The sequence below is a fragment of the Dermacentor albipictus genome, chromosome 2, assembly GCF_038994185.2.
Source record: "Dermacentor albipictus isolate Rhodes 1998 colony chromosome 2, USDA_Dalb.pri_finalv2, whole genome shotgun sequence".
Taxonomy (NCBI): domain Eukaryota; kingdom Metazoa; phylum Arthropoda; class Arachnida; order Ixodida; family Ixodidae; genus Dermacentor; species Dermacentor albipictus.
The window spans coordinates 70,949,559-71,093,737 of NC_091822.1; the positions used below are offsets into that span (position 1 = coordinate 70,949,559).

Below are 144,179 nucleotides of genomic sequence, written 5' to 3' on the forward strand. Positions count from 1 at the left end.
CCTCCACCGAAATGCGGCCGCCGCGGCAGGGATTACATCGCGCGACCTCGTGCGCAACGCTACGCTACAAACGGTAAGCCACCGCAGGAGGTCGATCGAAGAGCCTGAAGGAGGCGCCACACAGCGTGGCGCCATATCTCGAGGTGACGCAAAACCCGCGCCGTGGAACACGCCGACCACTGGCATTCGACGCTCAGCGCCGAAGGATGACAGTGAAGTGCATGGCGCCTTGTATCTGCCGTTTGAACGTCGCCATTGGAAAACAAACATTAGGAAAAACTCGGAAGCAATATCTTTTGTAACTTATTTTGGCACTTACTAGCGCACGTAATGCGGTCCTGTACAAAGGTTGGGGGCCAGAGATCGCGTCTATTACTTCTTTTTTTGTAGTTTTAAGTGGTTGCGAGGATGATTGTTTTGTTCTCACAATGCTTCGTTTTCTGCATATGTTGTCGTCCTGGTGGAATTGTGCCGTAATCGTGACTCAGTGTTCATATCGCCTCTTGCTGAAATAAAGTTTTCCAAAACAAGCAACTTGCACGGATAACGGCTTTGCAATTTGGCTCAAGGTCACTCGAAGGTCGTCGACAATAGAAGCTAAAAGCATTTCATGCCTAAAAACATTAACTCACATGATAACGGTGCAGGTATGTACAAGTATTATAAAACAAAAGGGACAAGCATATTAGAATAAGTACGTTGTAAAATATATTTCTTGTATTTACATACATATAGACACACTTGCAAGCATATTAACCCATGGCTTGGTCAGTCGATAAAGAACCGCGAAAGAATGACTATTGTTAAATAACGACAGAGGCTGATGGTCAGGAATCGTTATTATAGCGAAGCCATTAAATGTGTGATGAGGCAGAAAATCCGGCGTGGCCGGCGTTGGCGCACGATGTTCCAGAAAGACCACGAGCTCTCCAATTTTGGTGGGATTCAAACCTACAACCTTTGGTGTTAATTAAGGCTACGGGCTACGAGCCCTTGACCTTTGATGGGAGTAGGAACTACGACCTTTGGTGTTAGTTAATGCGAAATATAATTATTTCAAACTTGGTTAAGGAATTGGAACCCACGTCCTTGGGTTGTGCGCATCTTGTGACGAGCAGCCTTGGTCAAGTGACGTCGCGACGCTTCTGCTAATTGGCAGATGCGCCATGACTACTACAGTGGTTTCGCATTCATCCACCTAGGGATAACTAAGCGTACTCAGAATTTTTATCTGAACATTATCTGAACATTTTTATCTGAACATCTGAACATTTATCTGACCATCGTACGTTTATCCCTGTGCATGTGCTCCCCTGTAAGTGAATTGCATACGTCCCACTGCTTATATAAAGCCTAGATAACATGAGTCGAATCAACATTTGCCACCTGCTTGGAGATTGCCTCCAACATCATAAGTTCGCCTTGTTCTGTTTAAGCCGGGAGGCCTTTAATAGGTTGGGTAGTCCCGCATCATGAATGTAGGACAGGAAGGGGTTCGTTGCGATGCTTCAGAGAACGGTAAAGAAGGAAATTCCTTTGGCATGGATGGAACAATGCTTAGATAAAAAATCGGATGCGATTTATGAGTAGCAGAGCAAACATGGTTTCACTCACGTTACCTAGTCTTTGTAGAAACGGCAGGACGCTTGCATTTCACTTACTGAGGAACATATAGAAAACAATAAATGCCCCGTTGAATTAATTGCAGAAATCTAGATTTCAGAGCATCGTTATGAATTTTATTGAGCGCGATTCCACAGAGCGAGTTGATACAAAACGCCCATAGAAAGGAACACCCGAACTAGCAGCAGGTAGACTGGCAGAATACTTAAATGGTCAGAGTGTCCGCAACTCTTCCAATATTCGTGTATGCGCTGTGGTGGACACACCTTTCGTGAATACGTGGAGTCAATTAGCGAAGATTTGTTAAATAACTTAATTTATATGTGTCGCGGACCGCACGCAACTTGACACTTCTTGGCAGCTTAGAGGAAACTGCGGGAAACGGTGAGTCCGTTTTGTTACTTGGCTATACGCGTCCACACTTTCCATCTTGGGTGATTGAAAGAACCGACAACGGGCCCCGCAAACAGAGAGAGCTTATGAAAGATGAAAAACGAATTTCAAAAAAGCGTGAAAAGTCGCACCTGCCGTCAGAAGCGCCAGTTTGGTTTCCACGCAAGTTTTATTGAGTTCTGCTCTAGGAATGAAACATTTCAGCGTTGAGATATCGCTAGAGAACGAAGATCCGACTGCTGCCGTACCATTCACCGTATCCATGTGCGGCTTCGGCGTGATTCAGAAAGTACAGTTCTTTCTCGCTGAGTACGCGACACAACGGTACATATTTCGAGCATTTAATGTCTAGAGGGAACACTAAACCAAATAATCACAAATACGTGTACTACTAAAAACTCTAATTACGGCCGGTTCGCGCGTTCGGCCAGGGAATGAAACGAAATGTGTGTGAGCATTTCTGATGGCGCGTTGCATGCACCATGTACTTAGTAACATGTTTAGAGCGTATAGGATCAGACGGAACCCTGGCAAGATAACACGTGCGCCTTATTTTTCGTGCACGTGCCACAATCTAGGAACTCGGTGAGATACCAAAGAACATTTCTTTTTGTGTGCGTGTTTTCTGCCGACACTTAAATGAGCGCCAGACGTTCGTTGTTTTTTATGGAAACATTTCCCTCTGCGGTCATCTAACAAGTGCCGATCAAATTAATGCCCCGAGGAAAAGTAAATACTAGGAAAACATTCATGGGTGTCTGAAGGAACTACAGCTGACGGAAAGTCGCGAGAAGTCTTCTCTCCGGTAATGCCTGTCACGCAGCGTTCTCATTTCTCTGTCAAGTCCTAATACCATCATATTGACCGCAAAAAAGACGGGGACATAGGAAGAAAACATTTCTTCCTATGTCCCCGTCTTTTTTGCGGTCAATATGATTTGCAGTAAATACCAACTAGGCCAAACTGAAGTTCTTCTAATACCATCATATACAGTACAACACATCGCAAGATGCAGTACTATGTCATACAGAAACGTAGTGAATGCGCCACAAAGGAAACGTAACAGCATGATTTATCCATAAATAGTTTTTTTATTCGCTAATCTTACAGTGTTTACAACGACCTGTTAAAATGTTCCTAGAATATTTTCCTGGTATTCGTATTTTAAATGAGCACATTGCTTACTGGCGGCACACCCTACCTCAGACAGCCTACAACCGCTGGCAACTTGTCTACTGCGCTGTACAGCGGGTAAGCTCGATTATTTGAAGAATAATGATGCATAGAAAGAGAGCGGGTCGGGGGGGTCGGTGTCTACTGTGTGAAAGAATGCTGCTGTCGCCAGAAATCAATTCTCCGGCTAGGGAATCTCTGAAATGCGCATTTTTTCTTACCTTACCCTTATGCCCTCAACGACACCTTTCATAACATTTATTTTCGCCCCTCCTTCTCATATATCTCTGCTAAGAGGCAAGCTAAACAAGGTTGCGTCATAGTAGGCAGTGCACGTAAAGTTAGTACGTCACTATGCGTAAAAAAGTTTACCTCTGTGCCGCTTCATTTATAAAATTTCCCCAGCCTACCCCTCGATTTCCCTCATTCTCAGTCGCTTCGAGCTGCAGTTGCCACGAATTCAGCGCCTGGAGCCGACAAAAGTCACCGGAACCTATCGCATAGCTCGGAGTGGCTTTGCGTGGTTTCACTGACTCGCAATGACGTTTACATCGCGCGCAGGTGGCAGTCACGCCTGTCGAGCACGCTCTTTTTCCGCCAAGTGTTCGTCAGTGTAGATCCTTTCCAACGTGGCCCACCACTGTTGCTTCAGTTAACGTCTCTGCATGCGGCTGCTGTAGGAGGCGCAATGTTTGGCCCCACCTCGTCATTATGTAAGCAGAACGTTTTTGTCTATAGCTTCGATACTTGGAAACCATTGTGTTATTTTATGGACGTTGGACACAAGCAAGCACGCATACTGAACAAAGGGGGAGGAGGGCGGGATACGACGAGGCTGGTTGCACAACCCTACCTTTGGTTGGTAGTGGCTCTCGTCTTTCGTCCCTTCATGTGTGTGTGCCTTTTCGCCACTTATAGCAACCAGTGATCACTCACCAATGAGCATGACAAGAAATTCTGCCAGATTTTTGACGCCCGCTCTTGTCTCTTTATTTTACTGTTGTTTTCCCGGTATTTCTGAGTTCAGAGCTTTAGGCAGCGCGTGACGGCACGTATAATGAGCCAGGAACTGAAGCTTGTTCTCTTGTATCTCACGTCGTCAAAAGGATTTTCGTATTGTTTTTCCCCACAGAAGTATATACTCAGATACCTGCGTAATTCCTAAGGTGATAGTGAATGTACGTTGCCGGTCGGAAGCCTTGCTCTTATAGCCAGCAATTACGGAACTGAATTTATGGGTGTCCGCGCGCCTATATAGATTATAGTACACTGTCCAGGTGCTTGCTTGTTTCTGGCAAATTTTCGTTTGGACGGTGCTTTCAAATATGGCTTGTAGGTTTATTGTCTATTCGCCCCCCTCCCTCCAAATAAAATATTGTTGCCTTCTTTGTGAAAGAAAGAATTACGCACGAGTGAGTACAAGCTTTGTCTTCAGAAAGTCAAACAATTCATAGGCCATCGACCAAAGCACTTCCTCCGGATGAGTGCCCATGTGTCGTCCTCTTCAGATTAAGGGTAACCCGCAGCTCATCATGCCAACAACCTGTTGTCCGATTGCGACATCTTTTTTATGACCATGTCAATTAGCGGATGCGAGACTTTGCTTCTGATATGCGATATACCTTACGAAGAAATAATATGCATTAGTGCATTCTGAAACGTCCATGGAGGCTGATGCAGGGACCTCTTTTATTTCGGTGTAGAAATTCCCATACTTCCTTGAAACTCTATTGAAGTGAAACGTCGCCAACAGGAAGGCTTAAGTATGATAAAGTGCTCAAGATGTCGCACTGCGGAGTTAATGGTAGGGAGAGTATGTGAATGTGTTCGCAAAAATGGCCTTACGGTTATTGTTATTATCCCTTATAAGTGACGTGCTAGAGTTGCATGTGTGCCTGTAGATCCATGCAGTCCGGTTGCGGAGAACAGGTGCAGTAGTTTGACGTGCACCTTCTACGTATTGCTTATCAGCTGCCTAGAAAGGAACTCTCACAGCATATGTGACTGGTTTCTTTGTTGGGTTGGTGTTGCTTCTCGAAAGGTTCACTGACGGCATGCTACGAACACACTTGCGTGTGCTTGTATGTGCGAGTTCTAATTTCAAGTTCTGCGTCCCACACCTGTACCGACCATGCATACAAGTTTTTTTTAATTCCTTTGTGTCTTTAAGTTTCCTCAGTTCACCAGATCAATTTATTTTTATATATGGTTAAAAACGCTGTTGACAATCTTCTTATGCGTGACAAAAAGGTCTTTAGATTTTCGCACCCTAAAAAACGCCCCTATTGCACGCGTTTCCTCCTTTACATTGGAGGGCTCGGGCATTATTCGAGGCACCTTGGTTTTTGGAACATATGTACCAAAATATCTGTACATGAACGCTCTCGCATACGATTGTGGCCGCCACGGTGCGTTATGGAACCCACAACGTCGTGTTCAGGAGCACATTGCCAAGGCCACTGAGCCAAAGTTGCATGTATTATTGGCAAGCGTTCCTTGCCTGTTGGTGTAGCGCCAGTTGCAGATCCCGTGCACTGTTTTCTATTGCAGCAGAGACTTAGGGTCGTTCGTTTTTGAGTAAAACCTGATAACGCCTGATTTTTGTACCTCGAACAAAATTTCTAAAAAAATCAGTTTAAACCCGATTTATTTACCGAAAGTTTGCCTTTTCGTCAAGGATAATAATAAATGCAGGTGCCAACAGACTAACGAAAACCGCCCCGTTTTCTTGAGCAAGTGGGCAGTATTAGTAGTATTCTTAACACATGAATGTGGAATACGCATCTTTATCGCCTAGCACGCAAGGGAGAAACAGCATATATAAAGGAAATTCGGCAGAGACTACTGAGACGGTCTATGTGTGGGATTGTGAAAGCAATATACCATTTGTAGACCTCGGAACGCCATGAACGCGCTCACGTTATATGCTCATGACGTGCGGCACCTCCTCTCCGTTGGCTTTGCCATCACGTGCCAAATAATGCACGCACAAGGCCACACCTTTAGACAGCCAGATGGCTGCTACGCGATGTGCGCAATGACTCAAGCACTAGGCACATTTTTTAGTCAGCTGTTACCACGGAGCCGTCACAGCGTCGGCCAAGCGTGCTCGTACCGCACCCCAGAGGCCCGGGTTGGCTTGCCACCCATATCAAAATTCACCAAGTTTTTTGTCAAAGCCATTCATTTACCTTGTTTACAGGAACTTCACTCAAAAATTTGACGTCCCTCGGAGCATTTTTGACATGCTTCTACCCTTTGCGCCATCGGCTTTCTTTACCATCTATCAATCATGCGGACGACTACAGATTTTCGCGCGACAGAGCACATGATGCTTTTGCATTTATAAATTCTCAGTGCCAGACGGCGCTGAGTGAGCGCAAGGTTGTTGCTTTTTTTTTAGTAGCCGCGTTTACAAGGACATCAAATGCTAGACTGCATGAACTATCTGCACGTCGCCTATATATGCAAACAGCGTTAATTTATTGCGATGCAAATTAACATATCGATGACGTTCATTTGCATTGTACGAGCAGTTGTGACGTTGACAGGATGTTACCATAGGTGCGTAACGTTTAACGAAAGATGGCTGATTCATATAGTTGATACTTAAAGAGTTTTGTGACGATGACGACGAAGTTACTCCGTGCTAGAACGCATCTCTCCCAGCTAGTCAATTTTCTTCAAATATTCATCAGTCTCTGGAGCGCTTTCCACGTCCTAGCTTGAGGCGATGGACACGGAACATTCTGCAGGCTCGTGAGACCAGAAGTGTGCGACCGCAAGTTCTCCTATTACTCAAGGCACCTGGTCAAACACCAGTGAAGGCTCAAGATTGGCTCCTACGTTCGTGGCCATGAATGCAGAGCCTATTGCTGGCCCGTCTGGCCAGAGTTCTACATTAACAAGCTCCTCAAGGAAACGAGGCACCTGGTCCAACACCAGCAAAGCCACAGAGAAACGACTGCTCAATCACAAGCGGTGCCTCATCGGATGACACCTTCGTGTCGGTGAGGAGCCGTAAGGCTGAAAGGAGGCTCATCAAGGCGTCATCACCAGTGAGTACTGCGATGTGGACGTAGCCTCCATGATCGCCACGCCGGGCACGTTGGACACGCTGGGACAGCAGCCTGAAGAGAGAGACACGGACGCAGACGGAGACCGAGGCTGAGAGTTTATTCAGAGCGCGGCCACTTAAATAGGCTCAGCGTCGCTATTATACTGCCCCTGAGGGCGAAAAAGATTTGGTTCCAGAACCGTAACCTGATGTAACACCATCCCCCTCTTTTTAGAAAATCATTCAGGGGAAGAAACGTTGTACGTTAGTCAATGCTACACATTACACAATAGCAAAATAATTCCCAGTCCTCTCCCCCATTTGCAGAACGATCTGATACAAAATAGAGCGCTTCGTTTCCCTCCTGTAAATACAAACACACAAAAGGGATTAAGACAAGAAAGTCCAAACGTGTGTCCATAGCCACACAGTAATGGAATAAACATTGAAAACTAAGAACACAACGGACAGCACAAGACATACACACACACACATACACACACACATATTATATATATATATATATATATATATATATATATATATATACATATATATATATATATATATATATATATATATATATATATATATATATATATATATATATATATATATATATATAAAACGCCCATGGAATGCAATATTTAAGGGGGTGGTTTCTGGCACCGCCCTTTTCACCGCCGAGGCAATTGCGGTGCATGAACAGTTGAATTACCTCTAGAGGGGCGAGAAATGGCTCCGCAGTTACTTTTGAGCTTTGCAAGCACTCCCTCGGCAAAACTGGGGGCGCAGATAACGACTTCATATTTGAGCTTCCCAGCTCACTGAAGCACCCGTCAGGCGACTCTGAAGGCGAAGAAAAAGATTCAAAAGAATTCGAAGGTTCACTGACGCGCTCCTCAGGCAAAGCTGGGTACAAAAACTTATGAACTGCATGTGAGCACCGAGGCTCAGAGATATAAGCTTTACGTGTTTCAGAAAAAGCGTGGGGACTGGGCACATCATTCATTCGTTCTGAAGGTGCCTGCATTGAACCATTAGATTCAGTTACACGCTATTCAGATGCCGCAAGGAGTTCAATCGTTTTGACTCGGTGCCACAGCCGGACGTTGAACTGGTACGTGAGCAGAACCATCAGACCCTGTGAAACGCTCAGCAGTCGACGCTTCTAATGGAGTGTTTGGACTAGGCACGTCACTCAACCTAAGTAATCGTGCCTGACTTCATTGCCTTACGGCCGAACATGAAACACTCATTCGAGATACTTTACGAGCTGTATCCGAACGAGCCGTCCGCCATCTTATCCCGGTCGGGGGGGAATGCTGGTCCGTTGACCGCCATCTTGAAGTGAAGTCGGGTGAGGAGGGTAACTGCCATCTTGGACTGTAATAGGATGGGGAAGACCGTCATCTTGAAGTTGAGTCGGGTGGGGAAGGATACCGCCCTTTTGAAGGTCTCGTTGAGCACGAGGCAGGGCGCGTCCACCTTCTTGTGGCAGCCCACGTTGTGAAACAGCATCTACTTGTATAACGCTGAACTGCTGCATTATTTTATTGGTGCGCTCCACTTCCTGAGCAAGTTCCAGTGCTTTCTTGACGGTAAAAGTCTTGCCGAGTTGGATGATTAGGCGGCGAAGTTGATGCGACTGTAAACCACAAAGGATTTGGCCTTGAACCATGACGTCGATATCGGTGCCAAACTTGCACGATATGGCGGGCCATTGGACATTTTAAATAAGTTCAGCAGTCGGCTCCGGAGTCTGTACACTGCGTTTGAAATGGACGCGACTTCAAAATTCGTTGGGTTCTTCACGAAAGTGCTTGTCTAGCACTTGAAGCGCCGCTTCGTATACGTCACTTGCCTCGAAGTCCCCTGTCCCCTCTTCGGTTACGGCCTGCGTCTTTGCCTCGATGAGGTTGTAATAAATACTAACGGCTTCCGCCCCTACCGCGTTGAGAAGCGCTTTCTTGTGGTCCGGCGTAGCGGTCTTCGCGGTGGCGTCGACTTAAGCCTGCAAAACACGTCGCCATTTGAGCCAAGCAGTACCCGGTACACCGGGACATGACGAGAAAGGTGGGGGGCGGGGGGGGGGGGGGGGCAGGTGATTGCAGCATTCATGTTGAAAAGTTAGCAGGCAGGAACCAGGGGTGCGGACAGCTGCAAAGACGCTGCAGTAGCGTCGAAGGTCAAGCAGAGGACGTCGCAGTCGCGTCAAAAAGCGAAAAGCGCCGAAATGCTACTTGGAAGGAGGGCAACCCAAATAGAAGATGCGGTGAAGAAGCAAGCTGGGAGTCGTAACTCACAGGTCGGCGCGATGCACGTTGATTAACTTCATCGCCAATGTGATGTCGCGAGTGGCGACTGAACGCGTTGCGCAGGTGCGAAGTTGGCAGCATCAGGTCCGGCGTCCGCGGCAACAGAATGGCAGAATCGGCAATTATTTTGGGATTAATGGCAGCAGTTCACGATGTGTAGCCCACACGGCAAGGTAATCCTCGTCGCCAATGTGGCCGCCATGACCGCCATGCAGGGCACGTCGTGCACACCGGGTCGGCGGCCTGAGCAGAGACACGGACGCAGACAGGGATCGAGACTGAGAGAGATTTTATTCAAAGCCCGGCACTTTAAATAGGCTTAGCGTCGCTGTGACGGCGCCCCCCGAGGGCGAATGAGATTCGGTTCCGAAAACGAAACCCGATGAAACAACTGCGTCAACCATGCAGGTAAGCAGTGAACGCTGGCCGCACGCCATCAGCTTCATGCGAGTGGATTCTTCCGTCAGCCTTCGAGTATTGAACAGGCAAGCTTTCTCTATTTTTCTTGAGGGAAAGGCGCCAAACAAATTCAAGGAGGTCCGCCCGAACACACGAAATGTTTTAGATGTCGACACAAGCCGTGTAACCACGCTGGGTAAGCTAGACAGATAACAGATTTGGGCAACATAAAAGCACGACCGGTCATACCCATGGATGGGGCCTGCACTTCAGGTCAAGCAGAGGTCAAGCAAAGTATTTTGGCATTAACCTTGCTAGTCAATTAACATGGTCTTGACACATTAACCACATAATAAATTCATCTAATCGAGCAGTTGGGTATCTCCGACGTAACCTGCGCATTACACCTTCTTCCTTAAAATTACTAGCTTATAAAACATTTGTACGACCTAAACTTGAATACGCTTACGCAATATTTGACCCCCATCAGTCTAACCTTATCTCAGCCCTTGAATCTGTGCAGAATCGTGCCACTCGCTTTATTCTTTCAAACTACTCTCGATACTCTAGCATATCCGCCTTGAAATTGCAACTAAAACTTCCTTCTCTCGCTTCCCGTCGCCGAATTTCACGTCTGTGCCTTTATCACAGGTTTTTCCATTGCTCGCCCCGTGACAGCAACCTCATCCTACCAGTACGTCGAACACCCCGCACAGGCCATCCAAACAGCGTCATCCCGCATCGTTCCCGAACAACTACATTTCAGAAATCATTTTGTGTCCACACAGCTCGCGACTGGAATGACCTTCCCTGTCACTTAGCACAAATCCCTGATCCAGTCCATTTCAAGACTGCCATCGAGGAAGCCATGTCATCGTCATGATTCTCATGTAACATTCATTGTTAACCGCCGTTCTTGCGCCCACCTCTCATGTAATGTCCCGCCAGGGACCCTTGAGGTTCAAATAAATAAATAAATAAAGTAATCTATATACGACAATGACTTGTCAATTTCAAACATGGACTTGCCAATTCTGATAAAAACGCCATACGAAGGAGTGGTCATTACGCACGTATCCCGCCTTGGAAACAGCCAATACGTGAAGATAGTGTTGAAGGGTGATTACATCTCTACGCACGTAAAGATCGGTCATTTCCGACATGTCGTACGGCAGTTTGTCCCAAAGCCGCTTCAATTCCATAAGTGCTTCAGGATCGGGCATGTTAGGGGCGCCTGCGCAAGCTCCACAATGTGCCCCTGGTGCGCGGAGTCGCACACGGTAGACGACTGCCGTGCAACAAACTTTAGGTATAGAAACTGTGAAGGCACTCATGAAGCGACATCTAAGGAATGCCCAAGAATAAAAAAGAGCTTGAAGTTCTGAAGCAAATGTTCAGGGATAACTCAACCCTTAGAGAAGTCTCAGAAAAGATCTCGCGTCGACGTCGTCATCGACGGAAACGCTCAAGACACGGTGGAGTTCGAGCACTGCTTGCGCCAACGCTATCATCTTCAAATAGAACGCCCAGGAGCACAAGGAGGCCTCAGATGGAAAAGGCTCCCCCGTGGAAGAGCGGCCGGGGTTCGCAAGCTTTCAGTCTTCTTAAGAGCCTCCACGCTTGATGAACCCATCGATGCCCACTCCTGTTGGTGAGGCTTCAACAGTGGACTGCCAAATTATTTCTGTACTGCGATCCAGTGCGAATGTCATCAGGGCAATGGTGGCCAGCATGGACAACCCATCTGCACGGAGTAGGCTGCAAGTACTGGACGCACTGAGCCCCGTCTTAGCAAGCCTTGAGTTAAGCCACGGCTGACAATCACCAGTCATGTCGTAAGCAGGTTGGAGAAGCGTCAATCCTTCAGTGGAGCGCGAGATGTCTAAGATCTCGCATTGCCGATTTTCGTCAGTTTGTCCTCACTAACCAATTTCCAATCATTGTCATTTGTGAAACAAGCTCATCGCATGCAATAAGGCTGTTCGGCTACGAGACAATATTATCATCAAGCGACAGCAAAAGTAGCGAGGTCGTCATGCTTATTCGACATGAGCTCACTTACGTCGTCCCACCTCATGACGACAATTATTATGAGTGCATGAATGTTAAAAATAGAAAAGTTACCTCTGCACTCTTGGGTGTGTATCTGTCCCCATTAAGTCAATTTGGCACCAAAAGACTAGAAGACATATTAAAAACACAACCTGGTCTGCGGATTACCACCAGCGATGTACACCATACCATTTGGGGAAGCCCAAAGGTTAACGCGACGGGACGACGGCTAGCTTCATTTGTTTTCAGCAATGGTCTCTACCTGCTGAATGACGTGAGTTCAACGTTTCTGCGGGGAATAACGTGCAGCAGCTGCCTCGATTTGACTTTCATCTCGCGCCGCTTCGACACACATGTTAAGTCGTTTTTGAACATTCAAACACATATTTTGTGATTCGCTAGGTCTCCGCAAACCTCTATCACAAATATGGAGAACTGTGTGAGGTCTACGTTCTGTTCCGGAACAGTGCTTTCGGTTTAAGGCACTTTCACTATTCTAGCGCCACCAAAACATTTATGTGGCGGAAGGTTTCTGTGCTATCATTGCGGGTCAGCCAACTTGCATAGCTTCGCTTGCATTGAACTATATTCCAGACTCACGAGATTCACGCATGGATTTGTCGTTCAGAACGCAAGAGCTTGACGAGGTGCTAGGCGCTCGCCTTATGCAATCGGTCGTCATCACCTGGTCCGGATGACATATGTTACCGTACACTTTGTCACCTTGGTGAACGCGCGTGAAGTGCGCTCCTTACTATATATAACGAGTCCTGGCAGGACGGCAAGGTTCCTCAACATTAGAAGATCAGCCGCCTAGTACCGCTTCTTAAGCCTGACAAGTCTCCTTTGGAGATTACTTCATACCGACCAATTGCGCTGATAAGTTACGTTAGGAAGGTAATGGAGCGAATATCCTCGCCAGATTTGAGTGGTACCTCGAAAACTACAAAATCAACCCAGACGCAATGGCTGGCTTTCGACGTCGGCGATATTCTATCGACAACGTTACCAATCTGGTAACCTATGCTACACATTAAAACTCGTGTAAGAGATCTGTCGCACTGTTCTTAGATAAAAAGGGAGCCTATGACAACGTTCTTCAGGACGCCATACTTGAGGCAAGGGAATCGGTAGGCCCAGGCGGCCAATTATATCGTTGGACACGCAGTTATTTACGTAGGTGAACCCTCTTTGTTAACACTGAAGCTGGCCCAACCTCGCAATGTTACACGCACCATGGATTTCCGCAAGGCGGTGTTTTGAGTCTCACGCTCTTCAATCTTGTACTCATTGGTCTCGTGGTACGACTGCCGAACACGGTCAAAGTGTCAATGTATGCCGACGACATCTGCGTCTGGCAATCTGGTGTGACAAGGCAGCAGATACACTCAAGAATTCTAGAAGCTGCGACGTTAACATCGACCCACCTAAATCAACAAGGCCTCAAGATCTCTCAAGAAATATGCGCATTGGTCGCGTTCAGCCGATAGCCACTGAGATCATATGATGTCTCTATCGACGGCCAAAGCATACGATATGTCAGGAGGCAACGATTCTTAGGCATAACCATCGATCGTCACCTCTCCTGGAGTCCTCATGTGGCCTACCTAAGAAGCGTCTGACGGATGCTTCTAATGTGGTCAAGTTTCTTGGAGAAAAATCCTGGGGTACGTCAGTACATGCAATGATATAACTATACAGGACGCTCTTTCTTGGGTATTTGCGATACAGCTTCCCTTTGCTGACCAACGCCTGCAGAAATAATGTCCGTACACTCGAAAGCGTCCAGGTCTAGGCACTTAGAGTGTGTCTTGGATTACCGGGACGCTCGTAAATAGCTTAAACAACTGCGATTCCACATGACTTCCTAGCGAAGACCCATATAGTGATGGAAGCGCTCAGAGCATACGTAAGACACCTTGCCTCGAACCCCTGCCCATCAATTCGCGTCATTGCCAGTGGATCTACCATGTGCCTCTTTTTGTCAGACAATCTTGTCCTATCCACATACCTTCCAGGAGGTTACACATCTCCAGCGATAATTGCATTTACCCCATGGTGCTTGCCTCCACCAAAAGTTCAACTAATGGTATCAGGAATATGAACAAAAGCACAACACTGGTCGGCAGCACTCCGGCAGTTCTTACCGTTGCTCTTACTGCTCTTACCGTACGAGACATACAACAAGCATACTCATCAATATACTGATGCTTCGACCGGGATCGGTGATTTTTCCTGCAAAAACCTCCACCGTAAAGATTCGACTATCTTTCGACTATCTCATCTCAGATTCGGCTATCTCACCAGACTACATCGACTGCTCGGTACTCGCTGCTATTCGTAGTGCACTTCACGTAACTTCTGATGAACTGCCCAATAAATGGAGTGTGTTCAGTGACTCCAAGACTGCTTTTCATTGTTTTGTTTCTACCTTACGGCGCAGACCCTAAGAACAACTAGTTCTAGAAATCAGACATCTGCCCCGCTACCTCGTCGAGCAAGGACACGACATCAAGTTACAGTGCCACTGTGACATAATGGGCAATCAACATGCCGATGCAGCAGCAAGATCTGCATATGAGGAGGGCTTGCGAGACTCTGCACCATTATCAAGAACAGACACATCAATGAAAATCAGTGTGCCTGCAGATGAAGCCACAATATATTTATGGAACACACCAAACTTTAAGCACACACGCCTGCCCCGACTGGACCCATCCCTTCGACTTCGACCCTCATCTGGACTCTGTAGACTCGAGACAACACTACTTTGCCGAATGTGGCTTCGTGTCGCTTTCATAAGATCTTTTGCCTTCCGAGTTGGTATGGACGAGAGCACGGCTTATAGTCCTTGTGGCGGCGAGGACACTATAGAACGCGTACTTTGCCACTGCCCTCGATACAGCACGCACCGGCTTTCGCTAGCGGCCATGTTGGCACGCCTTGACGACAGGCCACTTTCAGAACAGACGGCCTTGGAATACCGAGATGAACTGTCGTCACACCGAAAGTCGGTCAAGGCTTTGTTGACCTTTTTAAGTGGCAATGGCCTATTAGAAAGATTGTATTGATCTCGTCCGTTTTCTTCACGCCTTTTTTTTTTTCCCGCTCGTCTTTCCGTCTTTACTTCCCCTTTCCCTTCCCCTAGTGCAGGGTAGCAAACCGGGGTATTTAACTCTAGTTAACCTCCATGCCTTTTTCTCATTTGCATCTCTCCATCTCTCAAAATAATTTTGTTGCAAGAGCTCATATTGGGAACCAGTAATATGGAATCACAAGAGAAAATGACAAAAGGCCCGACAGTTCAACGATGGATGCCCAATGCATAGGATATTTTGTCAACAAGGGTTTGCACCTCTCCGAAGTATGCCCATGCGCACTACTTTTCATACTTTTTGATTTGTTAAAGAAGTGCCGCGAACAAGGTAAGGGAGGAATCGCTCAACGCGTCTTCATTTTTGTTTGTTTGTTAATGTGGTTTTTTACAATGTAATATTACATTTATTACATTAATAGAGAACGCGGACATCAGTTCATCAAACGATTAGCGAACGGCCGTAATTTTTGCCCTTGAGCTGGATTATTCGAAGAGGCGGACATTACTAGCGCGATAAATCGAAGTACTTATTCAAGAAATTAACAAAAATACAATGATTACTTTCTAAGTTAATTACTTCATTACTATAATTACTATATCCAGTGAGTTTGCCAAGACGTGTTAACTTGAAATGAATTTCCAGGATGACACCAGTTTGGAAGTGTCACTTCCTAAAGTGCTGAACGAAATACATGGGCGTTCTAGTTACTTTTGTGCTATAATTACATAAAGCATCGTTTTCTTAAGGAAGTGGAACAACTGTGCATTTTTAGGGCAAGTTTGATGGCGCATATTTCCAAACCGACGTCATTTGAGAAATTCATTCCAAGTGGACACGCCTTTGAAGCTCACCAGGTACAATTCGTGAATTTCAGTATGTGTCGTAGAATAATTGATTGAAAAGATTATTAGTGGATTTTCGTTAACTTGTTGAATATGTGTCTTCATTTTACGTGCGGCTTCTCCGAATAATCCAGTTCAAGGACTGGGATTAGGCCATCTGCGACAGGCTATATTTTTAAAAATTCTATAAAACATCAAAATGATCACACTATATTATGCGTTGGTCATTGGTAATAACAGATTATTTTGTGCTCTGTTGATCGTTCTACTCATTCTTGTCCTGGCTAAAGTCACATTCGTCTTGTCTACTGATGGCCACTTTTCTTTCTCGCCGCATCTTGGATTATGGCGGTAACTATATGTTAGTCGAGCAAACGGTTGATTTCGTGTCTACTCAAAGTGCCGTTAGTGTTTCGCATACATTTCTATGTGCGGAAGTTGAACGTTGCGCACACCGTTAAATAATTGTCAACGTATTTCTTGTGGCGTGCCGGGGCGAGATTACGGATTAGGATACCCTTCTTAGGCGCTCATTGCGAATGTGTTTATCCCGGGGGGTGTGTGCAATTCCACCTTATTGATTTCTTTCTTCTCGAGGAGATCGGAGATGGTTTCCCCTCTTCTTCTCCGGGATCTATGACGGTACAACTGTGATCTCGGAACAAGAAGCCTTTAAAATGCCTTTCCTTTATGATATGCTGTAAGTCAATAGGCAATATCAAATAGCCTCAGACAAAAAAAAAAAGAACTTCCCCAAATCAGTGGGTCACTCAGCGGTTGAATGAAAGGTAATTGAAACCTACGCACAACCGCAGCGTTTTCTGAGTGCCTATAGCAATGACTGCAAATATGAAAAACCTACTTATTCATCTACAAGCAATGTTTACTATGATTCTTTGTGTAGTTTCAGGCCGGTTGCAGAGACAAAGAAATCAAGGAGAGCAAGCAGCCGCTGAAGGTACCAGGGTTCCCTGACCCAGAAAGGCAGGAGGCGACCACCACCAGCGGTAAGCAATGGACAACGCGGCCTTCGAAGGCAGTGGCTCCGCCGTGCACGAGCCAGTCGTCAGGCGACGAGCTTTGATTCAGAGGAGCCTGCGGCTGCAACCAGAGGAGCAGCGGTTCTTGGAGGCTGTGCGGGACGGTGACATCCTCGGACTGAGAACCATACTTCAGGTAAGGAATTGACTGACTCAATTTGCACGAGATAACATGCTTTTTGTACCGGAATGACAGCGATCGCCTCGTGTGATGACGGCGGTCACGAGGGGACCCTTCTAGGCATTGTGTGACTGTGCTTGCTTGGTGGAAGCAAAACATGAGAGACGGGATGAACATTTGACGTGACATCTTTAATGGCTTCTCGCGATGCGAGGGCTCAACGATGCAGTATCACAATTTAATAAAGCGTGGGACGTTGCTGTTCGGAATGGCATATCTTTTTCTTCGCATCCCGTAGCGGCCCCGTGTTGAGGACGCTGTATTGACGAATGAAAAACGTCGTAGCGCATTGCTCTAACCTTGCAGGAAAAATGAGGATTTCACTCTGTACCGCGGGATCGGCGCAACACTACCCGTGGTTACCTGTAAGTTCGAGCGGGACTATGACACAAATGCCGCTACAGCGCTTGTCCCATTGGTGGTTCTCTCCCTTTTTTCCTTTTTTATGATTATTCTGGTCAGCACGGTGCGACAGTGTGCTATCGAGCTCTTTGTGTAACTTTGAAGACGGAAGGTGCTGCAGGCAAATCGAACATCACTGATCAATAACGAAGACAGGATTTTCTCACACTCCCGACTTTATCCAGCGGCACTAATGCCTTCTATTTGAAGTACCTCGCTCGCTCGTGATACCAGCGTGTTAGCTAGAACGGGCACGAAAAAAAAATATGACCGCAGTTTTCACGTATGGAAGCGCAGACGCACACCCACAACGCGACACGCAGAGGTTTGCTATTCTTGCACCTTTAACACGCAAGCACGAGCTGATATGACCGTCTGCGATAGCACCGTGGACTCTACTGCACCGAGAGGAACCGACGATTTAAAGTCTGCAAAGCATAAACTCCCCATGATTTAATTCAGTATATTTTGTACAACGAATACGTATCACTATCTTACGCCGAATTTTCGAAAAGCTAGACGCTCCCGAAACTGACCGGCTTTTCGTATTTAATCTGATTTTGAAAGTACTGAAAGTAGTATACTTGTGCCACTTTGTGAATTCCCTAAGTAGCCGCATTGCATAACGGAATAGCAGATGCGCACAACATGAGAATATGTGTTACCAGTTATAAACTACTAACACTAAACAGGTGAACATCTCAGTAAAGACCTAGAAAGGCTCGGAAAAATGGCACCCGTAAATCTTGACAGGTTCGTGGAGCGACTTTTGGCGCACGTCGAAGAGCTCCGAGTGTTGAACATTGCAACCGAGCGCTTCCGTACGGTGTCTGTCACAGACCTTTTGCCTCGTTGGCACTATAAATTCATTTATGTATTCAGTTAGCCAGTTGGTCGCTCGATCAGTAAGTAGGTGAGCATATCGTTCAGTCAGGCCAGGCCAGTTGAGTACAGTCGAGTCGACTACAGTGCCTCCATCCGTCCGCCAGCCAGATTGCCAATAAGCGACTACGAAGCAGCGTCGTCGCTTGTGCATTGGTCGATCGGAGAAAGCCTTCAGCCGACTTGGCACTTTCAGCAAGAATTGTAGTCAGTATTGTAGAATAACAAAGCGAAATTAACAAACATGCTCGGTGCGAGGGAAACTAGGACGGCATTGTGGGCATTTGGCTGTCTTACCTTACTTGTACACCACTCATTGACCTTGAATCAAGCCCAGAACCTCGTACGCATTAAACTATAAGGTTCTGCGAGACCCAATGGGAGGGCTTACCTGTGCTTTCCCCGTTCCGCGGACGCTTCCGACGTACCAGCAGGATACAAGCAATAACCAGGCCCCTTTAAAGTCTGCTTTATTGCTTCCTTTAATTGAGAGAATGCACAAACGAAACACATATGAAGAAAAGTCAGGCTGAAGCGCTACTGCAGCTGTAAGCTATATTACCTGGCAGACGCACGGTAATTCTACACAGCCGAATTTGAATCGACAACACAATCGGTCCGCACTGTTGTAGGCGTTTAACAAGAAAATCGCACACATGTGCGGAGCTATTCTAATCTGCGTTTTTTTTTATTTGTGATGGGGTTTGACTATGTGATAACTGTGACTGCATGTTATGAGTTTAGTGTTGCTGGCGCCAGGGCGCGATGCAGGTTCGTAGCACACAGTTGCTTGGAATGCACGTGCTTCTGTTTAATGAAAGATGTGCTACCTGGTACTATCCCGATATAAGTTCGTTAATTTTGTGAGTGAAGCTTTTCTTCCTGAAAGCTCCTGGACTTTATGGACCGTGGTTGCTGCTGTCTGAGAACTCGTGTAACAAATAGGTTTATGTGTATAGACACCTGTACTATAGGCCTGGTAATTTACCGGCGCCAGGCTTTCTTCCGTACGGAATCGCGCAATGAAGCAAGAGGGCAGTGCATAATGTGCTTACTGCCATAAGTGTGTACGCCATAAAAGAATAAGTCCTTCTTTAACGGAAAGTTTCTACGCCTTTTTCTCCACAGTTTGGCATGTCTGCGCGGGTGATTACTTGCAAAATATAGTGGGCTGATTCTGGAAATAGTCGATTAGTAAACTATGTTGATGCCGGAGGTGGCGTAATGAGAACTGGAGCGAATCCGGAGACATTTGAATCCGTGGTCGCGTGGGCCACGTCAGTGACACAGTGGTGGTGGTATTATCGTTTTGCTGAGCAAGCATGTATTGTATATATAGCTGCTAAGCGTGGTGCAGAACATGAACAGTTGGATAGAACTTATCATATTCGTGAACGATTATGCGTTGGCCTGCTATCGCAACCACCAGACACAAGCGGAGCTGGAGGATGGCCAGTAGTGCCATCCAGCAGTCGACAATTTTTTTCCATTGCGAGAAAGAGAACCGCCGGAGCGAGCGCGCGGGTTTTTGTCAGAGAGCCATGATCACTTGTGTCCCCGCCGCGCCGCTCCTTTTCCCGCGCTAGGCTCCAGCCACCCTCTCGGCGTCGCTATGTTGCGGGATGCTAGTTTTATGCTCTTCTTTAACTCTCTCTGCACTCTATTTCGCCCAGCTTGGCTCCTTGCTCCCCGCTAGGCTCCACCCATCCTCTCCCTGTCGCTATGTTGTGCGAGGCTATTTTTATACTCTTCTTTCACTCTCTCTCAGCGCTCTCTCCACCAGCTTGGCTCCTTGTTCCCCGCTAGGCTCCACCCATCCTCTCCCTGTCGCTATGTCGCGCGAGGCTATTTTTATACTCTGATTTCACTCGCTCTCAGCGCTCTCTCCCCCAGCTCAGCTCCTTCTTCCCCACTAGGCTCCACCCACCCTCTCCGCATCGCTGTGCTGCGCGATGCAATTTTAATACTGCTTTCACTCTCCCAGAGCTCTCTCTCCCTCAGCTCGGCGAAACTGCGGACACCAAGAGAAACCTAGCGAGGTTCTAAGAGCTCCACTGTAATATTTGCTGCACATACATTCCAACATGTGTGTCGTATGCGCACATACGCGCGTGTGTGCATGCACGCGCACAGATATGTATACTTCCTTTTTCATAAATCTGACTTAACCATCGTATTTGTAGTAGTGTCACTAAGCGGCACCAAAATTCCTCCGCCACCGTCTGTACTGCGCTGTGAGAAGACTCACCGCCGTATTCAAAAATGCATCTTAGCTTGAAGCCCATGCTTGACTTTATATAAGTAACGCCTGTCGTAAACGTGTCAAAGAAAACTAAATGAGCGTCTTGTGCACATAGACACAAGGCTTCATTCAGTCTAACTCAAGCATTGACTTCAAGCTAAGCTGCATTTATGAATACAGGTGTTAGAGCCGGAAGACAAGGTACTTCCTTGCCCGTCGAATAGATCCGTATTTCGTTTCGCTTATATATTTCCTCGTGACGCTCGTCCCAGCTAATTAGCTAAGCGTTCGTGAAAATAACGCAGAGATCTGTAGGCGGTAGTCCCTGCTATACAACGAAGTTTTATTTCAAACAAAAACTGGAAGAGGATGAAGGTGTACTTAGCGAACGCAGATCTATTTGCTTGTGGTAGCTCAGTAACCAGTATTTGCTTATGGTAACATGGTGGTCGCTCAGTAACCATTAAAAAGAATACATCTATTACAATTTCATTGCAAATAAATTAGGATTGTGTTAACAATGTCATTTCATTGCAGGTTCAAAAACGACACCCTCTGTATTGAGCCCACTGTTCTATTTTTTAAAAGTAAACTGTTCGAAATTTGTGACAATGCAAAAATGTAACAGCGCTGACACAACTGCTACTCATGCACTGCATCGGAACATGAGATATCAGTCTTGTATGCTGTCACACGAACGCGCGCATACCATATCGAATGGCCGTAGTTCATAGCGACTGCGCAACAACGAAAGGACTAAGGAAAAAAAAAACAACGACAAAAGGCCGTTCTTGTGCCTCGTCCTTTATTATTGCCCGTGTTGTTGCGCAGTTAACACATGGATCAGTACCGATTCGCCCAGCTGTCAGTACTTCTGCCACTCATTCTGGGAAACCAACCGTTGTGTTTTCCGCTTGCACCACGCAGGCGCACCCGTTGCTGGACGTGAACTGCTGCGACATGCGCGGCCTGCGGGCACTGGAGGTGGCCGCGCAGAACGGCGACGTCGAGCTGAGCGTCGAGCTGCTCAGGCTGCGCGCGCTGGACGCAGACCACGTGCAGAGCGCCCTGCTGGTGGCCATACAGCGCGGAGACATACGCCTCACGCGCATCTTGCTCGACGGGTGCGTACCGCGAGCCGAGTTCCATTTCTAGCGACATTTTTTAAAGGGCGACACAAGAAGGCCTATGGGCCCCGGGTGACAGACGACCTAGCTATGCCACTGAATATGTTATAATTAGCTGCGGATATACAGAGTTGGAGGCGTCATTATCCTTAACGTGCGCTCGTTTTTATGATATTCCCTCGAGGGGAACGTTCACACAAGCCAAAAAATTATTGATTCATTGCTTGATCGATTGATTGATTGACTTACAAAGGATGACTTGAGGTCTAAGACGGGGTAATAAAATGACTAGAACGCATCTTAGTGAAACAAAGGGTTCGAAGATGTCGGCACCAGCTTCCTACTGTTAATGCTACTAACGTGCACGGCTCCGGTAGCCAGGTGATCCGTTAACGATAAGAAGTCTACGGGCAAAACATCGATTGCTCATTAGGTGGCTTCCATATCGCGCTTCCAAACCCTCTACATCGTCCGCCGATTGCTCCTCAGAGTAATAGGAACCAATGGGAGTTCGTATGAAAACAAAGAGAAAAAAAAGTGTAGGAACATTTTCAAATCAGGGCTATGGCTTTATCGCAGCCGCCACACAGTTAAAGAAGTAATGCGTAATAGCCGTATCGTTATTAATAAGCTTGAAACGAAAAAAAAAATAAAGATACGTGTGTGCATCAGGTTTCGCACGGCAACCGAAAATGCGTCTTTGCTTTGTTGAAACAGCATGGCGCTTCATAATCTCGAAGGTCACGGCTTTTGCGCTTTGCCCACGCCAGAAGAACTGGTAAAATTCTAATAAAAGGAGTCTCGCCATAACACGCTAACTCCGATGCACATATCTGCCTTTTCAGCTGTCGTAGTCACTGTTGGCTAGCAATGTCTACATACATCTGCATGCACATGCCGCCAAGCTGACATGCCATGTCACCCGCAGTGTCCCAAGCTTAGCGAAACACGTGCTAATGATAGGGGCAGGCGAATGTACGCGTCTTTTCGTGAGTGATAAAGTACGTGCTTTACAGAATCTCGACTGACGGTACATCATTGCACTACTTCGTATTTTGCTCTGCATTCCTGCTTTAAAGAATAATAATAAAGCTTTGAAGGCCAGCGTGCTACACGCGACATGGATGGGGACACCGGAAATACAAATTTTAGCTAACGAATTGAGCAGACGCCACTTACTCCTTTCTTTGGGTTGTATGCGTTGCTGTTGAGTCATTACGCATATGCGATGTGCTCCCAATTGAGTTCTATACGTTCCATGGTGATGAGTCAGGAGTGTGGCATATACATTCTGCACAAGAGCTACGGTTCTGGAAAAGCATCTGCGTGCGCAATGAGTGCAATGCGCAATGCACTCATTGCGCAATTCTGGCGCAATGAGTGCGAAACTATCTCAAGTGCAAGTGTCAACATAATGCGCAATGATTACCCGCTGCGGTGGCTTAGTGGCTGTGGTGTTGCGCTGCTAAGCACGAGGCCACGGGATTAAATCCCGGCTGCGGTGGCCGCTTTTCAATCGAGATGAAATACAAAAAAAAAGAGTTTGTGTCCCGTGCATTGAGGGCATGGTAAAGATCCACTCGTGGTTAAATCTAATCCTGAGTCTCCCACTACGGCGTGAATCATAAACAAATCGTAGTTATGGCACGTAAGACTCCAGAATTCCTTCATAGACAAGAAGTGCATGCGTGACATCTGTGAATACGCTGCGTGTCTGTTCGTTGGTCGTGTGGTTTAATTTTGCCTGTTACTGGCCTCGTTTCATGAAACAAATATTGCAGCCATGTCCAGTAATCACACTGACTAAAGCATTCAGTTAGCACCTTAGAAAACATAAAATAGCAAATTTGCCTTATCACACGCATATAGCAATTGCAATTTGTGGATAAATTATATGTATGGATTAACATACCTAGCTATCACTTGTATGCATTATTGTTCTTATTTGTTGCCATTAATAACCGTTCCTATTTATGAATTCGTATTTGTGAATTACCAACTCTGTCAACTATACACCCTGATAGCAATTACTGCAATTGCCAAGAATGGCCGATGGTTAATGCAGCGATGGTGTACGTTCTGCGTGAACTATTTGTATGCACATATTCTAATGCTACGGTTTGAGTTTTTCATGTAGTGTGTCTTAAATTTTTCTGAACAGTTGTTATAACGTGCACCCTGCATTCTAATTAGGTGCTGTAGGTTGGGCTTACTCCAAATGAACGTGAACTGTGCGCCATCTTTTATTCCATATCGCTTACTGTCACAATGTGTCATTACTTGTAGTGTAAATGTCACCTGCTGTAATGTTCAGGTATTTGCTTTTAATTAATCATTGTTTGATTGCTTGCTAGTTCGTTCGTTCGTTCGTTCGTACATTCATTCAAACTAGCGCAAAATTTATATTTATTGTTTGGCTAGAAGAGGAATAGATGACATCACACGTGATGTGAAACTGTTCTGCCCAAACATGCAAATGTAAAAATAACGGGCTGACAAGCACGGACGAATGCGCGGAATCCCATGCAACGTTTTGCAAATACTCACGCGCTTTGGACGCTTAGTGGAGGTGTTTATTATATTTCATCGGGTGGGTTTCACTAAGAGTAGAGTTACACTGCCCTACGAGGCCATAGGAGAAGCGTGGAATAAGAATCAACCTTCCTTGAAATGCACCGCGTTTTCCGTTTGGTTCTCTTGTCGCTACTTCTCTCGAAATGTCGCGAAATAGGTCTCTTCTTGATAAGGCGTCCCGCCGCTTAGTTTCGTATAGCACAAATTGTTTAACTTACCCTTTAAACATACCGGCCAGCCTCTGCATAAATAAAGATCGTGTTTCTACCATCCTTGACCTCGCGCCCTATATTCGTAGTTGCAGCAATACTGACCATCCAGAATTCTTTAACTTGCTGCGTGCAAGGAAAGCAAGCTTCGATATAGATAAAGAAGAAAGGTATTTAGTGTCGCAAATTTATATTTCCGTATACTTCATAGTAGAAGTAGCGAAAAAAAATAACTGTAGCACAAGACACACAAGTACACAGGACAGGCGCTGAAGTTAGCGCCTTTGCTGTGTACTTCTCTGTCTTGTTTTGACGTTACTTTTCGCGCTGCTTCTGCTACGCAGATCAGCCAACTTGGCCAGTTTTGTACTCTATTACATTTCTAGTTCCCCACTATACATTTTGTCGGTTTGGTCTCGCTCACTAGACTGTTTCAGATATTGCGTAGGTTGTACGGTAAACCTAAGAGGACGCCTGATAACTTCGTCCTACATGACAAAATGAGACGAGGACCAGCTCGTACCTTTGGTTTCAGAGCGCACGGACCGTGTACTGTGCCAGTTGGCAACATGACCCCTCTCATGGCAGCTGCTATCGCTGGCGACCTCGAGATCACCAAAATGCTTCTGGACAGAGGCCACACAATACAGAAGCCTCATGAACCTGGATGTAAGTATTGTTTAAACTTTCGGCTTGGTGGGGGAGCAAAATGCTACCACATTGCGGGGACTTAAAGTACGCGCGACTTGAGCAGCTTGAGTCAAAAATAAGAGAACGTAAATGAAAAGGTGAGGTACGTGGTCACCAGGCATGTAAGGCCTGGTGACACTCTCGTCTAAAACAACACAATCCATTAAGTCCAACGTGCAATTTCTAGGTCGTTGCACCTCGCTAGCCTTGTGGACTCAAAAACAAGCAAACAAGCTCAGAAAATGAGCGCGCCATGGCTACAAATAACCTGCGAGTCAAATGAGTTCAGAAGAAGTAAATGCTTAAGTTATCGTTCATTGGCAAACAACGATTGCCAAAGCGAAGCCATTGCGGCCAGTAAATCTTAACCTGAAGCCACGAGTGTCGCTTAGAAAGCAGGGGCAATGTAGAGACTGCCATATCTTTGCATGTGTGATACATTACGTGTGCTTGTTTATAGAATAGAGCAAGCTTTAACTTGTTCATAAATGCATTGCTCTTTTTGTAATAGCGAAGCGGCAATACCGGCAGCAACGACGCTGGTAGCGTAACCTTGTTTAGCGGAGCATGACCCGAGAAGACAGGAAACTATTGCTGCATTGAACTGGTACTGCAAAGCGTCGCTAGAGTGTAATTGTCATCATGCGGTTCTTTTATGTTTTTTTTCTTTGACGTCAACATCCATGTGACATCAAAACGTTTGAAGTACACAGAGGTTGGACAAAGCATCACAAGATACCGCTACCCGCATTTCAACTGTCATTGACTGCCCCGATATACCCGACAGTCCCGTGACGGTGATAAGTTTATCGACGAGCTACTAAACTCTCTGATGCCTGTGTATTATCCACGCGTATTATCCAGTTTTCTTGAAACCGAATTTTGACTATAAATTCTAAACGGACGCTCATGTAGAAGTACTGCTGGAAGATTTTGCAAAGTATTGTGCGCTTTGAACAAGCAAACTCTTATCCTTACATTTTTATCAGGGATCAGTAAGTGAACTTGAGGCATAACCTGCTAGAGAGATCACTGACTTACAGGAAATATCAGTAAATGACGGTACACCTTAAAACGGACTGTCGACACGCGAACAGCTGCCGGCATTCTGTAGGCGCGTACACGACCACTCCGAAAGAACCATGACACTTTGACCACTTATATTTTTGTCGGCTGTGTCGTCTAAATCAAAGCAAAAACAGACCCTTATGCTGGACTGATAAGAAACGCCATTTCTTTCCGTGGTACTAATCGATGTAGGAATATGCTGAGGAGCAAACTGTAAGTTGTCATGGTCATATAACCTGAGATTCTGAAATTCATTACATGGGAATGCAATCAAGAATTTATTGGGGAAATACTGGAGCCCACTTCAATGGAAGTTCTTTTACGTCATGCTTTGCAGGGAGAGACACGCTGAAAAACAACTTGAGCCCTTTTCTAGGAGAACTGTATCTTCTTATTTGGGAGGACATATTTTCTGGCAGTGATAAGCACTGTATGCATAAGACATATTTGCCAGCACATTTGCTTTCGCCAAATGCGTACACGTGATGAAACCGCCCACACAGTCATAGCATCCTCGGACACAATAATGGACTAGAGCCCGTATTTAAAGAAATATGAGGATTTACGTGCCAAAACCACGATCTCATTATGAGGCACGTCGTAGTGAGGGGCTCCGGAAATGTTGGCAACTTGGGGTTCTTTAACGTGCACCTGAATCTAAGTACACGGGTGTTTCCGCATTTCGCCCCCATCGAAATGTGGCCGCCGTGGCCGGTATTCGGTCCCACGACCACGTGCTTAGAAGCTCAGCACTATAGCCACTAAGCAACGATGTCGGGTCCAGCCCGTATTTGGCAAAACTTCTCTTATGTGTTGTTGGCAGTCAGCACTCGTCCTGTGTACTCCCATGTCCGTGTTTTTTTGGAGCTGTTTTAAATATTAAAGATCCCTACTAACTAGCTCGCACCCAAACCCTTCTGAATCTCTTATATGGGGTGATCATTTTACTTTTTCTGAGTTTGTAAAAATTCCCTGTTGTATATGTCATAATCCTCTCTCTTCGGCTGAATTATTCAGGGAGACGGACATTACTTCTGCGAGAAATTGAAGCAGATGTACAACTAATTACCAAAAACTTACTAATTAACCTCTTGTTTATTTATTTTACAGCACATTGCAATTTACGAATTGTAACTGGTGGATATGTAAGACGTATCCGCATGCATGAAATCTCTGTAATGCCACCACTTTGGCGGTAGCCGAAGTTCGTTGTGCCACAGTTGCGCGGGTTTGCCAGATCCACAAAGTGACATCGCTTCTATGGAGGATTTGATTCAATTTTCCGATTATGATGAGCCAGTAGAAATTAAAAGCTTGAAATATAGTTAATGTATTATTTAATATTATATAGTAGATTAATTAATTAAAGACCACATGGTCGCAACCACTGAGAGCTTCCTTACAAAGGAACGGGCCGTTTATTTCAGATCGGCTATTTTTAAATATTAAAGGACATTTTCGTCGAAACACCCGTTCAAATTGCTTAGGCGACGTCTCTCTGCTCTAGTGTGTCTTGCGTTAACCTCAATGGCGTTGTCATACGGCTAATTGTATGCCCGCTCTGCATGGCTGAAGCACAAAATCGAGAGTTCGTGAAGGTCGTGTGGTCACGTGTGGTCGTGAAGAATCACCACACAACGCTATAGACGTCGACTAAGGTTGAAACACCCGCCGTTGTGCTTCTGAGCCTGAGAGCGCGGGATCGAATCCCGACAACGGCGGCCGCATTTCGATGGGGGTGAAATGCAGAAAAGGTGGCGTTCGCGGTAGGGAAACTCAAGTGGTCAAAAATTAACTCGGAGTCCCCCAATATGTCACCTAACGCCTTATAGTAAAATAGTATTTCTGGTACGTAAAACCGCGGAATTAGATATATATATGCAGTCAGTCGGTCAGTCGATAAACAAGTACACCTGTGTATATATATATATATATATATATATATATATATATATATACACACACACATATATATATATATATATATATATATATATATATATATATATATATATATATATATATATATACACACACATATACATATACATATATACATATATACACACACACACACAGGTGTACTTGTTTATCGACTGACCGACTGACTGTGTATCGACTGTCTGTTGTCGCCGAACCTTACGTAATCAGATTGCGTGCATGCGTGATGCGAATGGTGTAGAACCTTCTGGAAGACATGCGGGCACTAGCGATTACTCTGGAACCTTCGATGGCTCGCGTACAAAAGCTCAGGCGCTTCGCCTGTTGATCAGATTTTTGACGATCGCCGACTGCGTTCGCCACTATGGCTGTGCTTTGTGTAGCCTGTTTTTGTGGGTACAGGTTCGCCCAACATAAGTTAGTCCAGTCGTTCACAGTGTGGCTATATATATACTGTGTTCTTTAGCGTCACTACTACGTGACATCTGACAGAGCTAGGTGCTGGGTATGAGGGCCGTTCGATGTCGTAGATGGCCTCGGTGCCAACCATGAAGGTGCAGACTGCGTACTCAAAGTTCGCGTGCGTAGTCAAGACGACGTTGTACGGTTCGACAACATCTGTTGAGGCCTGGGGCGCTAGGTAGCTCGAGAGCTGGAACTAGCACTTTTTCCTGTAGTCGACCGAAAGGCGCCCCATAAGAAGCGAGCTCAATCCGGAGCCAGTACCACCGCCTAAGCTGTGGAATACGAGGAAGCCCTGTAGACCCATGCACATGTCCGCCAGCTTCCGGATGCGGTCAAGGACTACGTCGATGATCTCCTTGCCGATAGTGCAATGACAACGCGCGTAATTGTTGGCAGCGTCCTCCTTGCCAGTAATTACCCGCTCCGAGTGGAAGAGCTGGAGGTAGGCGCCTGAGCGCACCTCGTCGACAACGGTGGGCTCGAGATCGATGAACACCGCGCACAGAACATAACGACCGGAGCCGGTTTCGGAGGAAAAAAAAGTGCCGAAGGAATTGTTGATACCGCCGGACAGCCCGTCGCTGGGCATTTGGCCACCCTGCTGGATGCCGTAGTCGAGGCGGTAGAGCTCCCAGAAGGCGTTACCGATCTGCACGCCCGCCTGGCCGATGTGGAGGCTGATGCATTCCCTCATGCCTCGTCGGTGATAGTGACCGAAGGAACGGTTCTTGCGCTGCACGGAACTACAACACATAAGTGACGCATGCAGCCGCCACCGGTACTTTCGCAATTCGACGAGGACGCCGATACAGAAATCCACACTGCCACGAGCAGCCTAGGTCTCGGTGCCGTCCTAGTCCAGAGGAAAGACTGACTTGAACGGATGCTATCTTACGCTACCGGGTCGCTGCCAAGACGAGAGGGCAATTATTCTACAACCGAAAAGGAATGCCTCGCCATCATTTGGGCTACAGCAATATTCCGCCCTTACGTCACGCCACGCGTTGGTAACGATCAGGCTTACCATCACGCCACGTGTGATGGTAAGCGTTACGTCACGCTTACCATCACGCGTTGTGTTGGCTAGCGAATTTAAAGGACCCTTCAGGACGCCTGGCGCGGTGGAGCCTGAGACTGCAAGAATATGACATCACTGTAATCTACAAGTCCGGACGAAAACACTCTGACGCCGGCTGCCTGTAACGCGCCCCCATTGACCCACCGCCGTAGGACGGCGAGGATGACGACGCCTTGCTTGGAATGATTAGCGAGGAAGACTTCGCTGAACAGCAACGAGCAGACCCTAAGCTAAAAGGCCTCGTCGACTATTTGTAAGGGAATACAGACGTTGGTTCCTAGGGCATTTAAGCAATGATTCTCTTCGTTTTCGCTGCGAAACCGAACCTTGTAAAGCAGACGTTCTCGACAGTCCGCGCCAACTACATTTTTGTTGTTTCCTCAACACTCCATCCAGAAGTACTGCACACCCTACATGACGATCCGACTGACGGGCTTCTCGGTTTCTCCTAGATGCTATTGAGCATACAGGAAAGTTTTTACGGGCCGCGCCTGACCTGCGAGGTCTCCCGTTACGTCAAGACATACCGACATTGTCAGTGGCACAAGACACCACCGACAAGGCCAGCGGCCTTAGTATAGCCAATCGAGCTTCCTTGCCGACCATTTCAGCAGATTGGGATGGATTTGTTGGGACAGCTTGCGATGTCGACATCCGGAAATAAGTGGATTATCGTGGCGACTGACTACGTCACCCACTTCGCTAAAAGTAAAGCTCTGCTGAAAGGTAGGGTAGCTGAATTGGCGAAATTATTCCTCGAGAACATCCTGCTGCGACATGGTGCCCCAGACGTCCTCATTACCGACAGAGGAATGGCTTTTACAGCAGAGCTCACGCACGCCATTCTGCAATACAGCCAGACAAGCCACAGGAGGACAACTGCCTATCATCCGCAGACGAGTGGTCTGCGGACGAACGCAGACGAACGGACGAATGGACGAACGCAGACGAGACCCTCGCCGACATCCTAGCAATGTACATCGACGTCGAGCACAACACGTGGGATTCCGTCATGCCACATGTAACCTTCGCTTACAACACGGTGGAGCAAGTTACAACATGAATGACGCCGTTCAAGCTGGTTTACGGCAGGAAACCAACGACGACTCTCGACGCCAGGCTGCTGCAGGTCACCAACGAAGAAAATCTTGATGACGCAGCCTACCTCCGGCGCGCCGAAGAAGCCGGACAGCTGGCCCGCCTGCGCATCAAGAACCAGAAGAGGACCGGCAGCCGACGCTACAATCTTTGATGACGCTACGTGGAATACCAACTTCGTGACCGTGTTTGGGTTTGGACACCGATACGCCAACGAGGACTTAGCAAGAAGCTTTTACGGCGCAATTTGTGACCCTACAATATCATCCGTTCCATTGACGCACTCGACTATGGGGTAGCGCCAGATGTAATTTCGCTATAACAGGGCCGCCGCTCAGGGCCTGAAATAGTTCATATTGGGGTACTTAAGCCATTCTACCAGCGCAAACGAAATTTGGGACTTTGTATAGCTGAGCTTTGGACTTCCTTTGGACTTTATTTTTGTTTTGTTACTTTTTCTTAGTAATTGTGTTCTTGTTTTTCGCTCTTCTTTTGTGTATACAGCAACGAGAAGCTGTTTCCTTAAGAGGGGGGGGGTGGTATTGACACGAGTACTTGCCTATCGAATGACCGTGTTTCATCATCTAACAAGTGTTATGGCTCAGCTCAGACGCGCCTTCATGTATCGGAGGTTTCTGGAATGTTATCGATGGTTCTATCCGCTGTCTGTTGTCACCGAACCTTGTTTAATTTGATTGCATGTACGCGCGACGGGAATGTTCTAGAACTTTCTGGAAGACACGCGTGCAACAGCGATTACTCTGGAACGTTCGATGGCTCGTCTATACAAGCTGACGCGCTTGCCCCGCTGATCAGATTTACCACGAGCGCCGACTGTGTTCGCTGTTATTTTTGCACTTCAAGTGCAGCCTGTTTTTGTGGGCACATGCTCACTGACCTGGAGAGGCAAAGCAGAAGAGTGGGTCTAAAAATGAACCTGCAGAAAACTAAAGTAATGTTTAACAGTCTCGGAAGAGAACAGCAATTTACAATAGGCAGCGAGGCACTGGAAGTCGTAAGGGAATACACCTACTTGGGGCAGGTAGTGACGGCGGATCCGGATCATGAGACAGAAATAATCAGGAGAATAAGAATGGGCTGGGGTGCGTTTGGCAGGCATTCTCAGATCATGAACAGCAGGTTGCCATTATCCCTCAAGAGAAAAGTATATAATAGCTGTGTCTTACCAGTAGTCACCTATGGGGCAGAAACTTGGAGGCTTACGAAAAGAGTTCTACTCAAATTGAGGACCACGCAACGAGCTATGGAAAGAAGAATGATAGGTGTAACGTTAAGGGATAAGAAAAGAGCAGATTGGGTCAGGAAACAAAGGCGAGTTTATGACATCTTAGTTGAAATCAAGAAAAAGAAATGGGCATGGGCAGGACATGTAATGAGGAGGGAAGATAACCGATGGTCATTAAGGGTTACGGACTGGATCCCAAGGGAAGGGAAGCGTAGCAGGGGGCGGCAGAAAGTTAGGTGGGCGGATGAGATTAAGAAGTTTGCAGGGTCGGCGTGGCCACAATTAGTACATGACCTGGGTTGTTTGAGAAATATGGGAGAGGCCTTTGCCCTGCAGTGGGCGTAACCAGGCTGATGATATATATATATATATATATATATATATATATATATATATATATATATATGTTACTATGGTTGAAATATTGATCAATACATTCCGGACCCTGCACGTTGGACTTCTTTAACTCAACATAGACTGCGACTAATGAAATAAAAAAACGGTTGTGCGCTGCGTTTCCCCGCGAAAACGATTCCAGTGTGGCGGCAGGATTGTGAAGTAATAAATTTTTTTGACAATGTTCCGCATCTTAGTTTATTCAGTTCCATAGCTGGATTCAATCATTACGTGATTTTTATACCCAGCTTTTTGTTCCCCATTTGTTATTGTCCACGTGAGCTGCGAGACAAGAGAGAGAGCTTGCGCGCACTATGCAACCTCTTTCTCTCTCTCTTTTTGCTACTACCACTGCAATGGTAATTAGCAAAAGGCTTCTCTCTTTACGCAGGTCGGTGCGCCGAGTCGTGCCGCGAGCAGGCCGCGCGCCACGGCGAGCGGCTGTCTCAGTCGCAGCTGCGTCGCAACGCCTTCCGCGCGCTCAGCAGCCCCGTGCACATCCTGCTCACGTCGGACGACCCCGTGCTCAGCGCGTTCACGCTCAGCCGGGAGCTGCGCGAGCTGGCGCAGAGCGTGCCCGAGTTCCAGGTACGTGGCCGGGCACACGTTGACGACAGCGTCGTCGGGGGGTGTGGTGCGTGCAAACAGCGCCTTCTCGAACTTGAAAGTTTTTACGGAGCGCAAGCTGGCATCGCGTTGACAGCGAACCGGCGGAAGGCATATGCCAGACCAAACTGATATGCTAGTCTCTAGGGCAAGTGACAGCAACGCGGGACATATAAAAAAGCACCCTGCGTAATGAACATGCTGGCCTCTGCGTGGAAAACGAAACCTGCAAGATGCTTTGCAAGTGCTGTAACTAGTCAGCAAGAAAGCACGCAGGATTCACTTGTCATGGCCACAGTATGCAAATGTTTTCTGGCAATCAAAATATTCTGTGTCAATTGAGAAAGATGATGATGACAACACAGGCCCTGTGTTGTCTTTTCTTACGTCCTCGTCTTTCGCGCTGAGCAAACATGTCGACAAGGAATCCCCCCAACTCACCCAAGCTTCCACTTTGTCAAACAACTATTGCCTTATTCAATTGAAGGCCTAATCTCTCTTTTCAAGCGAAGTTTATATTGGCTCACAAGTTTCGATGGCGTTGTTATGGTCATGAAAAAAGCAGTTGCTCCCAGAGCAGAGAAGTTGCGGAAAATGGCGTTTTGATGAGTCGACAGCTGCGCCGGCACTGGAACGTCAGTCATTAGCCAATATTCCAGTTGCATAGGCGCACGATCCCGCCACGCGCGCTACCAATCGGAGCCGTTTCGCTTCCGCCGCGGAGGGTAAGGGTCTCGCGCGCGCGCTGCGCCGACTTCGTTTCCGTTCACTTTAGTCTCGGAAGACGGACGGGACGGCGACGCCTTGTGCGTTCCCCAGAGGAACAGGCGCCATTCGATGAGCGGCGGCGAGAACTCACCCGTGAAAGGGCTCGTCGTCGGCGCGCCGATACAGCCGTTAGAGCCGCACGATCCCAGGCAATCCAACAGCAACGAGAAGATCTCGAGCTGAGGGAGCGGGAGGCCGAAGGAATCCGGCACCGTTGCCTGTGGGCTACTCGTGACGAAGGTCAGGTGCGTGCAGGAGAAACTTCACTTCCCTTCGCCCATTTTCAGGTGGGCGAAGGGTTGGTCAATGCTTTTCTGAGGGCCACGTGGGAGCCTCAACCCTATATGTGCTTTTTGCACTGCAATTATGTACAAGCATATGTCATTTTTTTTTTCACAGCGGGGATTTCACTTGAAGAAACAGGCTGATGACCTTTTCCCACTCACGCCTGCGAAAGTAAATACGAGGCGTTCTAGTTCATCGGGTCGGTACATCTATTGGTTTCAACTCGATGAAACGAATGCAAGCTTACTTTATCTTTTCGCCGTTTTCTTTTTATGGGTGTGGCACCAGAAAAAGAATAGGGAGTAGTCTGCTGAACACTGTGATATCATCTAGTCGAAAGAAATGAAAAAAAAAGACGTTTGCTTGCAGGGTGCCTTCGGCTTCACCGCAATATGGAGCAGCATAACGATGGCTTAGCGGTTATCTATAGTGTTACGTGAACGGAGCTCAGGCAGGAAAGTAACGGAACCTCCGGATTTTATTGGAAGTGCGCTGCAGTCATTGCTCAAACAGCCCGTGCAACGCGAGCATTGCACACGCAGCAGAGAATGACACGTGTGAGAGTAAGTGAGTAGGTGAAGAAACTTTACTGGAGGTCCGGCGAGGACGCGAACTCGTCGCGCACCCGGCCAGTCCCACGTCGGGAGCGGCAGGTCTAGCCCACCGGCACGGTCGCGGGCACTCCGGACAGCCAGGATTTGCTTTTCTAGAGCGGGGCCACGCAGAAGCGAGTGGCGCTTCTTACTACCAAATAAATTTATTGATACAGTCACGGGTTCGTAAATACCAGAACAGTGAATGCCACACTCACAGATGTTACGCAACAGGTGCCACGGACGATTCCGACAGGATACTAAGTCTTATGATTAAGTCAAAATGCTTGTATGCGCTATAGCGCAGTGGCTGTTATGAGGGACAACCGGCAGAGGTGTTTCCCACTATTATGTCGACGAAGCGAAATCACATGAGATGGCGCGCCAACTTCAAGTTGGACAATTAGCACAGTGGAACGGAATTATGTTCCACGCGATTGCCAAATGACGTGTATACACAAAAGGCATGCGTTTTGCTCGTGAAAACGGCGCCGTTATCGCGCACTGTAAAAATTTACTCACCGATGCCGGCCGATGCAGCGCCGATTTCACGCCGGAAACATGCCACATCTGGTTTCCGCACTGGATGCGGTACAGGCCTGATTGATTGTAGATGCCTTATTGAGCCAAATAACTTTTATGTATGGACTGCAAGGCAGGTGCGACAGTTACCAGAATGGCCTGTAGATGATTTCCGTTGGCGCAGATTTTGATGACGACGCAACGCGATAGCCTGAGGCATTACACTGAAAAGGAAATTGGCGGTTGAAGCACGCATCGGAAAGCGCAAGAAAAAGCACGGTTTACGCGTGGGACGCTTTAAAACGCTTTATAGTGGTCAAAAAAAGTAATATGCTTCCAAGGCTTTCATTAGCTGTACCAGATATAAAATTTTGGTCACAGATTAAGCATAACGTTGTCCATATTTTCGCCTAATACGAACTCGGATGCAACACTCGGTCCGCCTAGAACAGAGATCAGACGTTCCGCGTGGTGTGTAACACACGCGTATATCGCTTTTCAGTGCTAATATGAGTAATTGCCTGGATGTACTGTAATTACTCCAGGATTCATATCATCTACCATAATTAGCAGGAAATTAGAACACTGTGCCACAGTTCGCTTTCCAGCGACTCCAATCATTTGCGTACAACGCTTGCAAAACGCTTTCGATGGCTGCAATGAGTATTTACAGCAAAGACCGTAATTATCCCACACGCTATGGATTGTGCAGTTCGCGCTCCACATATTTCCCGAAAGCAAACTCGGTGCCCGCTGTAGTTCTTCCTGGCCAACAAGCAAATTTTCCACCTGATTCGTGAAACACGTGTATAAGGCTTTGGAGCGCTAGTACAAGCAATTTACTGCAAATAGTCGCAATGATCTGACATGCCGTAACACATTCTATCATATATAGACCAATACCAACTTTCCGTAGAAATTTACCTATAGTGCCAGGTTCGGTCGTCAAAGGACACCGATAAGCCATGATTTTTAAGCTTTTAAACACTTTGCAACGCTTCAATAAGTAATTTCCTTCATTGACTCACTGGCCTTAAGCTTTGTCCACACATGAGTTGGCCAATTTTAATTATCTCAGCAGAGCGGCAACGCCGACTGTGGGCAGATTGTCAGCGTTGCTACATTGTGACAGAGGCGCCGACACGAAGAAAAAAACACTGTCGGTTGACAGTCGGAAGACCTGAATCGGTGTCGTGTTGGCCTAGTGTGAATGAGCCTTTATGAAGTTGCTGCACGATTGCTTGTACAAGGACGCCGTGTGAACTTCAATTGCATAACTACTCTATACAGGAAGAAAAAAATTGTTTATCGATAGTTTTCAATAGGTCCTGATTAACCCACATACACCTAACGCTGACAGAACGACACCGATTGCTTACTTGCTAAGCGGCTGGAAATTTTAGCCCTTCTGTTGTACTCGCTAAGTGCATTTTCGAACTTGTGGCATGCCATGTGATTTTGGTTTCCGCTACTTGGTCGAGCCATAACAGGTTCACCGTGAAAAAAAAAAGAAAGGTCGTGCAATGTCGTAACAAGGAAGCACGTGGGACATAGCTATAGTACTAAACAAATCCCGGCTGTGCAGCTGGCTTGAAATTATCAGTGCAGAAGGCTAAGCTGGATTGTTCTGTGCTTACGGATTGAAGCGAAGGTCAAGGAATATGCATCTCTGCCATAATACTAAATGAGACAGGAAACACTTTTCCAATTAATCGTAGAGTGGCTTCACTATTAACGGAAGTCACCTCATGGATATCCTGCCACTAACATTTTGCTAATCCTTCATGTATAGGCATAGTTGGAGGTAGTTATCGTACCGATCCACAGCTTCCTTTCGCCTTTTTCCCTGATCGTCCGGAAGCTACACAGGGGGATAGAAAGGGGGCAATGCCCAGGGGTGAAAATTGATAATTTTGGCTTTTTTTTGTAACGACGCTACTTCGGCTTTCAGTGTAAGAGATGTTTTCTCGACGCAAGATGGGAGCTCGGGCTGCCTAACGTCGCCACGCTTCTGGAACTACGTCACCCACAGCGATCAATCAGAGTACGTGGTTGTCAGCAGCTAGAAGGCTTGTCGCGGCACCCCGTGGTACGGTACGCAGCGCGCGCCGGTTGAGTCTCCGAGGCAACGCGCAGCAGAGGCAGCTCCGCGCAACTGTCGTGTGTATGCACCGGAAGCGAAACGATAAAATTCTTCTTTTTTGTCTTTCTGCGATCGCAGACAGATATATGTTTTCTCTTATTTAACTCGAAATCGACAATAATAGGATTTCTGAGAATGTTCTCGAAATTGCCAAATCCGTCAATACCGGTTGTTTGACTACTCGGCTGCTTGAGTCGCAGCTGATGACGCCATCGGAAAGGAAAGTCAGGGCAAGGTTTTTTTAACTGTTTTGACACTAGGTTGTAAATTCTCCATTATTTGCAGTGGAATAGCATTTGGCTCTCATGCACAAAGGGGCTTCATCTAGAAATCAGCAATGTTTTCTTACTATGTTCAAAAAGTGTTTCAGGGCCCCATTAACGGTCCTATCACATGGAATGACGCTTTCGTCGCGACACAACTCGCCGCTACGCCGTAGAGGCGTCAGAAATGCGGCTTTCGTAGCGTTCGATTTAGCAATGTCTGCTTTGTGATGCATCGAAATATCCGCTTGATACTAATACCTTTGTTCTTCTGTAGATTGCCGCGAGACCTTGTGCTGGCAGCGAGGAGCTTGTATGAAACTCGTATCTCAAACATGGTGCCATCTTTTTTGTTTTGTTTTGTTTTGCTTGATTTTCCACGCAGAATGAGTACGAGGAGATGGCTGAGCAGTGTTCGCGCTTTGCGGCCGCCATCCTCGGCGCCTGCAAAAACACTGAGGAAGTGGAGACGGTGCTCTCGCAGCCAGAGGGTTTCCCAACAAACAGACCTTTCCGTTTTCCACGGCTCTCTCTGGCGATTCTCTTGGACCAAAAGAACGTGAGTGTGCGAACATATTTCAATGGTTGGCGAAATTATTGACGATGTTGACTGCAACTAGCATGCAAAAGAGGAGGAGTAGCCGGTGCCACATACCAGCGCAAATCTCTCCAGCTAATAATAATAATAATAATAATAAGTTGGGAACGGCGCTTAACACATCTTCTGGCAGGTGGACTTGAGGAACTGGGCATTAAGTGTAAAGCACAGGCTTTGAACAAAAAGAAATACGAAGGGTATATTTTTTTAGCATACGTGTAGCGCATAGGAAAGATATACATACCTATATCACCTCAATGTGATGGCAGTAATGAAAATGGCTTCTTTTAAATCAATGTTGGACACATTTATGGTAATCTGATATGAGCACATCAGAAAACGAAATTTGAACGAACCGGCCCGCCCCCCCTCCTACACACGCACACGCGCATTTCCTTGGGCAAACACTGAATTACCCTCTGCGGTGTTTAGTCATCCCGTTGTTGCAGCGTTGTTTTACGACGCGCCTTATCTGCCAATTCGAAAGCTTGGGTCACATAGATTGATGCTACTGCTAGCATTTGCCAGGAGTTAATTTTCCACAATGCTGACACACCCGCACACACCGACACACATGGTGACCTACTGATGGTACACCTGCTTCATCTTTAACTGTCCTTTTATTTGCATGATACAAAGGAAAGGATCACTGTCTCGTAGCGCAAGAATAGCGTTCTGCGCCATATACAGATGTGGCCAGGGTTCAAAAATTATTGTTTCAGGTTTACGAAACAGCACGTGAACTTTGGCAGATACCTAAGTGAAGGCGTCATAAAATATACGTTGACATGGTATCTTTAGCATATGCCAAGAGCGCAAAAAAAAGTAATTTTATTCCGCCTCAATTTATATTGCGATTGCTACTGGTATGCGTCCTGCGACCTAGAGCCCGGGGGCAAAACGCTGCGTCCATTTTATTAGGCTTTCCCCCCCGTAAAGCCCTTAATAACGTTCCTTAATGAGAAGACACTGGGTAGGCGGTAGATGGAACTTCAAGACGATGATCAAAACGAGAACAAGGTAAAAGCTCGCGCCAACGTTTCGACAAATGGACTTGTCTTCTTCAAGGCAACATATAGTTTACGTGGCAGAGTGTATATGTGTAGCATTCTTCTAAACGGTAGAGTGGATAAAGCGGGTGTGTGAGGCAGCGGACGAAGGTGTGTTAGTGGCGAAGGTGCAGAATTGAAAATAAATTCAATTATGGGGTTTTACGTGCCAAAATCACTTTATGAGGCTCGCCGTAGTGCAGGACTACGGAAATTTCTACCACCTGGGGTTCTTTAACGTGCACCTAAATATAAGTAAACTGGTGTTTTCGCATTTCGTCCCATCGAAATGCGGCCGCCGTGGCAGGGATTAAATCCCGCGACCTCGTCCTCAGCAGCCCAACACCATTGCCACGGAGCCACCACGGCTGGTAATTGAGAATGCTGTTGGCTGACTAGACAGCCAACAGCATTCCTCCGTAGTAAAAGCCTGTTGTCACCCTGGGTGCAAAACCTGCAGGCACTTTCAAAGTGACATTAAAATTAAAAGCACCGCAAATAGTTATACACATGAAGTCAAATCTAGCTTCACTTGTAGAAGTTCGGATGTGATTTATATGCTTGAATTTTCCTTCTGTAAGAAACAATATATCGGTGAAAAAGGACAATCAATGAACTTCAGATTAAACGGACATCGCGCGGACACAGCTAAAGAGCTTCCCAAAGCCGTCGCCAAGCATTTCAACCAGCCAGGTCATCACTTTAATGAACTTAAGCTCTACATATTAAAATCAAATTTCCGTTCTGAACGAGAAAGAAAATACAGAGAATCGTACCTTATCCATAAGTTCAAGACAATGCAACCAATAGGCATAAACGTTTCAAAGGGAGCTTTAGAATCTATTCGCTATGCTAAACTTTAAGCTATAGGCAACAACACTTAGTTTGATTTCTCGGCGTATCCTCCACCCCACCCCCCCTTTTCTTTTCTTTCTCTCTCTTTTCCCCCCTTTCCACTCAATTTTTTTTTTCCGCCGGCGTGTTAGACGCCCTTGACACGCCGGCTAACACGCGTGCGCTGACAGACAGGGGTTGGGGGGGGGGGGGGAGGTTCCTTTACTCTAAGCGTTCCTTTACTCTCAGTTCGACACGCTAACACACCTTCCCTCGTTTCCGCACCATCCCCCCTCACACCCTCTCCCCTTTATGGAACCCCACTTACATATACTGTGGCGAGGAAAGCGTACGTCGCCTTGAAGAAGACAAGTCAACTTGTCGAAACGTTGGCTCCTGCTTTTAACTTGTTCTAGTTTTGTTGTCACAAGTCACGGTGTATCTATGTAATGGCAGTCAACATCTCGTGCCCGTTCTTACTGAGATCGATATCGCATATGTATCAACCCCTGTTATGTATTTGTGTGTGCCTACTTGATTCATTTTTCTGTAAAATTCGAATAACTGGATTTATTGAGTTGTGTGGATCTGGAGCATGCCCCTGTATTATTGTTAAATTAAAAAGTACTTGTGAGTGCACATGTGCCTTTTGTTTGTAGGTATTATTAATATTATTATTATTATTATTATTATTATTATTATTATTATTATTATTATTATTATTATTATTATTATTCGGGAGCGTTGCGAATTGCACTACGTTGCCGAAATGTTTTTTTTATTTTACTTCTTCATCCTTTGATCAAAATAAAATTTGTGGGTTTTACGCGCCGAAATTAAGATATGATTATTAGGCACACCGTAGTGGGGGATTCCGGAATAATTCTGACCGCGTGGAGTTTTTTAACGTGTATCTATATTTAAGCACACTGATGTTTTTGCATGCTGCCCCACATCAAAATGCAATGGAACACGTGATCTCGGGCTTAGCAGCCTAACGCCATATCCGCTAAGCCACCACGGCGGGCAATCTCCTGTGATAACTGGGCAATCTACTCATTCTTGATAATACGGTGACACAGTAGCTACCAATATCTCCGATTTGCTCCAAATGAACCACTCATGCTGCAAATACTCAGTCGCCGTAAAATCAGCGGTTACCGAGGTAAAGGCTACATACTTAAGAAGCAGCGCGAACTGAAGTTAAAGCCATTGTGATAGCGACGCTAGATATTCTTCGACTGTGCTATCTAGGCAGCGAGAGCACTATTTTGTGCATAAAGGAATATGCTTAACTCAGCATTTCTTAAACGTTATTGCCGCAAAACAGCCAAGCCAGGGGCTATTTCATGTTCTGCTTTACGTATTTGATCTATGCACTTGTTTATCGTACGCTAGAGGTAATAATAATAATAATAATAATAATAATAATAATAATAATAATAATAATAATAATAATAATAATTGCTTTCTTTTTTATGGAGATAAAAAATATGGCTTAAGAGTCATCTGAGTAAATAGCCAACAGGGCTAGTGAGGGACCCCTTACACAAAGGCAATTACATTAATATCGGTAACCAGACAAGTATTTCACCATTACCGTTCATTTTAGATACACTTTCGTGCATTTACACCTTTTTACTCTTGCATTTGAGGTATGCCAGAGAAGTTATTTCTCTTCTGGCTGATCACTCTAGGCTTCTGTGAATTAAGGACCTTCTGTCTCATTTCTTGCATGTTGTAAGCACATGGTCATGTGTTCTGCATCACTTGCTTTTCTTCCTTTTCCAGTTCGTAGGACACGCGAACTGCCAACAGGTCCTGCGTTCCCTGTGGTACAAGGGCCTGCCGGGCTGGCCCGCATGGTCCACAGCGCGCAAGGCTGCTCACGTAGCTGGCCAAGCTCTGGCAACGCCCTTCCTGAGCGTCGCATACATCTTCACGCCAGAACCCATGCGGGTGTTGAAGCCATTGCGTGTGCCCCTGAACCGCTTCGTGCACAGCTGCACCTCGTACGCGACGTTCCTAGTGCTCCTCACAATCTCGCTCTTCTACGGCCGGCGGGACAGCCTCAAGCTGCGCGTGCTGTGGTCCGAGATCCTCGTCGGCGTTTGGATAGTGGGCTACGTGTGGGAGCTGGCGCTCAGCGCCTGGGCGCTGGGTCCCCGCGTATTCCTCAGTTCCTGGTGGGCCGTGTACGACGTTTGCATGTTCGGCCTGTTCCTGGTGGCCGAGATTCTCTGGTTCATTGTGTTCGTCTCGGCCCGTACACTCCAGGAGAGCATTGACCGCTCCCAGTGGCCGTGGTATCACCCGTACCTCATTGGTGAGTCGGACTTTCTCTTCACTGGTACAGCTCAAGCCTGGGGCACATTCATTTGTGGAAAGTAAGCGCTATCTATCAAATGGTAATATACTCGTATCCCATGCCTTGAAAGTAAGCGGGAAGCGATAAGCTTAGAAAACAGATAGCATGGTTTCACTGTAACCTCATCCGCCACATTGAGATTACCTCTTCAAAGAATACGCAGCATGCTCGCTATTTAGATAAGGTAAATTTCGGGAAGGTAAATGTTCGTGCTCGTTGGTAGGTCATTCTCAATATGCTTGCAGAGAAATTCTAAACGGAGGCAGAAACAAGGAAACCAGCCCCAACGTGGACTTTCAGGTGACTTTATTCGCAGAAAGAGCAATTTATATAGGACGGTGCAATGAAAACACCGAAATGAAAAGTAAACTAGCGCAGAAGCATTGCTGTCGCCTAATCGCACCACATAGAACTATTGTTACTTCTACGTCATATCAGAAGCACGCGCTGTGTTCAAATAATATCTTTAATGGAGAGGTAAATTGATGGCATAATTGCGCACATATTGCCACATCACGCCATCTCGGCAGCGCCAATTATTTATCTCGTGACTCTTGCACCAATATTGCCTATATTTAGCCTACTGCCTTACCCAAGAAACGAGACCTGTTAACGTCCTAGGAAAAAGCAGATAGAGTGCTGCTACACAGACAAGGGCTGGGCTTCAATGTTTTGTGATTTTATATTCTTTAGCGTATTCTCCACAAGAAAATTGTTTGGAGTTGATCGAACAAGGCTGCTAAAAACCACCGGAGGATTTCCTAAGTTTTCCGTCCATATATAGAAATCTTAATGCCTAATGCAAACTACCAGGCCTTACAGAAAAGCGACAATAGGTCGTTGTATTGCAACGTACTAAGTTCGTTTTCCATCAAGCTGCCCATCACCACATGAAAAATACACTCAGTGACAATATGTCAAGCATAAGGCTGATGTACGATTAACTCAGTCACCTGAGATTGAGTGGTACATGGCTGTTCTTCCAATGTGGCAGAGGTAGTTGTGTTCTTTTACGCATGGCAACTGCTTCAATAGAAAATGCGATAGTTATTTAAAGAACCTATGGCCGTACGAGCAGAGCCGCTGGCTTTGTGGTGTTCGCAGGGGAAACAGCTACGAAGGGTAGAAAAATATATCAATGCAGTTCAATAATAAATATGGCCAGATAAATTAGTATGGCGATGATAGTGTGATATGATAGTATGGCCATGATAAATACCGCAGATCATGGTAAGTACACACAGAATGTGCAATATAAGCGCATGCATTTTCTGGGCATCCATTCGCGCTGCGACATGTACATCGTCATTGACAGCCCCGGAAGCAGTCATATTGAGCGTAGAGCATAAGCTGTTCTAATGCAATAGTGTCAAGACTAGATATGATCTTTGTTACAAGATGCGCACTATCAGTACCACTCTAAGATTTGCGGATACGTTGCTACTAAAGTGAACCGGCAAAATTGTGCAAAATAACAAAGGTTGGGCGTTGGGCTAGCTGGTGCTGCATAATCGATGTTTCCTAGTGAATTAGACAAGGACGAATGAAAAGGACACATAGCGCTGTGCGTCCTTTTTTGTCACACTTGGCTAATGTGTTGGAAAAGATAAATTAATCTGCTACATATCTGAAGGCGAGCCGATACCACGACATGTACCTGACGCTCTGGGCCGTGCTCGGGGTGCTCGGAGAGAACTCGAAAATTTTTTACGCATATCAATGATCCAGGTAGTCTGAAGTGTTTGCAAAGCGTTCTTTTTTTGAAGATGCCGTTAAATCCGGGAGCGACAACACCACCCAACAAGTATAAACGTTTGTACCATAGAAGACACTCTCACATGACGCCAAAAGCTGAGGTGTATTCCAATTTTTTGCATATGTGTAGACAGATTCGTGTTCACACTGGAAAAAGTAAAAGTGGTGCTATTCGAAGCAGGTGCTAGGTGAAGCTGCCACACACAGAGTACGGTTGGACACGTTCCTGCTCCTCGGCAATGTCTCTTTACTAAGCCTGATAGCATCGATGACGTGAAGAACGATTTGAAGAAATGTTTTTCTAGTTTTTTACAGAACAAATAGGATAACCACGACATTATCGTGTTCAATGTTTCTGAGTATATAGCCTTTGTTTTGTGCACGCAGGCGAGTCCCTGTACGCCATAGCCACAGTGCTGGCCTTTTGTCGGCTGCTGCTGTGGTGCCAGATCCTGCAGATGTTCGGACCTCTGACAGTGTCACTGCTCTACATGCTTCGCGATGTGGTGCGTTTCATGCTGCTACTGGGAATCGTCTACTTCGGCTTCGCAGTCGGAATCAGCTCCATCTACAAGAATTACGCCGGAAATCAGGCCACGCTCTCCAACGGAACCACACTACACCAGCCGCCGAACTTTACAAGGTATATAGTTCCAGGCCATTGACATTAGGTGCGGGTGGAGTGCCTGCTATAAGCTCGAGCTTTTACTGGAAGTTGCATTCTTGGGATGCCTCATGAAGTTTCCGGCATCTATGCCGGTGTATATGTAAGCGTTTCGCTTTACCGAAAACATCAGTCACCATCTATGTGCTACTGGGTATGTGCCGCTCTTCGATGAAGCACTTTGACGCCTCTAGCAGAGTGCCTGTAGTAGTGTACTCTAACATATATGCATCTGGCAGTGCGGTCAACCCTAAGGGAATTTCCGCATATCTAGGGGAATTTAGTCCTTGTTTAAGAAAACATGTCCGAATCCATGCAAACTTGGAGGGGAGAAAAAAAATTCGCGAATGATAACGATCCTCACTAATGTAAAATTTGAGTGCAGCTCTATACGCGTTTTCATTTCGCGATATATTGAGGCAAATAATTTGAGAGAAACATGTAGCAGAGTCGGCGATCGTTGAAAATCTGATCTGCGGGTCTAACGCGTCGGCTTTTATACATGACTTGTAGAATGTTCCAGTGTATTCGCTGGTACCCGCGTAGCTTACACAAAGTCGCGCATACAGTCAGATTACAAAAAGCTTCGGTTGCAACAGTCAACGAATACAACTACCGATAACATACGAGAAACTTCTGATACATGAAAGCGCGCGTGCGTCCAGTGATAGAGTTTAACAATTGTTAGCCTCCTAAAAGCCGTGGCCATCGGTGAACAGATTGTGGCGCGCTACTCTGGTGCCATCTCGTAGCGATCGTTGCTGCAGCAACTATGCTTGCGTGGTACTATGTCCTTCTTCTCACGCTTTCGACATTCCCTCCTTCCCTGATTTTCGTATCATGCTACAGCAGCACCTTCCTCCTCCGCTTTCCCCTTCGCGCTCTTCATTCTCGCCGTTTTTTGCATCCGCCCCTACACTCCCCGTTCGCTCTTTCATCCGGTGCGCTCGTTCACTCATTTACGCCGAGAACGCCGATTCTCGACGCAGGAATGGGCGCCTGAGTGCTGCGCTGTGAAAATGTGGAGGGAACAAACACTCGGAAATGTGAGAAGCCACTGCTGCGATGCCGCAATGAGCGATATGCGGAGCTAGTGGCATGACGGCGTGTTCTAATTTCAGCCACCGCGAAATACATTTGTATTAGCAGACAAAGTATGCCTTATGGACGTATACTGCACCGCGGTGGTCCCACCTCTGCAAAGAAGGGATCTGGTGTGGATGTCATGGGATTGTTAATGAAGCCCTGCTGCTACGTTATCACCGTTTGTACTCCTAGCTATCCTGTCGATTTGTGTGCTCTTAGTTTGTAATCCATATCTGAAACTGGCGAATCAAACCTATGCTGCCCTACCAATTAGAACAAGCACAGGCAAACATCGGCGTCGCCGGACTGGAATACACCATACGCCAAGTACAAGCCGGGCACATCACTGCGCAGCCAATTATCCGCGCGTCTACTGAACTATACTGCTTCTTTGGGCAATGTTGCAGGGGTCATGTGTTTGGGGAAGTTTCGGTACGGAACAAGAAAAAAGCAGCGCATCTTTGTTCTTCGCTGCAAATAATATGTAAATTGCGCAAATATAGAGATACTTTGTCAGTCTACGGCATGCAAGATAATTTTATTTCGAAAAAATTTGCATATATAAAATCCTGCTGCATGATAGTTGGAAAACCTTGTATAGGGTGCCCCAGATAACGTTAGCCAACTCGCTTAGCTAAACAAAATATTAAAGAAAAACACCATGCAAGACGTGATCTTCAGACCTACCGTGTTCGATCATCACCCCGCTGACAACCGAAAACCGTAGGCTTTATTTTAGTATCTTCGACCATCATTTCATATTCCTTTTTCAACTGCTTGGCTAACTTTAGCAGTGACACACGTCACACACGTGATGCGTCACTCCACACAATTGTACAACGTGTGCATTTTCCGTGAACGGGGAGTGCAGCCGCTCGCTCGCGCAAACGGCTGTAGCGTAGCGGTTAGAACAATGGGCTAGAAACGGAAGGTCGTTCATTCGGCCTCATGTAGTGGAATATAATTTTATCGGAAAGATATGTTAAACATATCATCCCAATAAATTAAATTATTTTAATTTTAAATAAAAGCAAATAAAACTGAATAAAAAGCAACCACGTCGGTCTCAAATGTTTTCTCGTATGTATATATATGTATGGACACGTGTGCTTGTTTATCTTTCTCCGGTGTCAGCTGTTCACCGGTTAACAAATGTTAATTAGTTATGTGCATGATTTGGAACTTTCCATGCGCGACACGAATTGTGTAGTAGTTTCTGGAAACCACGTGGGCACCAGCGATCACACTAGAACTTTCTACGCGCTTGATAGCTGATCAGATTTGGATGATCGCCGACTGTGTTCGCCGCTACCATTGTGCTTCGAGAGTCACTTGCTTTTGTGGGCACAGGTTCACCCAATAAAGAGTTAGTTTTGCCGTGCACAATTTTGCAACTGTCTTTTTGACCGTCACTACAACGTGACGATATATATATGTATATATATCGTCAGATTGTAGTCATGGTCAGTATACATATGCATAAGCATACATACAGATGCAAACATACATACACATATAGTATACATACATACAGTTGAATAGGTTACACACGTCGCAAGAGCAGCAACCACTCGCTAGAGAACGCTTATAGGATTCATAAAAAAATGTCCTACCAAACGAAGCATGATTCATATTACCTAGTTGTGAACTGGAGTGGTCCCCTTAATTTGATTGTGTCACCTGTTGCTGTGGGCGAAGGTCTGCGTGACAACCGAATGAACAATGTCGGCCTACTCCCTAGCTCAGGAGCTGCTGCTCGGAATAAAATAAATGTATTCTAGAAAGCTTCAGGAAAGAGAAAGCACGCAGCTCACCACTTATTTTTTTTGTAACAAAAAGACGTTATGGCATGAATAGTGCATTCATACATACCCTTTCCGTTGAAATAATATGTGCGTACAAGTGTGTGCAACAAGAACTCCTAAATGCGCTTCCAAAAACAAATTTTCATGTATTTCTGCAGGTGTGTTTCTCTATTCCATCTCGAAGAACCCTAAAAAGGTTTATCAGGTGTATACTAACGCATCAAATATTCTTAATATATGTCCTTCAATTTAAATTTGTTTTACTTTCCTTGTCATGCGCCATGCAGAATTGCTGTCGCACGCGATAAGGTCAACTCGTCGGTGTCCGAGTCAATCTACGCCAATGCCTAAGAGCGGAAAGTATTGAAAAATAAATCGATTCTTGGGGAAATACGGTCCCTTGTTGCCAAATACCTTCAGGGCAAATAAGCGACATGTGCAGATGAGGGACAAATTTACTGATAAGATAGCCATGCATGGTCTAATGACACGACTTGTTTCTTACGCAGCCTCGGTCGTGCACTCAAGTACCTCTTCTGGGCCCTATATGAGTTGGGCACACCAGAGATCGCCGACATTGTTGTCTCCGGAGACGCGACGCGGCCGGGCGGCAGGATCGTGACGCACAACTTCACCGAGTTCGTCGGATATGCCCTCTGGGGCCTGTACCACATCGTGTCGGTCATCGTGCTACTCAATGTTCTCATCGCCATGATGACCGACAGTTTCCAGAGGGTTCAGGTGCGTTTTCGCCGTTCGGCATGATTGTCGCTCATGAAGTGTTATGTAGTTTGCCAGTTTGCTCCGCAAAATCCTTTACCGCGAGTTGTTCATTGTTAATGACATTAGCCTTCTTGCAATAACTTGTGCACTTTCTTATAATGATCTATCTACTGGTGTATTCTAACCATTTTATGGCCCGCATCCGTCGCTCTGTAGTCAATGGTCTAATGAACAGAACGTTGGGCAGCTGTGGGAAGATCAGGTTCAAAACCAACCGTGGGACCCGCTTGGGTCACCGGGTATGTGACATAGGGTACGCTACGCTCTTCAGTGAACCTCTTTCACGCCAACTTGGGTAACCGAATATTTGGCACGCGGTGTGTACTGCTCATAGATGAACGTATTTACCTTTAACTTGGGACACTGGGCGTGTGTCGCTCTTCAACAACAACAACAAACAAAGAAATACAAAAAAAATTCTTAGCAATTTTTTTTTTCTTTAGTCGGCGGAAATGATCCTGCGAAAACATCGCGCCCGGGCTTCGCACTATTCACTTTTTCTTACTCGCTTGCTAAGGAGACAGATATTACGGGTCGTGGTGCGGTTCATACACGACACAGGACTGCGCTGATGATTTCGCATGCCAACCTCTCTGCATTTCAACAAATAAAACTACTCGTTCAGTGATTGCGCTATGGAACCATATTTCCAACCATGTTCTTCTAAAACCAAATACCTATTCTACTTGAAGCTACCGGCACAATATTTACTGTATTGCCTTCTGCGCGTTGCAGGTTATTTCCATCATAATGATAAATGATTATCGTTATTACACACAAATGCCTCCACTTGTTTCCTCTCCTGTTCAGTATAAAAAAGACCTGAACCCCTTTTTATCGAAGTCGAGAAATGCACTTGACGTTAAAGCAAACTATTTCAGACTATGACAAGCACATAACCATTTACAATTGAAGAGCTCATGGCAGCAACTGGGTACACAAACAAGCGATCATCCCGTGGGAATTATGGTGAGTTATGAAGGCCTCGCAAATGTATGCCGCACATCTCGTCTACGTCATCTCGAGAACTAAAGCTCCTCAGGGATAAATGGGGAGGTTCCTACGTAATGGAAGCTTGCGAAAGTTATTCCTATATTGAAGCCAGGGTAGCAGCTAACAAATTACTTCTCCTTCAGATCCATATCTCTTCTTAGTTGCGTAAGGAAGCTATTAAAAAGACTGATTCACAAACGACTCAATTGGTTCGTGGAAACAACGAAAGTTAACCCATAGGAAATGAATGGCTTCCGTCAAAATAGGCCCACAGTTGATATTGTCGTTGCCTTGGTCTCATCGGCTGAAGAGGAATTGGCTTGTTGAAACACACCTGCTGCATTATTTTGGGTCATTAAGGCTGCACGACTCCGCCTATCATAATGTAATACTAGACGCTTCGGAAACTCTTAGTCTCGGAGGACGGCTTTCCAGATGGATTGCAGACTACTTTCAACGACGCCAACTATTCATGTGTGTTTCGATTGGCCCCACCGCGCTTTATGGCATTGAGAAAGGAGTGCCACAAGCAGCTGTGTTAAGGCCGTTATGTTTAATTTAGTCCTCATCCATCTTAAAAGAAACGTGCCCCGTGGCATCAGCGTCACACTCCAGAAAGCGCTGACAAATATATGGGCCTACCTAAATTCGAGGGGCCTGAAATTGTCCCCAGATAAAAGCGTTGCTATGGCTTTTACGTGGAGGCGTGTCAAAAAATTCCCTCTGGTGCTTGGTGGTCGCAGTCTTCCATACGTCAAGACAGAAAGATTTCTTGGAGAACTCCATTGCAGATGTGCGTCCCCTTACATCATCGTCTGCCTAACAAAAACGAATGACAACATAATCGTATAGCTGGGTCGATAGCGGGATGTGCTGCCACGTGAGATGTTTGGGCGCCTGGATGTTTAGGTGTTGTGGTGGAGCACACGGTGAAAGCCTCTTCTCCACTACCACGCTGTATTCTTCTGTCGGCTGCAGGAGAGGGCTCTGGCCCCGCTACAGACGAGCAGGCTAACGGCTTCTTTCATCGCAGCATTACGAAATGAAACAGCTAAATCTACCTAGCTGTCCTAACAGCAGCAAACATGCGCCATCAAGCGCACCATTTCTTTAATAAAGCGAAATTATCTAGAAGCGCACGACTACCCCCTTGCATTGAAAATCACCGTCAATGACTTCTACACAATCTATTGTTTTCCATCTTGCGATCTATGTTGTACACTTAACTATCCCATGAGATTATCACAGTGCCCCACAGTAACTGAAAGTGCTGCCTGGTAACATTCTTTTACACAGGGTAACGCCTATACAGAGTGGATCTTCGCCAGGTCGTCCCAGTGGATCTCGTACTTGGATATCAATGCTGGTGCACCACCCCCTCTCAATTTGTTCCCCACCGCAAGATGCCTCCGCATGTGCTACAAGTTGCATTTCGCCAAGAAAGGAATGCGCAAAGCCATTCCGTCACCGAGCCGGGTGCGTAATTCTGGCCATTCAATACTGCAAGGACTCTGATTGCATTGCAATTAGGCTGGTAATATATACAACCCAGTTTATTTGTTTATGCGCGCGAAAGAGAGAGAAGGAAAAAGGAAATGCAAGGAGTTTAACCAGACTGAGTCCGGCTTGCTACCCCACACGCGGGGAGGGGAATGGGAATGGAAGTTTTCGAGGATAGAGATGTTACTGGAGCAATAAGCGTTAGATGAATAAAGTTAGTGTTTTGTTTATTGCCACTGCACCCAACACACGTGAGATTTAGGAAGGCAGTTTAAACGCCGAACTCCTGTGTGTAAGATATAGTAATAATAATAAAAAAAGTTTAGTAAGGCTTCATAAGAACTACATACAACTTGTTTTTCTCTCGGGCTAATTTGTTTGCTTTAACGAAAACAGTTCTTTGCTTTGTGTAATCACAGGCTGAGCCATAGCGATATCGATATAAAGTGTGATAAAACATCAAGCGTCATGTTCATTATGCTACCGCTTTTAGCTATCTTCACATTTAGTTTCCTTCCTCTTGAACTGCACAAGAGAGATATATTTGCTTCAGGAACTTAGCACTTCTAATTGACCATACGTTTCACTTCATCGATACTGCGTTTCCTTATGAAGCGTGCTGCTATGCGCTGGTGTACAATACGGACACTCAGGGAGATATGCTGTCAGATGAAATGTGTTGACTGCGATGGATATGCGTAACTGGGTTCCCTTCGCGGAAAGGTGCTGTCTATTGTGTGGTGCATTACGTTCACATTTCTTATTGTAGAGGTCGACTTGCTTTCACGACTGGGAGTTCGATGACCCCTGTGGCACGGGCCGGCGGCTTTCCTACCAGGTACGTCACAGGGCTTTTTAACGGGCGGGTAATGGCTGCCTTACGTATTCTAGATAGGGTATGAAGCCTAGTGTGTGCGACTTGCCAAATTTGTCACGAATAAGATAAAGCTAGCATTCTTAGAAGCAGCGTATACATGAATCATGAATAAAAGAGAAGGAAAACAACTAAAAGTTATTACAGCCGAGCTATATTAGGCTAGTTTTCAGCGTTTTGTCATTTGTGGAGGCAAGAAATGATGCCGGCGTCTACAGAGCTAAAATTGCTCAAGCATAAGGTTGGCGTCGCAGCCGTGTTAGGGAGGCGAGAGAACTGTGGGACGACGCGGCGGATTTTGGTCAGCTCGAAGCGGCAGCATTTCTTGACAATGATGTCGATGACGGAAACATTTTTTTTAAATGAAGAAGTTGAACCCGTTGTCTGCGATCCCTTTAAAGACGTGTCCTACATTGTCAACCTCGGCCATTTACTCGTCTACTTTCCGTCAAAGAACGAACACGTCTTGTATGTACGGCCCATAAAATTCAGTGGAAGACTGCACTCTGATAGCAAGCTCTTTTCTTGCAGCCAGTTGGCGACCAGTCAGTTTTCCAAACAGGGCGGGGAGCTTCTCTTTGAAGGCATTCGAGCTCGACAGCTCGTCTTCATGTGTCGGGAATCAGACACGCGATGCTCCGCCCATGTAGATCACGTTTGCTCAGCAGTTGTTATTTCTAACACGCTCATACGTGCTCAGCCAGTCCTGAACGTCAAAATTACCTATGCCAAGATTGAGCGGATTGGTAGCCGTGACGTACGTTGTTCTTGGAGTCGGAGGCGTAGATGCACATGAGGTGTCATTACCGGGAGCCATGGTGCAAAGCTGGATGGTAGGTCACTGCGGAACTCTGTGGCGAGAACGGGGAACACCAGCATCCACCAAAATGTGCGCGAATGAGGGATAAAACACTGAAGACTACTTCGGATGTACGGCGGCAAATCTGACAGTCCTCGCCCCTATTTTTTAGCCAAATTACGGCTGTAAATGCAAAGTCAACATATCCATTGTCAGCAGTGGACCTTTCTTGGACCGGCCCGACCTTATGTGCCCATAGCTCCGTGGCATGGCGCTGCTATCAGTTGTTGAAGATGGCGACGGTGCTTCGCACGCCAACGGCGTACGAGCAAGTAAATCTGATTCGTTTTCTATGGAGCAAGGGTAGAAAGCCTACGTATGGGGAAAAGTGCCTCGCTTTGGGACGTTTGAGGTGGTGGTGTTGTGAGTTCGCAAAAGGCCGTGATGACTTGCATGACAATGAGTGTTCGCAGAGGCCGCGTGCGTGGCTGACTGACCGCAGGGACATCTCAAATTTGGCGCTGCGATGGCCCAAATGTCTGAACTGCTGTGGGGCTTATGTGGAAAAATATTGTAACGCACGTGAAATAATTATATTTGTAATTGCCTGTATGTACGTTATTTTGGCTAATAATAAATATGGGTAAAGGCTTTCTCATTTGTCCTCGTATACACACAAAAGTAGCTGCAACGCTGGCCAGTTCAACCGGCAGCTCGAAACACAGGAGCAGTTCGCCTCCGTCGGGGTGCCAGCATGCATCGGCGAAAAGACGCTCACAACATGCATGTAGCATGTTGTGAGCATGCATATTTAAATTGGGGTACAAATTGTGTGGGACACGCAACTTGTATCATGCCGTCACCGTCACGCTGTAGTTTTATTACAGTCATCACTTCAGTAACATCATCGCATTTTCACCATGCCGGCGTCGCCGTTCCCTCGACGTCTATCTTCGTAATAACATCGTAATCATACCATTGTCGCCCTTGTCATACCGTCATCACCAGACAGTCGATATCATCTATCCGTTCTCAAACCGTCGTCGTAATGACATCGTGTTCGCGGCATCGTCCACACACCACCTTCGTCTTCTGACTCTCGTCATGCTGGCGTCGTCACGCCAACTTGGTATTACAGGTTTCATGATACAGCCATCATTACGCGATTGTCATCATACACTTGTCATCATTTCATTGTCCTCATGCCGTTGTCACGCCATCGTCGTCATTGCGTCACTGCCATACCGTCACAGTCAGGCATTCGTTGTGATGTCGCCGTCATGGTACTGTCGCGGTCATCACATCGTCGTCATTGTGACTTCAGCATCCTTCTCTCACCATGTCGTCGTCCTTAGCCATCGTTTTCACACAGTCGTCGTCATACCATTGTAATCATGTCATCGTTGCCACGCCGTTATTTCACTATCGTCATCGTTTCAGTAACGTCAACTCATTGCGGTCATCCCCTCGTCGTCGTACAACTTTCGTCGATGCCTCGACGTAATTCCCTGGTGATCATTATGTCATAATCATGCTGTTGCCCTTCTCATGCCATCGTCGTAATTGCGTCATCGTCAAACAAACGCTATAATGCATCCGTTATGTTCATGCTGCCGTGGTTGTGCTATCGTCATCAATCCATCTTCTTCACTCAGTTGTCGTCATACCATCGTCGTTACACCATCGTCGTCTAGAGTCGTCGTCACCTCTTGTCTACATGTCATCGTTATCGCGGTCTTGTTACACCATCGTCATAATTTAAGACTAGACATCTTACCATCGTCGTTATACCGCCTTTGCCGCCCCAATTATATCATTCCTTATTCATTCACTGCTTCGGCATCACAAAGTCGTCGTCATACTGCCACGCTCATAGGTGACCTTGGCAAGCGAATGCCATAGCCGAGTCGGATGATATCGGAGTATGTGTCATATAGCCCAAGTAAAGAAAGTCTCCGAATTACCAGTGGACCTGTTTAATAAGCGTAACTTCAGGAATACGGTCTCTCTCTAAATTGCGTGGCTGGTATTCGCAATATCGTCGACAGTCACCGTGAGATGAATTCTGTCGTGATTTTTTTTTTGCAGGACCTGGTTGTCGCACTCAGCAGGCGATATCTGCAGCTGCGGGACATCGCCGACCGCGAGCTCTACGAGGTGAACCGGTCGTCGTCACGGACCAACAGCCGCATCGAGACAACGCTCTACGCAGACAGCGCCGAGGTGCGCCGCCAATCCGTCATGCTCAGAAATCCTTCCAGAGTGAGGCGCCCTTAAACGCTGAGAATGGAACGGACAATCTCTAACCACGCACAAACCGTATCAAAGCCTGCCTCTCGCAATCACGTCTGTGTGTCCCAGTCCTGCACATTTCTTTGGCAATAAACCAGGCCGTAGAATGACGGCCGCACTCATGTTATGCGCACTAATAAATGGTTAACTTCGAATTCAGAGGTAAGCGTGGTGCGTGTCCTATTTCGATTCATGGTTTGATAAAGGCATGCGTAAGGAAGAACCTCAGTGCGGAGCGGGGCTCTGATGAGCACTTTCAAAACTGACTCGAACTGTTCTACATACGGAAACGCGATTTTGTATATCAATGAAATCTACTGGGCAATTATCCACCCATTGCCTAACCATCTCCATACGCTGCAAGTATGGTTCGTGTTGTAGCACAGAATATGACTGTGCTTTGTTAGTGGGCTGCACGCAGAGGAGAAACCACCGAAGGTGGGGCAAGATTCTTATCTGTTGCGCGCAATCTGTTGTAGAAACGCAGCAGCGCCTTCCCTCTGAATTCCGCTATAAGTTTGAGATACCACACATCTTTATTTAAAAGTCAATAAACAAACAATAAAAGATAGGTATCACATTTTCAAATACTAAGAAAAAACTTATGCATGGCCACAAGGCGCATGGACCAACCAATTAATAGTTAATTTTGGTTCTTATTGAACCTTGGAAACTAAAGCACGTGTTGGTTAAATTACGGGCACCACCCTTCTGTACAATGCTATCGAAAGCTAATGTGGCAACGCATATCATGCCAATGAAGACAACGCTATCTCTTGCGCGATTTTTTGCGTGGTTGTTTGTAGAAATGACCCGTAGGTGAAATCATCCGAGGTGGGCGGCGTCCTTAGTCCAGGGTGCCGTGGGCCTGAGCCGATAGCTTGGTCCTACTCACCAGATAATGCTAGTCTTAAGGGCTCGGGCTGGTCAGCTTGGCCTCTCACTGCTCTGCGGTTGGTTCGGTGGTGCGTGGCCTCGATGGGCTTAGCCCACACTCCCGTACAATGTGGTGGAAAGTATTGGACGCGAAGCCGAAGGCGCACTTGTAACTACAGCTGATAGGATACATGCCGTGAAGCAGGGTGCCGTGCGGGATAATTAGGTAGAACAAAAAACTATGAGACGCTTCATCAGAATGTCGATTACGCCAAGTCACTGATTTCATCTTCCTAGAAGCCTTCTGTCATTTTCGAAATAATAAATCTTGCTGCTTGATAGCTAGAACATCTCGTATACATAATCGTACAGCCGCGTGACGAGCCCTATACCTATCTTACTGCATAGTTTAAGAAGCATTTATTTTTCTAATGACAAAACTGAGATTCTACTGAGACGCTTCGAACTCTCGCTGATTATAGCTAACGCCTCGATAATTTTACGCGCTCATTTATTTTGCCAGAACTGACTTAGTTGCACTCTTCAAAAGCGTTAAGCAACCAAAGTCACTGCAATCATTCGACAGGTGCCCATATTTGTAACGTGTAGCGTCTGGTCCGAGCTCTCTTAACCGGTAAGTTGGACATAAGCCTCTCTGGCCTGTGTTTAGTTTCGGCCTCACGACCGTGCTAGGCTATAAACCACTCCTGCGAGAGGAATGAAATGGCTTTCGTTCTTCTGGCACCCTCTTGGTGTTTTTGTAGCCAGCGTCAGTGAGCCAACACATACGCTTGAGCTTTTCCGGCGGTGCCGAAAATAGTCGGGCAGGACTAATGTGCGATGGCGATTCAAGTACACGAATTGTCGAAACGCTTCATGTACGAGGCGGGCTGCGCAACTTTATCGCGCTACCGTCTGGTGACGCCTCTCCCCCTGGCGGCACCGCTGAGAAGTCCACGCATCCGCGGTGTTGTCGTTTTCTCAAAACGTGACTCGTGCCCACAGAGGGACCCAAGCTTGCGTAAAGATGTTCATCGAAATATGGAACATACCCAGTGGCAAATACCGAAATGGCCGTCAAAGAAATTATTTGAAAAGCTGCACATGGCCAGTGGCGAATAGCCGCGCGTACGGCCCACAGTCTCAGACTGCACTATCTTCGGCACAGCGCACATATTTGGACCGTATGGTCTTCAGGATGAGCCGATATTTTTGGTGGGATAGCTAGATAGCTGGAAAGGAAATTGCTCTCGCAGTGCCGAAAATGCTATTCGCATCAAAATCCGCGTTCACGCCGAGATGACCTGCCACGGTGCACGCGAGACCTTCTGTAGATAAGAGCCAGCTTCTGCTTGTTCCTGGATGCGCTCGCAGTGAATCCATCTCGGTTCCATCATAGCTGCAAGTACCATATTAAGCAAAGTGCGGAATCCAAGCATCTTAATTTGCCTTTTCGAGAATTAATTAACCCTTTCGCTGTCGGACCTTTCTGGCCGTGACGCACCCCTAGTGTCGGCTTGGTTTCAGGGAACGAGCATAACAGGGAATGAACATAGCAATTTATTTTTGGTTATGATTGGTATACAAATAACATAGTCAATGCAATATGCACATTTCAGTGTTCTGCAGCTGTTGTTAGTAAGCATCATCATCATCATCAGCCTGACTATAATATCCGTTCAACATCCGAATCTGACCATGCGGAACCCTCTTCCTCGCATGCGACTCTGTCCGAGTCCGAATCCGAGCTCGGCTCGTATTCTGAATCGGAATTGAGCCACCGCTCCAATGAGCAGACGAAGGTCCCGCGCGCTGCGCCATCCGAAAGTAAGCGCGCGCAGGGAGTATGCGCTTTCAGTCGCCCGCACGACGGAGAGCAATGGGACGTTGCGTGATCAAGAAGACAGAGGGAGATGGAAAAAGCCTAAACAAAGTTCGAAGGGCTTTACGCTTACTGCTGCAAACCGGAAGCGAGGGTGCGGCGAGAGAGCGAAAGCAGCAACGAGTCACCCTTTTCGGAGAGGCAACGGCACGTGCGCCTGAACTTGACGCGCCGTAGCAGGCACACCAACAGAAGAAAAATAAAAACCTTCAAACCAGCGGAGATGGCAGAACAACCCTTGAACCCATAACCACACGCGTGCGACGCATGATGCAGAGAACAAGCCACCGCGCCACTCAGCAAAGAGAAAGTGGAGAGTGGCAGTCGCGAGCGCCGTACTCTTCATTACATGGAGTAACACAGGTCGGGGCGAATATACGAACTTGTAGAAAGAGTCAACAGATAGCTTGGCCAATCCAGGAGCGCCAGCTTTGCGCTCGGGCGCGAAATTTTGAACGCACGATAGAGAACGTACCGGTACGTCAGTGACACTGTGGGGGGGAAGCGCGATGACATACCCGTACGTCCGTGACAGCGAAAGGGTTAAGACGCACTGCTCCTCAGTTGGCACGGGTTTTACACGTTCTCCAGTAGTCGTGTTTACTTGTTTTCTGTATTATTGTTAGCCCGCGGTCGGAAGCATACTCCGATGCGACAGTGGGTGCGTTTCATTTCCGGTCCAGCGAGAGCCTACGTGTTCAGCTAAAGAGATAACAAAGACAGCTTTGAAGCAAAGCTATGAAGCCCGTCGGAAACTGGCTGGAGGTTGATAGGAAGGCCATGATGATGATGATGATTTAATGGCATCCCCGTTGAAACGTGGCGTTGAGATATAGTCACCTAGCCTGCTTATTTAATCAAGTATGCTATACATGCTTTTATGAATCATATTTGTAGACATCTCCCAAATCGTTTTTTCCTCTCGAATATCTACCTTGTACCGCTTGATATGACGGGGTCGTATCAATCACTTTCCTGATTTTTTTCCGCCATTACTCTAAACGTCTCTTGCTTATCTCACCTGCTGATCGGTTGACGCTTCCGTCCCCTTCAAACCCAAGCGCGTCTGGTGGGTGTACGTTAACTACGGTTCTCACTTAGTGAGAACCCATTCGCATTTTATTAGGATTTGCTGAGTGGTCTCCGGGTTTTCGCTACAGCAGACACATACCTCATCTAGTTTAGAATTAGGCACGCTGCCTTTGCGATCTGAAGCCACCTCTCGAGGACCAGAGAAAACGAAGAAGCTATGAAAAGGGTAGGCTGGCTCTTTGCGCTTGCGAACGTATGAAAAGAACGCGACTTCCGTTAGGCGCACAGGAAAGCGCGGCTACGTTTTTTGTGCGCAGGCGACGTTCTCGTCAAGTTTAAAAAACTAAATGATGACGTTTTACGTGCCGAAACTACTTTGTGATTATGAGGTACACCGTAGTGGGGGGTCCCAGAAATTCACACCAGCTGGGGTTCTTTAACGTGCACCTAAATCTAAGTACACGGGTGTTTTCGCATTTCGACCCCGTCGGAATGCGGCCACCGTGGCCGAGATTCGATCCCGTGATCACTTGCTTAGCAGCCCAACAGCATAACTCGCGTCGAGTTTCCAAGCATACTAACGCACTACTCAGCCGCCATTTCGTCTGAACAGGAAGGTAACGTGAATCGTTTCGGATTTACATGCGATCTTCGTAAATCTGCCTTCTTTGAGGTCTTCGTTGGAATTGGAATGAGAATTAAGATGGCCACTGTCCGTGTGGCCATCTAATATGCCTTCTACGGCGAGTATTGGAACACAGACATTATTATTTCGGTGCGAAAGAGCGTCTGCGGTTCTCGGGCTATCTTGAAAACTCTTGAAAGGCATCAAAGCGGTAAGCTTGGTTCACAAGAATAGTAGAAGCATCTGTTTTAGAGAAATATGAGTAACTTGTTCGGTGTTAGAAAAAACCTGCCATTACGCAGATGTGTTAGGACACTTTCTCAACTGCTGTCTTTAGGTGCAGCGAACAAAACGGTTTTTAAGAAATTGTAGTGGATCCGCTTCACTAAGAGATCGCGGTAATTGAATTCCATAACTACTTGGCCTAAAACGAGTTCACTTCATTTGCTACAGCATGCTTGGTGCTTTTTTTTCTTTTCGTTTTTTCTTCCTGTGTATGAGAGGTGATCACTTGGCCAGGGTGTCCATCAGCATCACTTTGGGGAGTGCGACGTCTTGCCATCGATGTCAGTGCAGACTGCTGCGGATGGAAGTGGCGCCGTCTCAAACTTCGCACTCCGCTTCCTGGCGTCCAGGCAGGACTGCAGGACCAACAGGGACGCTGCAAGGAGGCTTACCACACTGCACAGGCGGTAGAGCCGGTCGTAGGAGCCACCGTTGTCGCGAAATGCACCTGCGTTGAATATGCACCATGTAGGAAATATTGTCACGGAAGCCATGCGTACGTTTCACGATAATGGCGTTAAAACTTCACTTGCTCAAAGAAAACGCACAGCGGGCGTTTTCCTAAATTCCTAATCGTTCTCAGAGAATAAGCATCAGTATTTGTTGGCAGTTACACATACGTACTCATTGATTTTTATACCTCCCATTAACGGTGTTGTGCATTCGAATTAAAAGCGCCTGTCAGAGTCTTATGACCTTTTTAATAGTGCTGAATATCTCTGTAAGTGTAGATGCCTGTTCTTGCGTAAATTTTATCGAGAACACCTGACACAACATTGAGTAGATCTTCAAAGAGATGCAAAACGGACCAGCACGTCATCGGTACTCGAGTATGCAAGAACGGTGAACTTCGTTTTTTGAGCGTTTACATTGCGCAATGCCACTGCAGCAACACGCGTGTGCACTGTTCTCGTGCTTTCTAAACATTGCGCCTAAAGAGCAAGCAGGGAAAATACGAGTCACAGCTCACCCACAATCATAGGTTCGCATACAGTGAGCGGCAAAGAGGCCAGCCCCATGAGACCCCAGGAAACAGCGACGCTGCCAACACCTAGGTAGTCGGCCACGAGTACCGGTTTGAGCGTGTTAAGGTAGCCATGCTGGACACCTCCCAGAACAGTGACCGCTCCAACAGCCGCGAAACTACCAACTTGCGGCATCAGGATGAAAGAAAGAGACAGCAGAGTGAAGCTGAGGGCCGCGATGAGGGACCGTCCACGGGCCAGCTTGTCGGACAATAGTGGGATGACGAGATGCCCGAACATGGCTCCAATGAACAGAAAAGTGACGAGCCTCCAAGATTCATCAGGAGCTAGTTTTTTGTCAAGAGCGTAGTCGACGATGGTCGTGCCTAGCAACGGAAGTGTGAAATCCGCGGCCACGACGGCGATCATGATGATGTAGAAGGAAGGCGTCGTAAGCACGGTTAGGGTTTGAGTCGCGATTCCAGCATTGGGACCTTCGCGCCGATCGGAAACTTTCGGCAGCTGAATTGGCAATCCTGGTGGTTTTCGCAGAGGTCTATGACATGAATTATGTTTTGCTTTACTCGGAGTTGTGTCTGCCTCTGCTTCATCGTTATATTTTCCGCATTTGAGATGCCTTTCTGGCACCAGGTGGACAGAGGTGGTGGGAGGCTGCATGGTGTGCGCTGCCGTCGTCGTAGCTGGGCTCACGGCCACGCTCGCACTCTTTGTGTGCTGCGACGTGCCACAGCGCCAGCATTTAGAACAAGCAACTGGTCGCGGGTTCCGCAGCATCATCAACAACGGTATCAGATTCAGCATGAGGCCTCCTGTGATGAGCAGGCAACCCTGGAAATGGTACGTCTTTGCTAGTTGTGCGAGCAATGAAGGGCCGATGATGCCAGTCAAAGAAACTCCAGTGATCCTGATGCCGGAAGCAATACCCCTGTACTGGTCGAAGTATGACACGGTGTAAATAGATGTCCCAATCATGAGAAGGCCTCGAGATGCTCCTGCAAAGAACAAAAAAAGACATTAAAGCTAATGAACGCTGGAAAACAATTTTATGCATTTATTTGCAAGTAAAATTGTAAGGTGGTTGCACGCGTACATAAGTTACACCCTCGCCTGTCTTGACGATGCAACAGTAACACCCGAAGCATCGCATATGGAATAGAATATATGGGACCGATTTGCAAATTGAGTTCGTCACATCTTGTCGCAGAAACACATCGCGTGCTATCAATGAAAATATTCTAACTTGAAAACAATGCAGACTACGCAAATAGTGAAAGGTTCTCTGTGCAATTTCATCACATGTATGTTACGAAAACGCTGCGTTGCTAGGCGAGCAGTGATATCTTCTATATAGACGTCACCAAAGCGATAATTCTTTATATGTGTTTCCACATGACAAACTTTGCGGTATTACCGCTGCAGGTCTGTTATGAGAGTCGTCCGACTGGAAGTTTCCGCAATAATTAATTTCTTACTTTGTAACAGTTTTTAAATGTAAATGTAAATATAACGCCGAAATGTAAATTGCAAGCAGTTGTCACTTACTCTTCATCAGAATGTATTTGGAGAGTAGTCGAGCAAATCAAGAAATAAGGATTCTCGATTTGAGACTTCATCAAGGTAGGGATCAGTGTGTTGGGCTTCTACCCCCCGTTCTCAGAAGGCTCTGCTACCTTTTTCATCTGCACATTCAAAGACAGTGAAGCGGGGAGTGGCAGCGGCTGTTCTTAGGAACGCATTAATAAGGATATGTGTGAATCCAACGACGAACAGCTTCAATTCGCTAGTTGACCGGTTACGATCAGCGGGCTTCCCGGAATTTTCGCTGCGCAGCATTGCCGAGAAGCGTGTTCAAGAAATGCAAATTGAAAAAAAAAATAAAGCAATGAACTTTATAACTAGTGACAAGCGGAATACCACGGTCATATCGTACATTCATAAGATTTCACATCACATAACATATAGATATATATATTGCTGGAAGGGCCGGTGTTGATGTTGTCTTCTCGGTGCTCAGCAAACTAGCACGTTTATGCAGGCTGGCCAGCCGAGACTATGCGACGACAGAAAAGTCCAAGAAGAACCACGTGAAGAAATTCGTGGATTGCTGCAGTGATGTTGTGTACAACGTTCCTGTGTCATGTTGTCCCTTGCATATCCGCCTCAGAGAGCCTCAGAGAGCATTCATGCTCGCTCAGAACTGGCCGAGGAAGCAATCTGGCTTTGCGCGTATCTACGTGCAGTGGTTGCCAACCAGAGTTTGCGCGCAGCACTATACTGGAAACATCCAAGAATCGCCTCATGCGATAAATATTTGATGCCCACGCAATCAACCGAAAGGACAAATACGCCAGCATCCCACCAATCAATCTGACTTGGATAACAGAAAGACTCATTTCCCGACTAACCATGTGTGCATTCGTGTCAGTATATAGGCTCTGTGTATATTCAAATAAACCATATGGTTTAGGGCGCGATCGTCTTTGTTTCCTTTCTTGTCCCCGTCCCCGCGATGTTCATCCAAAAGTTAATATGCACCAACAAACCCAGCTAAAGACCCTTCTTTCGTTGAAGAGAGTGGGAGCCTTACTCATATCTCGTAAACGTTGCAGCCATGGAGACGTCTTCGCTTCTCAAATTGATGTTCTACTGATTGTACACTTGGTAAAGTAGGCATACAATTTAGGTGGCCCTGCACCTTTCTTGAGAAGCGCCGTAGAGTGGGTACTCGCACTTTTCACAAGCTGCTGACAAAAATTTGGCGAACATCTCAGTCTCGGCGAATTGTCCCTATCCAGAATGTTTGTTTAAGTGACCTTCAAAAAAGACTTCGGTGGGCCGATCTGGTAGCTACTTAAAACTGAGTCAACAGCGAGGCGAAACACTACGCTAAAAAAGAAAAAAGAACAACGAGCTAGAACAGGCGCTTTCACTATAGGTTGCTGGCGCAATATCTTTGGTTGGGCTTTCTTAGCCTTAGGCATAGAGGCCTAACGTCCAACAATAGTTGCATGGTCATGATGAGCTCCGAAGTCACTTTCAATTGGTCGGTATTCATTCGCTTGTGCTCTAACTTGAGATATTCAGCAACAAAGAGACCGAGTTCATGCCTGTTTTGACACTGCTGGCCTTTTCGAAACCGAAGGGGCTTCTTTAATTATGGCCTTCTACTCGCAAGAACCATGATCTGATTATAAGGCACGACGTATTCAGGGATTGCGGAATAATTTGGACTATCTGCGGTTGTTTAACGTGCACCTAAATATAAGTAAATAGGTGTTTTCGCATTTTGTCCCTATCGAAACGCGGCGGCCGTAATTTTAGGGAACGTTTGCCACATTCAACTCTTCTCCACGCGCCGAAAATCTTCCGAAAAGGGGCGGGAGTCCAAGCAGTCAACCCTAGACTTAAGTGCTCTTCACTCGGTCGCATATTGAGGGCACGCACAAAATACCTAAGCTATATTCTCAGGAGTGTGACAAATGCTACAGTCAGGATCCCGTTCTTGTTCAGTCTCGTGAAGGTATCAGTGAGTTTACGCCTCACCGCCTCGTAATCGATTGATGAGTGTTTCCTGGCCTTTACGCAGCCGAAGTGCAATCCAGAATCGCACTCTTGCTGATGTTCGGGGTTGTCCCATTGTCGCGCCATAGTGGTTTTGATGATGTTATGTAGCAAGGCGTTGATGTCATACTGGGAAAAATGATGTTTTATAATTTCCCCATAAGTGGGTATCTTTTTTGCTTGCGCATCGGCCTGTTCATTTGCAGCCATTCCCATTTGGCTAGGAATCCAATGCAACACGAAGTTATGCCCGGATTGAGACGCCTCAACAACTAGAGACATATCATAAACAAGAGTACTATATGCGTTTCTGTGATTCATTTAATTCCTGAGTTGCAGTGCTGGTTTTGAGTGAGAGAATACTGTCAATTTCTCCAGACTTTGCTGCAGTATGCAGTGGTCTGCTTCTCGAACTCCGGTCAACTCCGCCGCTGTAGACGGCATTCTGTGTCCCATCCTGAACCGTTAGGCGATCCCCATTCCAGGTACGTGGTGAGCTGCCGCGGAAGAGTTCTGTGTCACAAAAACATCCGCAAAAACATGTTCGGTATATCCGTACATGTAAGCAATGTAGAATAACGCGAAATGCTTGAGCCCAGCAGGCGGCATTTTCGACTTCTTCGTTATTCCGGGGCTTCAGAGTCTCACCGTTGGATTTGGCAACGTCCACAGTGGAACTTATGGTACGTCATGGGGCTCGAAGTCCGACGGCAATAAGTTTTGCGGCGACAACACGGCTTCGAAGTAGGCGGCGACAGGCCATATGCTTCTGACGTTCCCCAGTGGATGATTCCTGTGTCTAGTCTGTAGCCTCAGATGCACTCGCAATGGCTCATGTTGCAGATAAACCAGAGCTGGGCAAGCACGTGCCTCTGCAATGGGGAACCAGCGCTGGATAGGGGGCGCTACGACATTTTTCATGCGTTACTTAAATATGCTGAAACCGTCCGATAGGGAGGCTACGAAGATGGCACGACATATTTAGCGATAAGAAACGTGCGCCTGTATCAATGTTTGTCTAGCCCGATGCGGCCAGCCAAGTTCTGTCCATGGCCATGCGCGCTGCGTAGAGCGCATGCGCTGCTACGTCCTAGCACGTCGGTTCCCTGAGCCGTGAAAAGTGTGACTCAAGACAATCGGTGAATTTGCTGACACGAAATCACTGCGTGTGCTACTGGAAACTGTGTCTACCGCTCGCTAGGCTGTGTGTTACGGCGCTGCTGTCGGCACGCGAAGCTTCAGCGCTGGTTGCCCATAGCTTTCCAAGTAGACGCACATCGTGGTAGTCCTAGGCAAATTCTCAGTGCGCGAGCCTGAGCATTTTGAAGTGTGCGCACAGTAGTTGTACTAACACGAAACAGTAGAGGCGCACTGTAGAGGAGGTAGCCAACAAGAAGTGCCTGTTAGAGCTGCAGAATTGATGATTTGGATGGCCCCCCACGATTTTGCTGACATATGTCAAATGATATGAGTAAAGATGTCGATCTCTTTTCTTAACGCAGATGCGCTTCGACCAAGATACGCTACGGTTGATGACGACTCCGACAAACTTGTAGCGGGTTACCGAAGGCATAACCTTCCCATCAATCATAACGGGGTAGCAGGCCACGGACCTTCGTCTAAATGCCATGGTTACATTTTTTGTCGGTGAGAGCTATAGTCCGCGACTGTTTAGGTACGTCGACGTTATTGAGGCCGCACGCCGCAGCTTCGTTTGCACTTGCAAGCGCGTTAAGCTCGTGTTAAGTGGAGTTTAGCGTTATTTGTGCGGGCGGCTGCACGTAGGGGTCACGTGGGGTGGTCAGGACAGACGCGTGGTTCGTCATCAAGAGGACGGCGGAGAGTTATAGCCATCGGAGGTGGGGAAGCCGCTGTTTACGAAGAGCGCGTAAGCGAGTTGACTATGAGTTGGGGCGTCCGCCAGTCGGTTCGCGGAAGCAGTACCATGGCTTTGAAGTCAACTCCTCGCCACTGAACCGCACCATGGCGAGATATCCCGCAAACTGACTGTTTTCCCAACGGGGCGGGGACGTGTTTTCTTTGGGGGAGTGTGTCTTTCGAGGTTGTGAGACAAGAGACTCGTTGCGCTGCAAATGATTTGTGACAACGGCCTTGACGCATTGGAACTCCGGATACTGTCACCCTGGAGCCCCGTTGTGTGCACACTGCACGCATCGCAGTCTCATTGCACGAACGATGAGCGAGGAGGCTGTTGCGGATGTTTTTAGGTACGTGCAGGGCCCTTGGACTGGGGTTGGGTGGAGATTTAGCTAGGAGAAAGAAGACCGAAATTCTAACTTTTGGCTCCTAGTTTGATGTCCGTGTAGATAGTTTCCATTCTATCGCTTGTCTATTCATCCTTAAGAAGCACTTAACCCCTTTGAAATTAGCGTCACTGCCTTGCCTACTGTAATGTGACTCCGCGGCATCCACAACGTCTTCAAGCTTCCCTCACTGGCATCGAGGCGAACATCAGCTGGCGCAGTCGGTTGGATCGCGACGTGTTTCTACTGAGGGCAAGTGACGTGTTGGTTGCTTGGGCAGCGAAGAAGTAGGCGGGAGAGCATTTGAGGCCCCAAGAAAGGACATGACATCAGCGTCGAAAGGACGGCGCAGAAATCTACGAATAAGGCTACGAGCTGGACAGTCAGCAGCAGGCTCATTGTTGCTGAGCGGAGCTGCACGAATCACGAAGACGCACACCACAGGAACACCGGAGATGACACAGGTGGAATAGCGACGTAGCGCAGCGGAGTTCGAGTTGGCAAGGCTGACGGGGAACCGCAGGAGCGCAGAAGACGTCAAGGGTTACAGCGCGACGTAGTGCCGCGGAGTTCGAGTCGGCAAGGCTGACGGGTGAAACCGCAGGAGCGCAGGTGACGTCACAGGTGGCACAGCGACGCAGCGCCACGGAGTTCGAGTCGGTAAGGCTGACGGGATGAACCGCAGGAGCGCAGGTGACGTCACAGGTGGCACAGTGATGCAGCGCCGCGGAGTTCGAGTCGGCAAGGCTGACAGGGTGAACCGCAGGAGCGCAGGTGACGTCGAGGGCGGCATAGTGGTGGCGACGTAGAGTTAGAGAGCAGCGAGCAGCCTGGAAAAAGAACTGGAAGTTGGCGGATTAGTTTCGTACCGGACAACTATCAGCGGTTGCTGCGACAGAGAGCTGTCAGGAGCACCCAGGAGGCCAACAACAACCCGGAGAGGCAGTCCAGGTGGCGGAGACAGGAGTGGTCAAGGTAGGGCACTTGTCTGTTGCCTCTTGGTCCACCATGTCGGGCTTGCGCCAAAGTGATATCCTCGAGTTAAAGGGAAGTTTGTACGACATCTCACGATGGCGGAGAGCGACATAGCTGCCGCAGGGGCTGGTCAAGAAGGGGAAAATGTACCCATTCGACAGCGTGAGCAATGGCTCCCAAAAGAAGTGTTTGAGCTCGAGAAGCGCAGATTAATGCTAGAGATGGAAAAAAAATTAAGCTCGCTGAAATGCAGCTACAGCTACTTGCTGATGCACAGCACGGGCGAAGGCATTTGTCGGGCATCAATCTGGGGGAGTATGCGAAAGAACTGAAGGCTGTTCTTGCTCCAATGCCAGAGGCGGATCCCACAGTGCCCGCATGGTTTAAAAGTGTGGACACTCTCTTTGAAACATTGCAAATCCCCGAGGATATTCGTGGAGCGATACTACTGCCGTTCCTGAATGAGAAGATGAGAGCGTTTGTTGCAAGCGAGTAAAACGGTAGGGCAATGCCGTGCCCTGAAGTGAAAGAAAAAATTCTGAAGGAACCTAAAATGACTCCTATAGAGGTTCGGCGCTTATTCCTGTCTGCAAAGAAAAAAACAGGGTGATTCGTGGGATCAGGGGGCGGCTAGGTTAGAGACTTTGTTCTCATACTACCTAAAGAGTACGGATGTCACAACCTTGAAGGATAAAAAAAAAATTTGGTTATCGCCAATAGGTTTAAACAGATCTTATCAGAAGTAAGGACATACGTAATGCAGAATGAAGTCAAGGACTGGCTTGTCGCTAGTGAAATTGCCGAGCTAGCCGAGACATATGAGGAAAGCAGACGCGTGGGCTGGAACCGAGAGTGTTCGGATAAGCCACTTTATGAAGGAGACTGACGCGTGGGGAAGACGAGTGGTCATGCAGGGAATGCAGGCTAGGAAACTCAAACGGGAGCTATCCGATGCTTCCAATACAAGAAATTTGGACACTACACCAACAATTGTCCACACCCGCGGCAGGGTTTCAAGGACGTGCAGCCCGAGGAAGACAGCAGCAAAATGGTAGCAAGGCGGAGATAATTGTACCTGACTGCTTTCGGCCGCAGGTGAAGCAGTGTGATAAGGTAAACCAGTGTTAGATACGGGACCGTTTGTTGAGCCTACTTCGAGTTCACCAGACCACATCGAATCGCACCACAGCTAATTAAGGAGCGCAGAAGCACGGATACCACATTCCCGAGGTGCGGCACGTGCAGACAAGTTGGCGTCCCCCTCCTCGTGTGCCGCAGGTTGAGCTATTCACTGCTTGACTCTTCCCGAAAGTGAAGCGAGAGCCTGGCACTGTTGCGGGCAAAGTGGGTCCCGAAGCAAGACTGCTGTAATGCGCCGTGAAAACCTGGCGGCGTCCCCCCCATCCATCTATTGTGACGGCGCATTGCAAGTCAGCAAGGCAAGGCCGCAGGGAGAAGTAAGCCCTGGCCGATTGGCCGAAGATGGCGTCACCTGAGCGGGCTCTCCCATTGGCCGAACGTGACATGTCTTCGAGACACCGAAGGGCTTAAAAAGACACAGACCGAGAACATTCCTAGAGCATTCCTTGATTGATCTCTTTCGAGCTTCTTGCCACGGGCCACAGCGCCCGAGTTGCTGCCGGCCCGCAATGACTTTAAGACTGTTAATTGACTCTCACTGTAAGTAATGTAAATAAACCTTCCAAGTTTTCATCCCGACATCCTCCTCAACTCTTACAACTGGTTGCCAGTCGTAGGATCGCCTCCAAATCCAACACCAGCAAGCCGCGTCGGAGGCGTTAAACTATGTTGATTTAAAAGTTAAGGAGAATTCCGTCTGGGTTTGTCTCAATTCAGGCGCAGAGATAACTGTGCTAAGGACCGAGACGGTACTCGAGGTTTGTAAGGGCAAGAGTTCAGGTAAATTAAGTTAAAAGGCGCCTTTGGTCAAGTTGTTGACGCTGACTTGCTTTATGTACCTCCATCCCTAGCCGAAACGGATGGACGCAGCCACCAATGCCGACTCTGTGTACAGTCACCGAGGTGTTGTCACAAGGGATAGGCGCATTGTTAACGCCAAAGGCCCATGAACTTCTGGAACGTGCGAAAAGAGAGTGGAATGAAGAAGCGCAGGATAGAGACACTCTCGAGCAAGTGTTTACCGCCACAGATAATGCGGTCGTCAACTGGCCGGCAGGGGGTCCAGAGCTCAATGAGGAGACGGAGGAGGATATATTAGTTGCTTCAGTGGGCTTAGCTGGAAATGAAGTTGTGGGTTCGGAGGATGTAACGCCTGTGGCTAGCTTCAGGGCAGAACATAAAGAGGACGATTCAGTGCATGAAGTTTGCACGCAAGCAGTTGAAGGTATGCCCAGAAGGGATGTGCAGGATAGATTGCCTTTTGATGAAAAGAAAATTAATGGCCAAATTGACGAGCAATTGGTGTCGCCCGAATTCGAAAGGACAGGCGATTTAGAACTCGCGCAAGACGCACGTGTGAGGAATCCTTGTCTGAGGAAGGAATGAAGCAAAGGCTTACGAGCGCAATGTGAAGCGTTCAAGCCCCGGAAACAAAGAGAAATCTGAGAACGGGCTCGGCCTCGTAACCTACTACCGCGATCATGCTCCTGAATATTCTAAATGGGTATGCCCTCTCTCTGACTTGTCCGATCGTGGGATAACCAAGGCACTCCCTCAAAATGAAGAGACAGAAAACGCACTTTGTGCAGCAAAGAATGTGTTAGCATCACTGTCGGAGGTGGTGGCCCATGGTCATGGTCGCGATTTGCTATTGACAACCGATGCCTTCGAGGTACCGGTAAGGACCTGCCTACCGCACCTTGTAAAGATAGAACAAACACCGGTCGCACTGCGCAGTAAAAAGTTGACGGTAGCACAGGTATAGTGGTTAATTATAGAGAGAGAGGTGTTTACGCCCGGGGTGACGCTAGGGTGGCTTCGCACCTGGATATTTGGAGCGAGAAAAAAGGTGGCCACGGACCACAATCCGCAAGCATTTCAAGAGGGCTCTGGTTCGGTCAACCCGAGGTTTTTTCGCTGGTCATATGCGCTGCAAACTTACGAATTTGATAATGGCTAGGGTGAATAACACCTGATACGGGAAGCGCGCGGCCAATGTGGCTCTGCTGAGCTTTTGTGTACATAAGCCTGTGTATGTCTGCGGGCGGGTTAGTACGCACGTGCCCATTCAGAGTGTTCGCGGGTGCTGCGGTCGAGAGGCCTCAAGGTGGACAGCGAAGCTGTTGTTGTTTTTACTGCGGATGCATGGTGGACCTGACAGCAGATTTGTGCCCTCACTTCATGAATTACAAGTGACGTTGTGTTGTGTGGTGTTTGCGGGTGGTGTCTGTGAAATATCACGCTGACAACAAGCATCCCCATGACTTTCTTCGTGGGGAGGAGTGGAGTTCAGCGTTCTTTGTACCAGAGCCTACTTGTAAGGGTCACGCGGTGTGGTCAGAGGAGATGCGTGGTTCGACACCAAGATGGCGGCGGAGAGTCATAGCCATCGGGGGTGGGGAAGCCGTAGTTTACGAAGAGCGCGTCAGCGAGTTGACTCTGAGTCAGGGTTTCCGCGAGTCGGTTCGCGTAAGTAGCGCCGTGGCTTTAAAGCAAACCCCTCGCCACTGAACCGCACCATGGCGAGACATTCCGCAAACGGACCAGGTGCCACAACGGGGTGTGGACGTGTTTTCTTTGGGGAAGTGTGTCTTACGAGGTTGGGAGACAAGAGACTCGTTGCGCTGCAAAGGATTTGTGACAATGGCTTTGACGCATTGGAACTCGGGATAGTGTCACCCTGGAGCCCCGTTGTGTGCACACTGCGCGCCCCGCAGTCTGATTGTATGAACGATGGGGTGAGCACGGTCTTGGTGATGCTTTTAGGTACGTGCAGGGCCCTTGGGCTGGAATTGGTTGGAGATTCGACTAAGCGAAAGAAGACTAAAATTCTAACTTGTCACTCATAGTTTGACGTCCGTATAAATAGTTTCCATTCTATCGCTTGCCTATTCTATCCTAATATGCAGTTGACCCCTTTGCAATCAGGGTCACTGCCTTGCCTGATGTATTGTAATTTCGTGACATCCACAACATATTCAAGTTTCCCTCACAGACATCTAGGCGAACGTCAACTTGGTCCATATGAAGATGTCATCTGCGCACACAGAGACCGAGACTGTGCCTGTGAATTCTTTGATGAGTCCGTGCGAGAATGACATTAAATAAAGTTGGGCTCAGTACACCTCCTTGAGGCACCCCACGATAGACGGTATGGTTCCTTGTTTCACTGCCTAGAGTTGTCAATAATATCGTTCTCTCTTGAAGATAGCTGGCTATCCACTGATGCATACGGCCACCGATGCCATATTTTTCGATGCCATATTTTTATTTTAAAATTGCATTCTATAGAATATTGTCAAAAGCACCCTTCACATCAAGGAAGACGGCAATCGTCAATCGACGGTCACGTTTCTGATGTTCAACAGTCGCACTAAGTCAATAATGCTGTCCAATAATGACCTACCCTTTCGGAAACCTGTCATCGTCCCTGGATATATATTACGTTACAAAAAAAAAACCACTCCACGCCAGTCAAACCGCGCATTCCATGGTTTTTCCGATACAACTGACAAGCGCCACAGGTCTGTAGGAAAGCATAGCGTAGGGTGTTTTGCCTGGTTTCACAATGCCAGGATCTTGCTTGTCGTCCAGTGTGCACGCATAGTTCCCGAGGACCAAGAGAGATTGTATAAAGCCAGAAGCTCTTGATTCGCTCGAAGGCCTAGATGGCGCAAGGTAGAATAGGCAATGTCATTAGCCTTAGGCGTACATGAGTGTCTTGAAGAAGAAATAGCTGCACATAGCTCTTGCAGCGTGAATGAGAGGTCGAGACGACCGTCCATTGCTGGAGTAGATCACCGTAATAGTGAAGCGAGCACTGTTGTATATCCGGAGTGGTGTATGCACAAATATTCCACGATCTCCTTTTCACTGCATGTCTGGATGATAGCCAAAGCTCGGAAGGGACGTAATTATGGAACAGATGGTAAGGTTCGTACAGCATGTCACATGGTGGAGAACAGTTTTCTTGGGTCCAGGCTAGTGCAAAAGGACATGCAATGTTGTCTGTCGAGGTTGTCTAAGTATCTTTGAATTTTCTTTTGCACGCGGCGTGACGTCCTCAAGTCTGATATCAATTTAGTTCCCCTGTATTTCTTCTCGGCGGGACGTCGGACTGCCCGCAGCTCTTCATATACCACATCAACGGATGCTCTTGAATTTCATGTTTCGATGATGCGTGTTGTTGCGTGCATTGTTGGTCTTATTGGCTCTTTAATCTATTTCGGAGAAATTATTGAGTTGCAGAACACTTCCAGCTTGTTTTGAAAAGCGTACCAGCCAGTGCGTCGCCTATGAGAACTTGGGTTCGAGTCTTGTAAACCATCTCAGTTGTACATAAGTAAGTAGGGGATCACTGCGATGCGTTTCAGCATCTGCGCACCAAGCAGACGAAGAAGAAATGAATCGTGAAGTGACAGCTAAATCGAGACACCTGCTGTATGTTGTGCCACACAAAAAATATTGGTGAGCCGTCGTTCAGGATCTCAGCACCATTGCTGCTTGTCAAGTGAAGAAGTTGTCTTCCTCCTATATTTATGACCCTACTACCCCATAGATGATGGTGCGCATTGAAGTCACCTACAATAAAGTGAGGTCCTTGGCTGGAGTCAAGAACAAGTTTCAGGGGTCCAGAGTCAAATCTTCCCCTCGGAGAAATATAGCCACCGATGATAGAGATTGAACGGCGCTTTAGCTTCAGTGTTATAGAAACGTGCTCGTTGCTGTTATGCCCCGGAACTTGTTTTAGCGAATACGCGAGGTCACACCGCACGCGTAGTAGAACTTTGCTAGGATTTCCACTTGTCTACAACGCGAATCGTTCGTATCTAGAGAGCATATATGGTGATGTCATATTCGGCTCGCATATCACAATAACTGGAAATTCCCCACCTACGGTATATTACCCACCTGCTGCAAGTTGTTTTTTCGTCCACTTTCATTGCCAATAATTTATTATTTCTTTAATTCAATTCTTAAGTACAAGTAATTTACCCTATGTTTTCCTTGGTGTGTTTGTTGGCTTCTCATGATATGGTTCATAAAAATAGGGCTCCTCGGTTAACCCCCTTCTTCTTGTTCTTACCTAACGAGGGTCTTGAATCCGGCAACTATGATGCCTTCACGTAGCATGTGGGGGTTTATTGACCAGTTGCCTAAACCCAGAAAGATCACGTACTCGTGACGCCTGCCGCAGAAAGGACGTTGCACGTCCGCCGCCGAGGTTTCTGAGTGGTAGCGCTGGCTAACACTCCCAAGGTTAGTTATAGTAGTAACACATAAATACCGAATAAAATTGATGATGAAACGGTGCCACAGTAGCTCATTTGGTTAAAGCATCGCACGTGCCACGCGAAGACGTCGGATCGTTCCCCAGCTGCGGCAAGTTTTTTTCATGTACTTTCATTGCCATTAATTTATCATTTCTTTAATTCAATAAATAAGTTTGAGCAGTTTCCCGTGTTTTCCTTGGTGTCTTTGTTTGTTGGCTTCTGGTGATATGATTAATAAAAATCGGGCCCATCGGCTAACCCCCTTTCTTCGCGTTTACTCTCATAAGCAGCATTCGCAAGGAACGAACCAACTCTGCAAGTATTGCCTTGGTTTGTCCATCCGATGATGAAGATTCATGTTCATGCTGGCGTTCCGGCTGCTCTTACCTCCGAGATGGCAGGGAAGGCCATATAGTAGTGTCTTTGGTGTTCAGAAGAGTAGATGTGGCTAAAGGCGGCCCTCGCATTTGCGAAATAGCATTAGCGCGCGACGACTTTTCAGGGAGTACAGGTTGTCCTGTCGTCGATGATGATCTCTCCTGCGATTACGTGAGTGCCTCTGGCTGCGGTGTACCCTGGTAGCCGCTTCTCTGTGTGTAGGTCAATCACGTACCATTTCTCTTAACACGGAGATTTCAGTCTGTAATTTCACACAGTCCTTCGACGTTGCCTCGTGCGGCCCATCACAGTTTGGGCACTTGAAGTCAGAGCCAGCACACGTCGACTCATCATGATAACCAACACAGCCGGGGCATGTCGTCTTGTTCACGCACACAGCACCTTCGTGTCCGATTTTCTGGTATTTACAGCACAGTATTTGCCTAGGGGCGTATGGGCGGATAGGATGCCTCACAAGTCCCACTTTCACATGTGTTAGTAAGTTGCCTCTCTCAAAAATGAGCTTTATGCAGCTCGACCGCCCAAAACGGTATATGTCCGTGATATGGACAGGTGATAAGATTAGCATTGGTACATCGCCGTTATTCATATCTGTATCCACATCGTAGGTCACACCGGTGGTGGTGCTGCCTCCATCTACGACGAATGAGTGGGGAAGTACATTTCTTACCTGAGTTATTGCTTTCCAAGTGTCGAGGATTGTTTATGTAGTCACATCAACAGTATGTTTCTTCTGAGATATATTCGGACCTCTCTGATTCGCCCTGGAGCTAGCCTCATGAGATAGGCGGTTAAAGTTTGCCTATTGAGGGAATTGAGGTTGCCTGTAGCAGCGACAGGGATTTGGGCGATTGTGTAGGCTTGCTGCGAGGGCGGTTTATTGTAGTTAAGCTCACTCACGCTTGAAGTCCTAGGAAGTTTTCTCTTCAACCGCTGATTTGTGGCCTCGGTTATCCGCCACCGGGTTGCCTGTCGTCGACGTCAGAGCAGCTCGATGACCTTGGCAGAATCAGATTCAGGTGGTGAGGCGCAGCAGACCGACTTGCAGCTTAGGGGCCAGCCCCCAATCTTGGTGGCAGAGGGGGCGGAACGTTCGTCATTGATTTTGATACTGTACACGACACGGGGGCATCGGTACCACAAGTTCAACGGAAAAACAAGAGTGAAGCAGGAATAGCAGCTGATAAAGAACTTCGTCTTCCTATGATCCTGCAGTTAGTTGACTCTCGAGCGGTAGTGTTGGAATTACTATTCGTAACAATTTTCCTGCCGATGATAAATATATTCATGATTTCTGCGTAATGCTTAGCATTCGTTTTCTTTTTTGCTAAAATGTTGTATCCTAGTGTCCTTACTTTATAAGATCATTGCATTTTTTTAGCATTACATAATTCCAGCGAATACCAACAACGTGTTTACTGCAAATTCAGTTGTTGGCAAGTTTGTATGTATGATCCCTTTTCTCTTCATGGAAGACTATGATGATTATAGTATTATTATTTTTTTATTTTGTTTTTATTTAACATACTGTTAGTCCCACTGGGACTGTTACAGGAGTGGATTTATCAGCAAGATACAGGAATACAGTATACAGTACAGTATACGCCAGTTACACATCAAGCGAGCAACAATACAAACAGTATACAGTACGGTACCGTAATACGCCAGTTACACACCTATTAGCAACATTGAAGATGCTTATAGGTGCTAAACATAATGTCCTGAGCTTCATTCACGGTTCTCTTTTTTTCATCTCATTAACCTTCGCGATGGTACAGGAATATTGATTAACCATTCCCCCCCCCCCCCCCCCCTGCTTCCTGATCTTCGATACCCCTCTGTAAATAAGACCAAATAGGGCCTTCACTTCATAGAAATACCTTGCAAGAATTATACAAGCTGCTGCTACATAAACACCTAAATTGCCGGAAAGCTGGTAAGCAAGTGAAAGACACGCTTCCTGTTATCCGGAGGTACTTGCCATAGAGGAATCCAAAGGTAACAGACATCCATGTCATGTCCGGGGCGAAGGCTGCGGCGACCATGGACACAGGACAGAGAAAAGCACCAGCTGCGATTATGCTGAAGACGGACACTCTCTCTAGTACAGCACCGATGACGAATCCTTCGTAAAGGAACAAAAAAAAATGTTTCAGACAATAGTGCTTTAAGGGAGCTGGAAATGCTCATCCGGAAAGGACAGGAAACGCTCCTTTTTTAAGCACGAGATGTTCTTATTTGCAAATTGGCAGAATCGGTAAAGCTCAGGCACAGTAATGAGGAACCTGTTCCGGTTCTGTAATTCAAAGTCGTGCTAGGGCTGCGCACCATAACGCTACATTAAACCGCACACGGCTAATTGTGTAAAACGCTTATGGGCTACCTCCGAATTAACCTTTCGGCATACAGCTTTACTATGCTCGCCCGTGCTTATAACATCCACTGCTGTGTACTTATTACATCAGGGAGCGCTCTCTATGATTGTCGCAAAGTTGGTTTTAGCGTGGCGTCATGGAAATTTTTAATAAGAAACAAACTCTATTACCTTTTCATGGTCGCTAAGCGATAGCCGTTCTTACTGTTGGTGACGCCGCATACTAAACCCTTCAGGATAATAAAAAACAGTAGTTCATCTTTAGTTGCTGCTTCGAGAAAGAGTGCTCCCTAGGGTTAATTAGGTGATGAACATGATGACCCCGAAACCACAAAATTAAATTTCGGGGTCTTATGTGCAATAATCGCGATCTTAGATTGAGGCATACCGCAATTGGGGCCGGCGGGATAATTTTGTCCACCTTGGTTTCATTAACGTAAACCGAAATCTAAGTATAGCAGCGTGCTTTTTTTGCATTTGTCCCCATCAAATTGCGGGTACCGAGGCCGGGATTGAACCCAGGACCTCGAGTTAGGGAGCATATCTCCATAACCGCTATGCTACTGCTACAATTTTTGCAGTTTCTCTAGCATAATATGTTGAAATAGGGAGGTCACGTAATCTCAGCTCTCAGAGGAAATGCCTTTCTTTCCAAGGGTAATGACATCTGAAAAATTCGATTTATTTATTGTTTATGTATCTATTATTTCTTAGATCATAATCAGAGGCTGGAAACTTCCCTGTCCAGCTTTTGAACAGCATATGAATGTGCGGTGACACAGAAGCAGACTAAAGTGCCTGAATCTATAGTGAAACACAATCAGAGCATGCGATTTTAGCGCTAACATGCTTCAGTTGATTAAACATGTGGTAGAAGTATTGATTTAATATATTGCTACACGCGTGTGGTATTGGATCGTTTGAACGAGGCGCGTGCGCGCCATCACTCGGGAAAAGAGGAGGAGGAACGAACTGTGCCCGCGCTGTGAATCTAACCGGTCAGCGTTACAAACGCTCTTGTAAATATAACCTGTAAATAGTTTCTCATGTTACTGACTCGTTCTTCGCGTAACATTGTGGTGGAGGTGGAACATTCCCCGTCCTCGACACGGAGCTGCAAAGCGGAAGCACAGTCGTCTTCTTAGCCATGGCTTCCAATGGAACCACCCCATCGCCACCTACACCTGCGGCACCAACCGTAATGCACGTTACGATTCCTAGTCTCCATGATCCTGCGAAATTCTCCACCCGAAATGGCGCTGAAGTCGATGACTGGCTCAGCATGTATGAGCGTGTTAGTGAAAGCCACCACTGGGATCCTACCATCATGCTTGCCAATGTGATCTTTTAACTGGAGTGGACACCACGTGTCTGGTTTCACACCCACGAGGGCGAGCTCTCCAGCAGGGATTTTCAAATAGTGGCTTCGTGAACTCTTTGGAAACCCGTCAGGTCGCCAACAGGCAGGGCGAAAAGGGCTTTCCATCCGTGTCTCGCGTCGACCGAATCGTATGTCTCCTACACACAGGAAGTGCTCGCTCTTTGCCGGAAAGTCGACGAGCACATGACCGAGGTTGACAAGGTGGGCCATATCCTAAAAGGCATGGCGGACGACGCCTTCAACTTGCTCGTCTATAATGACGTTTCTACCGTCGATGCCATCGTCAAAGAATGCCACCGCTTCGAGGAAACCAAAAGTCGACGCGTCATCCCACAGTTTCCCCGGTTACCAACCACCCCTGCCACGTCCTCTTGCTCCGGTCTTACCGCCGCACGACCATTTCAGGAGGACGTCACACGTATCGTTCGCCGTGAGATTGAAGTGGCGAGTCCGGCCCCCCTTCATCGACGGATCCTTGACGGTACCTTTGACCAAGCGGCCCCGTCTATTTCCGTTATTCAAGCAGTAGTACGGCAAGAAATTGCAAACATTGGCATCCCTATCGCCTTCTGTGTCTCCCGACCTGATTCGGCACACATTCCCTTGTCCACAACCTGTAAACACCGGTATTTCGCTCCTAGACTACGCGATCCTGCTGAATGGCGAACCCTCAACGAGAAAACGATCTGCTTTCGCTGCCACCGCGTTGGTCATGTATCCCACCACTGCCACACCACCTGTATGGCGTTGTACTCTAGCTCATTCCCAGCTCCTCACCCATACGCCGACGCTCGCCGTTATTCACCTCGCCGTCTACACCCTACTTCTGACGCCCCTGACAGACGCTCCTCTGTGCGGTCACCCGTCGCCTCAACGCCGTCGCTCAGCGTCAACCCAACCTCGCCGCTCTTGCTCGCCAAACCGACGGACGGAAAACTAGACCATGTAGCTTTTGGAGGCAGTGCTGAATCACGTTCATCCTATCCAAATCCTCCGTTGACGCTCCTTACCAAACACGAAAGTAATTGAAGTAGACGTAGATGGTATTGCGTTGATGGCATTATTGATACTGGAGCCGAAGTGTCCATAATGAGCGCTAACCTATGTCGTCGCCTCAAAAACGTTCTTACGCCTGCCATCACTCGAGCCCCATGCATCGCCAATGGTGCCACTGTTGCCGTCAGGTGTATGCGCACTGCTCGCATAGGAATTGCTGGCCGCCAAGTTCCAATCCTGTTCACCGTGCTGACCAGTTGCCCTCAGGAACAAATCTTCTGGCTCGACGTTCTGACGACGCATTCCACGCTCATCGACTTTTCCACTGGTACGCCGTGGCTCGAGCTTTCTCCTCTTTGAGACGTTCACCCCGAGCATCCGATCACCCTCTGCACTACAGCGTTTGTTCGCTTACCTCCAAAAGCCCCATCCTTCGTCGAATTGGCATCAATGGCAACCACGCCTGATGGCGACTATGTCGTCGCACCTATTTGTGATGTCCCCCTGGCGCGCGACATCTCTGTGCCACACTCCGTCGTAACCCTTGCCGCTAATCGGATGTCTGTCCCCGTTATAAAGTTTGGCTTGACGAAGCAAGTGTTACCTGAAGGCATAGCGGTGGCCACGCTCCGGTCAGTGACAGACGACCACGTCACTGCTTTTGCAGCCGAAGCATCTCCAGATCCGCCTGATTACCTGCTGGATGCCTTGAACCTCGATGGCCCATTACGTTCTGTGGTCGCTCCGGACCTCACACCTGACCAATAAGCCACCCTATATCGCCTTTTGGTTTCCTACCGGGACATATTTGACACTGACAATCGACCACTTCGTCAGACGTCCCTTGTTAAGCCTCGGATAAATACTGGTGATGCTGTTCGCATTCATCACCGACCGTATCGGGTGTCCATGGCAGAGCGGCAAGTTATTAAGCAGGAAGTAAACAAGATGGTCGCCAGAGGCATTGTTGAGCCCTCGTAGTGTTCTTGGGCGTCGCCAGTCGTGCTCGTCAAAAAGAAAGATGGCACGGCGCGCTTCTGCCTTGATTACCGCTACTTAAACCGAATCAATAAAAGGACGTTTGCCCTTTACCACGAATCGACGATGCTATTGATTGTCTTCACGACGCCAAATAATTTTGGTCTATCAATCTGCGATCCGGTTATTGGCATGTTTTTGTCGATGAGCAAGACCAAGAAAAGACTGATTTCGTCACTCCAGATGGCTTCTACCAATACAGGGTTATGCCGTTCGGTTTATGCAATGCCCCTGCGTTCGAACGGATGATCGACTCTATGCTTCAAGGTTTCAAATGGTCAACTTGCCTTTGTTACCTCGACGACGTCCTTGTGTTTTCTCCTACATTTGAGACGCACCTTGAGCGCGTCGCAGCTATCCTTGAGTTCATGAGCAAGGCTGGGCTCCAATTAAACTCATCAAAGTGCCACTTCGGGCACCGACAGACTACAGTGCTAGGCCATCTCGTCGATGCTTCCGGATTACAACCCGACCCAGAGAAGGTTCGAGCAGTAACGGCTTTTCCTATACCTCAGTCTGTCAAAGACCTCTGGAGTTTTGTGGGGCTCTGTTCTTATTTCAGACCGTTCGTTAAAGATTTCGCAGCAGTCGCTCGACCACTCACTGAACTTCTGAAGAAGGATGTGCCTTTTACGTGAAGTTTCCTTCAGGCTGCCGCATTTTCACACCTTATCACGATTCTCACCAATCCACCGGTCTTCGCCCACTTTGACCAGTCCACACCTCCAGAGGCCCGAACCGATGCCAGTGGTTATGGAATCGGCGCCATCTTATCGCAACGCTAGCACGGACACGACCGCGTTATAGCATACGCTAGCCGGCTACTGACAACTGCAAAGCGCTACCATTCGATTACCGAGCGTGAATGTCTTGCTCTCGTTGGGCTGTTTCAAAGTTCCGTCCATATTTATATGGCAAGCCCTTCTCAGTAATCACAGACCATCATGCTCTCTAATGGCTTTGGTCGCTCAAGTATCCTACTGGCCGCCTCGGTCGTTGGGCCCTCCGACTACAAGAATATCCCTGCACAGTAACTTACAAGTCGGGACGCCAACACCAGGACAAAGATCGCCTCTCTCGCTACTACCCAGCCGAAGACGCGACCGCAACATCTGATACTGACACCGAAGCCTGTGTTCTCTGTTTTTCCACTGCTCCATGTCGCCGACGAGCATCGCCGTGACCGGTCCTTGCGTATCATCATTGACCACCTGGAATCGGAACTTGCTGACAGCTCCCTTCGCTTATTCAGACTTCAAGATGGCGTACTCTACCGCCACAACATTCACCCCGACGGCCCTGTATTACTCCCTGTGATCCCTAAACAATTTCACGCAGCTGTTCTCCGCGAACTTCACGACCTCTCCACTGCCGGTCACATGGGTGTGTCACGTACCTATACGACCGGATCCGCCGACGCTTCTTTTGTACAGGGCTTGCTCGCTCCATTCGAAGATGCGTAGCTGCGTGTGAGAAATGCCAGCGACGCAAGACACCATCGACGCTCCATGCTGGGTACCATCAACCACTCGACATTCCCGCGGAACCATTCTTTCGGGTTGGTCTGGACTTGGTCCTTTTCCTCTTTCTACCTCTGGCAACAGGTAGATCTCTGGGGCCCCGGATTACGCCACGCGCTACGCCATCACCCGAGCGCTTCCTACTAGCTGCGCCACAGATGTCGTCGATTTTCTTCTACGCGACGGGATTTCATCACATAGAGCTCCGCGACAAATCCTCACCGACCGTACCCGGGCATTCCTATCAAATGTTACCGTGGACATATTGCAGTCCTGTGCCACAAGGCACAAGCTATCCACGTCGTACCATCCGCAAACAAGTGGCCTCACGGCGCGTCTCATTCGCACTCTCACAGACATTCTCGCGAAATATGTCTCTTCAGACCACACTGACTGGGACTTCGCTCTATCGTTTGTCACATTCGCTTATAATTCCTCGCGCCACGACACAGTCGGTCATTCCCCATTTTTCCTTCTGTTCGGCCGAGATCCAGCGCTGCCCCTCGACACAACCCTCCCTGTTCACGCGGCACCGACCAGTGAATATGCACTTGACGCCATCGCCCGCTGTGCCCACGCAAAAGAAATTATCCGCGGCCGCCTTCTGAATTCCCAAGAGAATCACAGGCGTTTGTACGACTGGTGACATGGAGACGTGCACTTCCCGCCTGGCTCTTTGGTGCTTCTATGGTCTCCGTCTATGGCCTGTCAGAAGAACTGCTGCCTCGTTATCCAGGCCCATACCGAGTGCTTCGTGCCATGACTCCCGTCACGTACGAGATCGCCCCTGACGCCCCATCTAGCTTCCCAGTCGAGCGATATCGCGCACGTTACACGACTGAAGCAGTATCACCCTCCCAGTGATGGAATTTAGACGCTCCTAGACGTCGCTTCTGCCGCCGGGAGATTATGCTAAACGCGCCTGGTATTTGATGGCTTGAACGAGGCGCGCGGGCGCCATCACTCGAGAAAAGAGGAGGAAGAATGAACTGGGCTCGCGCTGTGAATCTAACCGGTCAGCGCTGCAACTGCTGTTGTAAATATAACCCGTAAAAAGTTTCTCGTCGTACTGACTCGTCATTCACCAAACAATATATTCGAGGGCTAACTGCACAAATAAGAACAACCCACATATCAAATTTATGTAGGTGTAGCAAACAAAAGAATTGTGAAATGTATTGTGTACGTTTTGTGATTTGCACAGTGAACAGTGAAAAGGACAGCCAAGGAAAAGCTGATTGAGAAAACACAAGAAAACGCACAGGAAATAGCAATACCAAAATATCAAGAAACGAATGAAGGAACCCGTACATTAAAGGAGTATTTTTCAAAAGAGAAAAAGAAACACAATAAAATAAACGGAAGGAACATAAATATAAAAGAAAAGAAAAAGAAAATAGTCATCACTAACCGGACAGCATTCGAAACACCACTTCATCCCCCGCGGACTTAACTTCCAGGCAGGAACACAAAATGAATGAAGTGACCTCAACAAACCAGTTTTAACTGCCAAACATATTTCACAAATGCACCGAATGCACTGACAAACTCACTTAAGGGCCGCACCCTTAAATACCAGTTTAAGCAAAACTTCCTCACTAAAAGAATTTTGGGTAAACCGATCTGACAATGACCGATTTGAAACATGTACCGACACACCATATTGTCGCCTCAGAGAAGCGCGATGTATCATGCGCGCATGCCTTCAGGGTTCCTCTCTTGCGCTACTTCTGGACATGTTGCGCCAAGTAGCGGTGCCATTAGGAAGTACACGTATTCTGCATGTGTGAATATCTATTGACAAGGTCGTCGGAGCTTAACGAGGGTTTGATTCAACTCTGCAACGCAGAACGTTTACAGCGAAACGGTTGTAGTACGACCAGATGAGCTCAAACATTATATCGCAGTTGTCACGTTTTTCTAATATATATATATATATATATATATATATATATATATATATATACATGTATATATATATATATATATATATATATATATATATATATATATACACATATATATATATATATATATATATATACATATATATATATATATATATATATATATATATATATATATATATATATATATATATATATATATTGTTACGCTCTTAGGTGTGTAGTGGATTCATGAATGTGACACTCTTAGGAGCATAGTGGGTTCACGCCTCAACAAAAAGTATGCGGGGGCACCAGAGGGTGGTGAACGAGGAAGACGACGTGTGGCTGGCTGGCTGAATCTCGCCAGGCGCTCAGCTGATCCAGGCCATCGCTGCTAACTCTACCCGGCTTCAAAGTAACGCCTTTTGTGGGCGCAACAGAGTGGTGGAGGTGCGGGGTACGACAGGACGTACCACGGAGTCGCAACATCCAGAACTTCGCCGGAGCCGTCGTCTTGCCGGTCTCTTGCCAACGACCTTCCCTATGGCTCAGGACGGTGATGGACAAATGCCAGCTCTAGTTTCACCTTCTCAAAGGTCAACGCCAGTTGGACCTTTGCGGCACTACATGGAGCCACGCTCGTTCGCGGGAAAAGTGGGCGAGGACGTCGACGAGTGGCTGATGCACTACGCAAGGGTGAGCCGCTACAACCGTTGGGATTCTGTCACTCAGCTTGAATATGTTGCGCTCTTTCTGAGTGAGACGGCGCTGATGTGGTATGAAAACCACGAAGACTCCCTAACAACATGGGAGCACTTTGTCGAGGAAATAAAGAAGTGTTTTGGCGACACCCACGCCAAACAGAAACGCGCCGAGAGAACACTTGCTCAAAGAGCTCAAGCTCCTGGAGAAACATGCACTATATACATCGAGGAAATTCTCAAGCTGTGCAAAATCGTAAATCCGCAGATGTCCGAGGAAGACCGAGTCGGACATCTCCTCAAAGGAATTGCAGAAGATGTATACAATTTCCTCATAAGTCGGGAACACGTTGATTCCGTCTCAGATGTCGTGCGTCATTGCCGTACGTTTGAGACGTTGAAAACACGTCGCATTGTGCCAAAGTTTGGACGCCTGGCGAATGTGACAACCATTGCCAGCGTAGATGAGAGCCCGTCTGCCGATCTTTCGTCTACTATACGGCAGATCGTGCGTGAGGAACTGCTGCGGCACCAGGAACTTGCGCGCGACGTCATACGACAACCTGACGGTTATTACCCGCAACACATGGCGCCTGCCGCACCCTGCGCTTCCTGGCAACCGGCGGTATGTGTCACAGACGTCAACCGCAGCGGTGCTCCATGGCCACGTGAGGACACATTTACGACCGAACACCAACCTGCAGAACACCCTCGCTCCAGCAGGTTTGCACGCAGACCGACCGTTCCTCCTGTGCAGCAGGCTCAGCAGCTTCGCTCTGCTACAAGACCCCCCACGGCTGAGCGCTTCGAAGGGCAGTTCATCGATCGTCGTTTGCCTGTGTGTTATAGCTGTGGCGACTTGGGTCACATTGCCAGGTACTGCAATCGCCGCCAACCACCGAGGTTCGACCGATCGACGATGTCTAGGCGGTACCGCGCTCCTCTGGGCGAAACATGCTCGCCTTCGCACACATACTTAGGACGCTTGCCTCACCAGCACCCGGAGCCGCTGCGGAACCGTTCTCCAGCATCCGATCGCAGCTTGACACCACCACCCGCTCCTCGTGTAAGCCGATCGCCCCCTCCGCGGCGTCGATACCCGTCGCCACCTCCGGAAAACTAGCCAGCGCGGCCGTTGGAGGTGAGGTCGCTGGACAATCTTCGCTGTCGACAGAGATACCTCCAACCATTTGTATGTTTAAGAATACGGTGTTTGTATTAATTGACGGGGTTTCATCCGTGGCCTTAGTGGACACGGGAGCAACTGTTTCAGTGATGAGTCTGGCGTTTAAAAGCCTCCTAGGACGAAAGGTGATGTTTCGCTGGGACCGTGCCGATACGTTTCGCGGAGTGAGTGGGGAGTTGTTGTATCCTGTGGGCGTGTGTAATGTAGACGTAACCTTGGGTGGCCAAATATTTAACGCGGAGTTCGCTGTTCTACCGCATTCTACGCATGACGTAATCCTGGGCCTTGATTTTTTGAAACTGTGTGGTGCCACTGTCGACTGCAAAACGGGTGAAATCAGTGTAGGTACGAGCTTTTCTGCTGCGTTTATGGAAGGCCCACCGAATCGTGAAAGTGTGCTTTGTGTATCCCGGTATACCGTTGTGCCTCCGTTATCCGCAACGTACGTTTCAGTCGCCTGTTTTCCAACCACCGACGGAACGTTTGACGCTACCGTGGAGCCCGTTCACCTGAGTTGCATCAAGAGGAATGTACTGATACCGTATTGCACGCTGTCAGTTGTTCAGGGACGCACCAACTTATGGGCCGTAAACTGTTCGAGTGAACCTGCAATACTACCACAGGGTCTGAAACTTGCCGTCTACCATGAAGATCACGTGCTATCGCTCGCCATTCTTACAGAGGCCCTTGATTCTGCGGATGAGCGCCATTTCGCTAATGTCTGCCCTGCGGCGCACTCCTCATTTCTGACTATGGTAAACAAGTCGCTCAGCACTAAGCAGCGTCACGAAGTGGCGAATATTCTGCTAAAGCATGCCCGACTGTTTGACTTCTCCCAGCAAGAGGGGCCACCATTGTTTCCTCCTTCTCGTATACACCATCGCATAGATACGGGATCTGCCCAACCACTGCGACAGAAACCATACAGAGTCTCACCATCGGAACGCAAGGTGATCAATGACCAAGTCCACGAAATGCTAAATAAGAATGTAATCCAAGAATCCTGTAGTCCGTGGGCAGCGCCAGTGATCCTGGTTAGGAAGAAAGATGGTTCATGGCGATTTTGTGTTGACTACCGGCGCCTCAACACCATCACTAAAAAGGACGTATATCCTCTTCCGCGTATTGATGATGCTATCGACTGCCTCTCATCAGCGTCTTACTTTTCGTCTGTTGACTTGAGGTCGGGGTACTGGCAGATTCCGATGCACGAGGCAGACAAGGAGAAAACGGCATTTGTAACACCTGATGGACTTTTTGAATTTAATGTGATGCCGTTCGGGCTGTGTAATGCGCCTGCAACTTTTGAGCGCTTCATGGACAACATCCTGCGTGGTTTGAAGTGGGAAGTATGCATGTGCTATCTAGATGATGTAGTGATTTTCGGGCGCACGTTCAGTGAGCACAACGCACGTCTCGATCTTGTGCTAGACTGCTTGGACAAAGCGGGTTTGGTCCTCAACTCGAAGAAGTGCCATTTTGGAGAGCGCCAAACACTCGTTCTGGGACACCTAGTGGGTAAGGACGGTATACGACCTGATTCAGCGAAGACTGCTACGGTGGAAGCCTTCAAGCAACCTCGCCATGTAAAAGAGCTACGCAGTTTCTTAGGGCTTTGCTCGTACTTCCGCCGGTTTATTCGTGGATTTGCCAACATCGCGTATCCGCTGACATGCCTCCTCCAGAAGGGCGTTCCCTTTGAATGGACTCCTGAATGTGAAGCTAGTTTTCGTGAGCTGAAGTCTCGTCTGACGTCTCACCCCATTCTCCGACACTTCGACCATGCGGCTCCCACAGAAGTTCATACGGACGCTAGCGGTATTGGCATCGGCGCTGTCCTTATCCAACGCGTCGACACCAAAGAACACGTCGTCGCCTATGCGAGTCGTTCTTTAAGTAAGTCCGAGCGTAACTACACCGTTACAGAGCAAGAATGTCTTGCAGTTATTTTCGCAGTACAGCGCTTCCGGTCGTACCTGTACGGGCGCCCCTTCACTGTGGTGACAGACCATCATTCTCTCTGCTGGCTGGTTAATCTCCGTGATCCGTCGGGCCGGCTTGCGCGTTGGACACTCCGTTTACAGGAATATAACTTTACCGTTTCTTATAAAAGCGGCCGCCGACACGCCGACGCTGACTGCCTCTCGCGCATGCCGCTTCCAACGACGGACTGCGACGCGGACAACTTCGACTGCTATATTGCATCACTGGAGCCGGGATTTCCTGATATAAATACCTTCAAGGTCGAGCAACAAAAAGACAGAACTTTAGAACCACTGTTCATTACTGCAAGGCAATCAGCACCATCAACTCGTTTATGTGTTCGTGATGGGGTTCTTTACAAAAAGAACTATTCTACTACAGGCCCACGATATCTTCTGGTGGTCCCGGAGAGTCTCCGTGTCTCCGTCTTGCGCGCTATGCATGACGATCCAACATCTGGACATTTGGGTTCTGCGCGAACTCTCTACCGCCTTCAAGAAAGGTTCTACTGGCCCAAAATGCGCCAGATGACCGCCCAGTATGTGTCTAGCTGCAACGAGTGTCAACGTTATAAGCGTCCGACGAGTGCTCCTCCTGCTCAACTCCATCCAGTGCCACCCCCCAGCACTCCCTTTGAGCAAGTTGGCATCGACCTCCTCGGTCCTTTCCCGCGTTCATCCGATGGGAACCGCTGGATTATCGCGTGTGCCGATCACTTGACACGCTACTGTGAGACAGCTGCAATACCATCGGCTACTGCAACCGAAGTGTGCATTTTTCTGCTGCGTTTTGTCATTCTTCGACATGGACCTCCCAGAGTCATCATCAGCGATCGTGGGCGGCAGTTCACTGCAGACGTGGTCGAAGAGATGCTTCGTCTATGTGCTTCAAGGTTTCGACATTCCACCCCGTATCATCCCCAAACAAATGGCCTTACGGAACGCACGAACAGAACTCTCACTAACATGCTGTCCATGTATGTCGAGTCAGATCATAAGAACTGGGACAGCGTGCTACCTTTCATTACGTACGCATTTAACACCTCAAAGCATGAAGTCACGGGTTACAGTCCCTTCTTTCTTCTTTACGCTCGTCCGCCTCGTTATACACTAGACACTATCTTCCCGTTCTCCAGCCACGATAATCTTTGTATATCAGAGACAGTCTGTCTTGCTGAAGAAGCCCGACGACTTGCTCCTTTACGCACTCTTCTTTCACAAGACCGCTCGAAGGCACGCTACGACCGCCGACGCCGACACGTGATATATGACCCTGGTGATTTAGTGTTGCTCTGGAAACCAACCAGGAAACGTGGACTATGTGAAAAACTGCTGGCCCACTATGTTGGCCCCTATGTTATTACGGAGCGCATCAGCGAATTAACCTACCGCATAGCACGTCTCACATCAAATGGCCGACGGTCAGCAACTACTGAACTTTCGCATGTCGCCCGTTTAAAGCCCTTTATTTCTCGATAGCCTGTTAGACTTGCCCGGCGGGCTTCGTCTGCGCGGAGGGAAATGTTACGCTCTTAGGTGTGTAGTGGATTCACGAATGTGACACTCTTAGGAGCATAGTGGGTTCACGCCTCAACAAAAAGTATGCGGGGGCACCGGAGGGTCGTGAACGAGGAAGACGACGTGTGGCTGGCTGGCTGAATCTCGCCAGGCGCTCAGCTGATCCAGGCCATCGCTGCTAACTCTACCCGGCTTCAAAGTAACGCCTTTTGTGGGCGCAACAATATATATATATATATATATATATATATATATATATATATATATATATATATATATATATATATATATATATATATATATATATATATATACCAGATCACTCACGAAGCCTATATTTTTAGAAATTGTAGGCAGTTCTATCGGCAATACGTAGTCGAATTCTGGAATGTCAGTTTTCGTTAGGCGGTAAATATAAGTTGTTAAACTTTCGTAATAGGCGCGTTTGAAGGCGTTAAATGAGACGCCTAATTTTTTTTTGCTGTCTTCCCTGAGAGGATCAAATACTGCAGGAAAATTATAATCAAAGATAATGGAGGTCAGTCTAAGAGTCACGTGCGCCGAGAATTTAAAGTGCCTAAGTTAATTACGTGCGCTGAAACTGTTTACAGAACACTCGTCTTCCCACAAGGTTGTACGGCATACACGGCATGTAATTGCTGTTCTCCCTACTATTTGGTGAACTATGCGATGCTGTAATTTGTTGTAGTAGTGATCTTGGTGGTAACTAACGACAAATGTTTAATAAGTGTAGCTTAATTACAGCCTTTGTAGTAAGTTGCTTATAAAAGCGTTACACAAGGTCATACTGCCGTTATCCGCGATGTTTCCCAGAGGCTTAAAATCAGATTCAAAAGGATGGTGCGTTGGGCACGTTGGTATTCCATACTGAAGCTATTGATTTGCTGATATTGCCATTTCATGCCAAGTGCGGCGTTACTGCGTCCCTTTCGGTTGTCACCTGCATCATCGCTCATTCATATGTGTTTTCAAAAGGTTTTCTGTTGATCATCAACGCTTGTCCGTGTATCGTTTTCTTTAAATTATGGGGTTTACGGGCCAAAACACTTTCTGACTATGAGGCACGCCGTAGTGGAGGACTCCGGAAATTTCATCCACCTGGAGTTCTTTAACGTGCACCTAAATCTAACCACATGATTGTTTTTCGCATTTCGCCCCCACGAAATGCGGCCGCCGTGGCCGGGATTCAATCCCGCCACCTCGTGCTCAGCAGCACAACACCATAGCCACTGAGCAACCACGGCGGGTGGGCGTGTATCGTTCTTGTGTAGTTCGTGCCATCTCGCGCTGCCAATGGTTTGTGTTAAAATTAGAGTATCGAACCGAAACTTATTTCCTTGCCGTTTTTGTTCAGCTTCTTACGAACACGTATATTTCATATGTATGCTCATCAGATCCTATGAGATTATTGGACATGTTCCACATGTGTCAGATCAGACATTTTCGTAATGATGGTTCCAGGCTCCACTTCGTTTGCATGTCGCCGCAGCTCTTCCGCATTTGGAACGTGGCACTAACTAGGGACGTCATTCAATCTTCCATCAGAATGTTTGTATATATTAAGTTTCTCAGAATCGTTTGGTATGGGGTATTGAACTTTAGAAGTGCTGTTGCACTATTTTTTTCAGTTATCTCAGCCTAATGTAATTCTATCTTTTTTGTGTATCTTTCGATTTCGAGGAGCCGCAGGCATCATGTACAGGCACCAGTACTTCCCCTAATACACAGTATAAACAAAGCCTGCTTGTCAAAAGGTTTGCTCCTGATTTAAACTTCTGTTGATCACTCGCATGTAGCGAACGTTATCAAAGCAATCATCTATTGCGTCGTGAATTCAAATAGGGTAATAATTATGGCAATGCAATTTATATCTCGGCAAGAGTCCCTGGGTGACTAAAGAACTTCTTTCCCCCTTGTATTCTTTTTGAAGGTTTCGACCACTTCTGGGCGTTGAGTAGGCAGTAGAACCCAAGCAAAAGCATTGAAGAGCTATCTTTGACTCGAAGATTTTTACTGGTCATAATAAGCGCATTACCCATAAAATTACCAGTGGCTGATTCGACGGTTTCAGGCCAGGATGCAGTTTCCCTGTCGACTCCAAAATAGCCTACGAAGAAGACGAAAAAGACACCGCTGTTGGCCTTGGGCATCGCGAACAGGAAGGTGGCGCACGCCGAGATAAACGGCACGGCCCAGCAAGCATCGATGTGAATCCGTGAAGGGCGCATTGCTCTAGGAAGGAAGAAAAACGGAAGTCACATTTCATCGGCCCAAAGGCTAGGCATTGATAGCGATAGCAAACTATTAGACAAGTAGATCAATTAAGGTTCGCAGTTGCAGTCACAATTCGCAGTGCAAATTGTACTATGCATTTACTTACTAATTAACTTTAGCATTCGTGACCCACGCGCCCAGGCAAACATGAACTGATCTCACTCAATGACCACTAAGACTCGCTGTCACTGCGCTGACGTAGTGAAGAGCGCCGACAGCGCGGGGCGAACGCTGTGTGCCGCCACTCACTTAGCCTTGTCATCCACAGTAGATTGCCTCTTGGATGCTGTGCGTGGGCCGCGTACGTACTCAGCTGCGTGGACGGCCATGTGCAGCCGTGACCGGTATACAGAATAAGACGCACATATTCCTTCGCTAAGTGCGCTTGTTCACTATTGGGTGGTTGGGAAAATGGCGTGCGTCAAGCCGCCATCCTTCTCGGCCTACCCTCGTGCGTTTTCCCTCCTTCCCACAGCCACTGGCGCGCGACGCACCTTATCGCACTTACACTTTACACGGAACATCAAGACGACGGCGAAAATTTGCTTGGAATGTCTGTATAAGTGATATCACAAGAGAAGTGGCCGAGTTAATAAAGATCGCTGCAAAAGAAAAAGAAAGAACACGACGCGAGGATAGAATAGATCGAAGGAGAAGTCTCATTATTAAAGTATAAGAAGCTGCCTTGTGCAAACAACCAACGAAGGCCAAACTTCCCATCATGATGCTCGTTATTTTGGTGTGGCAAGCTTACGAGTACATCAGCCTTACGATAATGTAAACGCGCTTTTTGCTTACATTAAGGAGGGTGACAACAGGTGAAGTTCGTAGATGTCCCCGCATTGCACTCCTTTTAATTATGTCCGTAGTTGGTATAACCGGAAATTTGACTGCTGTAAGCATTTGGGGTACTCAGTCTACAACTGTACAAATACATTTGATAATTAAAACACTATTAAAGTAATAACTTGTTAGGTGACCGCTTCAGTTACGTGAACGGTGGTTCAAGATTGATTTTATGACAAATTTGTTGGGAAAAACAGCCTTTAAAGTTATATGCGTGAGTGTCTGGTGGCGGCGCCAGTATGTGACCACGTACCGAGTTACTATATGTTCTTGCATTTGAGCGTAATTTTTTATTAGATGACGCTACTGGACTGGCTGGTTGTTTTTAAATGATTAAATGCAAAACAGTTCGGACCGCTCTCTTTACTAAGATAGCGTTCATGCTGCCTCGTTTTAATGATGCATAAAGTTAAAAAAAAACAAAAATAAACATGAAAAAACAACGTTTTCAGCTAAAATAAGGGGAATGCGGGAGATTGAAATTAAAACGAAAACAAGGTGAATGCCGGAGTCAGCGTTTCGACAAGTGGATTTGTCTTTTTCGAGGCGACGTATGCTCTGCCCAGCACAGTTCCTCAACTTGTTCCTTCATCTTCCACTACGAAAGATGAAGGAACAAGGTGAGCACCCTGCTTTCCATTACACATGTAGCTACATATATTGTGCCGAGGAGAACATATGCCGTTTGAAAAAGACAAGTTCACTTGTCGAAGCGTTAGCACCTGCTTTATCCTTGTTCTCATTTTGCTTAAACTTTTCACCTGTGCTCCATCAGACGGACAGCTGTTTCCGTGCAGCTCTTCAAGAAACGAGAAAAAGAAAAATTACCAAATGAATGTTCGAGCTTTGGTGTCTCTTACAGTTCTGTACCCACCTTGCTTTGTCACCGCTCGCATACTTGTCAAAACTACAATAGTCCATTGATCGTGTTAACGTCCATATTTTCTTGTGTGCTACTAATTTTTTATTGAAGGCGTGTGAGGCGGCACGCATGGTACAATAAGGAGGCGGCAAATGAAAACACACATGGGCTGCAGACATGAAGCTGTAATACATAAGATCTTCTAAAAGGATTTGCCCTCAAACTCGAGGTCATTCTTCACTCTACGTACACAGTGCATAATATTTCACTTAACGCTTTGCTTAGGCGTCACACAGTGAATGCGCTTAGGTTCAATTTGAACAATACTACATGTTTCTTTGTGCGTACATTTCGATGCCTTGATAACTCATTTCTTGATCACGAAGAACCGGCTATTTGATGTATCTTTTGCTTCTCTGGAATAGAGGTCGCTTTTTTAGGGTATGACCCATTGCAACGTGCAACCTAAGGCTTTTGCCTCAATAACGAAGTTAGACCACTCTATAAATATATAAAATTTTCACTAAGGTGCGTAGCTATGCCAAATGTGCAAAAAATAAAAAAAGATACTTGCGCAAAGAAATGTTTGTCGTGAGAAAAGGTTTATTGGCGGCTCCTAATGTAACGGCACAGAAACCGGGAACGGCGAAGCAGCCCGAAGCACTGTCCAAACGGACGCCAGCAATCAACAGCGCGAGCCGAGACGAGCCGCGCGTTGGCGATGCGGCTGTGCCGCGAGGCGCGTCTTCTTCTTCACAATCTCACCCCGGACAAAAAGAGCCATCCTGGCGCCTTAAGAATCGGGAGGCAGAGGGTCGTGGTAGGGCTTGAGACGCGAGACGTGGACAATGTCACGTCCACGCCGGCGCAAGTCTTCAGGTGGTGACAGGGGCTCAATGAGAAAATTCACCGGGGATGTTTGCTCCAAGACTCGTTAAGGCCCTTCAAATTTTGGGACGAGTTTCGAGGAAAGCCCCGGCGTTTGGAAAGGGACCGACAACCACACAAGAACGCCTGGAGCGTAGGTGGTGCTTGGATGCGTGTCGAGGCGGTTTTCTTTCTGGCGCTGCTGTTGCTCTGCCGTAAAGAAGCGCGCTAGCTGGCGGCATTCTTCGGCTTGTCGGGCGACGTCGGAAACAGGTAGACACTCGGAGGCGTCAGGACGGTATGGAAGGAGCGTGTCGATGGTATGCGTAGGCTCGCGGCCATACAGGAGGAAGAAAGGTGAAAATCCCGTAGTGGCCTGGATCGCGGTGTTGTACGCGAACGTGATGAATGGAAGGATGCGGTCCCAGTTACCATGATCAGATGCCACGTACATAGAGAGCATATCACCAAGTGTGCGGTTAAATCGCTCTGTGAGCCCGTTAGTCTGTGGATGGTATGCCGTGCTTGTCCGATGAATAATATGGCATTCCGAAAGCAAACTTTCGACGACTTCGGAGAGGAAGGTGCGACCTCGATCGCTGAGGAGTTCCCGAGGTGCGCCGTGTCGAAGCACGAAGCGATGTAGGACGAAAGAGGCTACATCCCGCGCTGTAGCACTTGGTAAAGCAGCAGTTTCGGCGTAGCGTGTCAAATGATCAATAGCAACGACGATCCACTGATTGCCGTCTGGTGTCATAGGAAGCGGGCCGTATAGGTCGATGCCGACGCGATCGAAGGGTGTGGCAGGGCACGGGAGCGGCTGCAAGGCACCAGATGGGCGTAAAGGCGGCGATGTGCGGCGTTGACAGTCAAGACAGCACCGAACAAACTTGTGTACAAAATTGTACATGCCGCGCCAGTAGTAGCGGTGGCGAATTCGTTCGTACGTCTTGAAGACTCCGGCATGGCCACACTGCGGATCGTTGTGGAAAGCGGCACATATTTGAGACCTTAAGCTGCGGGGAACCACCAGAAGCCACCGACGACCTTCAGGAGTGTAATTGCGTCGGTGCAGCAGCTGGTCACGAATGGCAAAATGAACTGCTTGGCGTCGGAGGGTTCGGGATACAGGGATGGTCGACGATCCAGAAAGATAGTCGAAAAGAGAAGCGACCCACGGGTCACGACGTTGTGCTGTTGCAAAGGAGTCCATGTCGAGAGATGACACGGAATGTGCAGAAGTTGTTGCGCAGGCCGAGTCTGGAGGTAAAGGTGAACGAGACAAGGCATCTGCGTCGGAGTGTGTGCGTCCACTGCGGTAGAGGACGCGAATATCGTACTCCTGGATGCGTAGCGCCCAACGGGCTAGGCGGCCAGTGGGATCTTTCAAGTTGGCGAGCCAACAAAGCGCATGGTGATCTGTGACCAAGTCGAATGGGCGCCCGTACAGATATGGTCGGAACTTGCCAAGTGCCCATACTAAAGCCAAGCACTCTTTTTCGGTCACGCTGTAATTGGCCTCAGGCTTCGTCAGTGTGCGACTCGCATAGGCGACTACATATTCGGGGTAGCCCGCCTTTCGTTGGGCGAGTACGGCGCCGAGACCGACCCCGCTGGCATCTGTATGTACTTCAGTGGCAGCTGACGGGTCGAAATGGCGAAGAATAGGTGGGGAGATGAGAAGACGACGCAGCGTAGCAAAGGCGGAGTCACATGCAGGGGACCAGCAGGAGAGGGCGGCGTCACGGCGTAGAAGCTGAGTCAATGGCGCCATGATCGATGCGAAATTTCGAACAAAGCGCCGGAAATATGAGCATAGGCCCACGAAACTTCGAAGTTCTTTGATGGTCTGAGGCTTCGAAAACTCAGCGACTGCTCGAAGTTTTGCACGATCGGGTAGAACGCCATGCTTGGACACAACGTGGCCTAAAATGGTGAGCTCTCGCGCGGCGAAGCGGCACTTCTTGAGGTTGAGTTGAAGGCCAGCGTTCGTTAGACAGGTCAAAACTTGTCTAAGGCGGAGCAGGTGAGTAGGAAAATCAGGAGAGAAAACCACGACATCGTCGAGGTAACACAGACATATAGACCACTTGAGGCCACGCAGCGTGTTGTCCATGAGTCGTTCAAAGGTGGCAGGGGCGTTACAAAGCCCGAAAGGCATCACCTTAAATTCATATAAACCGTCAGGCGTAACGAACGCGGTTTTCTGGCGATCGGCCGCAGCCATGGGGACCTGCCAGTACCCTGAACGCAAGTCAAGGGACGAGAAAAATTCTGCGCCCTGAAGACTGTCGAGGGCGTCATCGATGCGCGGCAAAGGATAGACGTCTTTGCGTGTTACCTTATTTAACCGACGGTAGTCGACGCAAAAGCGAATAGACCCGTCCTTCTTGCGAACGAGAACGACAGGGGATGCCCAGGGACTGTGCGAAGGTTGAATAACATCACGGCGCAGCATATCTTCGACTTGGGTGGTAATGACACGACGCTCTTCGGCAGAGACGCGATATGGTCGTTGACGTAACGGCTGATGTGAACCGGTGTCAATGTAGTGCTGCACTTCCGACGTGCGGCCCAGGTGAGGTTGTGAAACGTCGAATGAACTTCTAAATTTGTGCAGGAGATCAAGAAGGTCGGCGCGTTCGGCAGGTGTGAGGGTATCGGCGATGGCATGCGAGAACGCAACCCTGGACGTTTCCTCAAGCACGGACATCGAAGGTGCTTGGCCGGGGTCGACGTCAGAAGAGTCTCCATGGACGTCAACCAAAGATGAAGAGTCGAGGAGTTCCACGAAGCCAAGGCATTCACCAACGAGCAACGTAATAGGCGCACAGAGGGGATTGTAAAAGTAGATATTGCTGCAGCCGCCAGCCATGTCAAACGTCGCGAAGGGTAGTGGGAGAGATTTACGGCTCATGAAGACGTCGGACGGCGTGAAGAGGACTGTTGCATCAGCGATGGCATCGCAAAAGACGGGGACGAGGGCGAAGGAGCCAGGTGGAATATCTGTGTCCTCGCGCACGGTAAGTTTAGAAGGGCGGTCGCAATCTTCGTCCAAGGGTGCGTCACATGGGGAAAATTCAACTTCGGCGCGTGCGCAGTCGATCACGGCTTTATGACTGGATAAGAAGTCCCATCCGAGGATGACGTCATGCGAGCAGGTGGGAAGAACAATACACTCGACGATGTAAACAATGCCGTGAATAAGCACACGTACAGTACAGGCTGCGTGCGGAGTGACGGGCTGCGCGCTTGCCGTACGAAGCGACAGTCCAGAAAGCGGCGTGGTCACCTTGCGCAGCGAACGGCACAGTTTGGCGGCTATCACAGAAACGGCTGCGCCGGTATCCACAAGAGCGAATGCAGGAACACCTTCCACACAAATTTGGACCACGTTAGCAGGAGAGGCGCGAGGACTTTGACAGTTCGAATGGGGCGCAGTTCTTGCCTCTTGAACTGCGACGTTCAGTTTTCCTGGTCAGGTGGTGCGGGTCGCCGACGCATTGGGGAGAGCGAGCGTCGGCGAGGGGATGGCGAGAGACGCGAAGGATATTCTGGAATGTCAGCACGAGCATACGGTTGGGGGGAAGGAGCGGCGTATTGGCGAAATGGCTGGCTGCCGTACTGGAAGGGTCGCGAGGCGTCGCCGAACGCTTGAGGACGGCGGCGGCAATATCGGGCGACGTGTCCGGGAGTGCAGCAAGAATAACAGATGGGTCGATTGTCAGGTGTCCGCCAAGGATTAGCTCGCGGTGCGGTCCAAGATGTAGCATGGGCTTCCGGTGGCAGCGGTTGGGACTGGGTCGTGAAAGACGCCGGTGGAGGCCTGCGTACTGCCTGAGCGTACGTAAGAGGCGCGGCCACAGGCAGGACTGGCTGCGCATAGGTGAGAGGCGTGGCGACAGGCTGCACTGCCCGCGTAGAGTTGAGATTCACAGCTGCAGGCGGTTGATGTGGTGCGGAAGGGACAACTTGGGTGACCTCTTCGGAAATGAGGGTGCGGAGCGTGTTTGGAAGACGGGAGGTGGGCTCCTGAGTGAAGGGGACTAAAGAAAGTTGGCGGGCAACTTCCTCACGCACAAAGTCCTTGACCCGCTGAAAGAATGAGGATGGGTCGTACATGTCAAGGCTCGCCAACAAGTCGTCGCTTCCCAAAGGACGCAGAGTCGAAGCGTGTTGCTTCCTTAACTCATCGTAACTTTGGCACAGGCTGACAACTTCAGACACAGTGCGCGGATTCATGGCTAGGAGCATCCGGAATGCGCCGTCATCGATGCCTTTCAGTATATGGCGAATTCGCTCAGCTTCGGGCATTGCGGCGTTGACTCGTTTACAAAGGTCCACGACGTCTTCTATGTAGCTTGTGAACGTTTCCGCCGTCTGCTGTGCTCGGGCGCGCAAGCGCTGTTCGGCACGGAGCTTGCGAACAGCGGGTCGGCCGAACACTTCCGTAAAGGTTGTCTTGAAGACTGACCATGTGGGCACGTCACTTTCGTGGTTGTGAAACCACAGTTGGGCAACACCAGCCAGATAAAAGATGACGTGAGTTAACTTTGCGGGATCATTCCACTTGTTGTGTGCGCTCACCCGTTCATACGACGCAAACCAGTCTTCTACGTCGTCGTCGTCTGCACCGCTGAAGACCTTGGGGTCCCGTTGTCGTGGAACGCCGGTGCAGGTGACGGACTGTGGCGTCAGTGCCGTTTGGGAGGAGCTGTCGGTCATGGCGGGTGGTAGCGTTCGTGATCTCAGCTCCAGGGTTTCAAGCGACGGGGTTTGAGTCTTGGCACCTCCACCAATTGAGAAAAGGTTTATTGGCGGCTCCTAATGTAACGGCACAGAAACCGGGAGCGGCGAAGCAGCCCGAAGCACTGTCCAAACGGACGCCAGCAATCAACAGCGCGAGCCGAGACGAGCCGCGCGTTGGCGATGCGGCTGTGCCGCGAGGCGCGTCTTCTTCTTCACAGTCGGTCCTATTGTGGACTATAACCAGATAGAGACAGAATTAAGAAAGGTAAAAGGCAGGGAGGTGGACGAAAAGAGAAAATCCGGTTTACTGACCTACACTGGGAAACGGGTGAGGAGATGTAGAAAGAAAGTAGAGAGAGAGAGAGCGAGAGAGAGAGAGCGAGAGAGAGAGACGGGGAACACAGGCACACAATCACAGCAGATCTCCATAAAGGCAGACTTTCACAACGCAGTAGCACTTGTATAAATAGGAACGCTTTTACTGTGTACAGCCATTTGTTCAGCTAGGCAGCATCGTCTGTTGTCCTTGAGCGCTATAACGTAAAGCTATCCCAAACTCTTCTATTCCAATTCTGCAATGAGCCCTCCACGATTGGACAAAAACTTTTTTGGACCCCCCCCCCCCCCCCTTAACCTGTCTGTCAGGCGACGTCACGAAAGCCGTGATAGCTTCCCATTAGGTCTGACGTGTACACACTGATTATGTACAATTTGATGGAACAAAAGAAAAATAGTTATTTCTGATTCGACCCATTTTCGCCATTAGCCCTCGGCTATTGGTCAATTGTTTTCGGGCTGCACCCACTTCCCCTGCTGTCACGCGACGTCACAAAACCGCAAAAACTCACCGCGTCAAAGTGACCTATACGCGATAAAGGTGCATTAATATGCCCAACAAAACTGGATTTTCTTCGGAAGAGCCGCAGGCTGCCCCATTCCGAAAGGAATAAACGCTAGCTGCCGCCGATAGCTCAGGCGCTGGCGACTCTCACCTGCCGGAGAGCATGGGTTTATTTGCGTATAACAAAATTTTTGCGTGGCCGCGTAACGTTTTCGAGCACTTGCGGCACGTTTACGACCTCGTTCTGCCAACACTTCTTTGCCGAGGATCCATTTCAGCGTCATTTTTAAGCTTCCGTTGCATGTCGCCGCGATTTTTGATGAGCCACCGCAAACTAGTAAGAAAAAGCGGACCAACCACAGACGCCGGCACCACCCTCTTGATCCGGTTATCGATTTTCAGTGCAGTGGCTCGGCCCCATTGAATCCCTCTCCACTTGAGCGTGCTCCTCGCCTCTTGTCAGCCAATTAGATAAGACAAGCCGCTCAGTGTGGGCAGTGTTATTCATTTTTCAAGCAAACAAAAGGGACCTGCTATGAACGAGCAGAGCGTTTGATTGGTCTATTCAGAAAACGCTGAGGGTGACCGCCCGATCCTTACGTGGGTGGTTACGCAAATTTGACGTCAGGAGATTGGAATAAAAACATATTAGTATAGTTTTACGTTATAGGGCCCCTTATAAAGTGTTGCAGTGTCTTCATCGCCCTAAGCTGCGATTATGAGCTCGACATTTAAAATTGTTTGGTTTGTTAATGGCGTGTGTGATAAAACGAGCTGGCACAGTCTTCGCTGTTGCGAGGACCGTCACACTGAATGTACTGAGTGGCCTCCACGCAACCACAGCCGTCACCCGTGGTGTTGTCGGTCATTACAATGTGAAAAGCAAAATACTTCGCGAATTCTTTTTGGGTCATGACAAGGAGTGGCTTTGCCATAGAGATGTGCATAGTGTGCTCATTATGCTGAAGTTGGTACACACACATCGTGGGACATTTTTCTAGCAGAATGAGTGCAATTCTGAGATGAATACAACATTCGTAGTTTAGAAAACCAGCTTTCGACCTTGCTGAATAAAACTTTTTTTTTAATTCCATAAGAATGCACGCTCCATTATTATTTTGACTGCCTGAGATTCTTTTGCCTGCAACCACTATACTTTCTTGCAATTCGCCTCCACCGAAATACGGCTGACCCGCCGTGGTTGCTCAGTGGCATTGGGGTTGCGCTGCTGAGCACGAGGTCATTGGCTCAAATCCCGGCCGCGGCGGCCGCCTTTCAACAGGTGCAAATTACAATCACTTTGCGGTTGTAGCACGTGAAACTCCGGAATTTAGCTTTTAAGTACAACTGAATGAGACGGAAGGCCTAGCTTGCTGACCGTCGCGATCATGGCCGACGACGCTTGCGATCTAGCCGCAGCCTGGGAGAGTTCCCTTATTTTTTGGACAAGAAAATTAATATGGTCAAATGAAGCAGACAACAAAATAATCTGGGCAATAAATAGCAAATGACACGTTCTGCGTGCAAGCCAGCCGGGCCACCTTGCTGATACGGTTGTTGTTTGCTTTCCGTCTCCTGAGACGAAATAACGTCGGATCATTGGTCGTGATCCCGCCAGTGGTTTAGTACTACACTAAACGCCGCGCCCACTACTTTCCTGTCGGGAATGCTATGTGAAGCCGATAACGCGCATGCCGTTCGTTACTCGAAAGCACCGGGCTCGCCACGTTAAAGAAAGGAAATGCGGACAAGACAGATGACGATTATTGTTGTGTGGCAAGAGGGCGTAATTTTGCTTGAGAGTGTAGACTCTCCTTCAAGAAATAGGCGCACAATCGACACAAATTTGTTCTAGTAAGTATTATTTCATGGGAGAAATAAACTGTAACTAATTTCTACATCCCCGTGGGCGGAAAATGGAGCGATCGCCTCGGCTGGGGATGGAACGTACAATATACCGGCCCTACGGCAAATCCGGTTGTATATAGAGGGCCGCTTAATCTGCGCGGTTGGCCGTGGCCATCAGATCGCCCAAGCCATTGCGCAACAAAATCCGAAAAACCGGTCGTTCGTCCGACGTCCATTCCAAGGCCACATATTGCGAAAACATTTACAGAAATTGTTTGCGTGGTTGTTGGGACGACAGGTCGGACACCAGATCATACTGCGTGTCTCCTCGTGCTAAAGCATTGCCGAATTCGCGTTTCATTGGCGCTTGCCTCAATCACCAACGTTGTTTATTTTATTTCGCACGTGGAAATTAATTAACACATTTAGGCGCACTTATGACATCCACATTGAAATAAGGCAGCTGTGACCGTGATACATGAGCACGTGAACCTGTGCAAGAATATCTAGTGGGACGATGTGAGATGCATCTTTGAGGTGCATCAGCTCGCCCCACCTGTATTCAAGGCTAATCCTAATCTAGCTTTCCCACAGTGCGCTAAGAAATTGTAATGAGGCGATAATAACGAGCATGAATATCCATGTTGGCTAATGCATGCCACGCAAAATAATACAGAAGCTTAGTGGTTACGAAATGTTTAGCTCATAGTCGGTGAGCTGACATCGGAGTTCGACTTTTCGCTTTTACCGCGGTGGTCCACTGCTTGCGATTATTTTAATCAATAGGAAGTCTATAAAAACTTGAGCCTCGTGAGTCTTTGAGTGCAACACAGCGAGTCGGCATACTTTGTCTCCTTCTTTGTAAAACTACAGAATAAGGATTGCACATATACAACTGTACGCGCTCCTGCGTAAACCCATGGCTACTGAGGTAGGCGCGAACTCTCCGTAGCGAAGTGCCTAGCGTGCGAAAGACTCGCCCGACGACAGTGCCACCACATCTTCGTGACCTGGCACCGTGGTGTAGGAGTATACAGTGTTTAGTTCAGCCGACTATCTGTACAGTTGGCTGAGTCAATGAAATTGTTTTGGTTAGCCACAAGATTATTCCCAAGGGCACAGTCCGCTTGTTGTACACAAGTCACACGTGAGGTGTCGTATGCTGTAGCAGGATTTCAAGAATGACGACACTGGGCCAAACTTGTGGTCGAACCAGTTAAGAACTGTTCCTCTAGAACGTTCCGGTCTAAAATTGGTTCCACGAAGGGCAAAATAATAAAGGTTTGGTTCCAGTTCAGCTTAATGTAACGGTTACGCTCTTGTTTTCACTTCATGTCCGACTTGGGTCTGCACTCGCGTTAGACCATCCCAAGGGACTAGTAATGATGCAGATGGCGCAGGCTGAAACTTGTTTTTGGCTGGAATTGCCCAGCGGCAGCCTCTTCCGCAATGCACTCGTTGAAGGCATGCGCTGCAGACGCATGCCTGAGCAAATGGCGTACTATGCCCCCCCCCCCTCCCACTCCTTTGTTTTAGTAGAGCGGCAAGAGCCCCCTTTCCCACCTTCCTACCTACTTTCCGGTAGCCACGCAAGTGCTACTTTTAATACGCCAGCCATGCCGATGTGAAATTTTGTTCATGACTAGAATATTTGTGTACCAATAATGAGAAAGAATCAAAACGACAGAAGAAATAAAAAAGTGTTACGTCATGCTGTTCGTATCACGAGGCAGTATCGGCAACATCGCTTTATTGCCATCACAAAAACCAAACCCAGAATGGGGAAAACTGGCTAACACAAGTATACAAATATACGTGTGTACTCGGGGGATGGCGCTACTCTTTATCAGTGTCAGACAACCATGCTCAGTTTATCCGCTGAACTCAGAGGCCAGGTTGAGTATACAACAGGAAGTGCATTCCCAACATTCCTTTATTAAATTGCTTTGATTTAATTGAAAATGAGCAAACCAACCTTCAAAAGTGACGGCAGCACAGATAGGAAACTGGAGGAAGCATTGTAGACTCGGGAATCGTGATGCTGCCACCAATCGTGGATGCGACGCCTTCAAAATTAACGAGCTTGTGCAATTGGCATCGCATACCGATGTCAAACCGTAGACCTAATGGAAAACGATATTGGCATTGCTGCGTTTAAAGGAGAACTCTGACAAGGAAAGAACTGGCTAACACTTCACGGTTAACATATTTCAAGTTAATCGTGACAAAACAATTATTAATATAAAGAGGCTGTGCATGCACGCTCTAAGAATCAAGCATGTCGGGTAATAGTTTGTTTTGTTGGATAATTGTTGCAGCTTTCTCGTGCGTATTGCCTTGGTCAGCCTTTGCCTGCTGTAAATCCACACTGATATGCAGCATTATTGCTGTTTCATCCGGCACAATAAATTCTTCTGAGATATTGTTCTGTACTTGTTTGGTAGGAAATGTTGAGTACTTGCGGAGAAAATAAAGAACGTTTGTACGTATTTGAATTTCGCTCCCGAACTCCCACGCCGCAACATCAGTACGACGGCACTTGATTGGCCTTGCTGGCACATGACGACAGAGCGACAGCGAAGAAACGACACAAGGACACAGCGGGCCAGACAAACAGGCGCTGTCCCTGCGCCCCTCGACTTTGTGTCGCACTTCCTCTATCATTGTGTCATTTTTGCGCTGTTTATATTTCATTTGCCCCAGCGTCAACGTCAGGGAATTGACAACACTTTCGCTCGCCTGGGCCGCTGTTCTGCACAAAATGGTATCAAAACTTGCTAGGTTGATTCTTTGGATGTTTTGGAATGTGGTGTACTGCTGCCTTATAGATACACATAAGTAGACCCCTGAAACAGCTCTTAAAATACGCGACGTGAGGAGGTGCTATGTTCAGCTTAACCTTCACATAATGTCGCCACGTGTCTTTGTTTTCAAGCCCTGTGCAGTGAGCCAAGATAATAATAGTACGGTAAAACTGGTGTGTTTGGTATCAAACAGCTCAATTTAACAAAACTTCATGACTTTATATTCCGCTTTAGTGCCCGTTAAACGTTAGGTGACAAAAGGAGTAAAAAGGTTGCGAATACAAAAAAAAAATGCTTGAATAAGTTAGTTCATCTCAAAATTGCAGTGATGCAATCGTAGCAACTTGAACCGCGCTGACAACGATTTTGTTGCACTTGCTAACAGAGAGCGGTTATCGCTTTCTGCTACTGAGCGCGCGTTGTAGGTTCGACACCCGGCCGCACTGGTGGCATGCTAATGAGAGCAGCATCAAAATATCGATGAATCTCGAGCCCAACGACGCCTATCATAGCCTCCGTATGGCTCTTGGATGTCACACTGAATGAAAGAGTGAAAGAATGAATTGTGATTACGGAATAAATTTATTCATATTTAAGGAAAGCGCAGTGCTGTTACCAGGGAACCCGCTGTGAAGACAAGACTTGGTGAAAGACGCCTGTCCTTTTCCTTAAGCTCAGTTCTCTCGCTCCACCTTCTCTCTACTTGCCATCCGGCCGAAGAAGAAGGCTCAGGTATTTTTACTCGCGGATCACCCCAGTAGGAGGGAGGGAGGAGAGGCAGGACGCTTGCATGATTGCTAAAGCACCGCACGTGTAATGCGGAGGGCGTCGGTTCCGCCCCCACACGCGGCAAGTCATTTTGATGCGTAAGCCTCCTTTGTCGAGCTTCCCAGCCCTGTCACTCGAAAGGTGTAATGCCTTGTATCTGCAGAGAAATGCGTAATTTGCAAAGTAATTGCAAAATAATTTGCGTAATTTGCATTTGTTATAGTGTAATGTAGATAACTGATAGCTTTTAAGCCATAAGGAACCATTAAAGGCAGAAAGAATAAAATAAAAACAGATTAGCGATAGAGATACATAGGGCTCTTTAGAAAATGCATGAGGAAGCTTATAGTAAGGGTTGGCTAACCAAACTTTGGGCGTAGGTCAGCTTGAAATTTGGGGTTGGATCAACTTGAAATTTAAAGGCGGGCCAATTGAAAACTGGGTGTGGGCCAACTTGTAATTCGGGGTTCGGCCAACTTAAATTTTGGGGTAGGCCAACTTGAAATTTGTGGGTGTACCAAGTGAAATTTGTGGGTTGGCCCAGTTCAGTTAGAGGATGTGAATAAAGTGCCTCCTAGTTGGGCCTTTATGTACAAGCCCTGTCACGCCCTTGGCGCCAAATTGGACAAATGTAAGCGAGGTCAACGCTTTCAAGAAGTGAGCATCAGCCTCTAGTCGGTCGGCTACCTCGTGTCCATTTATACCAACGTGATTATATGGTTCCACCGTGCCGCATAACCCCGTGGGGTTCAGACTGCGGGATGCCGTAAGTAATATCGTATCTATATCGATCACTATATAGTTAATCCCTCGTGCGTGGTGGCCGCAGATATTGTAGGGCGACACGCGAGTCTTTAAGTGGAGAAAGTTGCTGCAAAAATATCTGTAATATCCTCATGTGAGATATCTACTCATAGTGCCACTATTTTCTCTGCAGCCAAACTAATGCTACTACTTTTGCCGCGTGAATCATGTATAGGGAACAAGATTGATTCTCATGATTGGCTGAATGTACACGAAAAAAAAAAACGTGTAAATGGTAAGGTGCTCTTGAAGCCTCTCCCTCGAATGCAGTTTGAAGGACTCGGCAAGCGAGACTCGCGTATTTGATGACATGGACGACTTGCCATTATTTAACAATATGGCGTCCCATTGCTTCACATTTTCACGCGAGACAGATTTGAGTTCGTTGATGTCAGCTTGTTGATACCAGGTTAGATGATATACCGTGTTAGAACAATAATTTAAGCGCAAGTTTTCAATTGCCGTTTGGCGGTTCAGAGCAACACAGGCGCTGTGAATGTAGCGGTTCGCGGGGAATAGACCAGAAGAGTTTTTGACAACTTGCACACTCTCAACGTTCGGTCAAGGAGTGTCACATATGCTTCGATTGTGATTCGCGCATATTCTTAGCCTACCTATACTCTTCACGTGAGTTTCTTTTCAATAAAAGAAATTGAACTTGTGTCGGTATCGGTGGATTCGAACTCGTGTCGCGCGGGTTACTCAAGCTCGGCAGACCCGTGCAATAGCGCTGCGCCCCGAACGTTTCTTTTCTTTATTTCCGAAGTTCACATGAAAAACAGGCATACTACGAATGCCCACATGCCAGGACGGATGAATGCCCGTCGTTGGCAGCACCGGCGTCCCACTGATGCAATCTCGGACGCCACGCCAAAGGGGGGGGGGGGGGGGGGTCTTTGCGCTCCCATATCTAGATGGAGCAGCATGTCCAGAGGCAAGTATGAGCCTGGCTGTAGTACGCGAGTTATACATGACGCGTGTCTGCCGTGGCAATAGCGTGTGACGTTACCTCGCTTGAAAGCTGATTGCATTAACGTGGGCATTCATCACTGTTTGCATTCTGTCGGACTTTTTTAGGTGTGGCGCTCCTTGAAGTAAATATAATGCAAGGGAACGAGGTCATAACACCAGTATCTTGCCAGTGAAACGAATGTGTTCCTTAGTAAATGCCGGCCGCATCGTTCGGTTTCCTACTTTAGGGGCGGTTCCTGTAATCGAAAGCAGTATGCACTAGCAGCGGGTCATTCTTCCAGTCTTCTCGGAAAGTTAAAGTCCTTTTTAAGGCAACATTTTGCTTAAAAACGCACATTTATTTGTTTAATTAGAATGTGCCCAAACAAAGCGTTATTTGCTGAAATATTGCGTGGCTAAATGTTATCGACATCTGCCGCTCGGTGCTTTCATGATAGCGGATGTGCCAGCAATCTGAGAGAAAAGAGCGCGTGATATAATTCGAAAGCACTCGTTGCGATGTGCATTCGCATCCCACAGTGGAAGAGAATAGCAAAGGGAAAAGGGCTCGGAACCAAGTTATCGGCTCACGCAACAAGGAGCCATTGGCCAAACAGAGGAATGCATGTGATGCCCTCTTTATTTTTGTCAGTGTTACATAGATACTACCGTGCTAACTTATATAATTTCTATTTGCATCATTACAAAAAATAATATACAATTTGCATTCATTTTCCAGATATTTCCTAAAACTGAAGTTACAACAGCTCAGAGTTAACTTCTTCGTAATGATTACTTACCCCTTTTTTATTATTTCTGTATAATCTGCCATATATTATTTTATAAACATCATTTTTTACATTTTTTTTGTACTACTATCTCATTTACGGCCTATCCGCCACATTGGGTTGCGCCATATCACGTAGTATTTTACAACGACTGAAGTGACCGTCATAGTGTAGTTTACAGTCTGACGACATTTATGGTAACGATAAATCTCCAGACTATTAGGAAAATCTTTATCATTTGCAATTTGCTGGCCACAGCGATTTCATTGCAACTACGATGCATGTTTCCGAGTGGCGGACTATCTAGTGAGCATTCTCCTTTATTGCTTTAACCACACGTGAGCTTAATGTTCTTAATAGCGATATTGAAAGTACTTTTTTGTATTTCAAGAATTAATTATCAAAAAAGACTATTAAAAATGTTTTCTATGTGATTTTCTATGTGTGCTTCAGAGTCATCTTTCACTAAGCTATTTATTGATTCTTCCTGAAAAAAAAAAGTATATGAATATAAGTATCTGGGTGTTTTATTTACGCACGATTTCTAACGTTTAAAACATTTATTTACCGTTCACTAAAGTGTGATTTTTCGGCTCGGTTATTTACACAACATGCTTCGTTCAGAGCTTAAGGCTAACCTAAATTGCTAGCCTGAAAATCCTAATGCGCTGCAGCCCTACCGCGTCCTATTTAGAATACGACTATGTAATTCGGAATCCTTCCTTGAAGACTAACATAATTAGGTTAGAATCAATTAAAAAAGCGATTTAATTTATAGGCTAGCGTTGCGATTATGACTTCTTCCCTTTTGCTCAAGTATATAGTTTTGAAGCTCACTACTATTCAGGTTCGTAGTGAGACAGAATAAGTAATATTTCTCTACACTGCCGCTAATATTTAACGCTACTCCAGCTCGTCTTTGAAACCTTATTGAATTAGACATTTTCACTCTCTGATTACTGTTCCGATTTTCGCCAGAACTGATAGAGTGAAACGTAGCCCTTTCTATCGCGCTACAAATTGTTGCTGCCCGGTGATGTTAAGTCGTTGTCATTGATGGAATTAGTAGCTGGTATGGACCGCTGCTGATATTTCCTTTGTGGAGAATGTGGATCTTCCGGCGTTTGCTTTTCCATTCTTCTGCGATAACCTTTCCTAGGGTTGCATCATGTACGAATAAATAAACAAATATGCTTCGTTGTCATGAATAGTGTGAAACTCGTTTTCAAATGCGGTAGCATTAGGCTTTAGAACATTTCTGCGGCTTGCGTAGTTGCTTATCGAAAACCATAAACCGTGAATGGTACTTACATTTTGAGAAGTTTCCCAGCGGTGTGGCAAAGGGAAGCGAGAGCTTACTTTTAGTGCGAGGCAAGAGAAAAGCTCGCTGAAAAAGCGAATTAAGCAAGTGCGCACGTCCAGTTCCCGGTCATGCACTGGACACTTGCGGAAGCTTGTGAAGCCTGCACAGGTTGCGCCGTCAGGTGGGCAGCTGTCGTGTCCATTTATTGTCCTGGCAATGCTGGCATTTCTAGAGCACAGACGTGTTCTGTTTACGCACCATCACCGTAAACGTGTTCGGTTTTGTAATTTTTAACATCGTTTTCTGCTTCAGTTTTTCTTTACGTGGCATTTTTTTTCTTTCAGCCGGGAAAGCACTTTCCGGAGTGAATGTCAAGGTCAACAATGTCTGCCAGACCGGTGCTTCTGCTAGCCAAAAAATAGAAAAATGTATCAGAAAGGACTGGATAAAAAGGAGCAAGTATAAATTCGAAAGCGTAAAGAAACAAAGCATGGAAAGGTCCCGTTTGGCCTGATGTTTTATTATTGTTAACATAGAGAGGTAACCTGAATAATAACAAAAGTAGATGACTGGGATGCGCAGTAAACATACACAAATGCACCGGCGGGCCCTGTCTGACAAATAACAAATGAATAACAATTGACGAAAAGATGAAGTGCTTCAATACGCAGTGAATCAGCCCAGTTGAGCGTTTGGTAGCGATTCAGACAGAACCAATGCGAAGCCAATTCTTGAACAGCCCGCAATCACTGTTTTCTCTTATTTACCTAAAGTCCTTCCGTGCGGAGGACTGTGAAGCACGCGAGCATTTTTTGTACTCTGTCCTAGTAGGAATGCAAACACTTGGCGCGGTAATCGAGCCAACGACCTCGTGCGCAGCAGTAAAACGCGGGTACCGCGGAGCCAGCGGGTTGGTTTATAAAGCAAACAAGTACAATAATGTCGGTTTTTGTTTGCACGAAGGAACGTCTCCCAACACACACACCCGCCCCTCCCACATATATATATATATATATATATATATATATATATATATATATATATATATATATATATATGCGCGCGTGTGTGTGTTATTACGATATCATCGAGATATGCTCAAGACACGAGCTGTCACGAGAACAACGATGAAGTGGTTCTGTGCCCTTGGCGCGAGCGAGTGTCGGCCTGGTTTTCTGGCTCCAGGGTAAATAGCCTGGAAATAGCCTCTTTCGTCTAGACGCCTCACTTATCTTTTGAAGAAAGGCGTACAATTCTCGTGGGGTACTTCAGAAGCCGCCGCCTTCCCTCCTCTCGTCACTCTTCTAACCTCACCACCCATTCTCGTCCACTTCGATTCTGATGCCCCTACAGAATTGCGTACAGATGCCAGCGGTCATGGCGTAGGTGCCGCCTTAGCCCAGCGTCAGCGTGGCCAGGATCGCGTCATTGCTTATGCGAGCAGCCTCTTAGCACCATCGGAGCGAAACTATTGCATTACGGAACGAGAATGCCTTGCTGTTGTCTGGGCGGTTGCGTAGTTCCGTCCTTACCTTTACGGTCGCCCTTTTTCTGTAGTCACTGACCATCATGCTCTCTGCTGGCTCTCATCGCTAAAAGATCGTACAGGCCGGTTTGGTCGATGGGCTTTGAGGCTACAAGAATTTTCATATTCCATGGTGTACAAGTCTGGTCGCCTGCGCCAAGACGCTGACAGCTTGTCGCGTTACCCTGTTGACGACTTGGACTCCTCCAATATTGCCAATGCTGCTTGCCTATTCTCTGTATCACAGCTACTTCATTTGGCCGACAAGCAACGTCGTGACGCCACCATCAGAGCACTCATCTACAGTTTTGAACACTCTCCGGCCGATGCTACTCTACGCCTCTTCGTACTCCGCGATGATACTCTGTAGCGCCATAACCTTCATCCGTACGGCTCTGAGTTCGTACTTGTAATACCTAAACACCTCCGCTCAACCGTTCTAGAAGAGCTTCACGACGCACCAGTGACAGAACACCTCGGCGTATCTCGAACCTATGACCGTGTACGTCGCCATTTTTCTGGCCGGGCCTTGCCCGTTCCGTACGACGTTACGTCGCCGCTTGTGAACTTTGCCAACGACGCAAGAAGCCTTCCCAGCTTCACGCTGGTTACCTGCAGTCGCTCGACATCCCTGCCGAGCCCTTCCATCGTGTCGGCTCAGACCATCTCGGCCCATTTCCGGAATCTACATCAGGAAACAAGTGGGTTGCAGTCGCGGCAAACTACGCGACCCGCTACGCCGTAACCCGCGCTCTTCCGACCAGTTGCGCTACTGATGTTGCGCACTTCCTCCTACATGATATCATTTTGATGCATGGTGCTCCGCGTCAATTGCTAACAGAGCATGGCCGTACCTTTTGGCCAAAGTCATTGACGACATCATGCATGCTTGCTCAATACAGGATAAATTTACGACCCCCTAGAATCCTCAAATGAACAGCCTCACTGAGTGTTTGAACCACACCCTTACCGACATACTATCCAAATACGTTTCAGACGACCACCGTGAGTGGGACCTGGCTCTACCTTACATTACCTTTGCGTACAACTCTTCCCGTCTCGAAACTGCTGGCGTTTCCCCGTTTTACCTTTTGTATGGCCAAGAACCGACTCTACCACTAGAAACTGTGCTTCCGTGCACCACAGCTTCATGCAATCACATATGCTGACCATGCTCGCCAACTTGCGCACGCTCGTCTACAAGTGTCTCATGTCTCCAGAGAAACAGAAACAACGCTACGACCTCCGTCACCGTGATGTCTATTTTGAGCCCGGCACCTTCGCGTTGCTTTGGTCACCATCTCGTAATGTTGGCCTTTGTGAAAAAACTGATTTGCTGTTACTCAGGCCCATATCGCGTGCTCCGCCAAGTGACTGATGTCACCTACGAAATTGTTCTAGTCACGCCCACTACGTCCTCCGCTGTGACAACCAGTGACATTGTCCATGTCACCCGACCCAAGCCCTACAACTCTCCAGGCGCCTTGGATATTTAACATTACCGTGACGGCACTTTTGCTGCAGGGGGGGGGGGGGGTAGTATTACGATATTATCGAGAGATGCTCAAGAGACGAGCTATCGCGAGAACGACGATGAAGTGGGTTTGCGCCCCTGGTGCGAGCGAGTGTCGGCCTGGCTGTCTTACTCCAGCGTAAATAGCCTCCACATAGCCTCTTTCGTCTATTTCTTTCCACACGCATCAATATAAACGAGAAGGAAGGGGGTTAACCCAGGGGCCCGATTTTTATTAGTCATACCATAAGCAGCCAACAAACACTGACAGCAAGGACAACATAGGGGAAGTTACTTGTTCTTAATAAATTAAATAAAGAAACGACAAATTAATGGAAATGAAAGTGGATGAAAAAACAACCTTCGCATTTCGCGATCCCACAAACTTCACACAGATGATGTGCGAGACGAGATAGACGTGAGACCATCGACTACAGTGAGTGCCAAGCGAAATGCTAGATAACGTTCTCTTGACGTCTACTATCTGGTACGCTCACACTAGTGCATACGCAGGACAGGAACACAACACTAGCGCGCTTATAATGCGTGCACGCACAACGCTCGTGGCAACAGCTGAAGGCCGTGGCAACAGCTGAAGGTCCTGGCGTCGCTACCGCGCTGATTAAGCGCAGCATTCAAGGTGCGGCCGTGCGGCTCATTGGCTTCACGGTGTTCGCGACCAAAGCAACCCACGTGTTTCGAGACTATGTGACTTTCCGCGCGTGAGCCCCGTGTGCGCCGTCGATAGCGGGAAGGCATTCGTTCGATTGCTATCGCAACAATAACAATAACGACAAATAACTTCGCGGTTAATGCAAGCGAAATGCGTCAGAATTATGTCGCATCTCTTTAGACTCCCGGATCCCTCATTTAAACCGGGTTTGCCCAATTGCAAAGCGTTGTTACGGTGCTCACTCGACACAGGTTTGCCTCTTCGGGGGTTGAAGTGCGAGTGACGGCGGCCAAACCCCCGTATTCTTAAACACACCTTCACTTGAAGCTTCTCCTCGACTCAGACAAATCGAGGCGACGGGGCTTCCTTCACTCAAGGCACCGTTGCGTTTCATGAAAACTACTCCACCTTTCCTCCGCCGCGGAACGCCTTGAAAATGCGCCCTCGACTCAAGTGAAGTGTACCGACCGAGAAAAGCGTCTGATATCGAGACTATTCTCAAATGTGCTTATCAAAAGCCCAATTATTTAAGATAAATATGTATTTCCGTTGATTCTTCTTCCTAATCAAACGACTACAAGGTGCAATGCACAACTTTAGCTCGGCAACGCTGCCATTGTCAGCGTTCGACTGATAGAGCAAGCGGGAGCTGTGTTTGAGGTCTGGCAACAATCGCACCCCAACAGCTGAAAGCATGGCGCATGGCTGAGAAGCAAGATAATTTGCGCCGGAATTTGTCCGCTGCTCTTTGTTTCCTAGTGATTCACTGGTAACTGAGGTTGCTGTTGTTAATCGCGGTTATGATGGGTGATTTTGTCCTTGTGCGTATTTTGACCGAGCCTGTTTGACTTCTGAGGCCAGAGAAGGTACGGCCGATGTGCAGCTTTGTTTACCTTCAAGACCGAGTGGAGCTGAAAGTTTGCTCAAACCAACCAAAGGACAGAAAATATGGGTGAGTGAGCCATTTCCTCATAGAAGCAGAGTATGTTAATGCGGCTTTCGTTAGGTTGCCGTGGCACTGTCGATAAGCCGTTTCCGATGTGCCCAAGCGTGATTGACTGCAGTTGCTCATGCCGCCGGCATTACCTCCTGAAACATATTCGAGGGAGCATAAGCTTGTGCAAAACAGTATTTCTTTTTGCTTATTGGAACTTGTAGACGATTGGGCACGACATTCTGTTGTTGGTTTCGCTTTTTTAAACTGCATCCAACGATCATTCCAGTATCGCGTGTCAGAATGCATATATGGTTGAGTGCGTAGCTCCGGCAGGTTGAAAAAAAGAAGCGTTTTTTTAGTCATGTACTTTGTTTTAGAAGCCGTGGTAGTCGGTTGGTTTGCTCAAATTGTAGCACATATGGGGCGCAATAACGTAAAACTATTCCAAACTTTTCTATTCCAATTCTGCTATCAGTCCTCCGCGATTGGTCGAAAACTTTTTTCAGCCGTCCCCACTTCACCTGTCTGTTACGCGACGTCACGAAAACCGCAATACATCCCCATCTGATATGATGTGTACACACTGATTATGCATGATTTGACAGAAAAAAGAAAAACAGTTATTTCTGATTCGACACCTTTTCGCCATTGGCCCTCGGCTATTGGTAAAAAGTTTTCGGGCTGCACCCACTTCACCTGCCTTTCACGCGACGTCACAAAACCGCACAAGCTGGCCGCGTCAAAGTGACGTGTACGCGATAAAGATGCATTAATATGCCGAACAAAACTGAATTTTTTTCGGAATAGCCACAGGCTGCCCCGTTCCGACAGGAATAAAAGAAGGCTGCCGCCGATCGCTGAGACGCTGGCTACTCGCACCTGCCGGAGTGCATGGGTGTATTTGCATATAATAAAACTTCTTGTGTGACCGTGTAACGTTTTCAAGCACTTTCGGCACGTTTACTACCTCATTCTGCCAACTCTGCTTTGCTGGGGGTCAGTTTTAGCGTCATTCTTAAGTTTCCGTCGTATGCCGCCGCGATTTTCGACCAGCCACCACAAGCTAAGTAAGGGAAAGCCGACCAATCGCAGACGCCGGCACCACCCTCTTTATCCAGTTATCGATTTTCAGTGCACTGGCTCTGCCTCAGTGAATCCCTCTCCACTTGAGCGTTCTCCTCGCCTCTTGTCAGCCAATTAGATACGACAAGCCGCTCAGTGTAGGCAATGTTATTCGTTGTTCAAGCAAACAAAAGTGACCTCCTATGAACGAGGAGAGCGTTTGATTGGTCTGTTCAGGCAACCCTGCGAGTGACCGCCCGGTGCTTGCGTCGGTGGTTACGCAAATTTGACGTCAGGAAATCGGAATAGAAACATATTGGAATAGTTTTACGTTATAGGGCCCATGGTCAACGAACCAGCACTGGTGCCTGCATTAACAGTGCTGCCTCACTTCACATATACGCTACGCAATGTTTTAATCTTCCGAAAATTCACTTGTCGATAGTTCATCACCGGCATTTCTTCTTTCGTCTTAACTTTTTTAGTGTGCTATGTGGTAGCAACTGATGCAGGTTCCATAAACTGTGGTTTTAAGTTCACGCAACGGCCACATTTTTTTTAGTTCTGATACGTCTTTTCATTTCTGTTGCTTAGGTACACTGAATTTGCTTAGCGCTCGAAGGCCCTGTCTACATAAAATTTTGGGCATTCTGGTGCAGGATGTGGGCCTTTGAAGGACCAGCTGATGAAAAAATGAACGTCTGCGCTGCACGGTAAGGCTTCTGGCAGACATGCAAGCATCGATAGATATGGTGCCTGCGTGTTGGAATTGCACCACCTCACGTCCCTGAAATAACCTAGGTGATGAAGAAGTACTTGACTAACCTACCTGGTAATTAGTCTGTGCCTGTTTTCATAAACTTTGTAAAAATGTTCATGTTACGTGTCCCCACATTTACAATGTGGCGAAATAGACACCGTGTTATTTCATACCACAAACATGAAATAGCCATGCTCTAATGAAATCAAATTATTATTTTATTCCTCTTCAGCTGTCATATAATTTTTGTTTTAAATAGCATGAATGTGATGGGCGAAGTCATAAGTTGCCCGTGGTGCGTTGCAGTTGCGACGGGAGCTTTATGCAGCCCACAATTTGTGATGCAACACTTTCGTAGCATTTGTAGCCAGCATTTCAGCATTCAGTGGGATGCTGAAGCTACTTTAGCATGAGCAAGTGTAGATTAAAAAATATGCCATAGTTTTGATGGTTGATCTCAAATTTTGTCAAATAACGGTAGTAATGCGCTATATACTCTATTTTTCACCATTGTCATTGTGACAGTCTGCATCACTATTTGGCCTATTTTGGGATGCCACAAGACACCATGCTTCCCTGCGTTTTGTACCTCGGTCAATTGCTGAAGTTCTGTAAGCCCCATGGAAGCCAACTGTCATCCGCATCCAATGGAAGAAACTGATTGTTCCAGCTCTCATAATTCCTCTTAAGCTGAAGCTAGAACCAGGGTAGAAAAAACATACATTATACAAGGATTTACCACTGCATGCCGTCGGATGGCTACATCCGACAGGCTACTGTCTTGAACAGAGGTTGTGTTTTACTCTAGAATATATTTGTCAGCAGTACTATTGCTTCTGTTTATATCCTGAGAAGCTAACAAGAAAAGACACCAAAGACAACATAGGAAAAATTACTTGTACTTACTCACTGAATTAAAGAAACGACAAAATAACGGCAATGAAAGTGTATGAAAAAACAACTTGTCATATGTGGGGAACGATCCCACGTCTTCGCATTACGCGTGCGATGCTCTAACCAATTGAGGAGGAGGAGGAGGAGGAAAAACTTTATTTGCTCTAATTGGTTAGAAATTAGCGGTAGCAGATGTGGTCGGCCGTCTTCACGGTCTCATTCCCCATCTGCGCAGGGTCGACGCCCCTATTCCAGGGCACCGCTGAGGGTGGCTACTCGGTGAGCGTGCCCTACTAGTCCATGCTGGACTTTCGGGCCGCTGCTGGAGAGCACCCTCTCCCACTGCTGCGCACTCGGGTCTTTTATTTGAAGGAATTGTTGATTCTGAACGCATTCCCGTGTAATGTGGTATAAGGTGGGCTTGGCGCCGCACCAGGGGCAAATGTCTCTATACTGGGTTGGAAACATCTTGCCAAGTGTATTTAGATGTGGGTATGTTCCTGTTTGCAGCCTCCTCCAAGAGGTTGCTTCATGCTGATTTAGGCTGTTGTGGGGTAGAGGGTACTTGATTCGGACCCACTTATAGTAATTGAGAATGTCTGAGTAGCTTGGGTTGACTGGTATGGGTTCCTCAGGGTCGGTGCAATTGAGCTACCGCGGCGCCATTTTCCCATACACTTTCTTGTGTATTTATATTTTACTACTAGAACTACCTACTACTATTGCTACTACTACTACTACTAAAACTAGATCGTTCCCCAGATGCGGCAAGTTGTTTTTTTTCGTTCACCTTCATTGCCAATAATTTAGCATTTCTTTAATTCAATTAGTAAGTACAAGTAACCCGTGTACTTAGATTTAGGTGCACGTTAAAGAACCCCAGGTGGTCGAAATTTCCGGAGTCCCCCACTACGGCGTGCCTCATAATCAGAAAGTGGTTTTGGCACGTAAAACCTCATATATTATTATTATTAAGTACAAGTAATTTCCCTTATGCTGTATTTGGTGACTTTGCTCGTTGGCTTCTCATGATATGATTATTAAAAATCGCGCCCCTCGGTTAACCCCCTTTCTTCTCCTTCATTACTGCTTCTGTTTGCAGGATAAGAGTCCACGCTGTAGTTGGATACTATCAAAGTACAAAAACGCGAGAATAATGTTAATTTATTCTTTCAGAAAAATAATTGGCACTTGGATTGACCAAAAATCATTAAGGGGTACATACTGTCTTAATAAATATGACTGAAGAAAAGACATCTGGATGAAAAATACAATGACTTCAGCTACAACGTATCTATGAAGGCAAATCCACGCAGTCATACTGCTTTTAGTGGTTATGTTTGAGCAGGTAGGACGTCATAAAGCTGATAGATGTCTTAAGCAGAATATTACGACGGCTGCTATAGCGCAGCAGGACATTAACTGGACCTCTCCCCCACTTGCACTTGCACAACAATGCAAAGCGCAGCACACACAGCACAGTTGGAAAGGCAGTTGTTCTTGGTGCGTTAGTTGGCAACCTGGTTCATGCATAAGAGAAGGGGTTGGTAATAACATGCGATGATGTTAAAAAACGTCCATGAAAGGTAGCTAAGGTACTGTATTTGTTTTCTTTAGTTTACATTTCGTACTAATACATTCGTTTAAGACTTTCGTGTTATATAGCGCGATTTTTTTTTACATCAATGAGCTCATACTGTTTCTATTTATTTTTATTCGCAAAGAAACATTCTTCAGCTGTCCTACCGCTTGTGCAGCAAGATCGACATACAGAGATCTAACACTTTGACAACGAACCCTATAGAGAGCTGGAATGTTCGCAATAAAGATGTGCGAGATATATATTCTGCCACTTGCTAGCAATGTCTGTATTAGGAGCTGTCACTATACTGCTACACCTTTTTTGTTGGAATAAAAAACAATGTGATGCACAAAACTCTCCTCTGCTGTATTGTTATTTTGTCTCTTTTATTCAAACATAACATTACATTCGCCTGTGTATATATGCAGGTATAATTCCGAATGTCATTTCATGGTTGGTGACTACCTCGTTGAGCTCGAATCTTCATAGGGATGATAAGCTAATTAAACTGAATGGTTTGAAGCAAGGATTACGTAAATAATGCTTATGACTTTAAATTGCACCTACTGCACGTTGTCCGCGCGGAATTACAGAACATTTTTTATTTTACTTAGTGCAACTAGATGCACAAAAAAAATTGCATAACAACAGTGAACGCACCTGCTCGTTTTGAGATGCTCGCTTTGCTGCGGTGTGCTTCGCCGTCCTTGGATTAGCGCAGGCAGTCACGATCTACCCGAGTACAAACATCGCCGATGGGACGACTGCCGGCGCTCGCGCAAGCAATACACGAACACAGGCAATACACGCACTAATGACAGGAATCTTCGTAGTTGTTTTCTTTTCCTAAGTACGAAGACCACCGCAGTCATGTATCGCGCCCTACTTGAACTGATGCGGCTTTGTACGAGCAGCCGCGAGAAACACGTGAATGCACTGACGCCGATAGTAGTTCTGGAGCACACTGGCACGAAGAATACCCGTATGCAGGTCATGAACTGATTATGCACGGAGTAAGACGACAGTCACTGCACTAGCTCGCAGTCTTCTTGACAGGACGGCCGGTCTGTCTCGGCGCGGCAGTGGAATAATTCCGGTGCCGAAGCGCTCCAGAGGACTACACCAGTCCTTAAAACGAGGCCCTTTAAAATGCGCAGCACGGTTAACCTAAGAAAAGCTACCGAGGCAACTGGTGTCCATGCGAAAGAGCTGACGAGGTGAGCGACAGATCGCAAGGCAGCCATGTTTACGCACTTACTTCACTCGAGGACCGATTCAAGGCTGCTGCGTGCTGCGATTCTCGAGTGAAGCGCTCGAGCTTTCCATCACTCAAGGCGCGTTTCGAGTGGAGGGCGATTTGTGAAATCAGAAACCACCCTCAAGGAGCATTTGGAGTGGAGGGTCAAGTAGAGGTGCGTTTGTGATACGGGGGTAATTCTTTATTGGGGAAACCTGTGGCTAGAAAAACACGTTACACTCAAAAAACAACGACAACGGCGAACACAGTCGGCGATCGTCGAAAATCTGTTCTGCGGGGCAAGCGCGTCGGCTTTTATGTATGAGTCATTGAAGGCTCCAGAATAATCGCTGGTGCCCGTGTGTCCTCCAGAAAGTACTACACAATTCGCGTCGCGCGTACAATCGGATTACATGAGGTTCGGTGACAACGGAGAACGGGTTCATGTACGGATACATGCACGCGCGTCCCGCGCAGAGCGATAACGTTTAACCGTTGTTAGGCTGTGAAAAACGGTCACTCGAGAAAGATAAACAAGCTCATGCGTCAATGCCCCCTTCTAAAGTGCATCGTCTCGATTCTACGAACAGGAGAGCGAAAAAAGTTTTCGGATCCCACGCCCTGCGGGAATCCATGTGAGCGAAGCTTTCCGTGCTCGATGCTTTGATTGACGATAATTAGCGATGATGTTGACGGCTAATGTTTAATTTCTTCAGAGTTCAACGGCTGACGACCATAAGAATATTTCGTTTTGTTGACAACTTTTTGTATTCTATCCATTTGACCCTTGTGACACGGAGTTAACCTCCAAGACAAGTATTGACGCCTTCAGATAATTGAGGATCTCACATTAAAAACGGGAGCCCACTTATGACTATTTATGGTTTTTAGACATGGAAATTGCTTTTAAAACTCATCACGTGTGCTGGAGCTACTCGCCTCGCTCAAATAAAGGGCTTCTTCCGTTTTCGTCTGCACACTCCAAACTGGTAAAACGAGGCATCGCTAAGGCTTGTTTGCGAGCTCCTCTGAAGCGCTCGTGCGAGCACTGTTGAATAGAGCTTTTCAGCGCAACTCAACAGACTAACATCAGCAGGCTACCCGACCAGCGTGTTGTGCAGTGTTGCAGGTGGCCTTGTAAAAGAGTTAAAGAACGCCGGAAAACAAGCTATGCAGTCACCTTCGGGATCTAGGCTTGCCGTCATTCCTTATGTACACCGTGTTTTCCATAACATTATGCAAATTGCGGCCAAGGCAGGAGTGAGGGTGGTGTGCAATGCCACTAATGAACTCAGCGGGTTGTGCAAAATAGTCAACCGGGAGGATACTGTCGCGCGCGAAAGCTGCTATAAGAATCATGTTCCTGGCCTTATTGACTGTACAACGTAAGTTTATCGATAAAATCCCGCTTCATTGTAAACGTTGCTATATCGGGCAGACGGGAAAGTGCATTAATGATCGCCTGTGCGAGCATGCCGCTGTACTAAAAGGAAACCCGTACAGTTATCTGGCTGCCCACTGTAACACGTGTGGCACCGCGATCTTTAAGAAGTGCGGAATAATTGGCGCATATAGTGGAAAGCATGGGCGAGAAATCTTTGAGGCATATTCGCAAGTGGCGACGCATGTGTCAGTTGTGCGTCCCTCACGCTCTCAACAAAAGAACTGGGTTATCTCCATGGCTGACGCTTATTCTTCTTATCATTCTTTTTCTGTTCTTTGTGCCACATTCAATGATGTCTTTATATGCTGGTCTTCAAATAAAGCATTTGGTTGCCAGTCAGCGCTCTGTCCTGCGCTCTTTACTCGCTCGTCCCGTGTCGCGCTGTTCCTGTTTTCATTGTAAAGATGAACCAATCAGCCCCACTGAACACGCTGCTAACACCCCCTCCTCCCTCCGACGTGGTGTGCCTGACAGCAGGGGTGCTATGCAGGATGCGTCGAGTTTGGCGAAACTCGGGATCTTCACGAGCTCTGGCGACACCCGAAGATGAAAGCACGAATGGTACCGAGACACAGTTTATCTTTCGACAAGCCTCCAGTTTCATTGGTTGATGTAGATTCACTCTGGCTGGCTATCATTCCTTGGGAGTTGCCTTCTGGGCGGTCGACAAACTGGGGATCACGTGATCGTACCGTCGGTGCATGGTCGCGCCTTCTTTCACTTGTTTGTCGCTCCACCGAGTGCATTACACGCACAAGCGAGTTATAAAACAAATGCATTTAGTACAATATTATTAGTTAGTTTAACGTGGTTTAACAGCATTTTAAAGCTTACAAGATGTACACTAAATGTATATTCGACTAATTTGTAATTTAGTACGCTTCGCATTAAACCACGAGGGAACGCTGTGGTGGCGTCATCACATACATTCATCGGGCGAGCATGGCGGCTAAGCATCGGCGATGCCCAGTGTAAACAAACTCGTACGACGAGCTTGCAGTGCACGACGTAGTGATCAGGCTCGACGATGACCACTATTTCTTGGATAGTTCTGTTGCTCCGTGAGCAATCTTTCCGTGCACCCCGAAAGACTGCCAATAGCTTAGGCGATTTTACAGATCGCAACGCGTACCTATTGTTCACGGCACAATCCTGAACAAACAACTTATCCGGTGCTGCTTACGTGAGTGCGCTGAGTTCCTCCACTCTGCGTGACTGTGAGCGTCACGAATATTGCACAGTGTGTGCAAAAGGAAGACAGTCGATATAGCTACGATGCGACAAAGAGGTGGTGCCGACCATGGTTCTCGCAACCAACACAGTGAAGGAGGCATCGACAAACTGCAGATAAGTATATTTCTACTGTTTCATATTTAGCATAATAATAGTGCACGGATTAAAGGGAAGCTGAAAGGTTTTCCAGAAAAAATGAGTGAACATGTGTACATAATGGTTTTCAACCCCCCGAATTCGAATATCGTATCGAAATTGAGCGAAAGAAAGCGCAAATATATTTTATTTCGACGAAAAGTGCAGCAGCGGAAACGCCCACCTCGCGCGTCTCGTATCCGCCTGTGATTGGTCTGTGCGCCTCGTGACGTCAACTCTAGTAACCGACCGCCGCCGCTACACATGAAGCGCGGTGCCAGGTAGTTTGGTGCTGTTATTCTGAGACGGTAATGGAAAATTTAGAGAGACTGCGTTTTTCTAAGGAGTTCGGCGTTACTCCCTACATGTACGAGCCGATTGCGAAAAGCCGGCCTCTCGAAGAAGCAAACGATGCTGGTGCGAGCAGTGCTTTCGACGCGAACGAAAGCAAAGTCTTGGGATCTCCTCGTGTTGGAAATGCTCTTTGGTGAGTATGTTTTTTGCAAAGCGATCTAGTGATCTCGCGGATCTTTCGCCGATCTAGTGAGCTCGTTTCCGGTCAAACAACTGTAGTGTTGTGTTCCTGCATGCCTCCTCGTGGAACGTAAACGGGGATGCGATCGTCGGCATTTGTGCGCTGTCCAAAGCTGTCGGCAATCTACAAAGACGGTTTAAACGCGTGAAAAGCTTCCCGGTTCATGCAGTACGTGTAGTGACCTTCATCTGTTGACTACCACTCGCGTTGACTACCACTCACGTTGATTACCCTTCACGTTGACTACCACGCACGTTGACTACCACTCTACATACACGCAGACGCACCAACAAAGGAATGCAGGGTCGATCGAAGCAGATTACGATGGCACGCACGCAGAAACAAGCGCGGTCAGGCACGGTCGCGGACAGAGTTGACGTCAGAAAAACAGAGTTGACGTCACAACACCACGGTTTCCGGTCTCCGCTCCGCTCGCTCACTCAACGGGGGGCGGAGCTACAGCGCAATTTCAACCGATGATTACGTCGCTCCTAATTGAAAAAAAAACCACCAAATTTTACCTACATGGTTTATAAGGTTCCCGCATCCGTATATGAGCGTCTTACTGAATTCGACAGACTCTTCAGCTTCCCTTTAAGTCACTTTCGTAGTAACGAACTGAATGTCCAGCAGTTTAAAAAAGGCATTGAGAGTAAATGAGTGCTCGTGCTGTTACATGTACGTGGGCCCGCGAAAATATGGAAAATATAAAAGGTAACCTTCACTAACTTAGTGGTATAACAGAAATTCATCAGCGACATTCAGCCCGCAGAATCTATGAAAGAGTATCTTTGTCCAAGTGAAATATCAATAGAAGGTACTGATATAAAGCAGGAAACTTATACAAAAATTTAATGGGTTGAACAGCACATGGGAGGCATTTCCGAATCGTGATCGCCACGTTACCGATATCATTGAAAAATGTTTAGAATCGTTGGATTCTACCGGTTATCCAATATGGGACATAAACCTGGATGTTAACAAAGAAACTTGAGAAGTCGAGGACTGTGCAGAAAGCGAAGTAACAAAAATTGTTGGACATAGCATTAAGGCAGGAAGACAGTGGCGTAGTAAACCGTGGCAACTGATATGCTAGTTGAGATTAAGAAAAAAAAATGGAATCGGTGGGCAGGCAATGCACGTCTTCAATCACTTGTTGCCAATTTATAGCAGGTGATTACATAAGCATGAGAGAATGGATGTCAAGGAGAGAGAACTGCAGCTGAGGATGGTAGAAAATTGCGTAATGGGACAAAAATATGATGTTTGTAGGCATATGATGCAATCAGCTCGCATAAGAAGGGATTGTAGGGAGCGCCATTGATTTTGCAGTGAACAAAAATAGGTTTGTGGTGCTGACAGTAGAGACTCGTGAAGGTGCGAGGACACCTCAGCTGTTGGCACACTAATAAACATTACAATTGGCTCTGAAAAAAAACCTGTTATGAAAAATAAAGCAATGTTATCCCGACAAATTGTTTTATTATGCATACACTAAAGGCTTTCACAGTTAAGGGCAGTTAGTACCAATAGTGCAATGAGCATTTTTATTTGTAAATAATGGTTTATATGCGATTGATTCATTCCAACAATCCACTTTTTTTGCAGCAAAACATTCTGCTGCTGGAGGCATTCAACCGCCTGGTGGCAGTAGGCGAGCGCCAGGCACATGCACTTGAGTGTGGCAACAGTAGCTCTGCAACAGTAGGAACAGTGCCCTCACTGCTTTCCAGTCAAACCCCCAGAACACACCTTACAAAGGAGCTTTCAGTTTATTATTTTGTTTATTATACAAGAGCATGAATAAAATTATTGCAGTAAACATTGTGCTGTGCATATTGGGACACTTGTAACATGCACTTGATGTCTCTTCAAAATGGGCAAACACGTAAGACAACCTGTGCCACTATTGGACCGTGTAAATGAAAAAGACACTAATGCAGCCTATACGTCATTGTGCTGTTTCTTCTTTCTATGTGCAAGAATGCAGTGGGTGTTGATTAGCCATAATATGAACGGTCTGTGTATTTCACAATGAAAAGACAGGAAACGGCATGACCTTAATAATGCTATCACCTATAGACTGTGCACATGAATGCAACACTCCCCGATTTAAACGTGCCATTACATGCATGTTCGATACCACTTATTCTTTAACAATGTCATATATTTGCATGTACTAATTTTCACACAGCTTAAGCCCATGCGTAGCTCACTTGTGATGTATCCATTTCATAGGCCAAATAATTGTACACTTTGTCCTTTTGTGTTGTATGAAAAGTGGCATCGTCTCGTCGGATACAACTTCACAAGACAGGAGAGGCCCCGCCCAGATGACCAAAGCGCAGCAGCCGATTGCCTCCATGTCTAAAGAAATAGTCCCTCTCCAGTGAGCGGGTATTAGTGCGTCCAGCGGCACGATGTCAGTGTAGAGTGTGTGCCCATTGGTGCAGGCTTGTGTTCACCTGCCATTAAAGTGCAGGTTCTGCGGCCTCCTAAAGCCGTATCAGACTATATAATCACGTAATGCCTTACACTGGTTGCATAGCCTTTAGCAACTTGATAGCACACAGTGATCAGGAACAGAAATCTATAAAGGCACTCCAGCAAAGCTGGCTGGCCACACTTCCATTATGAGGGGCTGTAAACAGTTCTCGTCAAATATTCCCATGACATCCTTGAAAAAGAGGTGGTGTTTGGCACTTTAGAATCAAAAACACATTACAGTGAATGTTGTGTACCACGTTAAAACAAACTGAGCTTGGTTATCTGCACAGCATGTAATGGAAGCTTGTGCTTCACATAGGAAACAAAGTGCTCTGTCCAGTACAATTGTCGAGTTCGCTGTGGCACCTATTATGTCATTAGTGTCAACATACAAATTTTCAAAGGCCATTCATTTCACCATTATTTTTGTATGATGGTTCTTTTAATCAGTGCTTGTATTACATAAGCAGGTGGATTTGATTGCAAAGCTTTGTTTGCAAACCCTCAGACTTCCATAATTGTGTGGCAAGGCACCGGCATGGTGTCGAATAGCTCACACTTCCTCGGTCCTGCACCAAAGAGGCCCAATGCTCTATTTGAAGTTGGATCGCGCAACAATTCGATGGCACACAAAGAAGAGTAATACACACAGCAGAGCGTTCTGCTGTGTGTATTTCTCTTCCTCGGTCCTGCACCAAAGAGGCCCAATGCTCTATTTGAAGTTGGATCACGCCACAATTCGACGGCACACAAAGAAGAGTAAGACACACAGCAGAGTGTTCTGCTGTGTGTATTTCTCTTGTTTGTGTCCCGTCGAATTGTTGTGCAATTCAGCTTTAAGCTTTTATACCAATACAATGAGTCTTCAACCTCAACAATGATCTATTTATTAAGCCAAAATGGCACACGTCTTTGAAATGTTCCAACAAGAATTAGCTCTCCAACAAATCACCACAAGCATAAAATTTTGCTGCACAGGTGTATGCACGTGCCATATTCTGTACCATTAAACTCACAGGAATCAAAGGGGCAAGCATTAACCAGCCTTACTGCTCCCGTTACCATCGACATCATGACACCAATAGAAAGACAGTGCTGCGTTTCAGTAAAGGGAGTGCCGGAGGGAAAGGCGTGACAGCGAGGCTTGCAATAAAAATAGCATTTACAAGACATGTTCAATGCCAAAATATGCTGCATATCGCTCATCCTACTTTGGCATTGCGGCAAGCTTTTACACGTTTGAGCATGCCACAGTTTGTGTAATCATTGGTCTAAAGCTGTAAAAAAGGTCTATTCGCTCTGCAATCTTTGTTTGTATCATGACAGGTTAAAGACCAACTTTTCATTGGCATCTGCACCACATTTCTCCCGATATGTAATTTTGCCTTGGTGGTTCACATCTTCACGCACACCGAGTTCTGCAGAGCATTGGATCTTCATTGTTCTACTGCTGACGAATTAGAGCCCCATTATGAGAGGAAAATATATGATTTGTACATACAGAATAACGCTGCCCCCCCCCCCCCCCCCCCAAAGAAATTACACTGAACCACTGGCACATGCACCAACAGTGTACACAGCAAACACTGTGAAATATTTTCTTCATGCAAGCCAGCACACTAAGATTCTTAATGCATTTTCATTTTGCCATACATGCATAGGCAAAACCGGCTTGGCGCGACATCCGCATCTCGCACTGCAATTGTGCAATGCCTTGCTGTTTCATAGTGTGGTCGATAGATGACGCATGACCAAAGTTCAGCATTATGCATACTGAGTAACTTTTACTAAGTAATCTCATAAAAAATCCGAAGTTCATTATGAGATTAGCATTCACAGGGTATTTCACACAATTTGTGATATCCATTTATCTAGTTATAATTCATTAACCTCTTTCCCCAAAAAGTGAGCCATTTGGAAGGCACCCTGATAGACAAGTAGAACAATCGGTAAAACGTCAGCAACCAGCGAAAAAGTCAGTATCATAGGCTGCCGCACGTGTGATGTCGGTAACACAAAATTTAAGTCGGCTACACAGAAGTGACAAATTTGGCAATATGGTTCGTCTAGACATTGCTTCAATGCTAATCACAGTAACTCTGACATTGAAGGCACCTTAATTCCTACGAACGTTCCGTCGACACACCCGACTACGTTCGTAATGTTTCCGCGAAGTAAGAAGCGTTCTTTTATAAATGCCCGCTCAGCCGCAGTCTTCGGGAAAGCCAGCCACCGCTTCCGCACTGCCGCGTCAATAAGCGCATCAGACATCTATGACACAGAGGCTCACAGTAGTTTTATGACGGCCAATGTAGCGCTCGGCGCCGACGCTTCCCTGAAAACTCCCAGTCCCGTAGAAATGGAGGGCGCAGAGGACTTGCTCTTCGACGGTGAGCGAATGAAGCCCGCCACGCTGTCTCCGCAGACGAGAGTCTTCGCCTAGCTCGTCACACAGCCAGCGCACTGATGTCTTCGACAGGCCAAAATGACGCTGAAACTCCACGGCGGTCATGTACGTGAACGGGTCCACACGGTCATACTGACGCTTGCTGCCGCTGGCTGCAATAACACAGGCTCCTGCTGCCGCCGCCATGTTCCCGAGTTGAACTCGGAAGGGGTTTCGCGATGTACGAGTTTAGCACGAGTTCACCTGTCAATCAAAGCCAGAGGTCACGCCCCGCGCGAGGCATGTCACTCTTGTGCGCGCACCCACTACAGTTGGGCCACGCCCAACTTCCGGCAACAGCGACGCGGTGTCGAGCTGAGAGGCATCAACAATCTTGACCGCCAACATAAAACGCGCACAACGCACTGTCATCGGTGATGTACTGAGCACCACTATCAAAAACAAAGCGTTGACTGTCGCTGGCTTATGCATACATCTCGGGCTGAGAGGGCCACACAACACGGTTTCATGGCCTGCATTGTGGCGCGTAGCGCACAGTAAATAATTATCGGCACGTCACTGTAGCTGCTTACAAGGCGTCGATGCGCCGAGGGTGACGACGATGCTGAGGAGTGCGTATCGCAGCAGTCGTTTGAGATGACTGCTCTGTCATCGGTGATGTATCGGAGCCACAACGTCGTAAACACGATCAGCGTCCGAGAATCGCTCGCTCTTCTAGACCCAGTGCAATGGCATTTCTTCATCACAAACAGTGCGCCCTCAACAGTTCCAACACCTTCCTCATTTCGAAGTCTCATTTCATAACCGCACACAAGAGCCCTCACCTGCCAAAATGCGATTGCTGCGGTGTCGTTACGATATCCTTCTGCGACCGCTGCTGGCTCCAGCAAAAGTAATCCGCAAGCACCTTGGTGCGCACAAAACACTCAAATACTGCGTACATGCGCTCAGAGGCACTTTCAGTGGGCAAGCGATGACAAGCGATGAATTGTGTCGATGGGAAGCACGCACTACTTCGCAATGCGTCACCGAGGCTTCGCGCACAAAGATAAACTGGTACATTTTCACTAAACTGCGTCACTACGGACCGCCATTTTACAGCGAGAGCCGCTCCTCTCGTATTTATGACTAGTGCGTCGTTTTTAGTGGGTAAAGCGGGGGCCTTAAGGCGCCTGCGATGAACAGCCACATCACGACGCTGCGTTTCCATTCCCCTAATAGAGAAAGAGTGGTGATCACTGACATTATTGAGAATAGCACTGTAGCGCCCCTAGGCGACTTCTCACCGTATGAATTGCCTCGTGCGTGCGACCCGCTTCAATGTATCCGCTTCTAAGCTTTCGCCTCACTGTCGCCACTCGCGGCAAGAAGTGCAAAATTTAATAATTTGCTCGATCACCGTTTGTCATCAGAAATTTCTAGCATTCAAAACGAAAAACAAACACTTAAAGAAATAAAAATGTTTGTTATTTTAATTGTTGTATTTTAACGTATTCGTTTGACCGAAAGCGCAGGTGCAAGAATGCGCCGCATGTACCCTGTTCGCATTCGATTTAGGATAGAAAGATAGTTCTCGAAAGAAGAAGCACGCCCTTGACGCGCCCGGGAAAGGCGTGGCAAGCGGCTTACGGCAAGTGTGCAGACAGACAGCGGGACAGTCATGGTATTGCTAAGTTGCGATAATCCGTTGATAACAATACGCGGCGCTGGCGCGTTTCGTTGTGCAGCCGTCTGCGCTTGAAACGTAGAAGCAGCGTGCCGCGCAGGGTGCGCGCATGTTGTCATACGCGGCTTTTTGTCCACATATTTTTTTGCCTGCAGCCTTTGCGCGTTTCGCGCTATCTCCGTTCACTGACTGCCGTCGAGCAAACTCGGGTAAAACTCGGGTGAACGAGAAACTCGACGCATCCTGCATAGCACCCCAGCACCCCAGCAGCCACATCAGCAGTAGTGGGAAAGTCGAAGGAAGAGGCGGAGGAAGCTTCGACTGTAAAAAAAGCACGCTCGGCAACGAAAAAGTAACGAAGAAACAGTTTCAAAGTTTGTCAGCGCTGGCAGAACGGATTAAGCCATACCGCATCGACTATATCAAGTCGTGTGCTATGATCGCGAAATGCCGGCTGGCACGACCTCAGAGTCCAGAGTGCCAATTCGCCAGTTGATCATGCAGGGTCCGAAGTAGCGTCGCAGAAGTTCCTTATTAAGACCTCCTCGGCGTATTGGAGTCCAAATCCAAACACGTTGGTCGTGCTGGTACTCCACGTATCATCGTCGGGGACTGTAGTGCCAGCTGTCGGTCCTCTGCTGATTCTTGGCGCGCTGGCGGGCCAGCTGTCGGGCTTCTTCGGCGCTCGCGCGGCGACGTCGAAATTTTCTTTCTCGGTGACGTGCGGTAGCATGGCGTCGGCAGTCGTCGTCGGATTCCTTCCGTATACCAGCTTGAATGGCGTGATCTGCATTGTTTCTTGCACTGCCGTCATGTAAGCGAAGGTTACGTACGCAAGGGCGTCATCCCCCGTCAAGTGTTCGACGTCGACGTACATTGACAACATGTCAGTGAGGGTTTTGTTTAGCCTCTCCGTGCGACCGCTAGTCTGGGGGTGATAGGCAGTTTTCCTCCGTGGCCTTGTCCGCCTGTGCTGGAGAATCGCTTGCGCGAGCTCCGCCGTAAGAGCCATTCCTCGGTCGGTGATAAGCGCTTCCGGGAGGCCATGTCGGAGCACTATATTCTTGACGAAGAATTTCGCCACTTCGACCGTACTACCGTTAGGCAGAGCTTTCGTTACGGCGTAGTGGGTAAGGTGAGCGGTAGCCAAGAGGATACGCTTATATTTGGATACTGACGCCCGAAACGGCCCAGTAAGTGCATCGGGATTTGTTCGAATGGGTGGCAAGGAGGCTCGATTGGCTGTAGCACCACTACCGGCCTTGTTCGAGGTATCTTGCATCTGTGAGAACCTCGGTATGTTTTGACGTAATGGGCGATGTCCATGGTGAGGCGTCACCAGTAGTGGTTCTCTTGTATCCTTGCGAGAATACTGAAAAATCTGAAGTGCCGGGCCGTCTGATCATCATGCATGGCATGCGGGATTTCTGGTGGTAATGCTACGGCCACAAGGAGAAGGTAGTTAGGTAGGTAGTTAGAGCAGAAGTTCTTCATGAGGGCGTCGTTTCGCAGGGAGAACGAAGACAACCCTCGCCTGTGTGCGCTCGGGACCACGTCGGTGTTGCCTTCAATATACTCGACGAGGTTTTAGCTCCGGCCTGCTCGTTGCTGTTCAGCGAAGTATTCCGCGATTATTATTCCTAGGAAGGCATTGTTATCCTCGTCGTCTTGCGGTGGCGGGTAAGTGGAGACGCGCGGTAGGCAGTCGGAATCAGAGTGCTTGCGTCCGGATTTCAAGACGACGGTGATGTCAAATTCCTGAATTCGGAGACTCCAACGTGCGAGGCGCCCTAAGGTTCCTTTAAATTTGCCAGCCAATAGAAGTCATGGTGGTCCCTTACGATTTTGGAGGGCCTACCATAAAGGCAAGGATGGACTACCGTGGTAGCCCAAATGATGCCAAGGTGTTCTTTTTCCGTCATAGAATAATTGCCTTCCGCTTTGGACAGCGAACGACAAGCGCAAGCAACGGCCCTTTGAAATTCGTAATTCCTCTCGACTACGACAGCGCCGAGGCCTAGGCCAGCTGCGTCGGTGTGGATTTCTGTGTAGGAGTCTTTATTGAAATAGACGAGTACTGGTGGTTACTGCAGGCGTCGTTTAAACTCTTTGAACGCTTTGATTTGCGCCGTTTTCTACTTAAAGTGGACGTGTGATTACGTGAGAAACGTTAATGGTTCGGCGATGCGCGAAAAGTTCTTAACGACGCGCCTTTAATAGGCACACAAGCGAAGAAATCCGCGCATTCCTTTGTTGTTGATTGGCGGTGGAAATTTAGCAATGGCAGATGCCGTCTGCATATCAGGGTGGACTCCAGATTTTCTGAGGCCTTGGTGCCAGGACAGAAGTTCATTGTAAGCGAAGCGGTACTTTTCCGGCTTCAGAGAGAGTCCTTATGACTTGATCGCTCCTTGTACTGTCCCAATCCGCTTAAGGTGATCGTTGATATTCCCGGCGAAGACGAGGTCATTCACGTAGACGAGACAGGTACGCCACTTCAACACTGCCAACACTGTGTTCATCACGCTGTAACGTTGAAGGTGGGGAGGAAAGTATAAATGGCATGACCATGAACTGGTAGAGGCCGTCCGGCGTGATGAATGCTGTCTTCTCGTGATCCCTCTCGTCGACTTCTATTCGGCAGTAGGCCATCTCAGATCCATGGACGGGAAGTACCTACCGTTGCAGAGCCGATCCAATGTGTCGTCTATACGGGGGAGGGGGTATACATCCTTCTTCGTGATCTTGTTCAATCGGCAATAATGAACGTATAAACGCAGGGTTCCATCTGTTTTCTTCAGCAAGACTAAAAGAGATGCCTACGGGCTTTTCGACGGATGTATGATGTCGTCGCGCAGCATTTTATCGACATGTAGCCTTACAGCATCGCGTTCTCACGTCGGAGCTCTATAAGGGTTCTGGCGGAGTGGTCAAGCGGATTATTCGGTTACTTGGATCTGGTATTTGTCGACCACATGGCGACGTCGAAAACCAGTCTTTGTATCTTAAGAGCAGACTTTTTACCTTTGACTTCTTACTCATGGGAAGACTTGGATTTATGTCTATGAGCGGTTACCGACCTTTGACCGTCGAGGTAGATTCGACAGAATCTGAGAGGGTAAGCACAATGCTGCATTCCACGAATTCCTCGGTGTATGTAAATGGAGGGCACGGGTTTTGTGGTGTGCTGCAGTGGAACTGCGGGGGCGTCTCCCCCAAAGTGGGGGAGCTTAAATCCCGTCTTCGCATGGACAAGCTGCTGGTATGGGCCCTGCTACTGTAGGAGACCAACGCATTGCCTACCATTCCGTGCTTCAGTGGATACGTGTCTCCTTCGATGAGTGACCGTCGCAGGCACACAGCTGCCCAGCCAGGAAAGACGGCAGTGTATGTTGATACGCGATATCCTCAGGTCTGCCTTTCTCTTGAAAACTTGTGTACCTCATGTCAGGAGGTAGTGGCAGTAGCTGTGAAGTTACCCAGGCCAGCTGTTGTGGTAGTGTCATACTACGTAAGACCAGCCGGTGGCTTTTCTTGACGCATTAATCTGGGCTGCTTTTAAATATCCGTCGACAATACGCAGCACGTCCTATTTTAGTTGGTGGTGATTTCAAAGCACCTCACTCAGATTCGGCGTACCCCGCTTTTAGCCTCCGAGGTAGGCATGTGTGGAACGCCTTCGCGGATGCGCTGTTCGTACTACTGTGCCATCACGATTCCGCAACGCGGGCTGTGCCTCAAGCTCGACGTATAACATACGCGCCGGATCTTACGTGGTGGTGGGGCCCCGGCACTCCCATTTGGCACCTAAAGCCCGAATGCTGGGGTAGTGACCACCACCCTATTATCATCAGCTTTTATCCGTCACAGGCCCGCCGATAGCGCCGCAAGTGTAATGTGGTCAACAGGGACACCTTTCGTTCCGTTCTCTGAGACACCTCTGTGGACTCGTCACCACTACTTGTTGACCGCATACAAAGCGCGCTCAATCAAGCTACAACCATCAGCTGGGTAGACGTCGATCGACCGGCACTGGATATCGGCCTGCTCAACTTGTGGGCTGCTCGCAGACAAGCTGAGCTGGCAGAATACCGAGACTACACTTCTGCACAAGCACATACAAGACTGAATTTCCTTACTGCTAAGGCCCGAAGATATGAACGCAACTTCTCGCAGTGGCACTGGCATACGTGGTGTGAGCGATTTTCATCCAAGATATCAAATTCTTCTCTCTGGCGAACGTTCCATGCCGTGGAACATGGTTGCCGCCGTCCAGACGCGGCGACCACAGCCTGCTTCACTGCTGGCTTCTTGCCAGATAATTCCGCCAGAGAAGCAGCCCGGAAGATTTCGCCCTGTAAAACGTGTTGCCTCAACCAACCAATGGGGCTTCCTTGGTAGGCATTCCAGCACATATCGACAAGTTACCATCTAAAGAAGACTCCGAGGGGAATGCAAGGTCTTTCACCATGCCTGAGCCGCTTGCAGCGATATATGGTGCCAGTCGCATGACAGCACCCGGTCCAGACTCTATTACTTCTGAGGCTTACAAAAACCTAAGATTAGCTGTGCTGCCTAAACTCATCGACACCAATAACAAGGTATGGCTAAATGGCGTTGTCCTTCCAGGCTAGAAATCGACTATTGTGGTCCCAATTGCGAAACCAGGCAAGCCGCCGACCAACCTTCGCAACTTCCGACCCGTTTCCATAACGTCAACATTGTGCAAAGTTGCTGAGGAAATGCTAGCCGCGCGACTGTAGTGGTGGTTAGAGCACCACGGTTTCTACCACCCTGCTCAAGTTAGCTTCCGTCCATCCATGGGTACGGAAGATGGGCTGGCTGTCTTGGTATTCTCAGTTCTATTGTCAACTTGAAGCTACACTGTCCGTACTGTCCTCGCTATGGACGTCGAAAATGCTTATGATAAAATCAGTCATGCTGCCATATCGGTTTCAATTGACATGCTGCATTTTCCCCCTAGAGAACGGAATTTTGTCAAGTCTTTCCATGAAGACCGACTCTTTGCAATTCGCCTCAGTGGGGACGCCACGACTCCTTTTTCCTTCTTCTAGGCGTACCCCAGGGACCTGTATTGTCACCCAACTGATTAAATATTGCTTTCATGCCGCATGCGTGGCGCTTACTCGATATACCCGACATAAAGTTCTTGTTGTACGCTGATTATATCGCAGTTTGGAGCACTCATCGTAACCTGCAGACTCAAGCCGCTGCCTTTCAATCATACATATTACGTAGAATTACACTTCCTCGGTCGGCCTTAAGCTGACCGTCACCAAATCTGCCTACATGTCAGTCGCCAATCGCTGGGGCTGGCGCAAACTCTCTACAACACCCATTCGTCTTCATCTATCCGGAATCCCCCCTTCAACAATGTTCAACTAGAAAAAATTCTGGGTCTCACGGTCCGCGAGTCGGGAACCGGAACTGCTTGGCTCTCCAGGGCTAAACAGCCGGTGATTCAGACGTTGGGTCTGATTATGCGCATCGTTCCTAATATGGGTGGCACCCGCTCATATGTTGCGCGACAGTTCGTGAAGGCGGTAGTGCAACCATGCCTTGTTTATCAAGCCCAATTCCAGCATTTGACGAGGGCACAATGGGATTGCCTTGAATCTGTTAACCGCGAGGCAACGAGGGTCATCACTTGCCTTCCCCGCGTCACCCCTATCGTGTCTCTCCAAGAGAATGCACAGCGGAACACACTAGATGAGCTGGTACACCAGCGACGTGATGCTCGCAGGCTTAAAGCCAGCCTTACAGACGCAACGTGTCCTCTCAGGGATTACGCTTTCTCGTTCGGCCTTCTACCAACACCATCGCCAGTTCTTCCTCCATGGCGTTTCGTACAGCTCGGTTATAAGAAGCCAACTGATATACCCCACCCAACATCAGCTCAAGCGGCGGCATCGCTTAGTGACCGAATTATAACTCATGACGCCCACCCGTAACTTGGCTTCATCGTGCTTTATGTTGATGCAAGCATTCAGGACTGTGAAACGACCACTCTCTCTAAACTTCAGCTACAGTCTTGGGGACGTTGCGGGTCAGTCCGGCGAAATGTTCTTGCTTGACGTCTCGCATCATGAGGCGGACTTTTTCCTCCTCGGGCATTTCCTGGTCGGCGTGCCGAAAAAGATGAGTCACCTCTTCCGTGAAGATGACGATGGTCTTATTGGCCAGTTACCGTCGGGTTTCCAGCAGAGCTTGTGCTTGATAATTGCGCACGACGCTCGTAAATGACTAGAGAAGTCACGGAGAAATAGGTCGCACCTAGCAAAGGTCGTTCCTCGATTTTTGAACCACGTCCTATCGGCGTCTTCCAATGAGAAGAAGACATGACGCAGCTGGTCGTCGCTGTACCAGTAGTTCAATGTAGCGACCTTTTCATACTTTTCCAGACAGATTTCCGGGTCTTTAAACGATCGTCTGCGGCAGGTCGGTGTATTCCTGGGCTGTTGGAGCACGATGGGTGATGCTGGGGCTGACATTGTGGTTGTTCAGTTGGCCACGACCTTTCCGGTTGCCCCATGTAGAAGTCCATGCTCGTGGGTAGGTTTTGTAGGCTACTGCTTGCTCGAAGACATTCAATTTAATTGATAATTTTTTTATCGAAATGTGAACAAAAGAAAAGAAAAAATTTCTCACCTGCACCCAAAACATTTTTGGTGCAGGTGAACACTAACACGCGTACCTTCCGTCGCGTTCACAAGAGAGGGACGTGAGAAATACGAGTAGAATCTGGAAAGCCGCAGCGTTTGGAATGCAGGGTAGATCGTGGGGAGCACATGTTAGCATGCGGCTTACGAGGGGTCGTCAGCTCCTGAGCAATGTATTGCTGTTTTATTGTTCGCAGTATATATATATATATATATATATATATATATATATATATATATATATATATATATATATATATATATATATATATATATATATATATATATATATATATATGCTGTAATGGCGTTTATTAGTCACTGGTGATTCAGACCGACCGGTAAAGCAAGGCCCGGACACTAAGCACGAGCGGCGAACAGCGCTGGAGATCTTGACCCACTAGAAAGCGCTGGAAAGGATGGCGCACCATAGTGCTGGTCTTCTTCGCTACACTTACCCCCGGGAACGAAAAGAGAGCCGATCGGCGACCTAACAGCGCCTTATTATGAGTTCATCCTAGTGCGGCTTGAGACATTCGACGTTGGCGATGCGTCGTCTACGACAGCGCATATCCGAACACGCTTCAAAGGCTTCAATCACGTAGTCAATGGAGGCATACGATGGGGGTTAACTGACAAAAGACAGTGCAAATGAGCGCTCGACCATGCGGTATGGGCATTTATACTTCGGCAGTAGTTTTGAAGACAGCCACGTTGCATCGGAAGGAACGGAATGCCACAAGGGCTCCAGAAGGAAGGTGCGTGCAGAGGTGGTGTTACCGCGAGTACTTCTCTGGCACTCTTGGTTATTGGAGGTAAATGCCCGTGCGAGATCACCGCTTTCTTCATCCCGTGTTGCCGTGGCAGAAATGGGCGCACATTCAGTGACATCCGGCCGGTACGGTAGAATTGTGTTGATGGTGTGCGACGAGTGCCTACGGCACCGTAAGTGAAAGGGTGAATTGCCGGTGGTGCTCTGAGTAGCGTTTTTGCACGCATAGGTTACGAAAGGCAGAATGACGTCCCGATTCGTGTGGTTGGAGGAGACGCACATTGCAAGCATGTTGCCGAGTGTACGGTTTGAAGCGCTCTGTAAGCCATTGTTTTGAGGATGGTAGCCGTAGTTGTACGGTGAACAACGTGGTACCCTTTAAGAATGTCTTCAAGTACGTCGCATAGGAAGACACATTCGCGATCACTTAGCAGTTTCTCAGGTGGTCCATGAGGCCGGATAAATCGATCAAGCAGAAAGGAGGCAGCGTTGCGCGCTGCTGGGAGGGCGGCAGTTTCGGCGTATCGCGTAACGTGGCCAACCGCCACAAAGACCAAGCGGTTTCCAGTCGATGTCAGAGGAAGGGGTCCATACAGATCGACGACGACGCCCCCAAACAGCCGGGTAGGGCAAGCTAAAGCTTGCAGATGGGCTGGCGAAAGGAGGGGTAGAGATTTCCGGCGCTGATAATCGAGGAAAGAGCGAACGAACTTCTGAACGGAGCTGTACATCCCTCACTAGTAGTACTGCTGTGGAAGGCGCCGATAAGTTTGGAACCTCTCCAGTGTGCTCACTGTAGATCGGCGGGGAAATCTGCGCATATATCTACTAATAATAACTGGCGCCCGTTGGGGTTATAATTTTGTCGGCATAGCAGGTTGTAGCGAATGGCGAAATGGTCAGCTTGACGACGCAGCGTGCTACTGGTTGGTGGTCCTGATGAACCAGAAAGCAAGTCTATAATATAGGTAATCCAATGGTGCTTGCGCTGCTCAGACGCGACAGTGTTAAGCTTTATTGAAGAATTGGTAAAGTGGGATAGTCAGCAGCAGGCGCTATAGTCAGGCGAAGGAGAGTGCGATAGGGCACCGATGTCTCAATGATGGCTTCCGCTGCGGTAGAGCACGCGGATATCGTAGTCCTGCTGGCGAAGTGCCCAACGGGCAAGACGGCCTAACGGGTCTTTCAAGGACGACAGCCAACCCAGTGCATGGTTGTCCGTGACTACCTCAAATGGACGGCTATGCAAATCCGAGCCCAGGTGATGGTCAGAGATCGTTTATCTGTCACAGTGTAATTGGTCCCAGCTTTCGTGAGCGTACGACTTGCATAAGGCACCACATATTAAGGAAACGCCTGTTTGCGCTGGGCAAGAACAGCGCCGAGGCCAACACCGCTGGCGTCTGTGTGCAAATCGGTAGGGGCTATCTGGTCGTAATGGCGCAAAATGGCGGAGACGTTAGCAAACGACCGATCTTTGTTAAAGGCTCGTCGCACTCGGACGCCCACGAAGCGAGTGGTGTGTTACTTCTAAGCACTTTCGTCAGGGGGACATGATGGCGGAGAAATTGCGAATGAAGCATCTGAAGTAAGAACACAGACCAATGAAACTGTGTAATTCTTTGACGGACGTTGGCATTCGGCGACGACCCGAAGTTTCATTGGATCGGGGAGAATTCCATCTTTGGATACGACGTAGCCTAGAATCGTCAGCCGCCGAGCAGCAAATTGGCACTTCTTGTGGTTTAGTTGTAGCCTTTCGTTTGTTAAACACGCTAGAACAGACATGAGCCGTTGAAGATGCGTGGTGAAGTCACGAGCAAAAACAATAACTTTGTCAAGGTAGCACAAGCACGTGTGCCACTTCAAGCCACAAAAAAATCTGCCCGTCATGCGCTCAAACTTTGAGGGCGCATTACAAAGCCCAAAAGGCATTACCTTAATTTGGTATAAGCCGTCGGGTGTGACCAAAGCTGTCTTCGGCCGATCAGCGTCTGCCATGGTTACTTGCCTATACACTGGATGCCAATCTAGTGACGAACAAATTATGTGCCTTGTAGACTGTCAATCGCGTCGTCCATGGGCGGGATAGCGTCGACGTCCTTGCAAGCGATCTCGTTCAGGCGCCGGTAGTTCACACGAAGCCGAACAAAACTATCTTTCTTCGTAACTAGGACGACAGGGGATGCCCATGGATTGTTGCAAGATCGTATCACCTCGTGGCGAAGCACGACATCGACTTGTTCGTTGATTACACGACATTCTGCAAGAGATACACGGTAGGGACGTTGTCGCAATAGTGGTTGCAGGCCAATATCGATGCCATGTGTAACAGTTGGCGCCTAGTCCAGGGAAGGTTGCCCTAAACCGAAAGAAGAACAAAATTCTACTAGAAAGCGCAAAATCTGAGACCGCTGGACTGGCCTAAGGACATCGGCAATAGAAGAACCGAACAGATCACTGGGCGATAGGTCACACGTAGAAACAGCAATGAGCACAGTGGAACTAGCACAGTAATTGCCAGTGGGCACGTCCATACCTTGCACGTCTTCGACCGCTAATACATTGCCAAGACATTTCCTTCGGAGGAGCAACAGAGGATATGGAAACGGGTTGAAAGGAAACTGTAGCTGTAGGCCTATGTGATGTCCATTGTCGCAAAACACAGCAACAGACATTTCCGAGTGCGAAAGCGGTCAGATGGAGACAGCAGAGCAACAACGTCTGCGATTCCGCTGCAGGACATGGGCACTACCATTGAGGCGGAATGTAAGTGCCGGCTTCAATGAGTAGCTCCCTCGAAAGCGAAGAATTGTCGGCGAGCGGCAGATCTAACAGCGGCGAGAATTCTAGTTCAGCCCGTGCGCCATGAATGACGGCATTGTGCCGTGAGAGAAAATCCCAGCCGAGGCTAACATCATAAGAGAACGAGGAAAGGATGATGAATTCTGTGGCGTATACAACGTTGGCTGTGGCAACATGAGCAGCGCAAGCCGCCAAGGCGTTAACATGCTAAACACTGGCTGTGCGGAAGCACAGCCCAGAAAGGGGCGTCGTGAGTTTGCTGAAGTAAGCGGCGAAGCTTAGCGTTCATAACACATACTCGACTGCAGTCTCCACGAGTGCTCATGCGCCAACACCGCCAACAAACACTTCGATTACGTTCGAGGGACTGCGGTGAGGACTTTCAGATAGCGACGCTGTCGCAGCCCTTGCCTCGTGGACTGCGGCGAGTAGTTATCCTCGTCGCGCGTTACGGGGCGCGGTCGCATCGACGACAGTGAGAGACGGCGTGCAGGAGGTGAACGGAGGGTAGTAGCGATATGGAGTAATGTCGGTCACTATGCCGACGGGGAGGGGAGGGGATGTAGTAAGGATGGTTGGACTGGCTTGTCACAGGTTGAGCGCGCTAGGCGGCTGCACACGATCACAAATACGTGCGACGTGACCGGCGTAGCCACACGCAAAACAAATTGGCCGCTATTCGGGAGTACGCCACCGGCTCGCCAGGTCACAGGACGCATTGTGTGGGGAGGCAGCAGGCATGGCTGCATGGCAGACGGCAGTCGGGGCCTTGGCACGAATTCGGCGGACTCTGGTGTGCCCCAAGGATCAGTTAGAGGCCCTCTTCTTTTCCTAATTTACATTAACGGTTTACTCAATGTTTTTTCTAACATTTACGTTTTCGCAGGTCACTGTGTTGTCCTCCGTGATATCTCACACAAATCTGATAACAAATTCTTACAAGACGGTATAACCGCTATCTCTAACTTGCGACGTATGGTTAATGCAACTAAAGGTAGCTAAATGTAAATGTATGCGTGTAACTTGCAGCAATATTCCTCTGGCGAACTATATTACCTTAATGATACGCCCTTGGAAGGCGTAACCTCCAATAAATTTCTAGGTGTCCACAGAACCTCCTCACTTTCCTGGTCGTTGCCCATAGATAAGGTAATTAACTATGCTAACCCCATGCTAGGTTATCTCCGCCGAAATTTTCGTCTGCTCCTAAATTATCAAAATTATTTTATACAAAACGCTCATAAGTAGTAAAAATGTAGAACGCCTGATCCATCTGTGACCCGCACCTCAATAGCCTTAATCAGTCACTTGAACAAATCCAAAACAATGCCGCGCATTTCATTTATGGCAAGTACAGCTGTACATAAAGAGTAACTGCCATGAAAAACTCTTTGCTACTTGCTCCTCTCTCAGCACGTCGTAAGTTGCTTTATTTCATAAGCTATACAATTCCGAATTGCGCGATAATCTTATATCATCTGCTACCTACGTTTCCTCTCGCATTGATCATAGCCATAAGGTTGGAATAATTCAATGCCGCACCAAAGCCTGTCATGAATCATTTATTCCTAGGACCTCTCAGTAATGGAACCACCTTCCCGGCACAGTTGTCGCAGTCGAGGACAACACAAAGTGTCGTTCGGCCTTATCAGACATCATCACTACCGAATACAATTAGGTAATCTATTTTGCTTTAAGAACTAACCACTTCTTGCTGCTTTGCTTTTTACTTATGTATATGTCTCTTACACATTCCCATCTGTAATACTTCGGTTTTGAGCGAACAATCAAATATGCAAATACATCAACAAGAACTGGTCACATTAGGGGAGATACGCACTTTAAGAATGCACCACCTCCGTTTCCAAGGTATATTACGTTTGGAATCAATAACAGATGCACTCCCTAAATATTCTAAGAAATTCCTTGGTGTTCCATTTATATTTAACTACTTGAACAACAGCGCATACTACAAGAAGTTTGATGACCTTTATCGCAACACTGGTGCTACTTTAGAATTAAATTCGCAGGGGCTTAAACTGAGCATGATTTAAAGTGCTTTCTGTATCTGAATATCATTACCTCTAGTTAGCCCATTGCCTTATGAGCTCTCAAATTATTTCACAGAAGTGAAATGGTGAAACTCTGTTCCCAGCGCATTCAGAATTCTGGTGCAAGTAATGAACGCCTCTTGGAATATTCCAACTCAGTAAAATTGCGCCATCTTTAAAAGGCGATTTCATCAGAATACTGTTAGAATAATTTAAAAAGAACTTTTGATTTTAGCAGCATGTGGGTCAATTCTTGACGTTCACTGTCTAAGCAATGTTGTGTCTTGTAGAGCACACGCCACAACCCCTATGTACGATAGCCGAAAAAAAAAAAACAGAAGGCTGACAAGAAAAGCAGTCGCGCTTGTGGGGGTTCCAGTCTACGTGCGGCTATGTGGGGTTCTCACACCTGTGCTCTTAGGACAAAGGAACGACAACACAGTAGTGCAAACAATCACAAGGGCATATATTGCACCTTTCATAGATCAATGCCTGCTAGCCGAGTTGCTTTCCACAAATCATGCTGATGGGCGCGCGACAAATCTAGAAGTTCGAGTCACCGCGCCCGGATAACGAGCGAATATATGTTCGCCGCATGCTGGATCCCAACGCCTGGTCGTTCGTGCGTACGGTCACGCGATGGTGGCGCGTTCGAAGGAGGCCACGCGAGACGGTCTCGCAGAAGCATGTATCGGTGCACGCGCGGGACGTGCGCGGCGTTCGCCGGCCCGTATCCAAAGAGGAAGCGCCTTCTCCTTTACGCGGACAAGTAACCGCGCCGGTTGGCGGCGCTAGCAGCGCAACACACGCGTCATCTCTCGTAATGCGCTTCAACCTCACCGACCACCGCGGGCCCCAGGCCACACGGCGAAGCCACATTGCAGTAGACGGGAGCTATGCGGGAAAACAAGATATCAGGGGACGCGTGAGAGTCACGCATCCCCACATCACTCCTACCTTAAATCACTGCATATTCCGGCGAAACATGTCACACGGTCCAACACCAACGCGTGCTTTGCGAACAAGTTTGTACATGCAACAGTGCCCATGCCATGGAAATGTGCCCACGCTGTCCATAACACGCGAGCCGACATTGGCCTTGGGTACACCGCTAGTCCACTGGTCACAGCAGCAGCTCTCAAGTCTTGACGGCACGATTACAGGCCGGGACTAGGGAAACAGCGACGCAGTAGTCGGCACGAGCAAGCGTCGCTCGCGCCCTGCTGGCGAGAGCCGCAGTAGCTGTCGGTGACCGCCGGCTCTTTTCTCCGCCGCCGAGGGTTGCGAGCTGGATACAGGCGGCCGCCGAAGTCGCTGCGCCGAACTGCCCAGAGCATCACCATCGTCCGGGGTGGCTGGATCGTAGTGCGGGGCTGCAGCGCAGACAATGGGCAGGTGACAGCAAACCAGGGGTGTATCCAGTCACGCTGCCTACACTCAACAAACTCGGCAAACACTAAAGTAGTGCAAAGGAGAGGAATTCTTCATGCGCATCACCCACGTGGTACGATATTCAACTCGGCTAGCAAAAATTGGGCGGCTACTCAGATGCTAGGTTCACGAGAACGAAGCTCGCTTCCTTGTGTCGAACGAGTAATTTCATTGCATGCGAGGCTAACTAGAATGAGGGAAGCAAAGTACAACACATCAACGCCACGGTCCACCAGGTTGTGTCCCTCCGCGTGCGACAGGCGGCTTCGTAAAGCCTTAGGCCAAAAGCATTGCTACCCTGAAAACAACCGGCATCTAAAAAAACAATACAAAGGATGGGCGCAAAACAGGCAGCCGCGAGGAGACGTCAGCTCTGTTAAGTGGTCCTACGCCACTCGGGGCACACAGCTTCCGAGTTGACGGCGCCCACCGTCCCAGACGGTGTCGGAGCGCCCGGTCCCAGGCCGCAATACCAGTCAGCCCGTAGTGGCACCCGTGGCCCGCGGCCACTCGGCTCCCAGAGCTGCGACTTCATCAGAGTCAAAGAAATAGAAGAATCTATTTACATAAGAAATTCAGACCACCCACGAGGCTTCCGTACTCACTCGCTTCAGGCTTGCCAATCCTCCGCGGGCGCTAAGCCTCGCTCTCCCAGGATGCAGACCATGAGGTTCTCGTACCGACGAATGTTATTGAAAAAAAAAACACTTGCGATAAGGCTTAGCATGTTGACAAGTTCAAACACTACAACCAATGTCGCCTCGCTCAAGAAAGCACGCTGCCTACGCTAGCGATCAAAATCCACGCTAGGCCTACGCTTCGGTCCAAACAAAGGTCTCGAACGAAGCAAAACTGTTAAAACTATCTTCCGATGCCCCAAGAGGTCCACGTTGGGCAGCCAGATGTGGCGTTCTCACACCTGTGCACTTGGAACAAAAGAACGACAACACACTATAGTGCAAACAATCACAAGGGCATTTATTGCACTTTTCATAGATCAATGCCTGCTAGCCGAGTTGCTATACACAAAACATGCCGATGGGCGCGCGACCAATCTAGAAGTCCGACTCACCAAGACCGGATAACCAGCGAATATGTTCGCCCCATGCTGATACCCAACGCCTGGTCGTTCGCGCGTACGGTCACGCGAATGGTGGCGCGTTCGAAAGAGGCCACGCGAGACGGTCTCGCAGAAGCATGGATCGGTGCACGCGTGGCACGTCCGCGGCGCTCGCTGATCCTCAGCCAAAGAGGAAGCGCCTTCGCCTTTACGTGCCCAAGTAACCCCACCGGTTGGCGGCGTTAGCAGCGCAACACTCGCACCATCTCTCGTACTGCGCTTCAACCACACCGACCGCCGCGGGCCCCAGGTCACGCGGCGAAGCCGCATTGCAGGAGACTGGAGCTATGCGGGAAAACAAGATATCAGGGGACGCGTGAGAGTCACGCATCCCCACAAGCTATTTAGAAGGTGAAAAAAACACACTGGCTCGGCCACGTGATTTCATCGGTGATGCACAGGTCAAGGAGGAGTAGCTGACTCATTCGATGGACCGGCAGATGTTGA

The 144,179-nt window shown here is 47.7% G+C and overlaps 2 protein-coding genes, 1 long non-coding RNA gene and 1 pseudogene across 9 annotated transcripts; 2 read left to right on the forward strand and 2 right to left on the reverse strand.

Annotated features, from left to right (window-relative positions):
• Positions 1-3,768: 3,768 nt before the first annotated feature.
• Positions 3,769-55,322, forward strand: LOC135908238 (short transient receptor potential channel 3-like). Its single transcript, XM_065439994.1, has 12 exons — positions 3,769-3,902; positions 16,860-17,131; positions 21,630-21,826; positions 25,148-25,281; positions 32,986-33,182; positions 38,160-38,333; positions 42,047-42,581; positions 44,766-45,021; positions 48,443-48,674; positions 51,006-51,185; positions 51,979-52,047; positions 54,971-55,322. Exons 2-12 carry the CDS (start codon positions 16,970-16,972, stop codon positions 55,157-55,159), a joined length of 2,325 nt encoding a protein of 774 aa, XP_065296066.1. The 5' UTR covers positions 3,769-3,902; positions 16,860-16,969; the 3' UTR covers positions 55,160-55,322.
• On the reverse strand, positions 25,343-29,470 carry LOC135908239 (tubulin alpha-1C chain pseudogene; annotated as a pseudogene).
• A 3,852-nt stretch (positions 55,323-59,174) lies between the features above and the next one.
• Positions 59,175-118,848, reverse strand: LOC135908241 (monocarboxylate transporter 14-like). 7 transcript variants are annotated; one of them, XM_070532909.1, is made up of 5 exons: positions 118,390-118,848; positions 91,126-91,310; positions 76,454-76,504; positions 60,845-61,852; positions 59,175-60,322 (listed from the first exon to the last, which is right to left on the reverse strand). In XM_070532909.1, exons 2-5 carry the CDS (start codon positions 91,304-91,306, stop codon positions 60,123-60,125), a joined length of 1,440 nt encoding a protein of 479 aa, XP_070389010.1. In that variant the 5' UTR covers positions 91,307-91,310; positions 118,390-118,848; the 3' UTR covers positions 59,175-60,122. The 7 variants fall into 7 exon arrangements, with proteins under 7 accessions (XP_070389010.1, XP_070389008.1, XP_070389009.1 ...); XM_070532907.1 differs by having other exon boundaries at positions 76,454-76,597; XM_070532908.1 differs by having other exon boundaries at positions 91,114-91,310.
• LOC135908240 (uncharacterized) lies at positions 113,105-118,036 on the forward strand. Its single transcript, XR_010566256.1, has 3 exons — positions 113,105-113,446; positions 115,153-115,206; positions 117,872-118,036. It is a non-coding gene; the product is annotated as an uncharacterized lncRNA (long non-coding RNA).
• Positions 118,849-144,179: the final 25,331 nt, after the last annotated feature.

What these genes read in the sequence shown, in the direction of transcription:
- LOC135908238 (XM_065439994.1), top strand. Translation starts at nt 16,970, where the DNA reads ATGGACAACGCGGCCTTCGAAGGCAGTGGCTCCGCCGTGCACGAGCCA. An exon ending in GACTGAGAACCATACTTCAG is followed by an intron (nt 17,132 to 21,629) that starts GTAAGGAATTGA and finishes TGCACCACGCAG; the next exon opens with GCGCACCCGTTGCTGGACGT. An exon ending in GAAGCCTCATGAACCTGGAT is followed by an intron (nt 25,282 to 32,985) that starts GTAAGTATTGTT and finishes CTCTTTACGCAG; the next exon opens with GTCGGTGCGCCGAGTCGTGC.
- LOC135908241 (XM_070532904.1), bottom strand. Translation starts at nt 91,306, where the DNA reads ATGCGCCCTTCACGGATTCACATCGATGCTTGCTGGGCCGTGCCGTTT. An exon ending in AGCCACTGGTAATTTTATGG is followed by an intron (nt 76,598 to 91,113) that starts GTAATGCGCTTA and finishes TCCTTTACGAAG; the next exon opens with GATTCGTCATCGGTGCTGTA. An exon ending in ATGCGAACCTATGATTGTGG is followed by an intron (nt 60,323 to 60,844) that starts GTGAGCTGTGAC and finishes TATTCAACGCAG; the next exon opens with GTGCATTTCGCGACAACGGT.